General features: G+C 39.6%; 1 protein-coding gene across 3 annotated transcripts; it reads left to right on the top strand.

The window, feature by feature from the left end:
• The first annotated feature begins 66,972 nt into the window (after nucleotides 1-66,972).
• LOC149228934 (beta-glucuronosyltransferase GlcAT14B-like) lies at nucleotides 66,973-121,027 on the top strand. 3 transcript variants are annotated; one of them, XM_089378423.1, is made up of 5 exons: nucleotides 66,977-67,367; nucleotides 67,953-68,724; nucleotides 69,467-69,542; nucleotides 69,642-69,757; nucleotides 120,192-121,027. In XM_089378423.1, exons 2-5 carry the CDS (start codon nucleotides 68,130-68,132, stop codon nucleotides 120,704-120,706), a joined length of 1,302 nt encoding a protein of 433 aa, XP_089234549.1. In that variant the 5' UTR covers nucleotides 66,977-67,367; nucleotides 67,953-68,129; the 3' UTR covers nucleotides 120,707-121,027. The 3 variants fall into 3 exon arrangements, with proteins under 3 accessions (XP_089234550.1, XP_089234549.1, XP_089234548.1); XM_089378422.1 differs by having other exon boundaries at nucleotides 66,977-67,667; XM_089378424.1 differs by lacking the exons at nucleotides 69,467-69,542; nucleotides 69,642-69,757 and having other exon boundaries at nucleotides 66,973-67,667.
• The last annotated feature ends 23,152 nt before the right edge of the window (nucleotides 121,028-144,179 follow it).

Here is a 144,179-nt window from a genome sequence, read left to right as displayed (position 1 = left end):
TGCGTGGGTACGCGGTGCAGCAAAAGGCTCTCTGCGGGTGTACGCAGGGGAGCAGAAGGTGAAGTGCGTAGCCACGCAGGCCAGAGAAAGAAGAACTGCGTATCTGTCTTAAGATCTTTTGTTGACTGAATTTTTCTGTTGATAAGGTGTTCTGGGTTTAGTTTACTGTTATTGTGGATCTGGTTACTGCAGTTGACTGGGTGATTTACTTGTACTTGATGATCATTTGATGTTTATGGATCCAGTTTGAAAATTTATGAAAAGTGGTCCTTGAAAGAAAAGAAGTAGGGGGTTGTAGCTCCCTTCCAGGAGAGACTGGAAAACGAGAGAGAGTTGTAGCTCTCTGCAGGTTGCAGCCTGTGTACTGGTAAAGGACTGCACCAGTACAAAATCATTGTAAAAGGAGTTTCTAATTTGAAAGAAGATAGAGACATATTGCAGCAGGTGGTTTTCACCCACATTGGGTTTCCACCTTACATCTGGTGTTCTTTGGTGTGACTATCTGTTTTCTTTGTTCATGCTCATTATTTTATGGTACTGACATGCAAAAATAATTCAAAGTATAAATAAGGAAGATTTATTAAAAGAACTTAATAATACTGATTCACCCCCCCCCCCTCTCAGTATTATTTCCAACATGTACTTCAACAGAGTCTCAAGTGAGTCTAAATAAATTCCTAGAATCAAAGCTCTTTTCCTAAATTCTTGGGTGTAACCTTGTACACTTTGCCCTTTCAAATGGCGAAGAGTTTGCCAGCTCCTCATGGCTTGCTGCATGTATGCTAATGGATAGAACTGCTTTTTCTTTGCAGAAACAAATTCACTCCAGACAGAAAGAATCTTACCATGTTTCTTCATGTCAGCTTATGTCCTACCTTCCCACCATACCATGGCAGTGCCTCCGAGGCGTAGGCTGGCCAGCTGAATCTTACTCGTCAATACTCCGCACTCTGCAATAAACATCAATCTGCCTGATCATATTATCTAGCTTCTCTGCATTCAACTCACCATCATATATGGGTAAGTCAAATTTAACATCTAATTTAATCAAAGATGTCTTCTTTTTATGTTCAGGGCTATTAGGAGGCGTGAGGAATTTTTCTTCTTTCCCTTTGCCTTTGGAGTGGTCATGTAGGAGAGACTCTTCTACTCCTTTGTCTTGTTTGGAGCTTGATGCATCTTCATCCCTATGTTTCTTATAGTTCCTATACATTTCCTCCACCATGGATTTCAGGGTCATAAAACTATCCATGAACTGGGGATCTGATTCCAAGGGATTTTCTTCTGACATTTTCCTCTTAGAATAGACTCTTCCAATTTTCAGGTTAGTTTCAGCCAATTCTCCTTCTCCTAATTTAAGCTTTGACCTAGTTAGCATTCAACAACCAAATCCAGCACAAGCTCGTCTAACCTTGACAACCTAGGAGCTTTGATACCACTTGATCTGAAAGCACTCGTAAATGACCTCAGAGAATTAATGAAGGTATTACAGACTCATGTGCTGGGGTGTGCCTATGTTATTTTATGCAATGGATCGATAAGATTGCAAAATACACAGACACTGAAACAGTAAGAGAAACACAGTAAGCAAACACATAAACACAACAAGTTTAATAACGAGTTCACCCAATCCTCCTGGGCTACGTCTCCTAGTCCAGCCTTCAATGGTGGCCTTTCTATTATGTCTTAAAGTAAAGTTTTTACAACAAGGAGCTCAATTTGAGTCTCACTTAACAGATGATGATCATTAGGATTGTACTTGGATTCCCCAAGTCTCTAGAGTACATAGACTCCCCTTACTGAATCTCGACCTCAACTGGTCTCGGTGGTATGAGTCCAATTTGGTACTCAATGTTTAGTCAATTTAGTATGTCCTAAATTGCTACATTAATTATCAATCCAGGAGTCGTAAACTGATGAAGTGTGGCGCACTATATGTGCAAGACAACCTCTTTCTTACTTTTTATTGTTTTCAATTTTTATTTTGTTTTGCGGGTTTTATTTTCATTTATCTCCTAATGTGAATGGAAATCCTATCCCTGAGTTTTAAGAATACTCTAGAAGGAAAGTATGGATATAGATTTTAAGGCAATTATGTCCTCTATAATAATTTCCAAAACTTAACACTTTAGAAGGTCTTAAAACATACTAGTCATGAAATTAGTACTTGAACAAGAATGGAAATATGTTGTTATTCAAATCAAACAATTAATGAACTACTGATCATGAAATCACTATCTTTGTTGCTTATCTAAATATAGAAAAAAAAAATGAGTTAAGCTACTGCACTCAAACAAATCAAAAACTGCAAACTAATAAAAGTAAAATCAATTCACTTCATTTATAGTCTGATAGCTCGCCAAGTAGTCTTTTTGGGGTTAAGCTATGGCTCTGGAGATAACATCAGTAATATGAGGAATTGATATCTAATTGCAAAACAATAAAACTAAAATCAAATCACATCATTCATAGTCCGATAGCTCGCCAAGTAGTCTTTTCGAGGTTAAGCTATGGCTCTAGAGATAACGTCAATGACATGAGGAATTGATATCTAATTGCAGAAAAATAAAGCTAAAATCAAATCACATCATTCATAGTCCGATAGATCGCCAAGTATTCTTTTCGGGTTTAAGCTATGGCTCTGGAGATAACGTCAATGATATGAGGAATTTGATATCTAAACTAACTAACAAAGCAAATGAATAAAACTGAAATCAAAGCACAACTGAAATTGAAAATCTAAGAAAAGCAAAGTCAACAGAGAGGCTAATCTCATGTCACTAGTTATTGTAAAAATTGTATGAAAATGCCCAGGCCTAGCCTATCCTGAAACACACACTGATCAGTGTTAGCAACAATACACAATTCTTGAAAAATCATGTACAGGAATGTAATGTTAACATCATAACTAACTTATGAAATATACACAGGTGAACAAATTATGAAATATGTGCAATGGAAATAAGGAAACAACACATAAAAAATTTACAGAAAAGAAAACAAAACCTCAGCCAGTAGGGGCCCTCTGCACAGCCTTGGTTAACAAGCTATCAGAGTGGAATTACGCTCACACAATCATATAAAATAGAGTCTTGTTATATTCCAAAACAGAGGAAGACTCCTCTCATTACAATAGCAGGACCAGTTCACGGCACAGTACAATGACTAACAACAAAATGAAATCAAAAACTAACTTTACATGTGTTTGAAAACATGTTATTTATAAGGGAAATTACATAACAGTTTTCCTATGAAACTACTTCAGCAGAAGACACGTAAAAAGATAGCATCCGTGAGCTTAGCATGATGGTTGCCAAGATCATTCAATCTACCAAAAGGTGGCTGTTGGATTTGCATCGTGGAGGAAGTCTACAACTGTCAAAATGAACCCAAGGATCTAGGAACGGTCTCAGACCCTTCACGTGTTTGAAAATAGAGACTTGTTTGCCGTAGAACTCTTCGTTTGACCACCGTTTGACCAAGGGCTTCCTTTGCGAATTTGGCTGAACCAATAGGAGCTGATCCATGCCCAGATCATTCCTGAACTACCCACGTGCCTCGTTTTGCTTGATGACACCTGTAACCTAGAGATCAACAAAAACAGCTGCGGAAAGTCGAATCAGCTGCGGAAAGTGGCTGTATTCCGCGTCTAATGAGAAAAATCTAATTCAAATAGCAAACACAAAAACATATTTAGAAAACCACTTAAATGTTCCTTTAGAAACAATATGCAATGATCTTTGATAGCTTATGAGGTACTGGTGAGGGGAAAAAGTCTAGGAAAATGTGTAGGAGAGATGTAGTTTCAGGGCTCAACATACCCCCACTATGAAGGTGTTGCATGTCCCCATGCAACCAAAACTGTGATAATCCTCCCTTTAGTTCATGTGTTCTAAGACCTCTGCCAACACATCCAGCCTTCTTTTCTTCTTTCTTGGTACCACTGCCATCCTAGGCTTCCTCATTAGGCACTTGAATTTGAGGTTGATGAGAGCCCTGCTTAACCTCCTGTTCTTTTTCTTCAATTTTCTATTTTTCTTCTGCCACATCCCAAGATGCAACATGGTGTTGTCATGAATAATCTTATCCAACCTGCTCTATTCTTTCAATGTTTCATTTTCTCTTTTGATGTGTCTATTTAGGACCTCCAGCTCAAAAACTTCCTGTTTTAGTGATTGGATTAGAGCTTCCTGGGCTGTATTAGGTTGGGCAGATGAAGTGCCTTGATCTGTGGCAGTTTTCTCCAATGTCTCAATATAATCATACATTTCTTGCTGGGTTGGATCTATCTCAGGTGTAGTCTTCCTTGGGTTGTCCCCAAAATGGTTGAGAATGACTGATCTCAAAATCTAGTTGAGAAGGACTGATCTCAAAATCTGGCTGAGAAGGATTGGTCTCAAAATCTGGCTGAGGAATAGGAGTATGGTGTCGGCCACAGCCAAGAGGGATTGCTGGAGGTTGTTCCAGTGTTTCCCCTCCTAAATCAATGAGGTGGGGCCCTTTAGTTTGTACTTTCCTCAGTTTTCCTTTAAGTCTGGAGCTGCTCCTTAGATTTTGTGAGCTAGTGTCTTCTTTCTCCACACTCTGTTTTTCTTTCCCTTTCCTCTTTGTTGCAGCTGATTGTTCCTGAAGGTAAACTAGTCTTTCAGAAAGTATTTGGTGGTCCTCTTCTGAGGAAGGTTTTGGGGTTTGATAGACAGCTTCAATTTTTCTTTTCCGCTTTAATTTACTTTGCTTCCTAACCTCAGTTCTTTCCTTCCTACTTTCTGACAGCTTCTCTTCCTTATTATTTTATTTAGCTATGTTAGTAGGAGTGTCATGAATTCTCACACTTGTTTTTCTTCTCCTACTTTTCCTTGCTGAGCTGCTCTTAGGTGTTTCAGGTGGATCTTGAAAGAAGTTTCTAACCAAAAACTGTTCCCAAGTGTCCTTCTTTTCTTTCAATTGTTTTTCAATCAAAATTTTTACAAGGTCGTGATGGTACAGGTGGGATTCTATGTCCTCCAAATTATTTTGTACAGTTATGGACATCTTTTTCAGACTATTCAATAAAAAGTAAGGCAAATTGATGGTTTGATTTTCTAGAAAATTCATTAGCAACCGGGTGTGGTACATATACATGGACCCGAACCGTCCTGCACATGTAATAAATTTCTTTATTATCAACAATAGGCTAGCCCACCTTTCTTCTAAAGCAGAGACAAGGATTCCACATTTGAAAATGGTTATATCCATACCTGGATTGCGTAGGATAACCCTCCAGGCCCTCTCATCAAAGCTTTTGTTTTTGAACCACCGTTCCCCCTCCTGTGGGAGTTCCGTTGCTGCAGCGATATATGCCTCTGTGACTGAAAATTTAAGGTCTCCAACCTCAACTTCCACGCCATTAAAAGACCTCACAAATGTCTTCGTAACTTCTTTGTTGTAGCCTCTGAATTTCTGGATGAACTATAGCCATCGTGCCTTCCTTAGTATGCTTTTCAATTGTGGATACCCCTCCATGAATTTGGGCCCTTCCGGTTCTGCTCTTAGCAAAAGACCCATCCCTTCATCCTGCCTTAAAATACGTCTGGGTGAGTAATGGATTGACGGAGGTGAAACGACTATGTTAGCGGGGAATGGAGAAGGTTTATGGAGAAAATCAGTAATCGTAAACGAAAGAGCAGAGACAGGTAATGAGAATGAGTTCACAGGGATGTAAACAGGCCGGAAATAACAAACGGGATAGTATGGGAATAGAGTGAGCTTAGCTTTTGAGATAGAAGGCTGCGGAATAGGCGTGAGCACGTTCTCAAAATGGTTGTGGATTTGTGCGGTGGGACAAAGCCTTGATCAAATAGATTACGTCCTCATAATTACCCGGTTCATCAGGTGGAATGCCAACATACAAATAAACACGAGTTAAATTCATAGGCAGACCATGAGGCCATTAAAAATTAATGCAAGGTTTGTGGAGAAATCATGTAAAGGTCATGGAGCGGTTATGGAAGCTATCAATGCTAATCATTACATATAATGGAGCCGTGGTTTCATAACTATATAGAATGTGCTTTAAAATGCTATTTGAAATTAATTTTTCTTACCTTAGAATTTTACAACTTCCGCTCACTGACCTTTGATTGGCTACTTCCTGTTGGTACTTTAGGTGTTTTATATCTTCAACATATCTTCCTTTGTCATGCCTGCATTTGGTTCCCATCATTATTTGGCTAACATCTGACTGTCAATGCTGGATAACGAAGTGTTAGCTTTGAAATCAATCAACTAGCTGCAGAATCAGTTTCTAGCTGCGAAATCAATCAACTAGTTGCAGAATCAGTTTCTAGTTGCAAAAACCGATACAGTGAACATATGATTGAATGGTGATGGATGAATGGAGATGGATGAAAATGAATGATGACTGAGTGAATGATATATGAAAACTGGTCATGAAAGGAATTTTATTGATGGAATGAGATGATGAAATGAAATGGAGTGAGGCAAAATGAAATGAAATGACATGAAACTATGAATAAAATGAGGAAAGATTTTTTTTGGAAAATATAGGGCATCAGAAGTTTTTGATTTTCGCCTTGTATTTTCTGTATAAGACTGCCAATTAGTGATTGGTTTTCAGGCTTATACAATTTATTATTTTATTTTTATTTTTATTTTTTTTAAACAGAAAAGAAAAAAGGCTAGGCTGGTGGAGAAGAAGGATTCTTCTTCACCAGCCTTATTGCATAATTATCTTGAAAGAGTTTGACAAATTCCTCCTTTGAGAGTGGCTTATCGTAGATCTTTAATCTGTGGTCATTCACAATAAGAGGAGTTTGCTGTTCATCAATGGTTTTGATTCTTACCACTCCATTGCTAAAGATTTTGTCAATCTCATATGGTCCAAGTCAATGAGTCTGAAATTTACCTTTTAAATCTTTAAACTTGGAATCAAATAGCAATGCCCAATCTCCTTCTTGAAACTTTTTCTCCTTGATGTATTTGTCATGCCACTTAGCTCTTTGGCATTGAACCAGATCAGTTCTTAGGATTAATTCTTGTCTGATCTCATATAGCTCATTCAACTGCTCCATTCTATACTTTTGGGCTTCTGATAAATCCATTCCCAATTGAACTGCCATCTTGAAGGTTCTAAAGGATTCGGTACCCTTTGCGACAATAGTGACGAAACTTGTGCGATAGTGCTTGAAAATTTGGGAATGAGTGCAATACATGTCTACATTATAAGAATTACTCATTAGAACCAAGGTTACCCCTTGAAACAAACCAAAACTACATTTGTGCAATGCGCGACTCCTATCATTCCAAAAGAAGACATTTGCAACAGTAAGAGGAAAGTGCAAACGACACTTGCAAAATATGAACAACATTGAAAACGACACATGCTAGAATGAAGACTACATGAAAACGACACTTATTATAGTGAAAAAAAAGTAAAAATGACAGTGGTAAACATGAAAGGAACACTTACAAAAGCGAAGGTGCACAAGAGGGACAATTAGGAAAACTCACCGAAATAGAAGAACAATCGTAACCAAAAGTGAGAGACAGTTAATGAAAGTGTGCACTGACTATTGACATAGGTTGAACATCACATAGACACTATCTTGATGGACTTGTTCCATGCCTGTTCAAGCTTACATAAAAGAACACACTCATGAACATGTTGCAGACTGAGCATGTGTGAGAAAGTGCCTTTGACACTTATCAATCGAACATAAAGTGACTATGGAACGAACAATCACAAGATCCATGATAGGCTCCAAAATTCAAGTGTAGACCAAATTCGGAGGGTGTTTGTTGCAGTGACAACACTATTAAAGGATTCTCCCATAATAAAAATAAAAATAAAAATAAGTCATTAAGTGGGAGATCTGAATCTAAAGGAATATCTAAAGCTATGGGAAAATGCATAAAGGTGTGTTGGAGATGTGGAAAAGAAGTGCATTACAAGAAACCTTGTAGATCTAAAAGTGTTGAAAGAGGGAAGAGATCTAATGATGCTCCTTCTACAGAAGAAAAAACCTCCCCAGAAAAAGGAGGGGATGTGTACTTAGCTTCTTCAAGAACATATGTAGATCATGAGGCATGGTTGGTCAGCTTAGGTGCATCCTTTCATATGATTCCTCACAATGAATGGTTTTGCGAGCATGAAATTTATGACGGTGGTGATGTTTTCCTAAGAGATTACTTGATTCCAAAATCATAAGATGAGAAAATTCAAGTTGAATGATTAGAACCATCTTTAGTGCTCTGCACATCCTAATATTGGCCAAAAAAACGATTTTTGTAAACAACATGATGATGCAAGTGTGATATTAGTGTTTAAAAAGGAAACATGTAGGATGGTTTGAGGAGCAGTGGTATTGTTTAGGGGATTTTAGAGTGGAACTCTATATAAGATGCTAGGAAACACTATTAGTGATAGGTGCAATAGTTCCATTGTTCCTGAGAGTGAAGCTGAAGAAGTAAAAACTCCTAGAATCTGTTATGAAACCAGCGCACAAAAAGATAGAAAAGAGAGATCAACGCCTTATAATTCAGCCTCTTCGAGGGGGCAACCTCCTTTACATTACACAAATTAACAATTCTTGGATGCTACAAATGAAAAGACCTCCTTTCTATATATAGGAGTCTAGGGGGTCATAACATAATCAGAGCTGACATAACAATAATAATGTAAGGGCACAATAATAACAATATTGGGCTTCTATGGGGCATAATAGTAACAATATGGGCACTACATGGGTACATCAATATAACAAGTGGGTTTTACTAATAACAATAAGGGGTTACGCTAGTAGTATAGGGGCCTAACATGCCCCTCTCCTCCAAAAAGTGTTGTCCTCAACGCTTGAGTAGTTCTTGATGCTTTTGTATAAAATTCTTGTCCTCCCATGTGGAATCTTCAGCGGGTAAGTTCTTCCACTTGATGAGATACTCTGAAATTGATTGATTTCGTAGCTATTGGGTTCGTGTTTCTGTGACTGCTCCAGGTTCCAATATGATTTTTCCTTCCTCTTCAATTTCTGGCAATATTGTTTGAATTGGGATCTTTTGCAACTTTTGAATAAGTGGCCATACTTCTTCGTCCTTCTTCCATTCATCCCTTTCTTCATTTATCCAATCTGGTCGGATAATAGAAATAGCACAAAACAATGCTTCCACATCCTCATCCTTGAAGAGTTTTCCCATTCGGTAAGGTCGCCATTTTTTAAGTGCATGTTGTATTTCCAACATTTTCTTCTCATAAATAGCTTGCTTGAGATGTAGCAGTAAAAATACCCAATTACCTACATCAAAACGTTTTTCACTATGATGTTGATCTATATGTTGTTTCGTTTGATTTTGCATCGAAGTGGCGTTATCCTTTAAAAGTTGGAGAACTTGTTGTTGATGCTCGATGTGATCTTTCATTGCTTGAACCTTTTTCTTCTTGATATGTCCTTCTATCTCTAGAGTTTGAGGAGTGGTAATTTCTTCCAATGCTTTACAAGATATGATCGGATTCATTTCTTGATGCTTGATGTGATCTTTCACTTTTTGAACATTTTTCTTCTTGATATGTCTTTCTATCTTGATAATTTGAGGAGTGGTAATTCCGGCCAATGCATTACAAGATATGGTTGGATTCATCTCTTTTTTCTCAATGTGATCTTTCACTTCTTGAACCTTTTTCTTCTTGATATGTCCTTCTATCTTGAGAGTTTGAGGAGTGGTAATTCTTGCCAATGCTTTACAAGATATGGTTGGATTCATTTCTTCTTTCTCTAGGGTTGGTTCCTGGTGTATATACTCTTCTTTTGATGTTTCTTGATCCTTTTCTTCCTCCTCTTTATAATCTATGTAAAATAATTTCTTCTCAGCACACTTATGACCTTTAGTGCATTTGCTATCACAATTGTAACAAAGCCCTTTTTCTCTTTTTTCTTCCAATTGTTGTGGTGTTACCCTTGTAGGTTTTGGAAGGCTAGGAGAAGAAAAACTTCCATAATTATAGTCGTTAGTGGTTGGATTCCTTGTTTCCATAATTTCGCTTTCAATTTTTTTTGCCCACTTGAATGCCTTCTCCAATGAATCAGGTTCCCAAAGACGAAGTTCATGTTGAATGTTATCCTTTAAATTACCTATGAAGACATCAATCCTTTGCTTCCCTGGAATATCATTTACCCTTATATTCAATTTTTCAAAGCCCTTAATGTGTTCTTCCATTGAACACTTTTGTTTGAGATTTTTCAATTGGCTAAACAAGGTGTTTTGCTCTGTATCCTCATAATGTGCTATCATTTCCTCCGTGAAAATTGACCACGTAACAAGAGGTTTACGAGAACAAAGCCCTTTATACCATAAAAATTGATTTGGTTCTAAATATAAAGATGCAATAAATACCTTTTGTGACAGTGGTACACCATGTAGATCAAAATATTTCTCCATCTGTAGTATCCAATTTACCGGATCCTTGCCATCAAACTTCCTCATCTCACTTTTTCTTGATTTTAGGAGCTCGATCTTGAAACGACTGTAACTCTGTAACTTCGGATCTTCTAGTTCTGAAATTATGACCTGAAGTAGCCCTATGTGTCCAATTTCCAATGCCACAAGTTTGATCCAAATTGGATTCTCCAAGGAAGAGTTATGCAAAATCTCCCACAGTGACCTGATTATAGACTAGTTCAGTAGAGCGAACTTGTACGACATGCCACGTGTCACTGTTTCAACCTTTGGCTCCAAAAAATATATACAAGAAACTACAATCCGTCCTCTTTCTGTATCTTCTTACAAAATTTCAATCTGATGCCCAAAGGGAAAGTTATGACGATTTTCCCCAGGTCACCTATTTGGAATGTAATTCAGGAGTCTGCAAAAAGACCAACTTCCTCAGATCATATCTTCGCAAATATAGTGCGAAAAGCTCTGAAATTCGGACCCGAGATTCAGCGTGATTTCTTCTCAAATGGGTTTTTTTTAGCTTCTGAAACGTCGCAGAAAAAAAGTTATGGCGAGAATTCCACGATGACCTGTTTGGAGCAGCGAAGCCCTAGAATCCAAAGCTCTGATACCAAATGTTATGAAACCAGCTCACAAAAAGATATAAAAGAGATATCAACACCTTAGAATTCAGCCTCTTCGAGGGGGCAACCTCCTTTACATTACACAAATGAACAATTCTTGGATGCTACAAATGAAAAGACCTCCTTTCTATATATAGGAGTCTAGGGGGTCATAACATAATCAGAGCTGACATAACAATAATAATGTAAGGGCGCAATAATAACAATAGTGGGCTTCTATGGGGCACAATAGTAACAATATGGGCACTACATGGGTACATCAATATAACAAGTGGGTTGTACTACTAATAATAATGGGTTACACTAGTAGTATAGGGGCCTAATAGAATCTTTGAAGAAAAAACTATGTTATGACATCAATCACTGGGAAATATTAGAGAGAAGGACCTTCAGGTAATACACAATAAAGGTATGATTGAAGGAATGTCTAATAGATCTTTAGATTTTGATTTTTGTGAATGTTGTTTATATGGGAAGCATAATTGGACAAGATTCTCCTTCGATGTTATGAGGGAAGAGGGTGTTAATTTAGTAGCTTAGGAATAAATTCCCTACATTGGCCAACCTTCCTCATCAAGAAATACCCCTCCTATCCCTTAGAAGAATTTAATTTGGTCAAGGAAAAAAATTTAAGTTTTAAAGTGAAACCCACATGTGCACAAAAGTACAAGTCAGCCTGGGAAAGCTAATTTGACCCCCCTAAGACATATATAAATAGAGCGCATGTCCCATCACTTTGGAAAATCATTATCACACATCATATATTTTCTCTCTTCTCTTGATTGGTTCGTACATGTTTGCAATTAGAGGTCCAATCTCACACGTGCGAAGGGAAGAAGGCTCTTTCTGATTCCTATGATGACTTTATGTTTGATACAGTTTAACCAACCATTGACCATGTTGTCAAGGTTAATCCTCTCTGCGGATAGAGACGATCCCTCTAGCCCAATGAGTGGGTCTAACAACTGAAGTGACAATCAAATAGACATCTTCCTAGGTTACAATTGAAAAGAATAACAAAGGAGATGGCCTATCTCGTTCTAATGCTATTTTGATTTCCTTTGTTGAGGACCCTGAACCGCTTGTGTCATGGGCTTGTTCCTGCTTCTCTCAATGTTTATGCACTTGCACAAGTGATCAAGACACAACGAGGCATGCTAAAACAAATAACAAATCCAATAGCAACCTACTTAACTAATCAAGGAATGCTAAGCTAAATTATACATGAACATATACATTTTCGGAAGATGAACCAGTAGTTGTATATTATTAGAAAATAAAGGGAAGCTTACAACCAAAGCCTTGATTTTGATAGGCTCTCCTTGAGTGGTAATCCAAGTCCAAGCCAAGAACTCTCCAAGCACTCCTTCTCCAAGTCAAATGAATAGCCTCTGGGCACAATCTTAGCATAAGGGTGCAAATAGACATAGACCAACCGACCTCTAACCTGTCCAAGCATTTGGGAATGGGAGAGGATGAATGTATAAGTTGGGATAGGGAGATAGGACCTCTCCAAAGATAAGATTAGGCCCTCATCTTAAGGAGGTAGCTCATAGGGATAAGTGATCCAGGTGGATATTGGTGGCCACCTGCCAAGTCCACCTGGACCCCCACCATTGTCTTTCTCAGCATTTTCAGTTTCCTTAATTGTAGCACAACTTACTATTTTTAGCAGTTTTTCGGGTCCTGAACTTCCGGAGCCGTTTTGAGGCCCTAAACGACGTTTTTTGGGGAATCTGGGGAATGGGTCCATGGAATGGACCGATGTTGCCCGTTCCAACAATGATAGTGCTCGGATAGATCTTTCTAATGAGCTATTGTACGCGTCAAACGGAGATCATATGCCAAAGTTACGACCCCGGGAAGTTGATGTACCAACTTACCCCCAAACGGGGCCCACAGTTTGGCGTTTCATCTCCTAGGGTTAGGTTTTGGAATGTTAAGGGTTTTCCATTGTTTCTCAACAATAAATAGGCCTTCGAGCCTCATTGTAACATAGTTCAGAGGCATGTAGCCATCACATCTCTTCTCAGAGATAAGCTACCATCGCCCTAGCTAGTTTATTTCCATTTCTGGTTGTAAGCATATTTCAGTATTTTCCATTAATGAAATGAAGTATTATTTCCGCTGCATCTTTGTGTATATGGTTATCTCTGTAATTTGTGGCGTTCCTGTTTAAATCCGGATCAGTGGTATCAGAGCGGTCTGCTTTTTCTCTGTTTTTCTTTGCATGTCCCCAACAAGGTCGGGATATAAGGAGTTAGGGCTTGAACTGGTTGAACCTTTGCAAGACCAGCCTCGCAAATCCCGACGGCCTCCCATGGTGGACGAGAAGAAAGACGAGGGGGCAGGAGATCCCATCAAAATCTTGCTCGAAGAAGCCCTCGAGCGACAACGGAACGCGATGATGGACAGCTTTGCCCAGATCCTTCAGCGGCTACCCAGAAGCAACGCATCGGCTTCCAGCAGCTATTCTGGAAACGCCACACCCTTTAAGGTACAAGTTAATTTTGAAATCCCCATATTCGAGGGTCAGATAGACGCAGATGCCGTAGATAAATGGTTAAATCTGCTAGAGGATTATTTTTCTGTTCATGAATTTTCGAGTCGGGAAAAGATTGTTTTTGCTCTCCTCAAAGCAGCCCCCCACGTCAAGGACTGGTGGGAAACCTACTACGAGCAGAAGGATGAAAGTACTGGCTCACTATTTTCAGCCGCACCCACCTGGGATTCGTTCTGCGATGCCATCAAGGAGCAGTACTACCCTGTCGGGAGCTATGAGGATGAATACATAAAGTGGACCACGCTGCGGCACGGAAGGGACCAAGACGTGCCGGAGTTCACCAATCTTTTCCATACCCTTCGCACAAAGTTGGGTATCAAGGATTCGGAGCAACATTTGATACTCAAATACAGTGGCTGCCTGCACAAGTACATCCAGGAAGAAATACAATTCCTGAACATCCCCTCGCTCGGCGCAGCATACCGGTATGCCGTCAAGGTCGAGCAGAAGTTTAAACAAAAGAAGCGAGACTTTGGATCTGCGAATCCAAAGCAGGGGAAAGGTGCCCCTAAACCACAGAACAAAGGACAAAGCCAAGGCGGGACAGCCCAAGACAACCAGCCGAAGCTGCAAGCAAAGAACAGCGCCGCGAAGCCGAGAAAGGACACTGGAAAATGGTGCGAGTTCCATAAGAGCTCCACTCACAACACAAGTGAGTGTCGGGCCAAGCAGTCACTGGTGGCTAAGCTAAAGGTTTCAGAATCAGATGCATGTTCCGACTCTGAGTCAGAACCCAATAAGGGGTATGAAAAAGGGAAGCAGATCATTGATGCGGACCCCAGCGCCACTGTTGCTACCGCAAAGATCCAGAAAAATGAACCCGAAGATCCAGAGGAGGAGGAGCGTCTCTTCCACTCCCAGATGTGGGTAAAGGGCTCCCCGATACAGTTCATTGTTGATAGCGGGAGTCAAAAGAACCTCATTTCGGCAGAGGTCGTGAAGCGGTTGGGCTTACCGACCACAACACATCCACAACCATACACCATTGGGTGGCTTCACCAAGGACGAGATCTTCGCGTGAGCCAGCAGTGTCGCCTTCCATACAACATCAAGCCCTTCACGGATGAGGTATTGTGTGACATTGCTCCCCTCGAAGTTTGTGATGTATTACTAGGACAACCATACTTGTGGAAGCGACATGTTGTGTATGAATCAAGGCCCCGTGCTGTTATTATTACGTTGGGAAATAAGTTGTTCAAGATACCAGAGGTAGCACCACCTACCGCCCTCTCTTTGATTACTGCAAAACAATGCAGTAAGATCATTTCCAAAACCAGGAAATTTGTTTTCCTGATGATACGCCCTCAAGGAAAGAAGAAGACAGTGGTCGCGGCCTCCAAACGGGGCCCCTCTGCACGACAACTACAGATGGACAAGATTGTGGAGGAGTACAAGGACATCTTCACCTCCCCGGCAGGGGTTCCTCTGCACTGTCAAGTCAAGCACTCCATCGATCTGACCCCAGGTGCGCCGCTACCCAATGGACCAATTTATCGGCGCTCCGTTCTGGAGAATGATGAAATCAAGAGGCAGATTCAGGAGCTCCTGCAGAAAGGTCACATCCGTCCGAGTTCATCGCCCTGTGGGAGCCCGATCGTGTTGGTACAGAAGAAGGATGGGACGTGGAGACTCTGTATTGACTATCGGGCGCTGAACAAGATCACTGTCCGTAATAGGTACCCGATCCCGCGAATTGATGACCTCCTAGACCAACTAAAGGGAGTGAAATATTTCAGCAAGATCGACCTGAAGTCGGGATATCACCAGGTACCAATCGAAACCTCCGATGTGTGGAAGACTGCCTTCAAATCTAAGGAGGGCCTCTTCGAATGGTTGGTCATGCCTTTCGGATTGACGAATGCTCCTGCAACCTTTATGAGGCTAATGGATGAAATCTTGCGGCCATTCACCAACTCCTTTGTAGTAGTATACTTGGATGACATTCTGATCTTCAGCCAGAGTTGGGAAGAGCACCTCCACCACATCCGACAGGTTCTCCAAACACTGCGGCAACACAAGCTATGTGCCAATTTGGAGAAATGCACTTTTGGCATGACCCAGGTTCAATATCTGGGATACATCATTGATGAACAGGGGGTGCATGTCGATCCAGCCAAGATCCAAGTCATTCGGGATTGGCCCTCTCCAACCACTCTAACAGAGCTCCGCAGCTTTCTAGGTCTTGCCAACTTCTACCGCAGGTTTGTGTTGGGGTTTTCTCATATTTCTTGGCCCTTGAGTCAAGTCACCAAGGGCGGGGCGAAAGCAAAATTCTTTTGGTCTGAATCTCAACAGAAGGCATTCAGGGAGTTGAAGGATCGCCTCTGCACGGCACCAGTGCTCGCGTTACCAGATTTACAACAACCATTTGAGGTCGAGACAGATGCCTCTGACTATGCTATTGGGGCCGTCCTTACTCAACATGGACATCCAGTGGCATATCACAGTGAAACACTTTCAGACACAGTCCGGAAGTACCCCACTTATGATAAAGAGATGTATTCCATTGTACAGGCCTGCCGACAATGGAAGCATTACATTTTGGGGAAGGAAAAGGTCATCCACACAGACCACCGACCTCTGCAGTTCATACAGACCCAAGGGAAATTGCAGAATGATCGCCATCAGAAGTGGTCTACATACCTGCAACAGTTTCACTTGAATATCAAGTATAAAAAGGGCAGCACCAATAATGTTGCAGATTGCCTCAGTCGACCACCGATCATGGCGCTAACCACCGTGCTCAACTCTTGTGGGCACGAGACTTCTGATTGGCCACTTCTCTACAAAAGCGACCCAGAATTCGGCCACACATACCAGACACTCTTGGAGGGTCGGCAGGTTGCAGATTTTCACCTCCAGGATGCCCTATTATGCCACCTCGGTCACCTTTGTGTTCCTTCAAGCGAGCGTGCCAAGATGATTTGGGAAGCACACTACAGTCGGGCTGCTGGGCATTTCGGGGTCGAGAAAACAGTGGCAATACTGCAAAATTATTTCTATTGGCCGAATCTTCGACAGGATGTTGGGAAGTACATCCGATCATGTACTGCCTCTGCCATTGCCAAACTGGCCATTAAGAAGCACGACCTCTATACCCCATTGCCTACCCCTAGTCGACCTTGGGAATCCATCTCCATGGATTACATGTCAGGCCTTCCTTCCACTAAGCATGGAAATGACTGTGTTTTTGTGGTCGTCGACAGGTTCTCGAAGATGGCCATTATGGTGGCCTGCAAGAAGAATATCACAGCAGAAGCCACTGCTAAGCTCTTCTTTGAACGAGTGTGGGTGCACTTTGGGATCCCACAGTCTATCATCTCAGATCGGGACAGTTGGTTTCTCAGCACATTTTGGTCCAGTCTCTGGTCAATGCTGGACACCAAACTCACGAAGTCCACAGCCTTCCATCCTCAAACTGATGGCCAGACAAAGGTTGTCAATAGGATGATTGTGCACATTCTGCGCATGTATAACTCAAAGCATCCACGCACATGGGACGAGAGCCTCCCCTATGTTCAGCACAGCTACAACCGAGCTCTTCACAGCTCCACTGGCCATAGCCCTTTTCAGGTGGGTTTGGGATTCCAGCCACTATGCCCCATTGATGTGGCCATGCCACTTGCAGCTACTCACATGAATTCAGCTCATGTCCAGTCCGAAACAGATAAGGCCACCAGCTTCATTGAGCGCATCCAACATATTCGCCAGCAGGTCCATGACATTCTTGAGAAATCAAATGCCAAGTACAAGCAGCGACATGATCAACATCAGGTGCCACACAAGTTTCAGGTGGGCGACAAAGTCTGGTTGCATTTGCAAAAGGAACGCCTTACTGTAGCCTATCGGAAATTGAGACCACTCCGATATGGTCCTTACACCATTACTAAGGCTATGGGAGACAATGCATTTGAGCTCAGCATTCCCCCATTCCTTGGCCTGCACCCAGTGTTCAATGTGGACCGCCTTCGGCCATACTTTCCACCATAGTTAGACACATCCGACATTGCAGAACAGCTCAAACCCACAGAATTAAATCCAGATTGCATGGAACAAGCTGCAACTGATCGGATCATGGACACACAGATCAAGAACACTCACCAACAGAATATCCAACTGTATCGAGTTGTCAAAGCAGGCCAACTCCTTCAGCAGGGCAAGTGGCTCACCAGGGAACAAGTTCAGCAGAAGTTTCCTCATCTCATGGAGGAGCTCAACACAATGGGGACCATTGCTTCCTAAGGGGGGAGGAATGATCCAGGTGGATATTGGTGGCCACCTGCCAAGTCCACCTGGACCCCCACCATTGTCTTTCTCAGCATTTTCAGTTTCCTTAATTGTAGCACAACTTACTATTTTTAGCAGTTTTTCGGGTCCTGAACTTCCGGAGCCGTTTTGAGGCCCTAAACGACGTTTTTTGGGGAATCCGGGGGCAACATGGGTCCATGGAATGGACCGATGTTGCCTGTTCCAACAATGATAGTGCTCGGATAGATCTTTCTAATGAGCTATTGTACGCGTCAAACGGAGATCATATGCCAAAGTTACGAACCCGGGAAGTTGATGTACCAACTTACCCCCAAACGGGGCCCACAGTTTGGCGTTTCATCTCCTAGGGTTAGGTTTTGGAATGTTAAGGGTTTTCCATTGTTTCTCAACAATAAATAGGCCTTCGAGCCTCATTGTAACACAGTTCAGAGGCATGTAGCCATCACATCTCTTCTCAGAGATAAGCTACCATCGCCCTAGCTAGTTTATTTCCATTTCTGGTTGTAAGCATATTTCAGTATTTTCCATTAATGAAATGAAGTATTATTTCCGCTGCATCTTTGTGTATATGGTTATCTCTGTAATTTGTGGCATTCCTGTTTAAATCCGGATCAATAAGACTAAGAGGCCAAGTTGGTAGAATTCGACCTCATCTACATTGGACAACCTCCAACTCGCCGCTCTGGAAAATTTCCTTTTTGGGATCATCGTGGGTATACAAGCAAACAGAGCAATGCCATCGCAGGTCTAGTATAGTGCAACATGCGATCATCGTGATTTTTAGTCTCATAAGAGCGATGATCCTCAAATTAGGGTTTTAGAGCTATTTCCTTCATGGGAAGCTCAAGGCATTTTCCTATAAATGTCTTAGGAAGGCTCTAAACTGCATATATGAACGAGTACACTTCATTATGGTCATGTTGTGGTCACTTCGGGTTATGTCACAGGGAAGTGCAGGAGGTGTGACAAAATAATGTGTAACAGATGGCCCCTAAAGCATGAAGGAAAAACAAGGAGTGATGGCTGAGATGTTTTACGAGCTTTTGCAAGGATGAGGACACACACTGTTAGGAGACCTGCAAATCAAGGATGCATATACATATACATATCTGATGTCAAAACATGAATCCACGGTATGGACGCAACCATCCAGATAGTAAGGACTATATGAAAGGATCCATGGCATGGGCACAACCATCCAATACAGAAGGATCATCTGTAATCTAAGATCCAAGGCATGGACGCAGCCATCTAATATAGAAGGATCATCATAAATGTAAAGTCCCACGGTATGGTCACAACCATCCGTATAGAAGAAACATGTGTACAATCATGAACAATACATAACTCCACGTAGCCTGAGTTATATCAGACAAAAACTCACGGTCTTGCGCTCTGTCCCAACCCGATCAAAGTACAAATTCTAACATGCAAATGAATGTGTCGCAATCGAACATGCTAGAAAACCACCTGATTACCGGTTATTGATGTGGAACATTAATAGGCACGAGAGGAACCACCCATAATCACAATGGGTCTCAAGGTACAACATTACAATCTGTGAATGTGATAACGAAGTTGAGGTCGAACACTCGTGGAATCACCTAATCAAAGGCCAATAGTGAAAGCCAGTCGTTGGATGTGAAGAACTTTCCATTAAGGCATGCAAGCTCTAAGGTACTGAAAGGGAGTTTCTAAGTCATCTTCCTGGATAATGAGCTGAAGTCGACAGGAAGTGACCCGTCGAAGGAGGGTCATAATGAATCTCCCATCATCAACACGAAACAAGGACTAAAGCGGAATTAAATGGGTAGGATCCAAGACTATAGCAAGGAGTCGGACACTGTATAGGTAAATAACTGCAGATAGGATTTCTCTTGAACATATTGGTGACACGACACCGGAGTGTGGCAAAATTTGACTGAACATAGGACCAAGGGTCATAATGACGAAGTGGAATAGTCAGATGAGAGGCAAAATGGATTACCCAAAAGTGACTAAGTGAGGATGTCCCAAACCCAACACGAGAAACATATGAGTGTCATGTTCAAGAGCGACATGCTGCCTATACAAAGGATGTTTCATTTTATTTTCCCCCCACTATTTCCAATAAGTACCTCTTTATTTTTACACAAGCTTGAAGAGGATACCATATGCTTGTCGTATAAGTTACCCCTTCGGATGAATCCATCCTAGTAAATTTTACGATTCCTAGTAAGGAGAAACTTGGGCTCATCATAGTGATAAGTCTTTCGTCGTTTAATTTTAACGAGTCCAACGAAAGAATAACTCGGTGTATTTTTCATATTTAGATAGTTTGAAAAAGAGATGAAAAAGGAAACTCCATCAGGTCCCTTTTCATAATTTCTCTATTGAACTCGAAAAGGTAGAAAACAATATTCGAGAGAACCTCTTGACCATGTCAACCAAGGCATACCTTTTTCGTAAATAGTCAATCTCATCTCGAAAAAGGGGTAAACATATACTGAGACGATGTCAATTCATTTAATTTAACGAGTTCGAAAAGGCAAGTACTCGATGATCTTTTCATGTTTCGAGATTCAGAAAAAAAGCTGAAAGATGACTCTTCCTAAAGGAACGAGTGGTTTAAAAGGATAGCAACTAGTTTCAGTCAAGATGGAACTGCTCAAAACATGTAATGGTCAAGAGGTTGGCTAATAAGACCACTCATCATGGATGTTCCTTGGGCAAGGGTAAAACAACCAAGCGAAAGTGAATTATCGGCCAAAAATATGGTGACAATGGAATGCACTGATCCAAATGAGATCCTTAAACATTCTCTAAGCTTTCATGATTGTTTCAAATTATGTCAAGCTTCAAAGTCTTATGGATATCGAGCTTATCAGAAATAACCTCTAAACAATGGAAATTTTTGGTTAGCACAGAACAACGAGGACCCTCGATCAAAGCGTGCACACTGTTGGCCCATGGTGACCGCGCGCTCGCACAGATTGACAAACGGGAGGTCAAATCCAAAAGCAGAGGCAGTTTCTGATATGCGATTAGTACTAATCGTGTATTGTAGGTGTCCCCCTCAGTGAAGGAAAGCCCCAAGTGCTCGATCACAAGGAAAGCACAAAACCATATAGAAATCACTGATTCCGTCAGAAGGCGGGTCCCGCGCTAAAACCGGCAGGATATCGAAAGGGCTTTAAGCAGTAAGCGGGTTCGACCAAGTCCCACCCAATGCCATACACTGGGTGACATGCATCCGACGGATGAGAGAGAAAACCGCTCACATCGGACGGGTAAAGGGCATGCTACTTACCCGCCCAATATGGACGGAGACCATAGGATCTGGAGGCTCCAGATCAATGGCAGAGAAATGATCCGATGGATGATCAGATTCGACGGGGAAATAGGCTGAGTCATATGAGATTTTAGGTCTGGCATGACTGATGAGTTGTCATAGGAATCAGTTTCGTGGGTAATCTTGGAGCAACAGAAATAACGACCGTTCAAAGAGAACTGACACTCAGTTCGTGAGGAAAATGGTGGCCACCTCTCTGTGAAGCATTACACAGTGATGATGATGCAGAGTAGGGGAATTCAAGCGGACAGAGGCAGGAGATCGAAAAAGCTGAGAAGCAGAAATGAACAGTCAAGGAGAAGATCGGCTTTAAGCCATGAATAGACAGAGAGTAAGGGGAGCAGAAAAAGAGAGAAATAGAAATCCGAGAGGCAAGAGAGAAGAAAATTGCAGAGAACAGAGAAGTCGAGCTGACCTGCAGAACAAAGGCAGCATCGAGCAGACAGAGATAGAGAGAGTCTGAGAGTCTGTGAACTCTAGAGAAGGCTTGAGAGGTTCAAGTAACTCTTCTGTATATACCTATCAGGTATTGAGTGTTGAGCCCTGAAACTACATCTCTCCTACAAATTTTCCTAGACTTTTTCCCCTCAGCAGTACCTCATAAGCTATCAAAGATCATTGCATATTGATTCCAAAAGAACATTTAAGTGGTTTTCTAACTATTTTTTTGTGTTTGCTATTTGAATTAGATTTTGCTTTAGTTGCAGAATACAGCCACTTTCCGCAGCTGATTCGACTTTCCGCAGCTATTTTTGTTGATCTCTAGGTTACAGGTGTCATCAAGAAAAACAAGGCACGTGGGCAGTTCAGGAATGATCTGGACATGGATCAGGTCCTATTGGTTCAGCCAAATTCGCAAAGGAAGCCCTTGGTCAAACGAAGAGTTCTACGGCAAACAGGTCTTTGTTTTCAAACACGTGAAGGGTCTGAGACCGTTCCTAGATCCTTGGGTTCATTTTGACAGTTGTAGATTGCCTCCACGACGCAAATCCAACAGCCACCTTTTGGTAGATTGAATGATCTTGGCAACCACCATGCTAAGCTCATGGATGATGTCTTTTTACGTGTCTTCTGCTGAAGTAGTTTCATAGGAAAACTGTTATGTAATTTCCCTTATAAATAACGCGTTTGCAAACGCATGTAGAGTTAGTTTTTGATGTCATTTTGCTGTTAGTCATTGTATTGTGCTGTGAACTCGTCCTGTTGTTGTAACAAGAGGAGTCTTCCTCTATTTTGCAATATAACAAGACTCTGTTTTATATGACTATGTGAGCGTAATTCCAGACTAATAGCGTGTTGACCAAGGTCGTGCAGAGGGCCCCTGCTGGCTGAGGTTTTGTTTTGTTTTCTGTAAAGTTTTTATGTGTTGTTTCCTTATTTCCATTGCACATATTTCATAATTTTTTCACCTGTGTATATTTCATAAGTTAGTTATGATGTTAATGTTACATTCCTGTACATGATTTTTCAAGCATTGTATATTGTTGCTAACACTGATCAGTGTGTGTTTCAGGATAGGCTAGGCCCGGGCATTTTCATACAATTTTTACAATAACTAGTGACATGAGATTAGCCTCTCTACTGACTTTTCTTTTCTTAGCTTTTCAATTTCAGTTGTGCTTTGATTTCAGTTTTATTCATTTGCTTTGTTAGTTAGTTTAGATATCAAATTCCTCATATCATTGAAGTTATCTCTAGAGCCATAGCTTAACCCCGAAAAGACTACTTGGCGAGCTATCGGACTATGAATGATGTGATTTGGTTTTAGCTTTATTTTTATGCAATTAGATATCAATTCCTCATGTCATTGATGTTATCTCCAAAGCCATAGCTTAACCCCGAAAAGACTACTTGGCGAGCTATCGAACTATAAATGATGTGATTTGATTTTAGTTTTATTTTTCTGCAATTAGATATCAATTCCTCATATTATTGACATTATCTCCAGAGCCATAGCTTAACCCCTAAAAGACTACTTGGCGAGCTATCGGACTATAAATGAAGTGAATTGATTTTACTTTTATTAGTTTTCCAATTTTTGATTTGTTTGAGTGCAGTAGCTTAACTCATTTTTTTATTTTTATTTTTGTATTTAGATAAGCAGCAGAGATAGTGATTTCATGATCAGTAGTTCATTATTTGTTCGATTTGAATAGCAACGTATTTCCATTCTTGTTCAAGTACTAATTTCATTACTAGTATGTTTTAAGACCTTATAAAGTGTTAAGTTCTGGAAATTATTATAGAGGACATAATTGCCTTAAAATCTATATCCATACTTGCCTTCTAGAGTATTCTTAAAACTTAGGGATAGGATTTCCATTCACATTAGGAGATAAACGAAGATAAAACCCCCAAAACAAAATAAAAATTGAAAACAATAAAAAGTAAGAAAGAGGTTGTCTTGCACATATAGTGCGCCACACTTCATCAATTTACAACTCCCGGATTGATAATTAATGTAGCAATTTAGGACATACTAAATTGACTAAACATTTTGGCACCATTTCCGGGGAAGTGTAACTAGGTAGCCGATCTCTTACAAAAAAAAAAAAAAAAGGGAAAAATTGATAACTTCTTGAAGTATGCTCTCCTCTTGCACCTAGTGTGATCTGGAGGATCAAAAAAGAGAGTTTTTAGTTCAATAATTTATTTATTATGCTCTCTTCTTGTACCTAGTGTGATCTGGAAGATCAAAAAGAGAATTATTAGCCCGACTTAAAAATAACAATAATGATAATAATAATAATAATAATAATAATAATAATGGCATGCATAGAGCAAGAGATTCTAGGGGAAGGTTTATAGCTAGGGCCAAAAGTTCGATTTTCACAACTCCAGCTACTCCAAGGCATAGACAAGATACACCTCCATCATCTCTGACTCATACTCCTAGCCTTAGGATTCTTGGAATTCAAGGGGCAGCAGCCGAATTAGGAGATTCTCCCACACTATCTACTAAATCTGATCTAGGAGAAGAACCTTTCTTCACTTCTACAGGGGAAAATATTGTAATCAAAGAAGTAGAATCACCTGAAGAAGAGGAGGGAGAAACTCTTCCTCATTCACCATTAATAGAAGAACCAGAGGACTCTGAGGACTCTAAGGAAACTATCATGACAGAGGAAGTAGTAAATGGATTTGGAGGAGGCGGTAGAGGTAGAGGAAGAGGAAATAATGGAGGAGGTAGAGGTAACAATGGGGGAAATATGGATCATTTGGATTCCCTATAGCCGATGAGGAAACTCATACAACAACGAAAAACATTTCACCATCTGTCCTCCCAAACTTTTATGGGTTTGTGAAGTGAGGATCCTGAAACATTTCTATTTGAGTTTGAAGTCTTGTGTCGAACCTATGATTATATGGAAGACTCTCAAAAACTCAAACTGTTTCCTTCAACATTGAAAGGAGCTGCTTTGAAATGGTTCATGGGATTAGTCACTCAATCTATTAGGACTTGGAATGATATGAAACAAACATTGGATAGATACCTGGATTATTGTATGCCCACCAATCATAAGGATGAGGTATTCAAGATGATGCAAAGAGAAGATGAAAACTTGGAGGATTTACTTGAAAGATTTCAATACAACTTAAAAAGAGCAAAAAATGAGAAATTTAGATGAGGAAACCTTGAAATCCCTTCTATTGAAATCCATTAGAGATGAATGGATAGATATCTTAAACATGATGGGGAAGGGAGATATTTCTCAACTTCCACTTCATGACATAGCAGAACTATGTGTCCATCTCTCAAGGGGAAAATCTAAAACTAGAAAAGGTTTGAGAGATCCTTCTCTTATTAGAGCAAACAAATTTGCAACTGGATCAGTAAGTAGGGCAGAGATTGGCAATATGCTTGATGAGTTCAAAACTGATATTCTAGGGAGCCTTAGTGAACAACTAAACACCCTTAAAATACAAAACAAGCAGAAAGCAGAAGTTGATGCCTTAGCTATCTTTTGTCAAAAATGTAGAAAGAAACATGCTCTAAGGGAATGCCCCTTGGATACAAAAGTTGTAGAAACATGTATGATTTGCTCAGAAAGCCATGAGACCAAGGATTGTCCTTCAATTCCTGGGCTCAAAGCTGTCTTTCAGGAAGATCCAAATTCAGTAGAGTCACTTTGTTTTGTTTCAAGAAGACCATGTTAGGGGCAACAAAATCAAGGATTTAACAATCCTATGAACTTTCAGCTCTCTCCAAATTGGAATTCTTGGCAACAACCTTGGCCCCAATCTCAAAATTCATACTAATCATGGGCGCAAGGGATGCAAAATCCTTATGGGAGATTTGCTCAATTTTATCAATATCCTCCATCTTTTCCAAATCGACAAAATCCATCAATTCCAAATCAAAACCCACAACTTTCATTACCATTTCCACAGCAACAACCTTCTCAACAAAATCTAAATTCTCAACTCTTGCTTCCATTTCAACAAAAGACAAATCAACTACCAGCCCAACCATTGCCAAATCCCAACAACAAAAATCCTCAAAATGCTTACAAGATAGAAGGACAACAATTTCCTACCTATATGAGTGTTCCTCTTAATGATATTCAACTCATATCTAGTAGAGTTTTAGAAAAACCTTCTATAGATGTTCAAGAGCAAGGTACCTTTGAGGAGGATTCTCTTAAAGTCAATAAAGGTTCTGAGGAAGCATCTCTTCAAAACCCAACCATTCAAAAAGAAAAAGAAAAAGAGTCAACCCCCACAACTCCTATAGTTGAGCAACCTGCATCTTCATCCACGCCTCCTTTCCCTGAAAGATTACAAATTGACAAAGGGGTGGAAAAACAAATCTTGTTGCTTGACTATGATTTTCTAGATGAATTAAAGAATGTCTATATCAAGATTCCCTTGCTACAAGCCATTAGAGAGATTCCTATTCTAGCGAAAACAATAAAGGAGTTGAGTCTTAAAAGACTAGGAAGGAAACCAAGGGACACAAGAAGAATCCACCTGGTAGGAAAAATTGCAGATATCATGATGGGAAAAATTACCATGCAGAAGTATGTAGATCCAGGTAGTCCAATTGTCAAGACACATATAAATGGGATAGAAATTCCAAACACTTTGATTGACTTAGGGGCTGCTATCAACATTATGAGTAGACAGACTATGGAACAGCTTAAACTTCCTAATCTTCTTTTTACACCCACCTTACTGCAACTTGCAGATAGATCAATAATCAAACCAGATGGTGTACTAGAAGATATTTCAGTCTCCTTAGATTCTTGGGAATATCCAGTAGATTTCATGATTTTGACTCCCAAGAGTAATTTAGGAGGGCATCCACTTATCTTAGGGAGACCTTGGCTAGCCACAGTTGATGCTTTCATTAGTTGTAGATCTGGAGATATGTACATTTCTTATGGTAGTTCAACAAAGAAATTCAATTTGTATCTTCCAGCAAAGGCAATTACAGAAGTAGGAGACAATGAATGGGTCGACGATGAAGATATTATACAACCTGTCTTTACTGTCTCTGAAATTAGTGAAGATAGTCAAATTTTGAACACATTAGAAAATTTTGAAACATCTTCAGAATATGACCACACACATTTCAGTTAGATCCTGATATTGAATATCTATCATCAAGACAAATGTCGCTTTACTCTATGGAAGATTTTGGTAGCTCTACCATTGAGATTTTTCTAGGAAAAACACTGATTATCAACACAAATTTGGAAAAGTCACAACAGGAAGAGCTAACCAAAATCTTGCAAAAACATTCTACTGCATTTGCATGGGAGTATACTGATATGAAAGGCATTGACCCTAATACTTGCATCCATCATATCTGTATCGAGGAAAACAATAGACCAATCAGACAACCTCAGAGAAGGAAGAATCCAAATCTTAGGGAGATAGTGAAATAAGAGCTCCAAAAACTACTCAATGTAAATTGCATTTACCCAATTTTAGATAGCCGATGGGTTTCTCCTTTGGCTATAGTACCCAAAAAGAATGGTAAATGGAGGGTATGAATTGATTACAAGGAATTGAATAAAGCAACTTTGAAGGATCACTTTCCCTTGCCCTTTATCGATCAAGTATTAGATACATTAGCAGGAAAAAAGTACTTTTCATTTATGGATGGTTTTAGTGGTTATAATCAAATTCGGGTAGCACCTGAAGATCAGGATAAGACCACATTTACCTGTCCATGGGGAAATTTTGCTTATCGAGTGCTTCCTTTTGGATTATGTAATGCACCTGCAACATTCCAAAGAGCAGTACTAGGAATTTTTTCTGATCTAATCCACAATTGTGTAGAGGTTTATATGGATGATTTTACAGTTTATGATGATTTGTTTGAAGAGGCATTAGAAAATTTGGAGAAAGTCCTTATAAGATGTAAAGAAACAAACCTTTCACTAAGCCACGAAAAATGCTTTATGATGTTTACTAAAGGTATTGTTTTAGGACATCATATTTCAGGGGATGGGATTAAAATTGATAGATCAAAAGTTGAAGTCATCTCCAAGTTACCTATTCCAAATTGTCAAAAAGATGTTAGAAGTTTTCTGGGATTTACTAGATATTATAGAAGATTTATAGAAAACTTCACCAAAATAGCATCTCCACTCTTCAAACTGCTTACAAAAGACTGTGAATTCAAATGGGATCCTGATTGCCAATCAGCATTTGAAACTTTGAAAACAAGAATATCTGAAGCGCCTATCTTGAGAGGACCAAATTGGAAACTTCATTTCCATATTTCTACAGATGCTTCAGATACATCTCTAGGGGCTGTATTGGGACAGAAAGATTTAGTTCCTTATGCCATTTACTATACCAGTAAAAATTTAACTCCTACTGAGTTGAACTATACTATGACTGAAAAAGAGTTCTTAGCTGTTGTTCATGCAATCAATAAGTTTAGACATTATATAACAGGCTATGAAACTTTTATTCATATTGATCATTCTGCAATTAGATATCTAATGAACAAACCCATTACTAATGGCAGAGTTACAAGGTGGCTCCTACTTTTACAGGAATTCAATATTACTGTGTTAGATAGACCAGGGAAACAAAACACAGTAGCTGATTTCTTGTCTAGGATTCAGAATACTAAAGAAGATTCTCCTGTAGAGGACAAGTTTCCTGATGAATATTTATTTGCAGTAACTACTAAAACTCCTTGGTATGCAGATATAGCTAACTATTTGGTTACAGGGAAACTACCTCCACATTTATTTCCTGGTGAAAGAAGAAAGATTATTCAGGAGAGTTCAAAATATTCATGGATTTCTAACGAATTGTTTAAAACAGGGCCAGACTTTGTGATCAGAAGATGTGTTAGGGAAGATGAGATGCCTGATATTCTCAAAGCATGTCATGATGAACCATGCGGCAGACACTTTGCTGACAAAAGGACAGTCTATAAAATCCTCTCTTTAGGATATTATTGGCCATCCCTCTTCAAAGATGCAAAAAAATATGTCAAAAGGTGTGACAACTGCCAAAGAGTAGGGAAACCTACCCTCTCAAATGAAATGCCATTACAACCACAGGTACTCATCGAACCCTTTGAAAAATGGGCTTTAGATTTTATTGGACCTATTAACCCACCATCTAAACAAAGAAAGTATATATTGGTATGCACTGATTATGTCACTAAATGGGTAGAAGCCAAAGCATTATTTTCTGCTACTGAGCATTCAGTTGTTAGTTTTCTTTATGAGGATATTTTTACTCAATTTGGTGTTCCAAGAGAAATTGTGACAGATCAGGGAGGTCAATTCACATCCAAAGTGGTGGAGAAGCTGATGGAAGAGTACAAGGTCAAGCAAAAAAAATCTACTCCTTACCATCTGCAAGCAAATGGTCAAGTGGAGTCTACAAACAAAGTTCTTGAAGGCATCATTAACAAGACCGTTCATCTACACAGAAGAGATTGGGCAGAAAGGCTTCCTGAAGCCTTATGGGCCTATAGAACTACATGGAGGAATACAACAGGACATTCTCCCTATGAACTTGTTTATGGGAAAGAAGTTCTGCTCCCCATTGAGTTCCAAGTTAGTGTCACACTTGGGGAAAGTTGTCGCAATGTCGTCACATTGGGGGTATTACGTTGTTCATGTGTTATGATGATAAATGTTGCATCGTCTACTATTCTAAGTGTGTGATCATACATAAGTTTTATCATTGTTCACTTTGGTCTCATTGATCCCACACTTAGCCAAATATGGAAAAGTTCATGTCCGAGAAACTTTGCCTCACTTAACCTTCCTGAACTATGCATTGTGCAGTCTCAATCCTCAAGCTTCAACCTTTCCTCTTGGAACTGCACAATGCACAATCCCTTCCTTCTAGAACTACGCACTATGCAATCTTAGTTCTTAGTCCCAACCCTTGAGCTCCAGAACTGCGCTATCCTTGCCTTCAGTTAGCCGCCTCTTAGCATTGCGCAGTCTCAAGCATCAAACCTCAGGCTTGTGCCCTTGAACTACGCAATCCCTTGGCCTATGTCCCTCCAGAACTGCGCAGTGGGAAACCTCAAGGCTTAAGCCTCAAGCATGACCCCTTGAGCCCCTCAACTGCGTAGTTATCTTGCCCTGACCTCTCTGAATGACGCATTGTGCAACCTTAAGGCTCAGTCCTTGCCCTTGATGTTGTCGAAAAGTTCACACACAAGGAGCCATTTCTCCATAGCCCTATGGACCTAGCAAGTTTACAAGACAACAAAATACACGACTAATTCAATTACATATATAAATCCCAATCTAAATGCCTAAGCATTCAATCATGCATGTATCCCCTACACTAAGGGTTTGAGCTCACACCTATAGCCCTCGCAGATTAGCGAAGGGTGTTAGGATCGATGCCGAAAGTCTACGCTCCAACCAAGAGATATTCCCTCTTGTAATAGATCTACTACCTGCACACATGCATCACCAAACAAAGACCACAAATAACCTTCCGCAGAAGACCATTAGCTCAAATAAACACTAACATGTATAATCAACCATAAGCATAGATTTAAACGAAGGAACATGTAATTTCATTAATCATGAATTAAATGGTATAATTATACCTTCAAGAAATGAGATCCTCTCCTCAAGCTTGCAACATGGTCTCCTCTCCCAATACAATAGAGCTCTCGCGCTATAGTGTGGATACTAGATCTAATCCCCTTTCCTCTTAGTAAGATTATATAGGTTGATTCTATCCTCTAGGAGAACGTATATAAACACCCAGAGGCTTGAGAAGTTAGGAAAATTCTACAATAATGGAACCCTAGCCAACTCATACACAAGTGGGTCAAGTTTATCTCCTTAGGAATGAAAAACTCTAGAAACCTTTTTCACAATTATGAGCTTTTTCTCAATTATCTCAATTATGAAGTAAGTATTATCTCACAATTATAATATTTTGGCAAATTAATTATGAAAAATAACTTAATCATGTAATTCCACCCTTTTATCATGGGATAAATCTCACATAAGTAAAAGAAAAGGTGAAAAGGGATGCATTTTGGCCAACAAATGAGGTAAGTTGGTATTGGGTTTCTCTCACTATAATGGAGTGGAAAATAGGGTTATAACACTTGCAATTGCTTGGAATTTGTCCCTTCGGAACTATGCATTGGGCAACCTCAAGCCTTCAGTATTCATCCTGACACCTTGAGCCCCTCAACTGTGCAGATGACTAGCCCTAGCTTTCCTGAACTGCACATTGTGTAGTCTCAAGGCTCAGTCCTTGACCCTGACATCCTGATCTGTGCAATCCCTAAGCCCGATTCTCAACCTGTCACCCGGTTCTAGTTCAGTAATGGATTGATGTGCATCATGTTAGGCTAGGGGTTTTATCGGATTGATGTCGTCTTGTCATGAGTCGATTCCAGTTGCAAGTTGTTGTGGGGAAAAGTATCCAACACGGAATGACCCTATCCCACTCTAAGGGTGATAGTTCCTTAGCAACAGCTGAAGCAAAGCTATCTAAAGTTACTTCTTTATGACATGCAAGAGATGAAAGGAAGAGATCCACTTACCGATGTCTTGCGCAAATGGTCGATCCAATCTCCTCTATTTGCCGCTTGCTCCCAGCTCCAAGTCTTCTCACGGGCCCAGCTACACGAGATCCTGCGAACAAGACAAGAAAAGGAAACTACAAGAAGCATGCATTCATAATTGATTCAAGTATTAGCATAAATCAAATACGCAAGTAAGACAATACACCATTGAAACACATGCGAATAGAAGAACCTCAAATGCTTTATTAATATAAGGAAGTAAGGTTCAGGCGGTGATACAACCGTGAGAGGTCCAATCCAACATCACCTTCCCGACGGAAAGAAATCTCCTCTTCACCTCCCTCAAGCAATCACCCAATACTCACAACTGTAAACCAACAGCAATTCTTTGCACAAAATTCCGGCGTCCAGATCCCATGGGATGAGATCCTTATATAGAGTTTTGGAGTGAAGATAAGTCAGCTTGATGTGTGACTTGTTGTCCTCTTCAACTCCAGTTGTTCTTCAGTCCTTGAGTCCACTCGGAGTTTCTACCTTCCACTTGGAGTTTTAGAACCTCTTTACTCATCATTAGGCGAATCTTCTTATCCAAGTGTCATTTTGGAAGCTTCCTGGGCACTGGCACATTGAGAAAAGATTCCTCCACATGTCAAAGTACGCCCAGCGCAGGTAGCCTTTGTTGCACTTGCTATGCAGCGCAGGTACACCATAGAGCTTCTGACATTCAGCGCAGATGCTTAGTGGAGCAGCTGCTTTGATCCAAAATTGACCTGTTTTTGAGTGTTTTTCAGTGGAGAACTGATCTGTAGTGCTGTGGTTTGCTGACCTTGTTCCTCTAGGGGTAGGAACAACATGTTTAGGGACTTTGGATCCCTCAGATTATTGACATTTCATGCTCCATGCTGTAAGGCACAAAAATGTCTATAACAGTTGCCCCCTAAAGTATGAGGTCGTTTATCGGGTGAAATGCTTTATTAGGAGGATCCGAAGTTCATTCAATCGTCGGGAGATGACCTGTAACAAAATACAATACAATACATTATCTTTTCATACTTTCTTTTCATGATCTAGCTGATGCAGGCATTTCCCATGCTCAGCTTTATAAATACATTTGCTGTACATAAACAGACAATCGTCTGATAATAGACTGATAATTCTCTGCTTTTAATTATCATCCTTTTAGTAGGATGATCATCTGCTGCACATGTCTATGTTTTTATCTCCTGAATATATATCGCAGCCCGAATGGATGAAACTAGATCCGGGGTCTTCAAACTTGTCCGATCTTCACTCTAGTACAAGTCGATCCATGTGAGAATTTCTTGAAGTCGAACATGGAAAGACATCGCTTGATTACCAGTCAATAATGTAAACTATTAACAAGCGCGAGAGGAATCACCGATAATGATGATGACCCTCAAGGTACTGCAGCACAATTCACGTGGCGTGAATATAGGATCTGACGTCGAACACCACGCAAAGTCTCCCGGTCGAAGGTCATTAATGTATACCTATCGCCGGAAGTGAGAAACTTGCCATTGAGGCATGCAAGCTTCAAAGTACTGAGGTGTTAGGATATTCCGACACATAGGATATAGTTAAGTTCAACTTGGTCTAGTATAGAGTTAGGTTAGAGTTAGGTAAAGTGTGTTTCTTTACCGTTGTACATTTTGTAACTTACAATCCGACGGTCACGATATGTAGTGATCCGACGGTTCACTCTCACCTCGGTATTACCGACACTTGATCCGTGGCTTGACACCCGATTGGTCCATGAGTTCTATTTAAAGCGCATGGAGGGTCATTGTTCGGGTAATCCGTGCATGAGAGAAGCTTATGTAAATTTTCATTCTTTGATTAATAAATTGCCTGTAGTACCCACGTTGGGACAGGCCGTGGACTGTTTCCCTCCTTGCACTCTGAGGGTTTTAACCACGTCAAAAATACTGGTGTATTGATTTGAGATCTGGTTGTGAGCGGTGTCCTTTTGGTATTCTTTCTGTGGAACTTACCCTGTAAATTCCTACATGGTATCAGAGCTATTTGAGGGCCGCGTCCGTTGGTGATCCAAATCTGAAGCCGGTAGAACTGCATGCGGCTGTCGTTTCCTAGATCTGTTGTTTCTGACTGCTTTCGGGCCGAGAGGACTGCTCTGTTGCGTTCGGAGCATCTGTTCCAGTGAGGAACCCCTTTCGTTTCACGCGAAAAGGTTTCCGGTAGCCCTAGCTGCGTCATTTTTCAGATCGGGAGGTATACAGTGTTTTTTTTGCAGTTTACTGTTATTTTCTCTCTGCTTATTTCGGTCTCAGTTTATTTAGCCTTTTTTTAACCGGATCTATACCTTTCATTTCTGCGTATGCTCTTTGCCCTGCGACTCTGTGCGATCTGGGCAAATCAGAAACAGAAAGGAAGGATTTTTCTCATGCGTATGCTCTTTTCCCTGCACCTTAGTGTGATCTCGGAAAATCAGAAACATTGAGAAAAATATTTAGTTTTTCGGCTAAAGCTAACTTTGAGATTTTTTTTTAAAATTTCTAGTTTTTTGGCTAAAGCTAACTTCGAGCCGTAAGGTTCGTTTTTCTTTGCATATTCGTGTTGGGTTTTGTGTTTTGTGTTTTGTAGGGAAAAAGAGCTTTCTCAAGGCAAGCACGCAAACCAAGGCCCCCCCCCCTCTCTCTCTCTCTCTCTCTCTCTCTCTCTCAAATTTTTTGTATAGATCAATTGGTTCAAAGCTATTTTAAGAGAGTAGAGGTCTTGGGTTCAAGTCTCCATTTTGTGGGGGCGATTTTTTTCATTCCCGCACATTCGCGCACTTTGCCGGCAACGTCAACATTTTTTTTTCAAAAAGCCATAACTTCTTCATCCGGAAGCCTTTTTCAGAGCCGTTTTTTTTAAAACCGCCTATTTTTTCGAGATCTATCCATTGGAACACTTACTTTCAGCATCTTCAGCTTCAGTTTTTTTTTAAATGGAAAGTCCATGCCAAGTCATTCTTGACAGCACTAACTACTTCCAATGGGTAGCCTACATGGGAGATTTACTTAGAAGTAAAGGTCTCTACAGAATAGCCACAGACCAAGAGAAGAAACCAAAAGATGAAGACAAGGCGGAAAAATGGGAAAATAGACAAGATCAAGCACGTGGTTTGATAGGGATGTCTGTTTCTCCTGATCTTAGATTCCACATTGCAGAACTTGAGACTCCTCATGAAGCATTAGAAAAACTTGCTAAAGTTTTTGGGAATTAAAAATGAAATTAGAGCCCATCAACTTGAAAATGAGCTGCTTACTTTGGATCCTAATAATTTTTCTTGCATTGAAGATTTCTTGTCCAAATTCAAGACCCTTAGATATCTCTTGGAAGGTGTTAAAGTTAAGAAAGAAGATGGTAACCTTATTTATTCCATCCTTACTAAGTTGGGACCAGCCTACTCTGTATTTGTTTCCACTTTCCATTCTACAAGGGAAGCTTTCATTTGTCAAGGACAAGAATACAAGGCCCCTTCCTTTGACTCCTTTTGTGATTCCTTAATAAGAGAACAAGAAAAACTCTTACACCTTGGTCTTCTTAATCTTGGAAACTCTTCCACGAAAGCGTTAGCCGCCCAGCAGCAACCAAATTCAAAGAATCCTAAGAAGTCATATCCTCAAAAGAATGGTCCTAAACCATCTCAGCCTCAAAATGAAAGATCATTTCAGCAAAATGATAAGACCAATAAAAACAAATGGAAGAAGACTGATAGACATTGTAACTTTTGTAATCGAGATGGCCACTTAGAATCTAAATGCTTTAAGAAGATGGAAGCCTTGGAAGCCGCAATGAAGAAACATAACATCCATGTGGAGCCTACTTCAACTTCAACTTCCGGAATGGCACTTTCTGCATGTCATTGTCAATCATCTCAGTCTGGTTATGCATTAAATGTATCTTCTTCTTCTTCTCATTCTCATGAGTGGCTCATTGATTCTGGAGCCTCTTGTCACATGGCCAAAAACCAAGCCATGTTTTCTTCTTTAAATGATTGTAACACCAAAAATATATATATTGGTGATGATAGATCTCTTAATGTTGTAGGGACTGGAACTGTTCATCTAGACAATGGTCAGTTTAATGATGTATTATGTGTTCCAACCTTATCCTGCAACCTTCTATCTGTCTATCAGATAACTCATTCAGGTGAAGGTAAAATTGTTGAATTTTCACCTCATGATGTTGTAATCAAGGATCTAAAAGATCCTAAACAGATTCTAGCTACTGGTCTTGCTGATGATTCCAAAAGGTTGTATAAGTTTCACAACTTTGGGTCATCCAATCTTCCCTCAGTATTTGTTGCTCATAATGATGAAGTGAGCAAACTTTGGCATGAGCGATTTGGTCACTTAAACTATCGCTCCCTTCAGCATCTATGTAAAGAAAATATGGTGACAGGTCTTCCTATGGTATCTTGCAGAGATGGTGTTTGTTCCGGATGTGTACTCGGAAAACATCATCGGGACAGTTTTGACAAACGTGCCTCTTGGCACGCCTCAGCCCCTTTACAGCTTGTGCACAGTGATTTATGTGGTCCTCTTCCTGTTGCTTCATTCTCTGGCTGCAAGTACTTCTTAACTTTCATTGATGATTTCTCCAGACGCACTTGGGTATACTTCTTAAAACTCAAGAGCGAAGTATTTAACACTTTTTTGGCCTTCAAAGCCTTTGTTGAAAAACAATCTGGACATCAAATTCTTAAGCTAAGAACTGATAATGGTGGAGAATATGTTAAAAACACATTCATCAACTTTTGCACCGAAAATGGAATTCAAATGCAACATACTGTTCCATACACTCCACAACAAAATGGTGTAGCTGAAAGGAAAAATCGCACCTTAAAGGAAATGGCTAATTGTATGCTGCAATCTAAAGGACTCAGTCTTAGTTTTTGGGCCGAAGCAATTAATTGTGCAAATTATATAATCAATCGCACTCCTACTAAGGTTCTAGAGAATATCACTCCAGAAGAAGCTTGGAGTTCCATTAAACCAGATGTAAGTCACTTTCGTGTGTTTGGAAGTGAAGCATGGGCCCATATTCCAGATGAAAAGCATAAAGCTTTAGAACCTAAGAGTGAGAAATGTACTTTTGTTGGATATTCTGAAGATGTAAAAGGTTATAGACTTATTCCATTTAAGTCCAAAAATGTTATCATTAGAAGAGATGTAAAATTTGATGAAAATAAATCGGCCTGCGAGCCTAGTCCGGCGGATGTGCCACCTCTTCCTATCTCTTCTACTTTTGAAAACATTTCTTCTTCAGATGATGAAAGCGAGGATGATAATCCTCCCCCACCTTCTCAGGATCCTCAACTTCCAAGATGGGTCCGTGCTACTCGGGATGCAGCAGGTGATCTTGCCGGTGATCCTACAGATCAGCGACGTACACGTTCTCAGTTTGAAAGAGCCTCTTCTTTACTGGCTCAAGCTCCAGTAAATCATGATCCTGACACTTTTGCAGAAGCTTCAGGCCATCCACATTGGGAAGCAGCTATGAATGAAGAATATCATTCATTGATGACAAATGATACATGGGATCTTGTTCCTCTACCAAAGGGACGCAAACTTGTTAGATGTAAATGGGTTTACAGAACCAAGTATGGACCAGATGGGAAAGTTGATAAACATAAAGCTCGTCTCGTTGCTAAGGGCTTTTCACAGGTTGAAGGCATTGACTACACTGAAACCTTCTCCCCTGTTGCCAAAATGAACTCTATCCGCCTTGTTCTTTCCCTTGCTGCCTCTTTAAAATGGGAAGTCCATCAGATGGATGTTAAATCTGCCTTCTTGCATGGGGACTTGCAGGAAGAAATCTATATGGAACAACCCATTGGCTTCATACAAACAGACTCCAGCCTTGTTTGTCGACTTAAGAAATCCCTTTATGGCCTCAAGCAAGCTCCTCGGGCTTGGTATGCCAAAATGGATAGCTTTCTTTTAGAATCTGGCTTTTCTAGGTGTCATTCTGACAATACTGTCTACACCAAGAAAGTGGGCAACTCTCTTATCATCCTTGTTCTTTATGTTGATGATCTTATTCTTACTGGTAGTGATCCCAACCTTATAAACCATGTGAAGTCCAGCCTTAAAAAGAAATTTGAAATGACAGACTTAGGACACTTACACTATTTTCTCGGTCTTCAAGTCTTGCAATCCCAAGAGGGTATTTTCCTTTCCCAGTCCAAGTATGCTTGTGATATTCTTCGTCATTTTCACATGGAAGACTGTAAGCCAGCCCCTTCTCCCTTTCAGTCTGGAGTCAAACTTTCAGTCTCTTGTACTTCTCCTGAAGTTGATGCTACCTTATACCGTCAACTTGTCGGAAAACTCTTGTATTTAACCCATACTCGTCCTGATCTTTCCTTTGCTGTTGGCCTTGTTGCTCGTTTTATGCAAAACCCCGTGAAAGTCATTGGAAAGCAGCTAAAAGAATACTTCGTTATGTTCGAGGTACAGTACAGTTTGGGATTCATTACAGTGCCAAAGCAGCTCCTCTGTTAGTTGGTTTCACTGATTCTGATTGGGCTGGTGACCCTGATGATCGGAAGTCTACTGCCGGTTATGTCTTCACTCTTGGTTCAGGACCTATTACATGGGCTTGTAAGAAACAGGCTGCCATTTCTCTTTCGTCAGCAGAAGCAGAGTATCGTGGTGCCGTGGAAGCTAGTAAGGAAGCCTTGTGGCTTCGTCAGATCCTATCAGAGTTTGGCTTTGAGCAGCAGCATCCAACCACACTTTGGTGTGATAATCAAAGTGCCATTCAGCTATGCAAAGATCCAGTCCAGCATCAGCGCAGCAAACACATTGAACTACACATGCACTTCATCAGAAAGCTCATTCATGACCATGTTCTTGAAGTGCAATATTGTCCAACAGATGATCAGGTTGCAGACATCTTCACAAAGGCTCTCACAGAGGCGAAGTTCACTAAACTTCGATATATGCTTGGAGTTCAGGAAGTTGTCACTAAGGGGGGATAGGCTCTAGTGCCTCCTTCCTTCTCCTATTGTGTCATATTTGTAAATCCTTCAATCCTATCCCAAGTTGTTCTTAAGGGGGGATGTTAGGATATTCCGACACATAGGATATAGTTAAGTTCAACTTGGTCTAGTATAGAGTTAGGTTAGAGTTAGGTAAAGTGTGTTTCTTTACCGTTGTACATTTTGTAACTTACAATCCGACGGTCACGATATGTAGTGATCCGACGGTTCACTCTCACCTCGGTATTACCGACACTTGATCCGTGGCTTGACACCCGATTGGTCCATGAGTTCTATTTAAAGCGCATGGAGGGTCATTGTTCGGGTAATCCGTGCATGAGAGAAGCTTATGTAAATTTTCATTCTTTGATTAATAAATTGCCTGTAGTACCCACGTTGGGACAGGCCGTGGACTGTTTCCCTCCTTGCACTCTGAGGGTTTTAACCACGTCAAAAATACTGGTGTATTGATTTGAGATCTGGTTGTGAGCGGTGTCCTTTTGGTATTCTTTCTATGGAACTTACCCTGTAAATTCCTACATGAGGGGGTGTTCCTAGATCAACTTCTTGGATAGTGAGCTGATGTCGACAAGAAGTGATCCGTCAAAGGAGGGCCTTAATGAATCCCACATCATTGACACGGAACGGAGCTAGTGATGATGGTGAAAACGATCTGTGAAATATGATTCAGGGTGGCGGTCATGGAAGGATGAAAGATGATGTATGGTAGTGGATGGGACCCGGTTGACACTTTCTGAATGACATCTCTTGAACATATAACGACACTGATGTGGTGGATCGGTAGCATTACCCCATGTATGGATGGTATGGCGAGACCATGGTGAAGGGACCGGTGAATGATAATAACCCAACCCGATATTTACGGAGGCAAAAGTGTCATGTTCAAGAGCGACCTGCTACCATTAAGCTTTGAGGTTCTTCCCAATTTTTCCCCAGTCATTTCTGACCAGTACCTCTTTATTTTTGTCAAGCTTGAGGAGGATAACATATGCTTGTTCTATAACCTGCCCTTCGGGCAAGCCCATCGCTATGTTTTAACGAGCTTAACGATAGGGAAACTCGTTCTCATCTAAAGACAAGTTTGTCGCTATCTAATATTTTTAACGAGCCCAGCGACAAAGACAACTCGGTCCTTTTCATCTTTAGAGAGTCTGAAAAGGGTACATAAAGTGGACTCCAGGGGTCCTTTTTCGTCATCTAATCCCTTAAGTCCGAAAAAGTATAAAACAATACAGAAGGGATGAATGTTCGATATCTTTATCGAGCCGAACTAGACAAGCGCTCGATCTTTTTGTGCAATAATCCCTCAGGTCCAAAAAGATTAAAATCTAGAGGAGGGATAGCTCTTCCGGTCCTTTTAACGAGCTGGAAGGCCAAAACTCGGCAAACTTTTCATATTTTACGAGTCAGTGAAAAGAGCTCAAAGAAGACTCGTATTTTGAGGAACGAGTGATAAACAGGGATAGCAGCAGATTCCAGGTACAGGTTGGAATTTTCCAATCACGGCAGTATTACAAGGATGGCCAAGTGAAATCACTCTTCGCAGCTGTTCCTCAAAATAGGTAAACAATCAAGTGGATGTGAATGATCGGCCAAATGAAAAGTGGAGGTGACGGTGTACAAACACGACCAAGGCTTTTATGGCTGATGAATTTACGGTCTCAAATGGTTATTTACCGGTTCATTTTTTCTTGATGAGCTTGAACTCTGGGGGGAAGCTTGCTCACATGCTTATGTTTATTTTTTAACGAGCATGAAGTTCGCGTTAAAACTTCTTGGTTTTGCGTTTATTTTTTAACGAGCATGAACTATGCCAAAACTGCTCGTTTGATAAGGTCAAATTCATATTTTACCATGACTAGTTTTTCTTTTCCAGAGATAGTACTGTTTCATCAATTGCTGCAACAAACTTGTTAGAAACGGATAACATGAAGTAAAAAATACTAATATTTCACTTTGAACTACGTAAAAAGCAATTAAAAGATGTTTTTATCTCTCATTTTACCATTTCATGTGCATTTGGTTCGTTGGAGCTTTGGAGGTGCCTCTTCCTCTCGATTTTTCACCAGCTGATTTCGGGAGATTCTGTGGACGATTTTCAGTGCCGTTTCCACCAGGTAGGAGCTAAACCCTAGCTCTATCTTTTCATGGTCTTATTTCTCAGTTTTATGCTTGTTTTCCTGCCCCCATGAGCCCCTGGGGTTTCTCTAGGGCGCTCTGCGATCAGCGCAGGTGCCCCATATCGAAACCTGCGTTGGGGGTTCTCATTTTCAAAGGCAGTTTGTCTCCCAACGCAGGTGAGACCCTTCCCTACCTGCGTTGGGCGCAGAAAACATCTTGGTTGCACAATTTTTCATGAGATTTTTGCCATTTTCTTTACTCAGTCAGGGATCTTACTCCTCCTCTTGTTTGTCTTGCAAAGTTTATTGGAGCAGAATGACTCTTACGTGGCGAGAACGAGAGCATGAAGAGGAGGCCATGATTGCCCTCCATGATCCTGTTACCGTGAGCGCGTTGCGGAACTGTGGCTTGCTAAAATTCTTCCGCATATCTAGCATGAGGGCACAGATACGTTTACTGCAGTACTTGCTTGATGCTTGGGATCCTGTTAACCAAGTGTTCCAGATTAGGGGCAAGTCCATCCCTTTGACCATAGTGGACATTTACTTCTTGACTGGGTTGTCAAGGCGGGGTGCCCCCATTTCCTTGTCCGGTTCGGCCCGAGGGAGCGATTCCGTGAAAGATTATATCCGTCAGTATTGTAGGGAGGGATCCCAGCCGAGCAGAGACGGCAAGGTTTCTATCCGTGATATCACTGACAGGTCTCTCAGGTCTATTCTGTACACGATTTGTAGGATGGTCGGCAGCGCATCCCCTCATGTTGCCAACAGGTCTTATGTGTAGCACGCCCTGGAGTGTCTTCAACCGAAAGTTTTTAACTGGTGTGATGCAGTACTGGTTCAGATGAAAAAACCAGTTGACCAAAGTAAAGGACGGGAAACTGAAGAATTTTGGCTTCGGTTCAGTTTTGACTGCCTTCGCTTTGGAGAAGATACCCTTGATGCAACCTCAGTATATTATTCTCGACTTGCCATCTCCTACCGAGCCACGCATGCAGAGGTGGGTTGACCACATGTCCAGACATGCAGGTCAATCTCAGATTACTTTTACTGATGCCTTCTTTAGGTGGTTCGAGTGGCAGGATATGGCTTTTTCCGAGTATCCATATATTGGCATGGATTTCCGAGGTGATCCGGATTTAGTGCTACCGGATGGCGAGCAGTGGGGCGATCTTGGTAAAATCTTGACCTTATCACTATTTACTGTTTTATAATGTCCTTGTGCTTTACTCTATCAAGACTCTAATCAAACTCATGTGTGCATGCAGATGTTGGTCCCGTCCGTCCAGCAGTTCGTCCGAGAGCTCCGGCCGCTGCCCCAGCAGGGGAGGCTCCAGGGAGAGCTATTCTCCGTGACCTTGACTTGGCCGAGACTCTTGCAGCTGTGCAGGAACAGGTCGAGGGTCTTACCCTTGGGATTCCGGATGTACGGATTGACGAGTTGCCTCTGCGATTGCAGCGACATACTGCTGGTGTTCCTAGACGATGGTCTCGTCTTCTGCGCATGATCGCACAGGCCGTGGCATGTTATCATGAGAATCACTAGGCTAGGGTGCCCCCCAGCCATTTTTGAGTTTTGGGGTCGTATGACCGATTTTGTCTTGGTTACAGAACATTATATGTAAACCGTAAACAGTTATATATATTTTTGATTTTCGGGGTTTATTCCAGTTTTTATGTGATCCATGTATGAAACATCGATGATGCTTCTCTTTTTATCAATTTTGCAAATGTCTATCTAACACATAGTTTGCTAATGAGTCGGTTAATGTGTTTAAGTTTCTGGAAATGTGTTGATATTGGATAAAATCAAACTGTCTTTCCAAGATTTTAACTCTTAGGAACTTGCGATAAATAGCTGGATTTCGAACAGAGTAGGTACCATTGAGCTGTAGTACCACGAGCTGTGAGTCTAGCCTGACGACTAGTCGGCGTATGCCATGGGTGATGGCATCAGAGAGGAGCTCTATCAACGCGCTATACTCAGCGATATTATTTGTTGATTGACCAATACATACCCCCCTGAAACTCACTAACTCGTCGCTTGGGTCAAAAATGGCCCATGCTGCAGAGGATAGGTTCCTCGAACTACGACTCGCTCCGTCAGCATATCCAACCCATGGTTCCAATGGATTTGACATCTGCAATAAGTGTAAAAAGTGGATTACTTAAACCGGAACAAACGCTTTAGCGAAAACAAAAATGTAACAAAAGCATACAGGTTACTATTAGGCATAGTAACGCTTAAGGTACAACCCGTTGCGGGGTTGCGCCAGTGGAATCCCGTCATAATCTACCAACTCGTAGGCTCCTTTTGCTAATACACTCTTAACAATATAAGGGCCCATCCATAAGGACTTAAATTTCCCAGCTCCCAATTTATCGGATTCTTGGTCATAAAGCAAGACCAAATCACCTTCCGAGAAGACACGGGGTTTGACATTTTTGTCGAACTGCGCTTTGACTCGTTTCTTATGGGCTTCGTTGGCCAAGGCGGCATCACGATGGGTTTCATCCAACTGGATTAACTCCAAGAAACGAGCTTCTTCTTCTGAGGTTCCGGGGAGGAGATCAATTGCGAGTTTAAGGGACGAAATTTCACACTGGATTGGTAGGATCGCCTCTAGGCCATACACCAGTTGAAACGGTGTGAACCCAGTGGCATTCCTTACCGATGTTCGGTAGGCCCACAAAGCCGAGTACAGGATCAAATGCCATCTTCTTTTGTGAACCCCCACCATCCTTTGCAGCATGCGCTTCAGGACTTTGTTGATTGCTTCAACTTGTCCGTTAGCTTGCGGATAGTACGGAGTAGAGCTGTCGTGAGACAATCCTAGTTTGGCAGTTAATTCAACCATCATGTGATTGCGAAAATGCGATCCATGATCTGTAACTATGGCCTGTGGTATGCCGAATCTAGTGACCACATGATTAAAAAAGAATAGGGCTGCTGTTTCACCAGTGTTATCCAATGTAGGCATCGCCTCGGCCCATTTGGTAAAATAGTCAACCGCGACTATAATATACCCATGCCCCCCGGTCGAGGTGGGGTTACATTGCATGAAATCGATGCCCCACTTGGCGAAAGGCCCCACAGCTATTATTGTCTGTAAAGGAGCGGGGGGTCTTCTGGTTTTGCTATCAAAAATCTGACATGCATGGCAACTTCTGACTGCGGTTATGCAATCTTTGAACATGGTTGGCCAGAAGTATCCTGCTCGTAAGATTCTTTGTGCTGTAGCATATCCAGATTGATGCCCCCCACAGGTGCTTGAATGACATTCATTCAGGGCTTTTTCGGCCTCCTCATGGGTTAGACACCTTCTCAGGACCGTATCGACACCACGACGGTAAAGCGTATCACCGACGATCATGTAGTCTTTTGCTTGGTATCGAATGCGTTTTTGTTCTGAGTGAGAGGTGTCTGGCCGAAACTTTTGGGTTTGGAGATAAACTATTATATCTCCATACCACTCATCACTTGCCGATATCAGAAACAAACTTTCGTCCACGATCGATTCTTTGGACGTTTCATCGTTGGACGATGATGGGAGATCGCATAATAATTCTGCGAAAACTAAAGCTTTCTTTGATTTGGATTTCACAAATTCCAGATCAAACTCTTGAAGGATAGCTATCCACTTTGAATATTTGCCCCCAAGCAACTGTCGCGACAGTATATAAGTCATGGGGTTGCAATCTGACAATACGGTGGTCTTCCTGAAGAGGACATAATGTCGAAATCTTTGTATCGCTTGAACAGCAGCCAATGCTAGCTTTTCAACATGAGAATATCTACTTTCTGTATCATTTAAGTTTTTACTTAAATAATATATAGGGTGTTCAATTCCATCGACTTCTTGAACTAAAACCATTGCTATGGTCGTATCTGCTGCAGCCAGATACAGGTTAAAGTCCCTTAGATAGTCTGGGGCGTACATTAATGATGCTTTGACTAGCGCTTCTTTCAAAGCATCAAAGGAAGCTTGTGCAACCTGGTCCCAGACGAAAGGTATATCCTTTTTCAGGAGACGGGTATAACCTTTAGCAAGTTCTGCGTAATTTGGAATGAACCTCCTCAGAAAGTTTGCTTTCCCTTGGAGTTTCTGAATCTGAAGCAAGTTCGAAGGTGGAGGCAAATTAATGATTGCCTACACCTTGCAAGGGTCGAGACGAATCCCATCCTTGGAGACTATAAAGCCAAGTAAACGACCAGAACCGACGCAAAACACACATTTGTGCGGATTGAGTCTTATCTTGTAGTGTCGGCAACGTAGAAATATTGCTCTTAAATGTTGCGGATGATCAGTCCGCTTTTGCGAATGAGCCGGAAGATCGTCGAGATAAGGTTGAACGATGTTCTTGATGTCATGGAAAGCATAATTCATTGCTCTCTGAAACGTCGCCCCTGCGTTCTTTAAACCAAAGGGTAATTTTCGATAAGAGAATGTGCCCCACGGACAAATAAATGCAGTCTTTGACTGGTCCTGTGGGCGGATATTAATTTGATTATACCCGGAAAATCCATCCATAAACGAAAAGATTTCACATCCGGCGCATTCATCAATTATCTGGTCGATGAAGGGTGTAGGGTAGTTGTCCTTTGGACAGGCTTGATTTTCATCCCTATAATCGACGCACACTCGTATTGTTCCTTGTTTTTTCATAACAGGGACAATATTCGATACCCAATCGGTTAGAGGAACCGGGTAGATGAAACCAGCATGGAGAAGTCTCTCAACTTCCGCTTTAATGGCAGCGGCCTTCTTGGGGTGTACCTGCCGAAGCCGCTGTCTTACTGGTTTGACATCAGGATACATCTTAATTTCATGTTCAACGATACTCGAGTCAATGCCTGGCATTTCATCATATGACCAGGCAAAGACATCTCTAAATTCGCGGAAAAGAGCTTTATATATTTCTTGTTCTGAAGGGGAACAACCTTTGCCGACATAAATATTCTCTACAATGTCTGTTTTGGTCGAGATATTTATGGCTATAGTTTCTTCTATATTGGATAGGTTTCTCTCGGAGTCCACCGTATTTACAGTATTCGTTAGGAATTCAAATACTGAGGGGTGATACAGGTCGCCTTGAGTATCTTCCTTAGGAAGGGAACGATGGTGGTTATCATCCCATGGTGCCCCCTCAATCCACATTGATTGCAGGATTCCTTCGTCACTTGCATGCACTCGTGACCAAGGATCCAAAGGGGTACCATATTCTCCTGACCTATCTACCCAAACGCTTGACGAGCATTGATTTGGGCTCGCCTCCCATGCCTGAAACATTGATTGCTACAATATTTCGATTGGGCTCGGGTGCAAGACCATTGCCCGATCCATGATGACTTTGTCTTTTGCGACCTTCGTGGAAGATATCATGTTGCAGGTAGCCACCAATGGTACATTTCCTATGTACATATGATTTGGTAGCGAGAAAGTCCCCATCATCGTGGGGTCTTTCAACAGGCCTACTCCTATATCTTGAATTGAATGGTCGCTTTCATGGATCATGGGAATGCTTCCCGTAACTTGTGAACCATTAAGGAGGAAGTTCTGTTGGTCGACGACCGTAATCCCTCCTTCAAACGGGAATGCGATCTTCCTAAAATAAGTCGACACGACAGCTGCCATGGCATAAATCCATGGTCTTCCCAGTAGGATGTTGTAATCCAGATTTCCATCTATGACTTCAACATCAATCTCTACTGTTTTTCCACCTAGTTCAACCTTCAAGTTACTTAGAATACCGTAAGGGGTATATGTCCTACCGTCGAAAGCCTTTAGTGTTGTCGAAGATCTCGACAAGGTTGGCGACCCTAGCGTTTTCCAGCAGCTCATCGACATAATACATGTAGATGCTCCCTCGTCAATAATTGTTCTGTGAACAGTTTTGTTGAGGGCCTTCACTTGAATAAGGAAAGCTAGTTGAGCTGGTAACTGAGGGTCATACCCTTTGTGATCAAAGGACACAAGATTGGAATCCTTAGGATCAACCCCCCTATTGCCGATAACAATGCCTGCCTTTGGGATGGACAATTTTGTAGTACTTCTAGAGTCAACATAGCGGATGGCGATTGAGCCAAATCTTCTACTATGTTATAATGCTGCGCCGCTCTGGCACGAGGATTAAAAGTCGACTTGTGTACTACACCCTTAGGTGGTTTTATCGTTAATTCTGGCATTATGGGTGGGACAACTTCTGTCGAAGTTGTTGTCGAACTACTAGGTTGATCTTTACCTTTTTCGTTTGACAGTTGCGGATTCCCGTAATCTTTGTTCCTTGTCGAAATCAAAGCATCGTTCTGCTGCTTGGAGATCGATAACATCAGCACTTGCGACGGGGAAGCATTTCCACTATCAACCATATTTTGACCTGGTTTGGGAAAAGGATCAGTCAATACAGCTGGGTTTTTTGGACTCTTAAAGAATCTCTTGAGCTCAGCTTTGTATGGACATTCTGTTGTCTTGTGATCTTCGTCACATATCGAACAGGACCATTTCTTTTTCCCTTTCTCAGGAGAGTTCGAAGGAGTTTTTTCAGGTGACGGATCATCCTGTTGCTTCTTCCTCCCTTTGTTTTGTTTCTTCTTGCTTCCTGGTTGATTGGTTTCTTTGCCTTTATCTGCTGATATGGCATTTACTTCCGAAGCAAGAATCTCTTCATGGGCATTTCGATCTGAAGTCTTACGGGCTTTCTGAGGTGAAACCTTTTTCGACTTCGCGCTTGCAGTGCCAATCACGCCATCTCCGGCATGAGAGTCAATATTCGATTTAGGAGGGGGAGGAATTGAAAATTCAGGTCTGGGGGCATCAGGTATTTTGTCGTAGAGCGTGCCAGACTGAGTATATACCAAGTCTAAATATTGAGCACGAGCAATCACTTGCTCCTCTGTTACGACCCCCCCCTTGGCCACATCTTCCGTTATAGCCGGAAGTAATGACTTTATAAACCATTCGGCTAATAGCTGATCAGGAACGTATGTTTTCACCATCCTACGACGGCGACGCCACTCATGTATGTGATCAGATATGTGAGTAGCTGTCATCTGTTTGAAGTTGGTTAGTATCTCGGTTCCTGTTTCATACCTGATAGGTAATTGAAAATGGGTTAGGAAAGTCGTGGCTAAGGAGCTGAAATTGTCAAAAGAGGTTCTTGGCAATTCTATATACCATTTAGCCGCCGGACCTGTCAATGTCCTCTGGAAGAGGCGAAGTCTTATCGAATCATCGTTCAGAGTGTTCGATGAACACCATAGATGAAAGGTCATGACGTGATTCGACGGGTCTTCACCTGGATTTCCATTGAATTTAGGAATGTCGGAGGGAAGTTTGTGAGGAATCGCTGGCCACCAAGGGGCATAAGCAATCGGATCGTTCGTCAACCGATGTAAATCGGGTAACTCTAGAGTTGCCACGAATGGCAGCTGTTGACTCAGATTAGGCGAAGCGTACCCAGGATACGAAGGGATCGCCTGAGCAGTTGGTCTTTGCATACCGGCATAATGTATTTGATGCTGGTATGATTGATACAGTTGGTGGACTACCCCACTGTAAAGTGGTTGGTTTTGACCGTATTGTAGGTACGGTTGTCCATTGTTCGCAAAAATCTGCTGCTCGGTACCTTGGTACACTTGCTGGAACTGCGGTTGTTGATACTGCACCAACCATGGTTGTGATACCATTGGTTGTTGTGCGATGCTTACCACTGGGCCAAGATGAGGGGTAAGGGTACCCGTTTGTGCTTGTGTCGCCTCGCCAGTCGGCGATTGTGGTCGGGTTGCAGGGTCAAAGGGTTGTTGCATTACAACCTGGGAAAACTGAGGTTGACATGCAACAGGTATCGTTTGAACTTGAGACACAGTCACAATTGCTGGTGTCGTCGGGATGTTCGTCACAGGCATCTATTGTTGCATAGAATACACAACTCTTGGTTGCTGGGGTAGCATAGGTATCCAACCACTTGTAGTTATTCCAGTATAACCTGAGTATGGTTGTGAGCTCCCGTATGGGTAACCTCCCGGAGGGGGTAATGAAAAAGCATATTGCCCCCCATACGGTGGTGGTCCGGAACCGAGAGGATTTATTACACCTCGAGGACCGGATTGCCCAAACTGATTTCCGAAAGGATCAATCTGTTGAGTTCCAACATAGGAGTTACCGGGTATTATCCCGGGAGAACAAACAGGAACAGACCATACTGTCGTCACGGCCCCCGAAGGGACCCCCTCCAGCTGTTGAGAGTTAGGGACAGATGGTATGCCGGCGAACATTGTCGGAATGACTGCAGGGAGTTCTGCTGTCGCTGTGTCATTTGGCACAGTCCTAGATGTTGACGGTTGTTCAGACATTTTGAGTCTATCCAGTAGATTGCCTAGTGATTCTTCAGGAACTTCTCTGGGTGATAGGCTAGCTTCTGATGCAGTAGGAAGTAGAGTGATCCCTGCTCCAAAATGCGTTGGAGTAGTTGCTTGCGGATCTTCTACAATTTCTTCTATTGCGATCAGACTGGGTGGAAGAGGAAGACCGTCAGGTCCGTAGAATATTTCTGGTGCCGAAGAAGGGGTTGTTTCGACAGCGACAGTTGTTTGAGGAGCAAGACTCTCTGAACCGATCACTGATGGAACTGATTCAGTAACACAAGTATTTGCTCTTAGACTAGGATCAGTGTTACTGTCCTTCTGGGGCTGTTGAACTTCTTCAATAGGGGCAGGGTTTCCAGAAATGTTTGGAGTAACTGGAACCTCAGATGTCGTCGGAACACTTGTTCTATCTTTGACAGGAGATTTGGAACCAGTTGAACGAGATCGTTTTGCCCGGGTTGTTTTCGATCCCGGAGACAAAGACGGTTGACTCGTGCGCCTCCGCGAACGACGGTTCATCGATTGACTTTCTTCCACGGTTGCGGATTACTTGATCAACCAACAATGCACAGGGTAAAAATGTGTTTTCGAATTGAATTAATTTTAGACGCTTTTTAAGACACAACTTGCTTTTTCATGTTTTAAGAGTCGAGAAAAAGCTAAAGATGACTCTAGTCTCCTTCGATGTATTAACGAGCCCGAAGTGACAAATGCTCGGATGGACTTTTTCAGTTATAGAGTTTGAAAAAGGCCAAAAGAAACTACTCTGGAGTTCTAGGCAGAGGGTGTGCCAAACCTTTCGCGAAACCACAGAATACGTTTTACGGTACGAGTGGTCGATCTTCGTGAATGTTGTGTTCACTGCATCGCGATCAGTAGGGCGGCCGACACGGCTTCCTATGGATAAAGGCTTTGTTCCTATAGGGGTCCCCCAATATACGCGACGGTACGCGGGGGCACAAGTCCGTATTAGTGCTATCGTCCCTCAGGAGGAATCACCCACCTTCGTAGAGATCGACGGTCACTATGTTTAACGACGCCGGTTCACGTCTCTACCTAGACCTCTACTGTGTTTCGTTATGTTTCAAAGCGTTGTTAGGTAAATTCAGTTCGTTTTAGGTTGATCTTGCTTAGCAGTTTGCCTTTATGGATCACCACGTGATGTATGATACAACTCCTAAATGCAGTCTAAGAATGATAAGCAAGCTTTTTCAATTCTTTCAACTTATGAAAATCTTAACTACTGAAGGAAAAGAAAGACATCATCTTTTCAAACAGATCATAGAGCACACACTGATGCACTTTCCTAAATCGACATGCAAACTGTCAAAATGCACATGCACAATGCAAGTATTTCTTTTCTTCTTCCTTAATGTTGATGTATTACAAAAAGAAAGCTGTTGTATAATTTCGAATTCAATTTCAAGCGAAAGCAAACAAGTTTTTGTCCAATAATCAAAAGAACACCTTAAGATTCACTCGTTTCAACACAAGAAATACTGAAATTCGAACCATATAACGAAAGCAAATGCTCAAGCAGCTATGAACAGCAATAAACTAGCTCTTAGAATCACAACGACACTTTATCACAGGTCTAGATTCAAGAGGTCACAGCAAGACTAGTTCACTTTCGCTACGGGAAACTGTGAATGACAGCAAGAAATACAATAAGAACAATCACGGTTTCTTCATACAACTGAGGCGGAATGAAGGCAAAGAAAGGTAGTTTCAGCTGGGTATACAGGTTGACAACAGGCTGCAAAAACAATATTGAAAATTGGGCAACAGACAGTGGGGAACCCCAGTTGCACAAGGCAAAACTGGATCAGCGCAGGTGCTGCACTGTCAATCTGACATGCAGCGCAGGTAGCCCCTTCGGGACGTTGCAGCATAGGTAGCCTTTGCTGTAGCTGCACTGGAGAGACAACTCTCGTCTCTCTCAGATTCCGGGTCACAGTTTGCTCAAAAATCAATGGTTTTTGGCCAAATCAGAGGCTATCAGTCAAGTATACACTAGAGGATGATTAAGGAAGATGAACACTATCACAAAGAGCTAAAAAGAGTCCTTGTGGATCAGCTCTTCAAATCATAAACATGCCCAGCACTGAGCTAGAGTAGCTGCCCTCTACTTTGCATTCGAAGTATTCGAATGCAGTTCGATTCGGTACTCCCTTTGTTTAGGAAATGAATAGCAAGAAACACAAGCTACCAACAAGACACGATCCCCAGCGGAGTCGCCAGTCTGTTGTGGGGAAAAGTATCCAACACGGAATGACCCTATCCCATTCTAAGGGTGATAGTTCCTTAGCAACAGCTGAAGCAAAGCTATCTAAAGTTACTTCTTTATGACATGCAAGAGATGAAAGGAAGAGATCCACTTACCGATGTCTTGCGCAAATGGTCGATCCAATCTCCTCTATTTGCCGCTTGCTCCCAGCTCCAAGTCTTCTCACGGGCCCAACTACACGAGATCCTGCGAACAAGACAAGAAAAGGAAACTACAAGAAGCATGCATTCATAATTGATTCAAGGATTAGCATAAATCAAATACGCAAGTAAGACAATACACCATTGAAACACATGCGAATAGAAGAACCTCAAATGCTTTATTAATATAAGGAAGTAAGGTTCAGGCGGTGATACAATCGTGAGAGGTCCAATCCAGCATCACCTTCCCGACGGAAAGAAATCTCCTCTTCACCTCCCTCAAGCAATCACCCAATACTCACAACTGTAAACCAACAGCAATTCTTTGCACAAAATTCCGGCCTCCAGATCCCATGGGATGAGATCCTTATATAGAGTTTTGGAGTGAAGATAAGTCAGTTTGATGTGTGACTTGTTGTCCTCTTCAACTCCAGTTGTTCTTCAGTCCTTGAGTCCACTCGGAGTTTCTACCTTCCACTTGGAGTTTTAGAACCTCTTTACTCATCATTAGGCGAATCTTCTGATCCAAGTGTCATTTTGGAAGCTTCCTGGGCACTGGCACATTGAGAAAAGATTCCTCCACATGTCAAAGTACGCCCAGCGCAGGTAGCCTTTGTTGCACTTGCTATGCAGCGCAGGTACACCATAGAGCTTCTGACATTCAGCGCAGATGCTTAGTGGAGCAGCTGCTTTGATCCAAAATTGACCTGTTTTTGAGTGTTTTTCAGTGGAGAACTGATCTGTAGTGCTGTGGTTTGTTGACCTTGTTCCTCTAGGGGTAGGAACAACATGTTTAGGGACTTTGGATCCCTCAGATTATTGACATTTCATGCTCCATGCTGTAAGGCACAAAAATGTCTATAACACAAGTATTCTATCATGTTATGATAGGACGATGATGAAGGGATGAAGAAGGAGACCTGGCTAGAAGACACCTTCGAAGCTGCAAGAAAAAGTTAATCAATCTAGAGAAGACAAAGGGACATTAGTTGTGACAATATTTGGAGATCAAGTTTACGTCGAAGGTGTAGGTTTTAACCCCTTACAGAAATTACCTGCATATGAATTCTAAAACATAGAAAATAAACAATGCGAGAGCATAACACATAAAACACATACACATAGATTTTCCCCTGGATCCCAAAACTGGGACTACCAACTTGATTTTTCATTATGTTCCTTTCAATGTTATAATACATATTTATACATGCCAAAGCATCAAATACCATGGACCGAAAACCATCGCGTCCAATACCATGGACCGAAAACCATCGTGTCCAATACCATGGACCGAAAACCATCGCGTCCAAAAACATGTGAGAAAATCGTGCACAAAACCATAGGTGGGTCCGCCCATCCTAACATAGGGTCCAAAACCAAAATTTTCTGGGGCGCTGCCTCGGAACCCATAAAGTGGGGTTACGAGTGAACCTCTAACCCCCTGTGACCTCCCCCCCTCTAACCCCCGGTTAACTACGTGGGCTAGTCGTGGAAAGAATATAACACAACCCAACATTCTCCCACTTCTTGTTTTCTTTCCACAAGGGGCCACAAGAGAGTTTAGTCATTTATCCAACCTTGAAATTCCCATTGTCTCTCTACACCAAGAGAACTTCTCAGAGCTCACAAATTTTGTTAATGCATCTGCAGTATTCTTCAAAGTGTCCACCTTTACCAGCAACACCTTTTTGTCTTCTATCATATCCATCACAAAGTGATACTGAACATCAATGTGCTTTGTCTTTGAATGATATGCGGGGTTCTTTGCCAATAAAATTGCACTTTGGCTGTCACAGTCTATCCTTATAGCTCCCTATACTAACCCCATACTTGAACACAACCTCTGCAACCAAACTGCTTCCTTGCTTTCATGAGTGGTTGCCATGTATTCTGCCTCTGTAGTTGATAGTGCCACTACAAATTGTTTCTTACTCATCCAACTGACTGCACCTCCAAATAGGTTAAATACATACCCACTTGTAGATCTTCTCTGGTCCAGATCTCCAACCCAGTCTGCATCAACAAAGCCATGAATATCCAACATTCTATCCAATCCTGATCTTCCTTAGTAGCACAAACCATAATCACTAGTGCCACGCAAATACCTGAAAACCCGTTTCACTGTTGTCCAGTGCTCCTTCCCTAGTTTTGACATAAACCTGCTCAATACTCCCACTGCATGTGCAATGTCTGGTCTAGTACAGACCATTGCATACATCAAGCTACCGACTGCACTTGCATATGGAACACGGGACATGTCATCTTCCTCTTATTGTGTCTTGGGACACTGTTTAGCAGATAACCTCACACCTACAGGAATAGGAACCTTCACCGGTTTACTATCCTGCATATTAAACCTCTGCAGTATTGTCTCGACATACTTCCTCTGGTTTAACCAGAGCTTCCTCTTTGCCCGATCTCTTTTAATTTCCATGCCCAAAATATAGTTTGCAGCACCAAGATCTTTCATGTCGAATTTGGAGGACAATTGGGTCTTCAAATCCTGGATAATTTCTTTGTCATTTCCAACCAGCAAAATATCATCCACATACAAGACCAGATAAATTACACGGTCACCAATTAATTTAAAATACACACAGTGATATGATTTGATTCTAGTGAAGCCAAGTCCCCGTAAAAACGTATCAAATTTTTTATACCACATCCTTGGTGACTGTTTTAACCCATACAGAGACTTCTTTAACTTGCATACTAGTTCTTTCTTACCCTTCGCTGCAAAGCCTTCAGGTTGCTTCATGTAGATTTCTTCTTTCAAATCCCCGTGAAGAAATGTTGTCTTCACTTCCATCTGTTCTACCTCAAAATCAAAAGTAGCGGCAACAGATAAAAGTAATCTAATAGAAGTTACCTTGGCAACAGGAGAAAAAATATCACCAAAATCAATTCTCGGCACCTGGGAATAACCTTTTTCTACCAACCGAGCTTTGTATTTCTCCACTTTTCCTTCTGCATTTGTCTTCTTTTTGAACACCCATTTGCTGCCAATGGGTTTCTTTCCAACCGGTAAATCCACCATATCCCAAGCCTCATTTTTGTGCAAAGATGCCATTTCATCAAACATGGCCTCTTTCTAGAGTTTTCCATCCTCTGAATCCACTGCTTCCTTCACGGTTCTGGGATTATCATCAGTAACAGACAAAGAAAAATTTGAATAGAAAGCAGAAGGACTATACCTTTCTGGCTGCCTTCTTTCTCTAACTGATCTTCTCACGGCCAGAGCTTGTGGCTCTTCATCTTTTGATTCCTCCTCTGCTGTAGAGTCTGATTCTTCCTCCTTTAGCTCAAACTCTACCTTCTCAGGTTCATTTCGTTAGACTTCATGTTTAATAACATCTTTCACCTATCTGAACGCCACATCTTGGTTGTACACAACCTTCCGTGTGACTGGGTTCCAAAGCTTATAACCCTTTAAACCATCCTTATACCCAATAAAGATGCACTTTTCAGATTTACTATCCAACTAGGTTCATTTCTCCTTTGGAACATGTACATATGCATTACATCCAAATACCCTCAGATGTGAAAGAGAGGATTTCTTACCAGTCCATACCTCTTGTGGAGTCTTATCCTCCAACGATGATGAAGGTGACTTGTTGACCAGGTAACATGCAGTATCCACCGCCTCTACCCAGAATTCCTATCCTAACCCGGCACCACTAAGCATGCTTCTTGCCCTTTCCATCAATGTCTTGTTCATTCTTTCTGCAACTCCATTTTTCTGAGGTGTATATGGAGTAGTTTTCTACCGTGATATACCACACTTCTTACAAAATTCTTCAAATTCCTTGCTGCAAAACTCTCCACCATTATCTGTCCTTAGCACCTTTATCTTCTTCTTTGTTTGGTTTTCCACTACAGCCTTAAATTCTTTAAACCTGTCAAAGACTTCAGATTTATTCTTAAGGAAATATATCCATGTATTCCTTGAGAAGTCATCTATAAATGATGCATAGTACACAGACTTGCCTAGTGATGGAACCTTCACAGGTCCAAACATATCACTGTGCACAAGCTCTAATATATGTTTCGCCCTCTTACCATCAGAGGGGAAACTCACCCGATTCTGCTTCCTGTATACACAATTTTCACAGAAATCAAAATCCAGAGAGCTATTACTCATACCTTCTACCATACCTTTACCATGAAGTATTCGAAGGCCCTTCTCTCTAATATGTCCAAGCCTTTGATGCCACAACATGGTCTTTTCTCCAGAGACCACTAGATTTTCTGCTCCACTTTGAGGAACCACATAACTGTTGCACCCATCAACAACAGTGCTACCTTGCAGCTTGTACAGAGTTCCAATCCGAACTCCCTGCATCAATACCAATGCTCCCCGAACCATCTTGCAGGTATCCTTCTCGAACACTGTTTTTACACCTGCATCATCCAGCTTACTTATAGAAATCTGATTTCTGGCTAATGCAGGAGTATGCAGAACACCCGAAAGTGTTCTAACCCTTCCACCTTGCAGCTTCAACTTTACTTTTCCACGACCAATGATTCTAGCCTTCCTGTCATCCCCCAAGAAGACATCACCACCATCATATTTCTCATACTCACAGAACCACTCTCTATGGGGAGTGAAGTGAAAGGATGCACCCGAGTCAATCAACCATGCCTCGTGATCTACATGTGTACTTGAAGAAGCCAAGTACACATCCCCACCTTCATCTGAGGTGGTTTTCGCCTCTGCAGAAGGAGCCTCATCAGATCCCTTTCCTTTGTCAGGAGCTTTAGATTTACAGTCCCTTTTGAAGTGGTCTTCCTTTCCGCATTTCCAGCACACCACCTTTATAGGTTTTCTTGGAGATTTAGATCTCCCTCTAGATTTAGATCTCCCACTCGATGACTTAATTTTGTTTATGTTCTGGGACTTTCCTTGTACAGACAAGGCATCACCATTTTGGCTCTCCATATTTTTCCGTCTCATCTCCTCCATCAGCAAGGCTGAGACTATTTCATCAAACTGTAAGGTAGTTGCATTGCTACCTATTGCAATAACCAGACTATCCCAGGAATCTGGTAGAGAACACAACAAACTGATGCACTTATCTTCATCTGAAATTTTAATATCAACAGATGCTAACTGACTTACCACAGTATTAAATGCATTCAGATGCTCTGTCACTAAGTCTCCATGTTTCATCCTCATGTTATATAGCTTTTTCTGCAGGAACAATTTATTCACCAGAGACTTAGATTGGTACAAAGTCCCTAACTTGTCCCACAAAGCCTTTGTTGTAGCTTCCCCTGATACATTCAACAATACTGAATTTTAGGCACACAATTGTATTGTGCTCTTTGCCTTCCAATCCAACTTCTTCCATTCTTCATCGGACACTCCCATTGGTTTAGTATCCGGATCTACCGCGATCCACTGATCTTTATCCACCAACAGATCCTCCATCTTGAGTTTCCACAACTCAAAACTCTGACCATTAAATTTCTCGATCTCTATCTTTCCACTGCTCGCCATCTTCTTTCACCACCAGAATTGATCTCACAGATCTCCCACTGAACAGGGTCTACCACAGTCCCGAGCGAAACCCCTCAGCAACAAAGGCGTCCCCTTGAAGCCAAATCTGCTCTGATACCAAATGTAGGTTTTAACCCCGTACAGACATTACTTGCATACGAATTCTAAAACACAGAAAATAAACAATGTGAGAGCATAACACATAAAACACATATACACAGAGATTTTCCCTTGGATCCGAAAACCGGGACTACTAGCTTGATTTTTCATTATGTTCCTTTCAATGTTATAATACATATTTATACATGCCGAAGCATCCAATACCATGGACCGAAAACCATCGCGTCTAATACCATGGACCGAAAACCATCGTGTCCAATACCATGGACCGAAAACCATCGCGTCCAAAAACATGTGCGAAAATCATGCACAAAACCATAGGTGGGTCCACCCATCCTAACATAGGGTCCAAAACCAAAATTTTCTGGGGCGCTGCCTCGGAACCCATAAAGTGGGGTTACGGGTGCACCTCTAACCCCCTGTGACCTCCCCCCTTCTAACCCCCGGTTAACTACGTGGGCTAGTCGTGGAAAGAATATAACACAACCCAACAGAAGGCTCCAATATTCAAGCCACAAGGAGGAAGAAGAAGACCATGTTCATCTTTCAAGAAGGCACAAAGAAAACAACAACAAAGATTGGCTTAACACTTCCATGTCATTACACAATCCATGTGATCAGTGTCATGTCATGAGTTATCATGTGCCACATCATTTTGTGGAATATGTAAATTCTATATTGGAAAATGTAATGTGAAGTGGAATTCCAAGAGTCATCCATGTAAAGTGAAAAGTCATGTAGGAGGTCGAAAGGTCACAGAGAAGTCAAACAATCATGAGGGTAGTCCAAGAGTCACAAGGGAGGTGAATGATCACCCATTTGTTATATATACACCCTCATTGCTCATGTAAAGGACTTTTCACCTTGGCTCCTCCTACCAGGCATAAGAGAGAAAGATAGTTCTTTTAGAGGAGTGAGTGACTACTCTAATGCTCCACTATTGGAGCTAGTGGTGTTCTATGTACTGATGTATCTTGGAACTTTTTCTTAATTACGAAGCTCGTTGAGCAAGCACGCTTTCATGCATATGTCATAAATATTGTAGGATTATTCTTTGAATGTTTGTGATGTATGTTGTTTTCATTTGTACTAAGGAAACTGAACTATTTCGGTGGCTTTGGTACTTATCATGTTGAAGGTGTGTTGTATTCATTTTAACAATCATTTCTTCTGTGTGAACTATTTCGTTGATTGATCAACGATTCATTCTTATGTATATGCTCGTGTGTCTTTATTAGATCAATACTATTACTCCTCTCTTAAAGGCTCACTTTTCCTCTCCCTTTCGGTAAAAGAACCTTGATACATTCCGCAGTTGAACATTCCACAAGGCATATTCACTTGCTAATATGAAAGCACCTGTACATTGCTCTCTTGTGCTGAACTTTTTAGCCAAGGAAAATCGATAGTAATATATGGCAGTCGGCCCTTAGTTCTGGAAGGTCTCCCACACTAAACGGTGAAAAGTCTAATTGGGACTTTTCATTAGGGAGACCCCTTGGTTGACGGATTTCCAGCACCTTCAACAAATAGATAAGACATCTATACTCTTACTTTCCATGTTTTTCTATCTCATCTCCTTCAATAACAAGGATGCGATTATTTCATCGAAACTTAAAGTAGTTGTATTATTACCTACAACAACAACTAGACTATCCCATGAGTTTAGTAAGAGCATAATAAATTGATACACTTATTTTCATCTAAATTATTAATATAAATAGATAATCGTTGATTTACTACAGTATTGAAGACGTTCAAATGCTCTGTCATCGAGTTCCCATACTTCATTCTTAGGTTATACAACTTATTTTGTAGGAACAATTTGTTCACCAAGGACCTAAATTGATACAAAGCCCCTAACTTGTACCATAATGCCTTTGTTGTAGCTTATCCTGAGACACTCAATAATACTAAATCTAAGAGACACAATCATATTATGCTTTTTTCTTTCTAATGCAACTTGGTCCAGTCATTTATCAACATTCTCATTGGTGTAGTGTTTGATCCACAACAAACCATAAATATTTTTCCACCAATAGATCTTCCATTTTGAGCTTCCACAACTCAAAATTTCGTCCATTGATTTTATCGATCTCTATCTTTAAACTTCCGCCATTTCTTTTAGTAAAACAATTGATTCCATAGATCTCCCACTATAGCATGGTCTACTACATGCTCGAGCCAAAATCCTTAGCCACAAAGGCATCCCCTTGAAGCCAAATTGCACGGATACCAAATGTAGGTTTTAACTCTACATTATTAATTGTTGCAAATAGATCCTTAATAAATAAAAAAATGCGATTTCACACACATAAACACACAAATTTAACATAGAGATTTTACCTTGGAAACCCAAACTAGGAAAACCAAAAGGATGTTCAATGTTTGCACTTCCTATTTTTCGTTGTATATTCCTTAAAATATTACAAAACAATATGTATATCTACTACATTAACCCTAGATTAGAATACAATTATAGTTCCTTAACCATAATTACATTGCCATGGACCTCAAAGTAGTGTGCCATGAAGCTATGAAAGGTGAAAAGCATATGAATAAAATAACCTTGATAAAAACCTCTTGATGAAAAAAAGATAAAATTCATGAAAATTGTAAGTTTTGAAATCTACTTAACGTGACAACTTCATGAAACTGAATAATTTTTTAAATCTATTAAAATTAATCATTTTTTTGTTTAGACCAATGAGACTACTCATAAGTTTGAACCAGAAACCTTAACATCAAGGAGTGCCTTAATAGTACCCAATTATTCTCTACTTAAAACCCATGACATAAAATTGATGAATTTCATAAAATTCTATAGTAAACTAAAATTAAATCCAAATATAATATAATTAATAATAATTTTTAAATCTATTAAAAATCATTAGTTTTATAAAAATCCATAATAAACTAAAATCAAACCTAAATTTAATATAATTAATGATCATACAACACAAGCTAAATTTACACTATACATAAGCAGATTAAAAAACAAAATTGGAAGTTAAGTTTGAAAAGATTACAACGATGTCATGATGATGAGCCATAGTGGAGGGTTTTAAACATCGACCCCAAAAAGATTGATGTGATTAATCCAGAAGAGACAATTCTAAGCATTAGAGATCACAATTTAGCAAATATTATAGATCACAATTTAGAAAACATTATAGATCACGATTCAAAGAGAAAAACGATTTCGATTTAATTGAAAAAACATGATTTAAAAGTTAAAAAAATCTACAACTATGACTATAATTTACAAACTAGTTTAAAAAGTTATAAATGTAACTTAAACCCAACCTAATATAACAATATAACAATGGAATGCTAATCCGTATAATATGTATTGTATTTAAAAATTAAATTAAATTTAAATATTAATATTTTTTAAAATAATAGGTATTGTTTTTTAAATTAAATTAAATTTAAATATTAATATTTTTTTAAAACTTAAAATTAGTTACTAAATACTCTATTTTAAAAAACAAAAACAACAAATTGAAATATATTTCAAATTTAAAAAATTTAAAAATCAAGCACTCTTTGAAACGCTCATTTCTTAAATAAATTACCAAAAACCTTTACCTGCACTGTATGAACAGTGGCTCTCTTAGGCTCTTCGAATACTCCGAACTCGTTCCGTCTATGAAACCCCAAGAGGGAAATTTATTTTCTTAATCACCGATCAACGCGCATTTCACGGAAACATATGATTGACAATTAAGTTAGCGAAAATGTTTTTTCTTTCACGCCTCTCGAGAAAATAGGACTCTGATTGCCGTACAGTGTATGGAATCTCTTTCTTCGATCATCGAGGGTCGTGTGAATGTTAAACTCATATTCTTCGAAATTCTCATATATATAAATATAGTAATAAAATGTCACACTTAAACATTCTCCACTTAACGGACAAAATCTTTTACTTATTTTTTTTAAGTGTAAGATTAGATATTTTTAATTATTGCTTAGAACTATGTAGACAAACTCTCTTATTTCGTTTTTAATTAGATGATTATACATATTTTTAATTATATGATTAGACAACGTTGAATTTAAAGCAATCTATAAAGTTACAATGTGAACACGTGAAAAAGTAGTTAGTCATACTCATTATTGTCCAGCTTCCATGCATGATGGTGGTTGGGCCATGAATTTGTTTTTCTACCCACTTTCACAAGTTTGATTTTGCTTCTTTAAAGTATTGCATGGGACCTCCGAGAAAAAAGCGTTAGTGGATACGGGTGTCCTCAGTACGGACTTCCTCTCAATAGGTACACGTGGCTTTCACATCTAACCACTATTATGGTGGAGATGGACCCCCCATGGCAGACTGCTAGGAGGCGTGTTAACGTCACTTGGAGTCAACAGCCCACCAACATTTCAAGGTCCCCCTTTTTTTTTTGGTTTTTCTTTTTTCTAAAGTAGGGAAGACGTTTGGGTATCTAACACGACATGCAAATAGTCGCCTCACCCAACCCTAGGGCAAGTTTGCAAATTGCAATAAACGGGAAGAAACCACTAACTTATGTGCAGCGACCCATCAAAATTAATGTTGAAGAAACATAAATTTGAACGGGCTAAGTCAGAATTCACCGGCCACTTAGTGGAATATTATTAATAAATAGAAAAATATTATTTGAAATAACCAATTATTATCATTTAATTGATTGTTGGAATGGATGATATCATTTAATTGATGGTTGGAATGGATAATGCCGATAATTAGTTAGATGGTGTTTTTGATATATTTTATTTGAGAAGGCAATCATTTTTTTAATGAAAGTTTTAAAATAAGCTTTCTATGTGTTATATTGTTGTTAGTGAATTTAAAGGTTATGAATGGTTTGTTACACATTTGTGTGACATTACTTTGTATGTAATGTATTTGATGACATTTAGTACATGATGATAAAGGTGTTTTTTTCTTTCTATTTTTGTTGTTAGTTGATTATTTCTAAAATTTGTTATCATCTAGTTAATAGATATGGAGAATATTTATTATTATTAGTTGTTATTATTAATTGTCATTTATGAATATGGTATCATTCATTATCATTATTTAAAGATGTTATTTATATAGATAGCTTCTTACCTAATTAAAAATAATGTTAATTAATTAAAAATATCTTAGAATGTAGGATTATGTGATTTATGATTTATACCAAATATTTAAATCACATATAGATTTTAAATCACATTTAGAACTATTTACTGGACATAGATAGATAGCTAAATCATAAAACTAATAAATAGTAGAGATGTAACATATTAATCCTAACTGTGAATATAGTGATAGTTGTAGATCAAAACTAGAAAATAAAAATAATGAAAAAGCCTTAAAAATAACAAATAGTACTAAAGTGCCCCATGCACTCGCCTTTTAATGTGGAATATACTCTTCGACAAAATCCCTACTGGAACCAATCTTATGAAGCGATCATTTCATGGACCATTCAGATGCCATCTCTGTTGTATAGAAGAGGAAAGCACTGAACATCTTTTTTTAAAATGCAATGTTACTAAAGACTTTTGGCAAAATATTTCTGCTCACTATCCTTCCCTCAAAGACTGGCAGGGTCCGAATATAATGGAGCCTTGGAGCTGTTGGTGCCGAGATCATACTGGAAAATCCATCAACATGCCATTGCTTGTTTGCTGGGCAATATGGATAGCTCGGAACCAGATTATTTTTCATAACAAGGCACCCCATTGGCCTGTAATACTGAGTCACACTATTGCTGATTATGACTTACTACCTGAGGTAGTTTCTATTACCCCCCCCGCACTAACAGGCCTTTAAGTATTGACAAATCGAAGCCTTGGGCTTTTTTTGATGGCTCTGCTCAAGAAGCAGGCTGCGGTGGAGGAGCGATACTATACCTCAACGATGCACATTGTTATAAGATCCAGATCAAGCTTGGCAGATGCACCTACAATTTTGCTGAATTAAGCACAGCAAAACATATCATACACTTTGCATTACAAAAATATTGCAGCCACCTACAACTATTTGGTGATTCACAAATTGTTTGCAACTAGCTGAACGATGCATCTCATTGCTATGCATTCTCTTTGAGACATATTCTTGATGAGGCAAAAATATGATCATATCTTTTGAATCCTTTGTCTGTCGCCATATCTACAGGGAACAGAACACCGATGCGGACCAGCCATCGAAAGAGGCAGCGCACAGACAATGAGACGACTGCCTGATCCAGGAGGAGATTGATGGAACCTTCCATCAGCACTACCACAGACCTTTTGATGACCTTACTAGGAATGGGTCTCAGACCCTCATATAATCAGATTATGTTTTATGTGGATTTTGACATATGTATTTACATGTATATACATCATTATATATGAACCAGTTACACAGTGCTCTCTGCGTAGAGCCGAAATGTAATGTGTTTACATCATGTTAGAAAGTTTTGGACATATCTAGTTACAGTTACAAGGACTCCCTGCGTCGAGGTCAAGACATACAGGGTTTTTTTGTACAAGGCAAGCCTCTAGACCACAATATGAATATGCATCAGCATCTGCAAAATGTAATTTCTCCATATTAATAGAAATTACGACTTTTTCCTTATGGAAAAAAAAACAAATAGTACTAAAGACTAAAAGTAAAATTCAAAAATAATTAAGAAATTATTATTATTTCTAAATTTATTTATTTATTTATTTTAATCAATAAATTAAAAAAAGAAAATAGTAAAAAATTAACTAAAAGACAAGGCATAATAAATGAATACACGAATTAGGAAAAGTTCTACATTCTAATAATAATAAAATTAATAAAACTCAATATTTAATAAAAATACTAATTCAAAAAAAAGTAAATAAAAAAGTACTAATTCATTTATCTATTTATTTTTTAATATAGAGGTCAATAAAATAAATTTATTTGTGTTATTATTACAATATTTTTTGTGATTTAGGCTTATGATTCATATTATTTGAAGAGTAAATTTTCGGTAAAAATCTAGGCGTTTCTAACCACTGTGGTTAATTATGGGGACTAAGATAGAGAGTTTGATAGTTAAATAATGTAGAGATACAATGGTTAAATTCTAAGTAAAAAATATAATATAAACCAATTAATAATATTTAAATTACATTTCTTATTATTCAAATAAACGGTTAAGAACCAAAAATAATTAAAAAGTGATTAAAAAGATTAAATAAAATAATAAAATGAATTTCAAATAAAAATTAATGAATATAAAAAGAGAAAAACCATAATACTATGAATTTATGAAATACACATGAATATGATTTAGAAAATGTCTCTTCAAATATATATATGTTTTATAAAATCACTGATTTTAAATTAAATCAAAATTTTTATAACTAAAAATTTCATCAATTAAATAAAATTACAAATTCAACAAGTTTCTTTCTTTTATTTTATTGTTATTATTTCACTATTGTTATTGAAGAGATATTATACCATCTAAAATGATGTGTTCATGATGTATAAGGGTTAAATTTATATATTTTCCCATATTTTCATTGTATTGTTGATGTATTTCCTTATATTTAAGAAAAATAAGGTAATTTATTTTACAATGAAGATGTAGTTTCAATTTAGGTAGTCTTTATAAGAAAACCAATATCCATTATGAAGGTGTAGTTTCAATTTAGGTAGTCAACATAAGAAAACCAATATCCATTATGATCATTCCTGTGAGTACATATATAAAATGAGTATAGAAGGGAAAAAAATTGTTACAAAATAAAAAAATGAACGTAATATTACATTAAAAACTTACAAATCAACTCTTTCTTAAATTACACAAAGTTAACCAACCTAAATATCTCTAGAGGTAATAGCATTTGAAATAATAAACAAGCCTAAATCTACAATAAACCCGAATTTATCAAACATCATTAAATTAACTAATATATATATTTTATAATATAAAAAAATAATATATATATATATATATATTTATTAAAAAGTTAGTTTAAGTTTAAAATAAATCAAGAATGATTAACTTTTTTTTATGTACTCATGTTATGTAATACAATAAGTATGGTATTGATAGCAAAAATAATATATTAATAAGTATGGTATTGATAATAAAAATAATACATTATTTTTTATACACTTATGTTATACAATACAATAAATATTGATAGGCAAAATACACTAAACACTCGATCACTCTCTATCCAAAACCCATGGATAAATAACTATATTTTTTTCAAAACAATAAAAAATTATTTTTTATTAATATTTTTAATACTCTGATTATTTAAATTTTATTAAAATATTAAATGTTAATATTAATTTTTTTAATTAATATTTTTAAGACTTTCATTATTTAAATTTCATTAAAATAATTATTTTTTAATATTAAAAATCTTAAATTAGTTTTTATTAATTTTTTATTATGAAGTTAAAAATTTATATTTATTATTTTATTATGTAAAAATGACATAGTCTAAATTTTTTTAGATTTTGTGTTTTTTCTAGAAAGTTCCATAGAAATGGGTTGCAATCATAAATTTGAGTTTTGAAATATAGGATTATAGAGATGATGGTACAACATGAAATCCATTTGTCTTTAAAAACAATATTTTCATTAAAATTTTTAATGCTAAATTTAATATAAAAAAATTTGAAATATAGAAAAATTAAATTATAAATAAAAATATATATACTTTTAATAATTTTAATCAATATTATTAATTATACTCATTCCATATAAATGTGAGAACACAAAATTTTCAAATTTTATATATATTAAAGGTCTAGTTCAATTAATAAACAAAATAGTTTTTTTTTTCCGTAAATCTCACAAAACAATTTTTAGTAAAATTGTGATTTTATTATTCGAAATACATTTGTAAATACATAAATGAATTCTACATCCTAAAAAATCAAAAAAATCTTTAAAACAATAAACTATTTAAACTAGTTTTTAATAATATTTATCAAATTTTAAATAACTAAAAAAATATTTAAAAAATAATTATTCCATTATAAATTAAAATTACAAATATACCATTAAAAACATTATACAATCTTTTAATTACAAATATACCATTAAAAACATTATACAATATTTTAATTACGAATATACCATTAAAAACATTATACAATATTTTAATTTTTTACAATATTTTAATTTTTTACTATTTTTCATACTAAATTTTAATATATGAAATTTAAAATGATTTAAATACTTTAAACACAATAACATTAAATGCGCTGCACAAATACTTATTTGTCTGGAACCAAAATCATTCCATTCCATAAATGTATATGGAATATAATAAAAAACAAAAAAACATCCCTAATTCTAATCCCATATGATAACAGTATTTTAATTTTTAACTATTTTCCATGCTGAATTTTACATTATGAAATTTATAATTATTTGAATATTTTAAACACATCAATATTAAATAAATGCTTTGTAAGAATATTTATGTATGGAATTATTTTTAGTGTGTTTTTTTGGATTTTGTGGTGTTGGAATTAGGCGGGAAAATTTGAGGTAAAATTTTGATGGTATAGAATCACTCATCAAACTTGTAATTTCAATAAATTCCTGTTAAATTTTAGAGAACTTAAATTTTTAAATCACACTAAAAACAACTAACTTATTTATGTGGAACTAAAATCATCCCACCCTTCCATAAATGTTTATGGAATATAAAAAAAACAAAAGACATCCATTATGCTAATCACATATGATAAAACAGAAGTTGTGAGCTAAAACATCGAGTTGGGGACCACACGCAAACGTCACAATAGTCACATTAAATGTTTAGACCCCAAAATCATCAACCATGTTTAAAGAATCTGAGACTTCGCTTTTTTTGTTCGGAGTTTTATTCAATCCGATCCGAAGAAAAATTCGCCGTCGGCGACAATGTCCAGCACTCAAACAACCATTTGACCCGTCATCGTTCCACATTGAAAATTCATCGCGCGATAGTCGGCCTAAGGAGCATCCAACAGGAACTAAATCTATGGAAGAACAAAAATTAGAAAGGCCATGCCGTGTCACGTTTAGTACGTGGCATTTCTGCAGGAACACGGACGGCGGGCTGAAGCGTCCACCCAATCCAACGCGGTCTCCGGCGCCTTGTACGACCAGTACATTGCCACGTCACGTGGCCGTACTATAGAGCCTCACAGTAAAAGGCTACTGTTAGATGTTCGCGGTTGGGTTCTATCCTCTGGGAGACGGTGAACCGGCTGTCAAATTTGTCTTTGTTGGTGTGTTTGTGGTTCGGCTGTGAAGGACCCGGCAGAGGCTGTGGGGATTTCGTAATTCTAGACTTACGGTGGCATTCTGGGACACATGGGTGGGATTGAGCTGGCGACCTCCCTTGCACTAATCTGATCTTAAAAGTCAAGCTGGATACATAAGGGTTTGAACAAATTACAAATTCATTCCCGAGAGTGCATGGGTTTCCATGAGCATTAGGGTCGTTTCGGTCGGTTGTATTGCGAGATAAGTTGCGTGTCGGTTTCGCAGAGGATAAATTCCAAGCGAATTTGAGTAAATCATACAAATTTCATGGTCTATTGAAGTTTGGTCATGACTAGGTACTCAGAAACTTGTCCGTGGCCGCTTTAATTCATTTTGCAGTGGGTAATTTACTGTAATTTAATATGGGATAGCCGGCCTTCGTCCAGACTGTTGAAATAATGTAAAAATTGGTGCTTTTGTTGATCCTTATCTCTGCTTCTCCCGGGTCCTTAAATTAGTGCAGTTTATTCTTTATTTCATTAACTCCGTCAGCACAGATCGATGGATTTATTTCATTGCGGCGATGCTGCCTTGAATGAATACCTTTTTGAACAGATTGTTATGTTCCTGTAATTTGCATTATCTTCGTGCAAACAGTAAGTAATCAAAGAAGCCAGATTTTGTTCATAATCGTATACAAATTTGATAAGTGGTGTTTGGTTGAACAGCAGTAAAATAATTTTTCAATCTTCTAGAAATGTCTTAATATAATTGTACGTTCGGAGCTTTCCAGAGTTTTCCGTCATTAGTAATATTTATTAATCTCAATTTATGTGTTTTGTTCTTAATTTCCATTCCTCTGTATTTGCATATTTAAATCTTAGATTTGTTAATATTTTATTTACTGACTTTTCTGCCTTTATTTTTCTGTTTTTTTGCAGGTATTCTCTCTGATTATGTTCGAATTACTTTTCTTTTGAAAACCCCCTTTTGGTGAAATCGGAGGAAAATGCAAAACTTGTTAGCACCTAACCAAACCAGATCTCTATTGGTGCTGACAATTTGATTCTTTAGATTGGGTTATGCCAAAATACTTAGTGTAACCATTAACGTTTGTGATGAAGCGATTGACGCAGATGCATTTCAGTTTTGCGAATATGGAAAAAAAGTGGTTAATTCCTCTTGCCTTCTGTTCCCTAGGATCTCTGTTTCTTCTGGTGATAGACTTCAACACGGGGAACATTTATACCCAGAACACATTAAATTCTATATTAACAACTTTCCGTTTTGGGGATGTCCTCGGTTCTTCAAAAACAGTGTTTGCAGAGTCCAAGGTCGTGCTTCCTGCCCCTGTCGCTCGTCCAGGGCCTCCGAGATTTGCCTACCTTATTTCAGGGTCGAAAGGTGACGGGGGGAAATTAAAAAGGACTCTGGCATCTCTTTACCATCCCTTGAATCAATATGTTGTGCATTTAGACAGGGAATCTTCGCCGAAAGAAAGAGTAGACCTTGCCAACTATGTCAGATCAAATCCGATCTTTGCAGAGGTGGGCAATGTGCATATGATTACTAAGGCTAATATGATCACTTACAAAGGACCCACCATGGTTTCAAACACACTTCATGCTGCAGCTATTCTCCTGAGAAAAAGTAAGGAGTGGGATTGGTTTATCAACCTCAGTGCATCGGACTATCCTCTTGTAACTCAAGATGGTATGCTTTTTTCCTTCTTTATTGTACCTTATATATTCAATTTATACGTTCAAGTCGTTCATAGAAATATAATCTGAGTCTATGCAACAAAACATGTGAAGACTCCTTTTGCCAATATTATAGTAATGACTCTGAAACCAACATGTAAATCAAGTAGGAGGATTGGACAGTGAAGCTAGAAGAGGTCCTCAAATTGCTATATCCATCTTATGCTATGCAGCTACTAAAAACAGGGGGATGAATTGTATGACCCCGCACAATTTGTTACTGCAATAATAGCCTTTTTGGTTTTTGAGTTGAAAAAATGTTTATGTCTAGTCACTAGTGTTCTGTTTCAAGGATTGAATTGATTTTCTTTTATGGACCTCTCGGTCTTTGGATTTTTTTATTAATTTTCTCACATCCTCTGAATGTTTATATTAATTATCAAAAAAATATTCATGTCTAGTCACATTCCTTTAAATGTTTATATTAATTATAAAAAATTGTTTATATTAATTTCTTTCATGGATCTCTTGGTCTTTGGATTTTTTATTAATTTCTTATCAATTTCTTATCTCCCGAATGATTTATTTGTCTCTAACATTTGAGAGTCGCCTACACGCCCTCTCAAAGGTAATTGAGACAACTTCCTAACATTCATTTAGTTAGGGGAAATTGTGAAGAGTAAAGGGACTTGAACTTTGTTTATGGCTAGCTAACAAATGTTGATAAAGCAATTTGATCGTTCGCTTTGTTGCAGACTTGCTCCATACATTTTCATCGCTGCCTAAGAATCTAAATTTTATTGAGCATACCAGCAGTTTAGGATGGAAAGAGTAAGTGCAGTTTTTATATACATCTTATACTTGTCACAGCAGAAATTGCTCTGTTTTGTTTTTAAGAGTTCATTGCTTACATTTATATACCAAATGCAGGAATCAAAGGGCAAAACCGATTATTATAGATCCTGGACTGTATTTGTCTAGGAAGTCTGACATTTTTTGGGTTGCCCAAAAAAGAGACATTCCTACTGCATTCAAATTGTTTACAGGTGTTGTATTAGTAACTATTCATCTTTTTTTCTTTTCCATCACAGATTTATGTGGATTGCTTTCATGGACAATATTCTTTAAGAGAGCTATATGATAATTCTTGTTGTTATGGGCTAGCATGCTATTATAGGTGTAATGTCATGCTATTGATAAACATGGTTGAAAGAAACTCAACAATGGAGATTCATGGTCGCTTAGTTATGACTGCAAAGCATGGATCCTAACATGGGATGCCTTTTTTTTTTTTAAACTGAAACAGAAAATTTTATTATAATCAAAAGGCTGCAGCCAGGGCTAGCAACAGTTACACAGTGCTGCTCAGAGTTCTTCAACAGAAGTAATCAGTTGTCTAATGTTACAAAAAGAACCTTGCAACATTTTGGGAAGTATACATCCCAAGTTGGCCTATAGAGAGCCTGCTTCACAAAAACACCTAACAAATTTATAACACGGAATTACATAAAATCAATGTTAAACATGTACACTATCAGCTTCTTCCTGGATATCATCAGATTGTGGGGGGTTCTGCTTCTCAGTTTCCATAGGGCCCTTTAACTGGTGAACTGTCTCCTCATCTTTATGGTCAACTTGGATCGAATTCTCTGTGGGCTTGTTGTTTGAAGCCATAGACACAGTTCCTTTCATTAAGGGCCAGATTATGGAGCATGCTGCACTCTGCCTCCAGAATGTCAATCTTTTTCTTTTTCTGTACCAACAAGCTCATAAAATTTGCTTGTTGTGAAACACGATGATGTTCATTTTCATTGACTTTGGGCCCTTGGGGTTCATAGAGAGTAAGTTGCTCCTGTTGGAGTGTATAAGATCCTCAAGTCATCACAAAATTCTATGGAATTCCTGCACATCTCTATTCTGCATGCTTCTCAAACTTGCATAATGAAATTGATGAGGATATACTATACTAGCTCTAACAATTCTGTTCAAGTGTACATAAGGATTGATATCAAAGCTTCCGAGGTCCCATTGATTGCAACCCTGTTCAGTAAGACTGATGCACAAGAGAGACAGAACCTCAACTCCTGGAACCAAGGTGGTGAGAAGCAATCCTGGGAAAAAGAGTCCAAACACTAAACTCATTGACATTGGACAACCTATTTTCACCATGATTCCAAACTTTAAACAGTCCCCAGTTCATATAGCTAGACTCATGAGAGTTTGGGTCAATAGGGAGAGTAATGAGTGAAATGTTTAAACAGAGGCAAAGAAAACCTAATTTGAAAATTTTGAATTACAGAGGCCAGGGGCTCCATGGCGCCTGAACTCTAGAACCAACCAAAACATTCCACATCCAAACACAAGGATGTGTAGATTTTCCTTGAAATTCTGTAACTGCTCGAATGAACAAACTGAAACTAGGTTCGATTCAACAAGACACAAAATTTCTCTACTTTAAATTTGCAGCAGAATAGAAACAGAAATAAAAACACAGTCACAAGATAACAATGACACAATGGTTTTTCTAGGGTACCCAACTGGGAAAACCCTTTGCTTGCTGTAGAAGTTTATTGAAAAATTTTGAGCATATGAATTTCTTACAAGGCAATACTGTTTCACTCGAGAACACACTTGTTATCACTGCTTGGACTAAGCTTGAAAACCCTTGCAATCCTCTCAACCTAGCTCCTACTTCCTTGCACAATCCAGCCCATATTTCCTAGCGCGATAGTGGCTCCTATTATTTAGGAATTCCTCCTAAATCCTAGCGCTGGTCTGCAAGGAAGTCTCCCTCTTAATTCTGCATATAGGCTCCTCCTTGATACGCTCTCTCAACAAGATGCTCTCACACACACAAACCTGTGCATACAAGAATGATACAAACTGTGCCTTCGTCCTCCTTTTAAGCAATTCGATCATGCTAATTCTGGCAAGTACAAATTTAGAACACAAGTGAAGTTCAACTTGTTAATTGAGTTAACTGCTCATGTAACAAGTCCTTGCTGTAATCGAAACTGAATCTCTCCAACTCGTCTTGTTCTAAATTAGAACTCGCACTTGGAGAACCACATAACTGAGCTGCCAATCTCTGCGCATGAGTTAACTACTCCATGAACTTGTCCTAACGCAAAGAACTCGTGCTTGCTAAAGGAAGAATTGATTGTGGTCTTTCTTGACTAAGGCACGAGTCAAGAAGAGCTGCCCTTGATATACCTTTCAATACTCCCTCTTAGTGGCGAAGGTGCTTTTGAAAGAACCTTTTCCACCTGGATCTATCTCCAACACTACCACGTTCTCTGCTGCCGCAACTGCTCCCTCTGAACTAGAAGGCTTCCCTGCTTTCTTCTGCGGAATCTGATCTGAAGACTTGTTCTTTCCAACCATGGTCTACGAGTCCATCACTTTAGTCGTAAGTGCCATGTACCCTGTGTACCTCTGTGGCTGCGTCCTCTGGCTGAAGGTGATATTGGAAGATCCAACTCTCTCTTGATCTCCCTTAAACAAATATTTTGCTCACTTGGCTCAAACTCTCCCTATATTAGGAGTCACTGATTGAGTGGTTGCCTCCACTCACCCCGGGCTATGCTCCTCATCATTTTGTTGGTTAGCCCAACTGCCAACTAGCAGAGACTCAAACTGAGATACTGGCTAAGGCTTCAACTTGAGAGCTCTATTTTGCTCTCGCTCAACCATCACTTCTCTACTCTGAGAACTTTCTGCCTTGCTGCTCAAGGCTGTACCTGTCTCAACCTATAGTAAGTACATATTCTTCTTCCTTACACCTATTTGCTTCTTACATCCAGAAGCTAAGTGTTGGAGGTAAGCCTTACCTCTGCTGAAGATGACATTATAACCCTTGTCCTCAAGGGTAGCTACTAAAACAAGATTCTGCTTTAATCCTGGAACATAGAGGACATCTCTGAGATGAAGAGGATTACCTGACTCCCTCTAAACGCTGATAGTACCAACTCCTTTAGTTGCATACTGGCCATTATCTGCTAGCTCGAATTGCATGTCCTTCTCCTTCAGGTGGCTAAAAAACTTATTGTTCCCAGTCATGTGGAAGGATGCTCCTGAATCAATATACCATAAGCTTAGCTTACCATGCAAGTAATCAATGAGAAATCTTTCTCGAATTGGGCAGAAAACGCATCTACCTCCGCTATTGTAGCTACATGATCCTTATTGGACTCCTTCTTCTGCTTAGGGCACTTAGTGGCATAGTGCCCAAATTCATGGAAATGGAAGCACTTGATCTTTCTTAGATCCTTCTTCTTCTTCTCACCCTTCTGTTTGGGCTCGGCCTTTCCTTGGCCCTTATTGCCCTTGGCTTTGCCTTCCATGGCAAAGTTCTCCTCGTCCTTTGTCTTTGTTGATCTACCATCTCTGGTCCACATCTCTAGATCACTTCTTGAATGCAATCACCCCATAGCCTTTCCCAACTAGGAAAATTTTCTCTGCCATTTATTGCATCCTGGAAGCTATACCAAAAGTTATGAAGTCCTAGTAATGCAAAACTCACCAGGTCACTCTGGTACAATCATACCCACACCACCTAGCTCATCTCTAACTTGAGTGAACTTTGAAAGATATGTGATGATTGGCTCATCTTTGCTCATCTGGATACTTGTTAGCTTCTTTTTGAGAGCAAGCTTCCTGGCATCATTGGTACCCTGAAACAAATCTGTGATAGCTTTGTACATCTCAAACATTGTCTTCTTCTGATAGAGATGGGAAACGATACGATCTTTGACCCCTTCTAGAATGGTCCTCCTCGCCTTTGTGTCATTCTTATTATATGCTGGATCAATTGTTGGGCATTTGTAGGAGGCATTTGTTCTTGCTTCACAAACTCAAACACTCCATTATCTTCTAACACTACTGTGATCCTCTCCCTCCATGAGTAGAAGTTAGAGGCTCCCTCTAAATTGTGATCTGACCTCAGTCGTAGGAACGCTATACTACTATCGAAGGGACTGCTTTGCTATGCTTTTTAAAATCTGCCCTCACTAATCAACACTGCTCTACCAAAGACAATGAACCCAGGGCTTGATAAGGTTGCCCACTATCAGTGATATTGCTCCACCAGTATCATAAAACTTGGGCACAAAACACTGTTGTTCAATACTCTTGTTGACATCCCTTTCACTAGCAACAAGGCTCCATAGAGATTAGCCTACTCGCAGCCCAAACATAAACCTAACACACCTCGACCCACTATCAAGAAACCTGCATTTCTTCCCAAACACTTCGCTCTTTTGCTCAACTATCTGAGGCTAGGTTTGCGGTTATACTTCAGGTTTGTAATTCCAGAATTTGACCTAAAAAGCCTCTCCCTTACTGCGTTGCTACCCGAGGTAAATCTGACCTCCAATCCACAATAAAATAGGCCCTTTCTGAGCCTTCTTATCAACAGATTAGGGCCTCAACCCTCCTCCCACAACACAAAATTTTGACCCTTTATATAGACAACAGATTAAGGCCACTATCCCTTTCTCAACACACAAAACCTTAGCAAATTAATCACAGAATGATGACCTCCTTTGATTGGCTCGAAATCTCTGCGCACAGGCCTCCTTTGTCCCTTCTCCGTGTGCTAGTCTTTATGCAAATGTCTGCTTTAATACCATGCATATTTTCCTTGAAATTCTGTAACTGCTTGAATGAACAAACTGAAACTAGGTTCAATTCACCAAGACACATAATTTCTCTACTTTAAATTTGCAGTGGAATAGAAACATAAATAAAAACACATTCACACGATAACAATAAAACAATGGTTTTTCTAGGGAACCCAACTGGGAAAACCCTCTACTTGCTGTAGAAGTTTATTGAAAAAGTATGAGCATATGAATTTCTTACAAGACAATACTGTTTCACTCGAGAACACACTTGTTCTCACTGCTTGGACTAAGCTTGAAAACTCCTGCAATCCTCTCAACCTAGCTCCTACTTCCTTGCGCAATCCAACCCTATTTCCTAGTGCTGGAAATCTCCTATTTCCTAGTGCAATAATGGCTCCTATTATTTAGGAATTCCTCCGAAATCCTAGCGCTGGTCTTCAAGGAAGTCTCCCTCTCTATTCTGCGTATAGGCTCCTCCTTGATACACTCTCAACAAGATGCTCTCTCACACACAAACTTATGCATACAAGAATGATACAAACCATGCCTTCGTCCTCCTTTTAAGCAATTCGATCATGCTAATTCTGGCAAGTAAGAATTTAGAACACAAGTGAAGTTCAACTTGTTAATTGAGGTAACTGCTCGTCTAACAAGTCCTTGCTTCAATCGAAATTGAAGCTCTCCAACTTGTCTTGTTCTAAATTAGAACTTACACGTGGAGAACCACATAACTAAGCCTCCAATATTTGCGCATGAGTTAACTGCTCCATGAACTCGTCCTAACACCAAGAACTCGTGCTTGCTGAAGGAAGAATTGATTGTGGTCTTTCTTGAATAAGGCACGAGTCAAGGAGACCTTCCCTCGCTATACTTTTCATTACTCCCTCTTAGTGAGGAAGGTGCTTCTGGAAGAACCTCTTCCACCTGGATCTGTCTCCAACACTACCACGATCTCCGTTGCTGCAGCTGCTCCCTTTGAACTAGAATGCTTCTCTGCTTTCTATTGCGGAATCTGATTTGAAGACCTGTTCTTTCCAGCCATGGTTTGTGATTGCATCACTTCAGTCATAAGTGCCATGTACCTTGTGTACCTCTATGGCTACTTCGCGTCGATGAAGGTGACACTGGAAGATCCAACTCTTTATTGATCTCCCTTAAACAAATCTTTTGCCCACTTGGCTCAAACCCTTCCTATATTAGGAGCCACTGACTGAGTGGTTGCCTCCACTCGCCCTAGGCTATGCTCCTCATCATTCTAGCTGAGGCTCCATCTTGCTCTCGCTCAACCATCACTTCTCTACACTAAGAACTTTTTGCCTTGTTGCTCAAGGCTGTACCTGTCTCAACCTATAGTAAGTACATATTCTTCTTCCTTACACCTATTTGCTTCTTACATCTAGAAGCTAAGTGTGGGAGGTAAGCCTTACCTCTGCTGAAGATTGACATCATAACCCTTGTCCTCAAGGGTAGCTACTGAAACAAGATTCTACTTTAATCCTGGAACATAGACGACATCTCTGAGATGCAGAGGATTACTCGACTCCCTCTAAAAGGTGACAATACCAACTCTTCTAGCTGCATACTGGCCATCATCTCCTAGCTCGATCTAAAACTGCATGTCCTTCTCCTTTAGGTGGCTAAAAAACTTCTTGTTACCAGTCATGTGAAGGATTCTCCTAAATCAATATACCATATACTGCTATCTGCTAAGCTTTCCATGCAAGAAATCAATGAGAAATCTTTCTCAAACCGGGTAGAAAATGCATCTACTTCTGTTGATGCAGCTACATGATCCTTATTGGACTCTTCTTCTGCTTAGGACACTTAGTGGCGTAGCAACCAAACTCATGGAAATGGAAGCACTTGATCTTGCTTAAATCCTTCTTCTTCTTCTCGCCCTTCTGACAAAATTTTGCCTTTCCTTGGCCCTTCTTGCCCTTGGCTTTGCCTGCCAGGGCAAAGTTCTCCTCGTCCTTTGTCTTTGTTGATCTACCATCTCTTGGATCTCTCCCTAAATGCTGTCACCCCATAGCCTTTCCCAACTAGGAAAATTTTCTCTGCCACTTACTGCATCCTGGAAACTATACCAAGAGTTATGAAGTCCTAGTAATGCAAAACTCACCAGGTCACTCTGGTACAATCACACCCACACCACCTAGCTCATCTCGAACCTGAGAGAACTTTGAAAGATATGTGACGATTGGCTCATCTTTGCTGATCTCGATACTTCTTAGCTTCTCTTTGAGAGCAAGCTTTCTGGCATCACTTGTACCCTGAAACAAATCTGTGATAGCTTTATACATCTCAAATGCTGTCTTCTTCTGATAGGGATGGGGAATGATATGATCTTTGACCCCTTCTAGAATGGTCCTCCTCGCCTTGGTGTCATTCTTATTATATGTTGGATCAATTGTTGGGCATTTGTACGCGGCACTTGTGCTTTCTTCACAAACTAAATCACTACATTATCTTCGAACACTATTGTGATCCTCTCTTTCCATGAGCAGAAGTTAGAGGCTCCCTCTAAATTGTGATCTGACCTCAGTCGTAGGAATGCCATACTACTATCCAAGGGACTGCTCTACTCTGCTCTTTAAAATGTGCCCTCACTAATCAACTTTGCTCCACCAACGACAATGAACCTAGGGCTTGACAAGGTTACCCCCTATCAGTGATATTGCTCCACCAGTATCATAGAACTTGGGCACAAAATATTGTTGTTCAATACTCTTATTGACATCCCTTTCACTAGCAACAAGGCTCCACAGAGATTAGCCTACTTGTAGCCCAAACATAGACCTTACATACCTCGACCCACTATAATGAAACCTTCGTTTCTGCCCAAACACTTTTCTCTTCTGCTCAATTATCTGAGGCTAGGTCTGGGTCATACTTCATGTTTATAATTCCAGAACTCGACCTAAAAAGCCTCTCCCTTATTGCACTGCTACCTAAGGTAAATCTGACCTCCAATCCACAATAAAGCAGGTCCTTTCTAAGCCTTCTTATCAGAAGATTAGGGCCTCGACCCTCCTCCCACAACACAAAACTTTAGCCCTTTAGATAGACAACAGAGTAAGGCTGCTATCTCTTAACACACAAAACCTTAGCAAATTAATCACAAAATGATGACCTCCTTTGACTAGCTCGAAATCTCTGTGCATAGGCCTCCTTTGTCCCTTCTCCGTGTGTTGGTCTGTATGTGGTTCTCTGCTTTGATACCATGTAGATTTTCCTTGAAATTCTGCAATTACTTGAATGAACAAACTGAAACTAGGTTCAATTCACTGAGGCACATAATTTCTCAACTTTAAATTTGTAGTTGAATAGAAACACAAATAAAAACACAGTCACACAATAACAATAAACAATAGTTTTTCTAGGGAACCCAACTGGGAAAGCCCTCTTCTTGCTGTAGAATTTTATTGAAAGAGTTTGAGCATATTAATATCTTATAAGGTAATATCGTTTCACTCAAGAACAAACTTGTTCTTATTGCTTGGACTAAGCTTGAAAACCCCTACACTCCTCTTAACCTGGCTCCGACTTCTTTGTGCAATTCAGCGCCTATTTCCTAGCATTGGAAATCTCCTATTTCCTAGCGCAATAGTGGCTCCTACTATTTAGGAATTCCTCCTAAATCCTAGTGCTGGTTTGCAAGGAAGTCTCCCTCTCAATTCTGTGTATAGAGTCCTCCTTGATATGATCACTCAACAAGATGCTCTCACACACACAAACTTGCTCCTCCTTGATTTGCTCTCTCAACAAGATGCTCTCACACACACAAACTTGTGCATACAAGTATGATACAAATTGTGCCTTTGTCCTCCTTTTAAACAATTTGATCATGCTAATTCTGGCAAGTACTAATTTAGAACACAAGTGAAGTTCGACTTGTTAATTGAGTAATTTGCTTCAATCGAAATTGAAGCTCTCCAACTTGTCCCATTCTAAACTAGAATTTTCACTTGGAGAACCACATAAATGAGCTTCCAATCTTTGCGCATGAGTTAACTGCTCCATGAACTCGTCTTAACACCAAGAACTCGTGCATGCTAAAGGAACAACTGATTGTGGTCTTTCTTGACTAAGGCATGAGTCAAGAAGACCTTCCCTCACTATACTTTATAACAAGATCAACACTATAATGCCATGCTTCAAAGGTTCATTATAACTCTTTTGAGGATTTGAGCCAAAAGAAAGTCTAGTGAAAAAAGCACTAGGCAAGATGAAAACACAACAACCATTGGGAAGCAAAATCCATGATTCCCCTAATGCACAATCTCTTGAATCGACCTCTCTTTCTATAAATGATCCAATGCAAAACCCAAAGGTTGGCAAACCACCCACGATTGAGAGGAATGTTCCCTAAATGGCGATGTCCACCAACACGCCAACCAAATTTACACCCATTTCCAAGACTTGGCTTAGCCATAATCCCGCAGGCCTTGTATTGTTCACCAACTAGGTATTCAATAACCACGAGCTTGGTAACGGTATGCATGCTGCAAAGGGAGTAGTTTTCCCTTATCTCATCCTTCTCGATGCGACTACAATTTGGTGTGAGGATTCAATTCATGCGAGAATTAATGAAGGTGATTCACTAATGCACTAATATACTTGGGGGATAGGAAGGGTTGCATGCTCCCCATTTTAACCATAGTGTCGATGCTTAACTTGGTGGCTAACTTTGCTCACGTATCAGCTTCTTCATCAAGGCCCCTTTTAATGCGATAGAAGGAGACCTTAGAGAATGACTGGACTTCTTGCTTGACTCAATCAAAGACATTCTTTAGCTTTCTTCCCTTTGGAAGAGATTTTCCTAGCATTATCTTTATAACAAACATTGAATCTCTAAGGACAAATAGAACTTGAACATTGGATTCTTTAGCCAAGATATGTTTGCATAGAAGAGCATATGCGATAGAAGGAGACCTTAGAGAATGATTGGACTTCTTGCTTGACTCAATCAAAGACATTCTTTAGCTTGCTTCCCTTTGGAAGGGATTTTCCTAGCATTATCTTTATAACAAACATTGAATCTCTAAGGACAAATAGAACTCGAACATTTGATTCTTTAGCCAAGATATGTTCACGTAAAAGAGCATATGCCTTTCCAAAGTTATTTGTAGCTTGGCTTGCACCTCAAGCAAATGAAAAAATTGTTGTTCCGATGGGATTGTGAAGATTCTCACCATTGTTAAAAGATATTCATGATGTGCTTTTTTGGTGGAAACCTAGTAGTTTTCACACTTTAATACAAGTACGTAGATGAAATCAATCAACATGGATAAAATATTCATGTTGGGGCTAACATACATGCACATAAATAAATATGTGGACAGATATGTGCATCCATGCATCCACCTATTTAGCTATTAAGGTACTTAAAGTTCCCTATGTCCAAAGGATGACCCTTGTGGGCTTACATAATGTGAGCCTTGTTGGCTTGAAGTGTTTCTTGTGGGCCTGAAAATAAATCCAAGGATTTGTGGACAATGTTTTCCTCTCTTCTCTGTTCTTTCTTAGCGTTTTCCTAATTGTGTTCCCCTTTATCCAGTCCCATTAATTCATCTTCACAACTTTGTGCTATCTTCACCATCTTCCTTTACATTAGTCTAGTAAAGGCTTGGAGCACACTTTCGTGGGATTGTAACTTAGTAATTATAATAGAGAGGTTTTATACAAGATCAAATATCTAGCTCATCTTCAAAATAACAAAACCCTCTAGGAAAATGGGAGTGGTTTTCAAAATAAAAGTAATTTGTAAAGTAAGTGCATACATTCATTTGTAAAAAAATATGAAGATTGGACCAAGGTATTTTATAAAAAAGAGTAGGCCACAAATCCAACCACTATGAGCGCTAGCAAAAGCCCAAAATTGCGCTAATCACAAACCAAAAACACTTTTTAAACTAACTTGGCTGCTTGGGCACATAGTCATAGAAGGTCCATAATAAAGTGTAACATCAAATGACTTGTGGCCCATAAAATAGAAGGCTAACATCAAACATTAGTGGGGAGGAACCCAACATTGGGTGGTAGATTGTCATGGTCCTTGGGGATTAGATCCCATATATTGACAATAGGCTCATGATCAATCACACTAGGTTCATGGATAAAATATTCGTGTTGGGTCTAACATACATGCACATAATAAATATGTAGACAGATATGTGCATCCTTGCATCCACCTATTTAGCTTTCAAAGTACTTAAAGTGCCCTATGTCCATAGGATTACCCTTGTGGTCCTACATAATGTGAGGCTTGTTGGTTTGAAGTGTTTCTTGTGGGTCTGAAAATAAATCCAAGGATTTGTGGACAATGTTTTCCTCTCTCTCTATTCTTTTTCAGGGTTTTCCTAATTGTGTTCCCCTTTATCCAGTCCCATTGATTCATCCTCACAACTTTTTGCTATCTTCACCATCTTCCTTTACATTAGTCTAGTAAAGGCTTGGAGCACATTTTCTTGGGATTTTAACTTGGTAATTAATAATTATGATTGATCTGAAATGGGGCATTAAAGGCTTCTTGTCTAGCTTACAAGAACCTCTCCCACTCCAAAGCTTATATATTCCCCAGAGCTATGCTTATGCTTGATAAATGCGGAATTAAATAACTTGAAATAGGTGTATGTTTGTGTTTGTCCTTAACTGTTTATGTGTTTTGAGTTCATTTGCTTATGCTGAAATAAAACTCAGATAACAGTAAATAAAAGCAGCAAATAAGCAAACACATGAGACAACAATGTAATATGGAGTTCACCCTGATATCTTGGGCTACGTCTCCTTGAGCTCTAATCAACTCGACTAGGCTCTTTGGGATTATGGCTTAAATTCTTTTACAAGCTCCACGCTCAACTCCATTGGTTTACACTGAACCTATGGGTTTAGAAATACCATCTTATCCCGCTGGCTGTCCATACTCTGCAGACAGATCTAGGCTTCTCTGGACTTGACTCCTTCAGTCAGTGCTCTGAGCTTCTTGAGCTTCTGGCCTCTCTGACTCCCTCAGAATTCTGTATTGTCTCTGGAACTCCTTCTTCTGTCTTCAACACACTTCAGACACCAGCAACAGCTGGATCATTTGATCTCTTTGCTATTCTCTCGGCTCTGGCTCTTAGCTCTGGCTCTTGGCTCTTACGAGCTTCTGGGTTCGCTTGACCTCTAAGCGACCCTCTGCTTCTGAGTCACATCGACTCCGAAAACTGCCTCCTGGCATATACTGAGCTTTCCAATGGATTCCTCAGCATGCAAACATCTCTGGGCTTCTCTGAGTTGCCTCTGCGCATTACTCTGCCTGCCTGTGTTATCAGTGGTTCGCTTGACCTCCAAGCAAATCTTTGCAATCCTCCGCCTCCCGGTCAATTGAGCTCCCTGTGCTTTTTGTAGTACAACAGTTATAGTCGCCTCCATCATTGAAGACCAACTGTTTCATTACAAGAATCCGTTTACAAATGGAAAGGAACCGGTAGGCATGGCCACCCGATCGTTTTGCCTTCCTCTGGCCGAAATGGCCAAATAACGTATAAACACAGGAAAACGCATCATGAGCTGTTTAATCCGGAACTCAAAATGCATTCAATCGCATTGATAAACCTACGGGTCTGTCCTGTCATCGCGATTCGCAATCGCACAGGGGGAATGCTTAAAACCCAAATACACAGGAATACATTAAAAATCTGAAAGTCCGGACTTCAAATAATATGCAATCACATCCATAAACCCATCGGGCCCGCCATTCTATCGCAAATTGCAATCGCATAGGCGTATGGCCAAAAAACCCAATACACGGGAAATACATAGAAATCCCGTAAATCCGGATTTCAAAAGTTATGAAATCGCGCTTATAAACTCTATTGGGTCCGCCTTTTATCGGCATATCGCAAGTCGCCTATGGCAATGTGCATTGGCCCTTTGTATCAGGGATCACCGATTGCCAATCGTCGATCACATCAGCGTATTGCTATTGGCCCAATCGCATGTCGCAATGTTAATGGCCCTTTATAAAGTTGCGATCCTGATTGCGATATTGGTGCATCGCATGTCGCAAGTCGCAACGGCCCGGGGTCTGTTCCTCCGCCAATGGGCTGCGCCAATCTGATAAATACCGCCGACGCCGATTTGCCGATCAGATCTTGACCGTTGATTTGCGCGTTCGATCTAACGGTCCACGTGCAATCGTGCTACCGCTATCGCAATTCCTAAAGGCCAGGGCCTTTAACATTGCGATGTGATATTTGCATATAAAGCCTTAGGCCCATTTTAATAAGGATTTGCCTCCTTTTTCTAAGGATAATGGGCAAACTTTTTTTTGCGATAACTCCTTCATCCGAAGTCCATTTTAGCCCATTCAAATTGCATTAGATTCAGATTGAAAAGATCTATGCAATGGGACTATTTTCAGAAGCATCCTTTGACTTTCATTTTCTTTTGTGAGGAACATTTTTAGACTTAGAAGTCTATTCTAGATCCATTTTGGATCACGCCTTCCCACTAAAAAGCTTTTGGTCTCCAAAAGAATGATATACTGACCTGAACAGTAAATGAGAGTAACAACACTCTCTTTTTTCAGCCTCCATACACTTGCCTTGCATAGTGTCTCTGGACCAAAGCCTCTAAACACTTTCCTTCCTGGATGTGCTTGTCCTCCTGGGAAGAACTATTTTCCTCCTTGACTTCCTGCAGAACTTCTGCTGAGAAGGTCATAGAAGGTAGTTTGATCTTCTCTGCCTTGATCATTGATCCAAGGTAGCTCAAACCAATGTGAAGTTACATCTGCTTCACAAAATTTTCATTTGTACCTGTTTGACATACTGTCAACAACAACTGTTAACAATAACAGGATTACACACAACAACTGGATGGCCTAAACTCCTTCTTCAACAAAAGAAACAGATTTCACATCTTGTGAACACCTCCATGTCTTTACATCTGCATACAAATGATTGACTAGATAACAAGCCAACAAAACATGCCTTTAAAACAATTGACCCATCAAGTCAAGCATGTGGAAAAAGAATTCTATAGTTATTTTTCAAAGATGAAACACTTCATCATTATCTCCATCTTGGAGACCAAATCAACTTTTCTCAAGTCAATATTATCATTACATGCATGCCAAAGCAATAAACCCTTCAAGTTAATTACACATACTTTGTTAAATACAAGGAAATCATCAACATCCCTGTGTTCATGCATACCAAGCTTATGCATGCATTTCATCTTTCAACTTTCGCTTAAGTACACTGTACTTTCGAAGTTGAAATGAATATAATGTTGCAGCAATAAAGTGAGTCTCCTACTCAACTTTTTTCATTTACCTTCTTGGTAAAAACCTGCAACTTGCATCTCATTAACAAAGAAATGCAAATAGATGCAACTTGATATAATGCGTCTTCAAAAGACATGCAACCTTAATTGGATAAGAACTCTAACCATTTCTTACCAATTCATTTCAAAGGTCCTTCCTTTGTCTGCACATCAGCATCAACATGTGAATCATCCTGAAACACATCAATCATGGAATCTTTCTTTCCATTCTTGCCATTTTCTCTTTCCACCTTCTTCAAGTTTCGTGGAAGCATTGTTGGATTCGAAGTCCAACACTTTTCAGCAATGTGTCCTTGCTTATGGCAGTAAGTGTAACACATGTGCATCTTCTTGACAGCATGTTTGCCTTGTCCAATGGACCTTTGGCTTCTTGCTTCCTTTCCTTCAAAAGTTCCCTGTATTTGGCCATTCTCTTCCAACATCTAGAAACATTATGGTTATCCAAACCACAAAAGGAACATGCAATTCTTTTCCCATGCTTATATGGAAATTTATCATGCTGAACATAATCAAAAGAAATATTAATAGAACTAGATTTATACCTCTCTTTGACCTTTATTGCCTTCATGAGGAGGTGAATCAAATGAAGGAGTGGCTTCCTTTGGAACACCATCAACCTCTTCAACGGTTTCAGAGTTTCCACAAATCTCTGGTTCAAGTGTATGCTTATGAACACCTGCATCCTGCAAATGATGTTTCAAGCTATTGCATTCCCCATGAATACGATCTTTACACTCTTGAGGTAGAAGACTTGAAATGAAACTCCTTGGAACTGTTTCAATTGTCTTCATGGCAGCTTTGGAACATTCTCCATAAGCTTGTCCATAGCCAAGACCCAAATACTTAGGCCTTTCTTCAACCATTATTGGCTCAACAATACCTTGTGCATGTTTGCCCAAGTCTTTTCCTTCATAGCCCATCTTGGACATTAACTTGGAACCTATGCCTCTGGTATGTTTTTCAAAAGAACCAACATAAATATTCTTAGAGGAATTTGAAGACAAACAGGAATTATTTACCTCTTCTTCAAGCTGATACTTGACTAAGGCTTCTTTGGTAACAAATCGCTGTGTCTCCAACTCATGCATTCTTTCCAGGTTCATATTTGCAATATGAAGTTGCCTCTCCATTTCCTGCAATTTGTCAAAAAGCAACTGCTTCTCTTCCTTCATGGAATTCAACTGCTCTCTAAGTATGATGCTCTTCCTTCCATCCTCATACATTTCTCTCACCATATCCATCATGGTGAACAAGTCTTGCTTCTTGTCTTCATCAAAGAATCTTGTGAAGAAAGAAGAATTTGAGGACTCACTTGTAGAAGTTGTCATTATCAAAATGAACAAAAGAACTTCAAACAAGATTAACAAAGAGCTTATTCAAGCAACCTTTTGCAACAAACCTCTTGTGCTTCAAGGATTGCTTTGAGGTCCTTTGGGATAAGAAGAATGCCTTCAACCCTTTTTCCTTCTTGTCATCTCCTGGACTTAGCTAGCAGCGTTCCCTGAACCTTGGCAAACTCAAACAATAGTCAGTTTACAAGCAATCAAACAGCGAAATCCTTGCCACTGTTTGAACACCTTTTAAGTCAAACAAGCATATAGATTGCTCTGTCAATCAGCGTCCACCCCTGATACCACCTGCATCATGATACCATCTGCTCTGGTATAACCAGTTCTGATATAACCTTCTTTGAAGGTGGGGTTAATCAATCATTGCTTTGATATAACCGCTTCTGATATGACCAGCTCTGATACCACCTGATCTGAAATGGGGCACTAAAGGCTTCTTGTCTAGTTTACAAGAACCTCTCCCACTCCAAAGCTTATATATTCTCTAGATCTATGCTTATGCTTGATAAATGCGGAATTAAATAACTTGAAATAGGTGTATGTTTGTGTTTGTCCTTAACTGTTTATGTGTTTTGAGTTCATTTTCTTATGCTGAAATAAAATTCAGATACAGTAAATAAAAGCAGCAAATAAGCAAACATATGAGACAACAATGTAATATGGAGTTCACCATGATATCTTGGGCTACGTCTCCTTGAGCTCTAATCAACTTGACTAGGCTTGGGATTATGGCTTAAATTCTTTTACAAGCTCCACGCTCAACCATAGTTTTAAAATTCGGCCGATTCGAAACGAAAACGACCGAGTTGATACGTTTCATTGCCCAAAAATGTGACTCGGTGGAGGAAATGGTTCAGTAGGCCGAGTCAGCCATGACTCGGCCGAGTCATTCAATGACTCGGCCAAGTCATGGCTGACTCGGCCAACTCGGCCGTTTCTGTATTGACTCGGCCGAGTCATAACCAGTGGCCTGTAACCCCATCAAAACAACGATTTGACATTTTTTTAATGACATTTTGAAGTGTTTGCTGATTGGTTTGAACTCCAATGTGTTTTATGAATTAGTTAAATGTTATTTGGGGTCCATTTCCCCCTCCCAAACCCTATTTAACACACTCAAATGCTCTCTACTATTGATATGCTATTCAAATTTCATGGTAATGTTAAATTCTTAAAGTAAAAGTGACATTCTCCTTAATCTTCATTTTCATCCTTTTACTTAAATTTTTAACATTACCATGAAATGACTCAGGATGTTTGAGAGTGGTTTCGGCCTCATTGGATTTCATATGGAGAAAGTAGAATTTTAGATTTCATTCAAAATCCAGCAGACTTATCAGTTTTTCAGGATTTCAGGATTGCAATGTTTCCATTGAATTTTGTCATGTATTAGGGTATGGAACTCGTATTTAATCAAGAGCACCAATCCCTCTATGTACCTTGATGTTAGTGACATTGGTTGTCGAACTCCTCTGGGATTCGCTCCCAAACCAGGAGCTTCTGAAAATGTCGCTCCCGCTCCCGTTTTCGCTCCTGCTCCCAAGTAACACAAAGAAGAGAAACCGTTTGGATAAAAAACGATTAAATGATCTAGTTTATGTCCAATACAACCTCCGGTTCAGACGAAACCATTTGCTGGACAAAAGACCTGATTCAGATCCCATTGTGTTGGAAGACATTGATCCAACATCAGATTGGGTAGTGGAGAGTCGTCCAGCAGAGTTTGATGCTGATGAGGATCTTGATTTAGATTTAGATATTGAGACATCAGTTGAACTTGAACATGCTGTTCAGTTGAATGCAGATCCCAATCCACCAGCCTCAGTCTCACAGCCAGCAAGGACTCCAGTTGTAGGTGCTTCCTCTGCTCAGCCACGACAGAAGCGCAGCCGCATATCTACTCTATCTCAGCTTGCATCTGCTGCAGTTGCACAGCCTGCTAGTGGTACCACTTCTACAGCTGCAGTTGGAGATGATGATGATGAGGAGGAGCCATGGGGCCCCCTATCTGACTCTGATGATGATCCAGAGATTGATCGACATGATCTTGGCTCCTCTGGCAGTAGCTACTAGCCCTTAGCTGTAGTACTAGTACTGGAGTTTGGTCACAGTTTACTTTTGTTGTAGAGGCCATTTCTAGCCTCCTTGGTTATGTGTTTTTTGTTTTGAGTCTTTGATCATGTATGACAGTTGACTATGTATTGCCATCGGGTACCATTTTGATATAATGGATTGGTTCATGAGCGTACTTTGATCATATGTTGTCTTCCATCTATATTATAATGCTTTGTGTTTGGAAACATGAATGAAAATCTTTAAAATCTTTAAAATTATGTTTTTTTTTATAAAAAAAATAAATATTTAATGTATTTTTTACAACGACCGAGTCATTGAAATCGAGCCGGCCGAGTCATTACCGTTTCGGAGTCGGAGTCGGAGTCGATCCTCGGCCGAGTCGGAGTTTTAAAACTATGCGCTCAACCCCATTGGTTTACATTGAACCTATGGGTTTAGAAATACCATCTTATCCCGCTGGCTGTTCATACTCTGCAGACAGATCTAGGCTTCTCTGGACTTGACTCCTTCAGTTAGTGCTGTGAGCTTCTTGAGCTTCTAGCCTCTCTGACTCCCTCAGGATTCTGTATTGTCTCTGGAACTCCTTCTTCTGTCTTTAGCACACTTCAAACACCAGCAACAACTGGATCATTTGATCTCTTTGCTGTTCTCTCGGCTCTGGCTCTGGCTCTTGGCTCTTACGAGCTTCTGGGTGCGCTTGACCTCCAAGCGATCCTCTGCTTCTGAGTCACACCGACTCCGCAGACTGCCTCCTGGCATATACTGAGCTTTCCAATGGATTCCTCAGCATGCAAACATCTCTGGGCTTCTTTGAGTTGCCTCTGTGCATTACTCTGCCTGCCTGTGTTATCAATGGTTCGCTCGACCTCCAAGCGAATCTCGGCAATCCTCCGCCTCCTGGTCAATTGAGCTCCCTGTGCTTTCTGTAATACCGCAGTTACAGTCGCCTCCATCATTGAAGACCGACTGTTTCATTACAAGAATCTGTTTACAAATGGAAAGGAACCAGCAGGCATGGCCACTCGATCATTTTGCCTTCCTCTGGCCGAAATAGCCAAATAACGGAAATACACAGGAAAACGCATCATGAGCTGTTTAATCCGGAACTCAAAATGCATTCAATCGCATTGATAAACCTATCGGGTCCATCTTGTCATTGCAATTCGCAATCGCATAGGAAGAATGCTTAAAACCCAAATACACAGGAATACATTGAAAATCCAAAAGTCTGGACTTCAAATAATATGCAATCGCATCCATAAACCCATCGGGTCTGCCATTCTATCACAAATCGCAATCGCATAGGCGTATGGCCAAAAAACCCAATACATGGGAAATACATAGAAATCCCGTAAATCCGAATTTAAAAAGTTATGAAATTGTGCTTATAAACTCTATTGGGTCCACCTTTTATCGGCATTTCGCAAGTCGCCTATCGCAATGTGCATTGGCCCTTTGTATCGGGGATGGCCGATCGCATCGGCGTATCGCTATCAGCCTAATCGCATGTCGCAATGTCAACGACCCTTTATATAGTTGCGATCCCGATCGCCGATCGCCAATCGTCGATCGCGATATCGGCGCATCGCATGTCGTAAGTCGCAACGGCTCGGGGTTTGTTCCTCCGCCAATGGGCTGCGTCGATCCGATACATACCGCCGATGCCGATCTGCCGATCAAATCCTGACCGTTGATCTGCATGTCTGATCTAACGGTCCACGTGCAATCGCGCTGCCGTTATCGCAATGCCTTAAGGCCAGGTCCTTTAACATTGTGATGCGATATTTGCATATAAGACCTTAGGCTCCTTTTAATAAGGATTTGCCTCTTTTTTCTAAGGATAATGGACAAACTTCTTTTTGCGATAACTCTTTCATCCGAAGTCCATTTTAGCCCATTCAAATTGCATTAGATTCATATTGAAAAGATCTATGCAATGGGACTATTTTCAGAAGCATCCTTTGACTTTCATTTTCCTCTGTGAGGAACATTTTTAGACTTAGAAGTATATTCATCAATAATAGAAGGGTTTTATACAAGATTAAATATCTAACTCATCTTCAAAATAACAAAATCCTCTAGGAAAATGGGAGTGGTTTTCAAAATAAAAGTAATTCGTAAAGAGCATACATTCAGATTTGTAAAAAAATATGAAGATTGGACCAAGGTATTTTATACAAAAGAGTAGGCCACAAATCCAACCACCATGAGTGCTAGCAAAAGCCCAAAATTGCGCTAATCACAAACCAAAAACACTCTTTAAACTAAACTCGACTGCTTGGGCACATAGTCATAGAAGGTCCATAACAAAGTGTAACATCAAATGACTTGTGGCCCATAAAACATAAGGCTAACATCAAAAATTAGTGGAGAGGAGCCCAACATTGGGTGTTAGATTGTCATGGTCCTTGGGGATTAGCCCCATATATTGACAATAGGCTCATGATCGATCACACTAGGTTCCCAACCATCATTGCTAGGGATAGGTGGTCATTCACCATTAAAAATGATGATCATGAGTGTGGGAAACTTGACAATTTTCTATTTCGGCATAGGGTGCCAGTTATGTTGGTATTCCCTTCGTTCCTTGACTTCATGACTAACTAGATGGCATAGCTTACTTCCCAGGTCTAGCTTCTAGGAGGTTGGGCATTATTAAATAAAGCATCATTCCCTTTCTTTCAAATGAAAGAGAGTATATCCACTCTTTGCCATGGCCATGAGGCTTGAAAGTTAATAGCTTGGGGGAATTTATCCCCTAATAGGGGTGCTTTCCAGGGAAAGGATGTGGGAAGGACTTGACCATAGAAGTCGACAATCCAATCCTAGGAAAACATGGCAAGGGGACAAAAATAGAAGAGGTGTTTAAGCATATATACCATAGATAGGACACTTAGGATGTGTGACCCCTAGGTGGGTTCATATCCTACTAACAAGCAGACCACCCGTAATTAGCGACCAAATAAGAAGGATTTTTTAAGGGTCCACTTGGAGCCTAAACAAATAATTCTTATGTTTTGTTTTCGGTATCCAAAGCTTGTTTTAATTGGCCCTCAAGAAGAGGCTTGGACATAGTCACTTGTAGCCATTAGATGGATTATAGTTGGTGAAGGCTTTAGATATGTCCAATTTCCACCCTTGTACCTTTCCCTAAGAAATTTTCAAGCCTAGGTTGATAGATGAGTATGGGATTAGGCCTTTGACTAGAGTTTGCATGCCCAAAACTTGTTTAACCTTGGGACATGGAATTCAATCTATTATTTGGGCATCAAATTAGTCTCCAATTGAGTCGTTGCCTTAAAGAGCTCAAGGCTAAGGAGTAAGCATTCTTGGTTATGTTTTTGCATTCATGAGCCAAAATTTGGTACCACCATAAAGAACGATTATTAAATGGCATCCCAATGCTTAGGAATCGACCTTAGTCTTTCCAAATGCTTTTAACCACATAAATTCCTTTAATTTCCAGCAAGGTTGGGGTGGCCATTAGGGTCTGCAAGTTGATACCTTGCTAAGAAGGGCTCTTGAAAAGATGTAGTTCCTTGGTAGCATCTTCCAAGTTTGTTTTCCCGTTAGGCCTAAATCAACCACTTAGTACACAAAGCTTGTGCATAAGTGTGGTCTTTAGTAATGTCTATCCCACCCTAGTTTCTTATCATACCAACTCAACTCCATTTTACTCCATGAAAGCATTTGCCTCTAGAACAAAAGGCTTTTTGATCCAAAAATGGATCTTGGATAAACCTCTAAGTCCAAAAGACTTCATATAAGAGGTAAAAGGTGCCAAATGGCACAAATCTTTTGTAAATCAGAGGAAAATGAAAATCGGAGGCTGCTCTCGGAAATAGTCTCATTGCAGATATCTCCTCATTCTGAATCCAACACAACTTGAATGGGCGAAAACGGACTACAGATGGAGAAGTTATCATAAAATGAAACTGCCTCTTTCTTTTGGAAAAAAAGGACAAAAATCCCTTGAAAATAGGTCCAAAAAAACCCTAAGTCCTTAAAATCTCCTAAAAGGTCAAAACCATCGCAAAAGGAGGACCTTTAGACTTATCGAATAACACTATCGGGAGGCTAAAAACACGAGAAAACAACAAAAAGCGAGCCTATCAGAGGTCAAAGGGACAGTGAACAGGAGCTGTCGGATTTGGCTGATCAACGGTCCAGATCCGATCGGCAATCGCAATCGGCGATGGTAGTCGGCGGATATTGGAGGCAGATATGCGATGGGATCAGGCCGAGCGATATGCCGATCGCCGATATCGGCGGATCACAATCAGCGATGCCATGAGGCAAAGACAGGTGCCCGCGACGCGCGATGTGCTGATCGCCGATATCGGTGGATCGCAATTGGCGTTGACGTCGGTCACGCCGTATGACTTACCCCAGGTCCACGCGATATATGCGATGCGATAAACCGGGCCCGAAAGGGTTCCTTAAGGCTATTGAATGTCATTTCAAATCTGCCCAAGGCCATATTTGCGGGATTTTAATGTTTTTAACGTATTTTTAAAATACGAAGGGGAACCTTGGAACTGGCCATTTGCGACATGCGATAGCGACTCCTAGGTGGACCCGATAGAAATATAAGGCAGGATTAAGGAATTTTGAAGTCCGAAAGATAGTGTTTTCTGCGGATTTTTCCCGTGTCTGGTATATTTACCTGTGTAAGCCGAGAATGCCAAAATTTGGGGATTTCAAGCGTCGATTGCCCCTTCTGTTACAGAGCCAGATGGCCAGTCGAAGAGACAGGGAGCAGGAGAAGCCAAAGAGTCGCAGAGAATGATTATGCGCAGAGAAAACGACTGTGGAAGCCGCAGAGCCGGAGGACTGCCTCAAAGAAGCCAGAGAGCTCAATTGATGAACAAAGAGAGCAGGCTGAGCGAGCAGCGAGCAAGAGATGAGCGAGCAGCGAGCAAGAGATGAGCGCGCAGAGAGTCTTTGGAGTCACTCGGAGGTTGAGTGAAAAGCCAAAGAGCTCAATTGATAGCGGTGTATTTTTGCTGAAGGTTGCTGGAGTTGCTTGGAGGTCGAGCGACTCACAGAGGCATACAAAGGCCGAGAAAAAGAGCTAAGAGAAGCCAGAGCAGAGAGCCACGAGCCACAGCCAAAGCCAAAGAGCCAGAGCGAGAGCCCAGAGCTAGAACCGGAGCCAGAGCCAAAGAGCCAGAGCCAGAGTCAGAGCCGAGAGCCAGAGCCAGAGCCAAGAGCCAGAGCCAGAAAGCCGAGAGCTTCAGAGCCAGGGATGAGATGGTAAAGTAAGCCCATCGTGTTCTGTGTAAACTGATGGAGTTGAGTCAAAGACTTGTAAAAGAACTGCTGCCATAATCCCAGAGAGCCTAGTCGAATTAACTAGAGCTCAGGGAGACGTAGCCTAAGAGTTGTGGGTGAACTCCTAATTAAATCGCTGTTATGTGTGTGCTTTACTTGCTACCTTATTTACTGTTCTTCGTATTTAAAATATCAGCATAAGCGACAATAATTACAACACTTAACAGTCAAAAATAAACACAAGCATACACCTATTTCAAGCATGCTTTTTAATTCCGCATTGGTTAATCATGAAGACTTGGGAATAATTTAAGCTTTGGAAGTGTGAGAGGTTCTTGTAAGTTAGACAAGAAGCCTAAGTGCCCCATTTTCAGATCACTTTTTGAGTTGTCTCAGTATGTAAACATCTATGGAAACCAATAAGAGAAATAATACATGCATGGTCACAAATACTTAAGTGTGAATCTAAATATTGGTAGTGTGCACCGTGGGCCTAATGAGCCATTTCTTAATATTATTTTCAACTAGCTCAATCAACACCTCTCAAATTTCCTTAGGAGAGTTGGGAAGTAAAGCAAGATACCTAAAAATTCATAGATTTGGGTTAGGAGGATACAAGACTACCCTTGGCCCTCCAACCAACAAGGAAATTATATTTGACGTTGTTAGTAGCACTATGTTTTGGCCCATTAAATACTAGAACTTGAGGCTACTTAAAGGATTTAGAGACATTCCATAGTGTTATCCAAGGAGCATTGGTCCATTAGAACGATGAGGAGTGGTCATTGACGAGTTCCCACATCATTTTCAGGGAGTAGGATGCCTTTAATAAGACATTGTCTATCTAATTGTTGATAAGACCAGCGTAGACGCATCCTAACTTCGGATCTACTAAGCGCCGAGAGGGATCAAATCTTTTTTCACTCTAAAAGAGGTTTACATCTCAAGAGATTTGATCCCTCTTGGTACTTGGTAGATCTGGGGTTAGGATGGATCTATGCTGGTTTAATTTATCCCTTTAAATAGGCTATATTGCACATGAATACCATGGGTCAATACCATGGGTTCTCAATACCATGGGTCATTTTTATTTTTATTATTATTTTACTACCATGGGTCATTTTTATTATTACTGTTATTTTATTTTTATAGGTTTATTTTTATTTTATTTTATTTTGATGGAGTTAAAATGTTTACATTACATTAATCTTTTTATTTATTTTTTATTTTTATTTTTATGTTATTTGACTTGGTCAAAATGTTAAACATTACATTACAACATCTCTATCATACTGGGTCGAAGAGTGCCTCTCGACGTAATAACCAAGGCCTCAACTGCGATAACATGTATTGTGGATGCTAAGGGACAACTATTTCGGATGGATCTAAATAGTCCCATGTCATTTGACTTAAGAGTTTTTGATGGAGAGACAACTTGGGGCTTCAACCAAGAGAGTTTCAACAAGCCTGAGGAAGAAGTTCCCAAAACCTAGGGGCTTTTAACAATGCTAGAATAAATGGCTATTTAACACAATCATATAGTTTGATGAAGAGAGAATCCAACTCAAAACTGCATTCTTGTTCCATGCCTCCTAAAACAATAAAAGATTAAAAAAAATGAAACAACCTCTAATAAACCTTGTTTGCTCAAGAAGAACAATCATGTGTAGAATATGCTTTATGTAGAGTGTTAATGCTTTGGCCATGATCTTGAAAGAGACATATAATATAGTTATTGGTCTTTAGTTAGTTATGAGCTCAGGGTCATCGAGTTTCGAGATGAATTTGATGAGACTTTGGTTGATACTAGCACACAAGGTTTTCGTTGTGATTGCTTCTCCCGTGCACTTATAAAATATTAGACTTGACAAAGTCCCACATTGCTTTTGTTTTGTAGAACTCACATAGGAACCCATCCAATCCATGAGTCCTGTCATCAATTATATTTTATTTGACCTATTGTCAACTAATTAAGAGTCAACCCTTGTTTGTTCCTCAAGGGGGCACTGCAACACTATGTGCAGACAAATTTGCATGGCCACTATACGTTGATTTTTCATGATCTTGCATCTGGAAAACAATTTTATAAAGATTGACAAACTCCTCTTCTATTCCTTCTTGGCTAGTTACCCAACCTACAACTTACTTGAGAACAAATATTTTCTCCTTGACCTCTTTGATGGCCATGGCTTTAAGAAATCTTTTGTTGGTTTGTCTTCAGTTTTGATCCAATGCAATCAAGCCCTTAGTTGAGCCCCTCTACACCAACAAACTTCATCAACTTTCAACAATAAACAAAATTTGGTCGCATGGACTTGTTTCTCCTCATTGTAAGGGCTAGATTGGAGCAACAAGGAAAGTTATTCAAGTCCAGGGAAAGTTATTCAAGTTCATTGACAAAATTATGGTGCTTGTGATTAACTATGATGATTTAGTGACCATAACCACATAGGAATGCTGCAATGCATGAGATGGCATCCTCCCACCAAGCAATTCGACTCTCTTTCTCCTCTTGGCTTGGAAGAAGATTCTGAATTTGCTTAATATAGTTGATAAAACTTGGGTTGTTAAGATGTGACCTGTTCAAAATGAGTTTGGTCCTATGGATTCTTGTTTTTTCAACCTCCCAAGAGAACAAAAAGAAAATAGGTTGTTGATCCATGACAGGGCTTCCCCCAATGCCATGAATAGCATTGCCTCTAGGGTAATTAAAGGGAAAGGTATTTTGCTTAGATAACATAGCTCAATCTAGTGTTTTGATGCCTATTTGAAGCGCTCTTGAAAGTTGGACCCAATAAACCATAACTCAACAAAATCCAAGTGTCTAGATTTATCAGGACAAACCATCTCGGATTTTAGGGCATTCCAAGCATATTTTTCACCTTGACGTATTCATGTGGGTAGGACGCCTTCCTTGTCATCTTGTGATTCCACCATATTAAAGTCATCATCGCCAAGCAAAGCGGACTCCTATAACTCAATGGGCATCCATCTCCAAAAGGTCATCCTTTCCTCCATGTCCTTTGATGCATAGATATTGTCTAGGCTCAATAGAGGACCATCCGAACTAAGCAAAGCCCAAACTAAATGTTGGGTTGGATTAGAACCCCCAACCAATGACAACTATAGGGGTGACTATGGAGAAATTAGTGTTTCCATACATCCTCTTCTTTTGACAAGATTTGTCGATAAAGATGCCATTTGTGTTGAGAATCGAGATTATATTCTAGGTAATGCTGAACTAAAAACCATTAACCTTAACTTCTTGCTTGCAAGAACTTTAATATCTTTAAATATAATCCAAATTTTTTGGATCATGCATTCCGCGAGGGTTTGTTAATCCTCGACATTCCATGAGACAACTTTCATTAGAAATAAATTCCATATATTCTTCAATTATACCACAACCCAACTAAGACACCATAATGTGTTCATTCATAGCAACTAATGATTGGTTGAGAGTATGGAGCTTAGGGTTCTTTGAGGAATTCTTAGATGTTTTAGCCCCTTGAGAACAGAGAAAGTGGGGACTGCGTCCACTTACTCCCCCTCCTTCCGAAGGTGGAGGGTTGGAGGATCTTATCTCTATTTTCTTAATATTAAAGGCTGGTGGCTTATTCATGTTTCCCCCCTACTACCGTGGCTAATTTGGGAGTCTACATTTTTGTAGTAATGATTTTGTTGTTACTTTGGTTGCTCTTACAAACTACTTGGATCCAACTGACTTTGAAGTTATTATTAGCTTTAGGGATCACTAGAATTGCACCTAAGTGGCTTGTGTGTCATGAATGACCTAAGGTTTCTCTTAACCAACTATTTGGACCCAACCACCTTCAGAGTCATTATTAACTTGAAGAATCTAGTATGAGCACACTTGAATAGTTTGTGTGATGTGAGAAACCTAGGGGCTTGATTGGATCATGTTAGCTTTTGGGCTAAGTTGCACGAAATGGGGAAACGGGTACGAGTTTCCGAAACGGGAAGTGATACGAAACGCGACCTCCCCAAATTTTGGAAACGGGGAAACGCGAATATATATATATATATATATATATATCTATATCTATATCTATATATATATATATATATATATAAATATTTAAATATATATATCTATATATATGTGTGTGTGTGTGTGTGTGCAATCATAAAGCATAAATGATACATTATAATTTATTACACTTAAACATTAAGATTTAATTTACATCACATTTACTCATGAATGATCACATAATGAAAATAAAAATATCGGAATATCCAAAAGCAACCTTTATTAGATATCCAAATCTCAAAATCAGCCTTTATTTATATTAATATATGAGGCTGCAAGTACAATAAATACTATAAGGCTGCGAGAGAGAGATCCAAATTAGGATTTTCTGCATCCACATCCCATTCTTTAGAAGGACCACTGTTGTATTGGGAGTCTCCTCCTACATAGTCGAACAACCTTAGTGCTCTTGATTAAATACACGTTTCATACCCTAGTGCCCTACATGATCTTGATTATTGGGAGTTTCCCCTGCATAGAGGGCTTGGTTCTCTTGATTAAATACAAGTTCCATACCCTAGTACATGATAAAATCCAATGGAAACATTGCAATCCCCCTAATCCTGAAATCTTGAAAAACAAATAAGTCTGCTGGATTTTGAGTGAGATCTAAAATTCTACTTTCTCCATATGAAATCCAATGAGGGCGAAACCACTCTCAAACATCCTGAGTCATTTCATGGTAATGTTAAAAATTTAAGTAAAAGGATGAAAATGAAAAATAAAGGAGAATATCACTTTTACTTTAAGAATTTAACATTACTATGAACTTCATATCAACACTAGGGCAAAAATTCACTTCTATAACTTTAGACACACATCTAGAAAATTATAAAACAAATTTGAAAAAAAAAATAAAAAAAAAAACACAATTCAATTGGGAAACGCGGGTTGTACGGCCGGAAACGCGTTTCCTGGCCGTACCAAACGCGTTTCCGTGCTTCGTCCCAGTTTCCAGCCGGAAACGGCCTCCCCCCCCACGTTTCCTGCAACATAGCTTTTGGGTTTACCCAAAGTATTTATACCAAGTTTGGGGGTGTTTCGTGAGATTTGGGGTATATAGTGTATGTTCATCCCTTGGATGGTCTATGGTATATGATGAATTTGCACATGGGAGATGGTCCATGATGGATTTTCACATTGGAGATAGCATACTTAGTGGTTTCTTGACCTTATTTGGGTGCTTGTTTAACATTCTTCTCTAAGGTGTTTGAGTTTTTGATTACTTGGGTGATGTCCTACATGATAGCTACATGGATATGATTCCTTGCTTAGAGAACTCCATACATAGGGGGAAGAGTGTTGTGCATCTTGGAGGAGGGAATTAGGTCCTAGATAGCATGGGGTAGCTTGGACTATCCCGTGGAGGCTTTGAGTTGATTTGAGGATGCGTAAGTTGCGACAATGTTCATGCAAGGGGATTGGACCCATTGGAGTACATGGCTTAGGAGTAGCAATGGTGTTCGTGTGGGCTTGTGATAAAGGGGTGTGGACACACCATGTGTAGCTACATCCTCTTGGAGCCCTTATTTTGTATGACATCACCTTGAAGCTTAACATGTATATTGTTGGAGTGGAGCACTTCACTTCTGTGAGCCTACATGTGATTATTGTAGGTTGCTTGGGAGGGAATTGGTCCAAATTGTATTGTTGGTTTCCCTCACTTCCCATATATATTGCGGAAGGACCGAGCCCTTTTGTTCATAATCATCATCATACTCTTCTCTCTGTACTTGTCTTCTTGGATTGATTCACTAGGGTTCATGAGGAAACCCTAGGAGAAGTTACACAAGGGAAGGAGGATGTCTTTGTTGGAGCTTTCTTTTGTGAGATGCTTGGGTTTGCTCCTATGGAGGAGACATTGTAGATGATGGTCACTTCATATTGCTCATCATTCTTATTCGTTCATGTATAGATGTGACTAAGAGGAGTGCACTAGTCGTCTTCTTTCTTTTATATTTTCATTTGTACTTGGTCTCTCTCTCTCTCTCTGAGTCGCTAGGGTTTGTTGATCTTGTTAAAGCATCTTGAAGTCTATGGCTAGGGTTTTATCCCTTGGATAATTGAGATTAGGGTTTTGAGACAAAACCTTATGGTGTATTTGGTGAAGAAGAATAGGAGGAGAAGTCTTGCCTTGGAGTACTTGTTTGAGTGATTCATGCATGTTGGAGCTCCTTGGTTGAGCTAGGGTTTTTCTTGGTTTTCTCTAGATATGGTTTTGGGGAACTAGTGGATTGTTCTAGCCTTGTGATAAGGCTATGGTATGTACACCAATTTCATCTTATGCATATCCCAGCTGCTCAATACTTGTTAACTTGCACATTTGATTTTCAACCATTGATGTTCTTCATGTTTTGTAATTTTCAGCTATATATGTCTTGCTTGTGGATTTGACATAAGTTAAGGGCAATTATGTTAAGTTATTTAATGGTGTGATTGAAGAAATTTAATGATGTAATTGAAGAAGACAAGGGCTTTTTAACTGCTGTAAATGGTTTTCAGATTTGGTTTATGCATGATAAGATTGTCCTAAAAGTATGAAACTTATTGAAACACTTGGTATCTTTTTGCTTGGATTGACTAGAAGTTTGGGGTTGTTATTGATTGAAATATTGCTTATTGCTGTTGCTATTCTATATTGTATTTCATAACAGCCCTAAGGTTAAATTCTAGGAAACCACTAGTTAAAGAGGTGAAATTTCTGTTTTGCATTAAAGTGAATTTGTATTAGAAGTTTTTTACATGGTTTAAGACCATTTCAAATATTTTCACAGATCATCAAAGCATGATCTTGGATTTTGTGGTCTAGACTTTGGCATTGAAAATAAGAGTTTTGCAGATTGATGTACTTGACAGGCTACTTCATCCTTTTATACCCAACCCGTATAAGGGTATATTCCTTCAGATCCTTGGATAAATTGAAATGTGTGAAATAGGAACATTTTCACTTTCAAAAATAGAAATCTCTATAGGAATTTTCTTGAGGATATCAAATCTATCTTGTGGCAAACATTGGGGATGAGCATTTGAGGTGCCTTGGGTGGAACCATTATGCTCGTTGTTATTAGGCACATGAAATGATGTTGTTACCACTAGTTACTTGATCAATGTATCTGAGCTTTGGCCTTGCGGATGACATTTAAGGCTTGCAATAAATAAATTTTATTTCCATCACCACTAACTAGTAGGACATGTTACTGCTCAAACTAGCAGGGGTCCTAGGAAGGGATCCTATAGAGAAACTACTAGATCAAGGGGCAACAATGGAGCAATAAACCATTGTCACCTCAACAAAGGTTCCTTGCTCTTTATGGACTTTCACCGATGGAAGGATACTCGGTACGAGAGGAATCATGAGGATTGATAGATATTTGAGGTGCCTTGGGTGGAACCATTATGTTTGTTGTTATTAGGCACATGAAATGATGTTGTTACCACTAGTTACTTGATCAATGTATCTGAGCTTTGGCCTTGGGGATGACATTTAAGGCTTCCAATAAATAAATTTTATTTCCATCGCCACTAACTAGTAGGACATGTTACCGCTCAAACTAGCAGGGGTCCTAGGAAGGGATCCTATAGAGCAACTACTAGATCAAGGGGCAACAATGGAGCAATAAACCATTGTCACCTCAACAAAGGTTCCTTGCTCTTTATGGACTTTCACCAATGGAAGGATACTCGGTATGAGAGGAATCACGAGGATTGATAGATCAATAATGGGATAAGGGGTGATTCCTAAAGCCTATTCATAAGAGAGACTCAATCATATGGCTTACTTGCTTTAGAAGCAAGGTGGTAGGCTCTCTAGGAAGGGCTAGCGGGATACTTAAGCCTAGGTTTGGAGAATTTCCCTTCAAGATGTGTTCCAGACATAGGATCCCTAGGGAGAAATGGCTTCTATGTGACCCTTGTGGAATGCGAGTTACAAAGTTGTGGGACCACAAAGAACCTAAGTGGGCCCAAACTAGGTCAAGGATATGGAGTTGATCAACACTAGAGGGGCTTGACCTGTTTAGGGAGGAGAATAGGATCAAAGGACAAATTTTCTTTTGAAATACAAATGCAATGACCCAAGTGAGGACACTAACCGAAATCAACCTAGGGAAAGAGATGGTCTTATGGCTAGGGCTTACTATATCTTCGGATTCCACTGTCGGATTTGCCTCAAACTTGGAGGGCCTCTTGAGAAAACCCCAACGCATTAGTGGACCAAAATTCAAGGGTTTTGGATGGCTAAAAAATATTTTTCTTGATGCCCTAGGAGACCTTCTAGGGTTAGGCCTAAAATTGGAAGAGGTGAAGAAAAGATGTAATATTCCTAATTAGCTATGGCTAATTGGAATATTCGATTTTGTTCAATTTTTGTAAATAAAAAGTGAGGAAGGGGAACATAACTCACTTTAGAATAAAAAGTCACTTTCTAGGTAGCACAACGTTGTGACTTAAAGGGGAGCCAAGGGGGCCAAAGGGGGACGCAGAAATGGAGCCTACGCAGACACATGGAGGAACTGTGCAGGAGGAAAAGAACACGTGGCAAGAAGGGAATCACGTAGGAGGAGATGAGCCTAGGGATTGTGAGAGGCAGAGGCTATAAAATAGATAGGAGCCCCCTCATTTTGGATCATTCAGTTATGTGCATTTTGAGCTAGTCGTTTCGACTTCTGAGCACGCTGGCTGTTTAGCTAGTCTGCAACACTGTTTAGTGCATCGAGTGTCTCCGTTCAGAGATCTCACCCTTAGCCCCTGGGGACTTCGAGTGCCTGCTTGGGCAAGGTATTACCTTTGGTGTTTCAGCAATAGTTTCATCAACATTCAAGCAACAGTTTTAGTAGCGTTTTGGAGGACTACGTAGCACTGGGAGAGGGACACAGTTCTTTCTGGTAGCAGTGTTGGATTGGGGTTTTGCAAGTGGAGTTATGCTGGGAGATTGAGCAGGGGTCCAACTCTTGTTTCATTGGTGGATTTGGCAAGGTTTTAGATAGAGTTTAGAGGGGTTTTCTTCAGTGGTAGTGCAGGGCATTGAGGAACTGCGCAGAACCCCAAGAGGGTGTTTTTCGGGGGTCAGCCATTCCAGGAAAGCTTCCTGGGTTTTTCTTGGTTTCTTGAGTAGAGCCGGAATTCAGAGTTTCAGTTTTTTCCGAGGAGGGGAGCAGCCCCAAATCATCATTTGTTTTCTAGCAGCAGCAGCAGCGTCCATGCAAAAAGACCATTCTTGTCATTCTGAGAGTATTTCATCACTTGCCTTGTGCAAGTCGAGGTGCCATCTGTCTAATCACCTCTTGTACTCATTTTATTGCTCAGTATAATAAAATGGCTTAGCATTTCTCGCTGGATTTCTTGTGTATCTGCTTATATTTCCGGGTTTACATTATTATATGCTGTTCCACCGTTATTTTATCATTTCTGGGTTATTATATCATTTGCATATATTTGGTTGGAGTTTTTGCTGGGGTTTGAGGAATATTCTGGGTTAGGAATATTGCAGTGGTATCAGAGCATAGATCTGGCTCAGCCTGTGGAGCTAGCAATCTATGACACCAGGGGAAAAACCCTACATTTGTTACAGAAGTAGGAGGTACAGAGACACTGGACGTAGGTTGGAGAATACCTACGGGGAGGGAGACTGTGTTTCTGTGGTGGACGCAGAACAGGTGGAACCTGTGGTAGACACAGAACACAGAGAGCCTGTGGTGGACGCAGAACAGATGGTCGACGAGGATGGGAAGAGATTTGCAAATATGCTCCTCAAATCAGTGCAGGATCTGTCGAGGCAGATTGAGGTGATGGGGCAAAGATTCACGATGGTAGAGGCCAGACAACGTGAGAGCCCATGAGTTTTTCAGATTGGTGAGAGATCAGGTGCATCCCATCACTTGCTAGAGCAGCGTGATACTGCGCAGCAGGTGGCCTCACATGCCCCTACACGCTCTACCATGCCCACTTTCTTAGGAGGAGACACAGGGGTCGTAGCCCAGCAGAATGCAGAGCCCGAACATATGGGTGATTATTTTGCAGAGTACTAGGGCTATGGGCAGGGGTTCAGGGAAGCCCTCTCATTCAGAGATTTTGTTCAGCTCCAGTGGGATAGCAGACCCCGCGACCATCACAGAGGGTACCGACATTACCAAGATGGCGACACCCACCGTGCAACGAGTAGATTCCACTTGCCTACGTTCGATGGCTCATCAAATAGTTCGGCAAAGTCTTGGGTGGAGAAGCTGGACATTTATTTCCAGCTTAACCAGATGTCGGAGGCAGAGGCCATCAAGGTGGCAACATTGCATTTGGATGGCGAGGCCCAGGATTGGTGGTTTCTTGGGATGGTTACACTCGGGCACTCTACAGTGACGACATATGTTAAGTTTACCAGGAGATTGATGGAGTGATTTGACCGGAGGGATCGAGAGCAGCATTTTGTTGAGCTGACGAGGCTCAAGCAGACAGGGAGCCCAAAGACCTACATTGCAGATTTCTTGAGGGTCTCCGTGATGGTGCCAGACCTATCCACGGCATGGAGGGTCTATACGTATGTTGAATGGTTAGCAGGGCCACTTCAGGGTCTAGTCCGATCCACTAGACCAGCCACACTCCAGGATGCTATCAGCGGGACCCGGGGCTTACAGGATGTCTTACCCAGGACCCGGACATCTTACCCTCAAAGACAGACTTTCCAGTCTAAGGGGAAGGATGTGAGGATTCCACCTCCAAAGGGGAATCCAGGACGAGTGCAGATTGACGATGATGTCAAGAGGGAGCTGAAGAAGAAGCGGTTGTGCTTCACATGTCAGGAGCCATGGGCACCAGCACATAGATGTGCTGCTGGCAAAGCACATTTTATTGAGGTCTTCTCCGAGAGCAATGGAGAAGAGGATGACAAGGAGGATGTGGAGGCAGGAGATAGCCATGCCATACCGGGACCTTTGCCACCTCCACCACCAGCGGCAGGTGGTGCATCTTTTGCACCCACTGAAGGGGCCCTTGCAGCGTTGCAAGGAGTTCCTAAGTATCTAACGCTACGCGTACGAGGGACAGTACATGGCCAGCGTGTATCAGTTTTGGTTGACAGTGGGGCAACCCACAACTTCATCGATGCACAGATGGTTGAGCGGAGAGGTATTCAGACAGAGAGCTTCAATGGGTTTTCAGTATTGGTCCCAGGAGATCAGACCATGACGTGTGCTTGTTATGTCCCAGAGCTTTCAGTGACGATGGGCACCTACACATTGACTGACCACTTTTTCGTGGTCGATATTCCGGACACCAACATGATACTGGGTGTTCAGTGGCTTATTACTCTAGGGAAGGTCACGACGGATTGGAAGACCCTAGAGATGGAGTGGGATGATGAGAAGACAGGGAGGCATGAGAAGATACGGGGACAGCACACATATCCGCCTCAGACTGTGTCGGCTCATCGGATGGAGGCAGTCTTCCGGAAGGGAGACATAGAGTGGGCAGTGGAGCTGTGTGCATCAGAGGCAGGGACTACAAGGCAGACGGTGCATCCAGAGATCTAGTCCATCCTTGATCAGTATGCCATAGTGTTTGGAGAGATTCCACCAGGACAGCCACCGGATCAGGGGTTTGAGCACACTATCGAGCTTGAGCAGGGCATCCAGGAAATGATCACCACCCCCAATAGGCACCCCAAGGCCTATCGGGACGAGATTGAGTGGGCTATCCAGGAGTTGCTGGCACTTGGGCACATTCGATCGAGCACGAGTCCTTTTGCTTCTTCTGTGGTGTTGGTGAAGGACGGTACATTGAGGACACTGAACAAGAGGACACTGAAGAACAAGTACCCCATACCCAGGATCGATGAGTTGATGGATGAGTTGAGAGGAGCACGGTTCTTCTCAAAGATTGATTTGAGATCAGGGTACCATCAGATTCGCGTGAGGGAGCAGGACATTCCCAAGAACGCCTTCAGATGTCACTATGGGCACTTTGAGTTTTTGGTGATGCCCTTCGGGCTAACCAACGCCCCAGCTACATTCCAGTCTTGCATGAATCACATCTTCCGTAGTCACTTGAGGAAGTTTGTGTTGGTGTTCTTTGATGATATACTTATTTACAGCAGGACGTGGGAGGAGCATCTCCAGCATATTGAGACAGTATTACGCATCTTGGAGGAGCATCTCTAGCGTATTGAGACAGTATTACGCATCTTGGAGGAGCAGCAGTTCTATGCCAAGCTCTCCAAATGTGAGTTCGGGTTGACGGAGATGTTATACTTGGGACACATCATTGGAGTGGACGGAGTGAGGGTCCACGAGGAGAAGATTAGGGCCATCAGAGATTGGTCGGAGCTGAGAAACGTGATGGAACTTCGAGGATTCATTGGCATTTGTACTTACTATCGGAAGTTCGTCAAAGGTTTCTCACAACTTGCTGCACCCCTGACAGATTTGACGAGGAAGGGGGCATTCAATTGGTCGGATACAGCACAGTGAGCCTTTGACAGGCTCAAGGAGGTTATGAGTAGCTGCCCAGTGCTTGCATTGCCAGATTTTACGCAGCGATTTGTTTTGGAGTGTGATGCGTCGGGAGAGGGGATCGGCGTAGTATTGATGCAGGGAGGTCACCCTATAGCCTTTGAAAGCCGGAAGCTCCTTCCGCACGAGAGGTTGTATTCTATATACGACAAGGAGATGTTGGCCATCATGCATGCATTAGCTAAGTACCGGTAGTATTTGGTGAGGAACAGGTTCAGGGTGAGGACTGATCACAACAGCCTCAAGTTCTTTTTGGAGCAGAAGCAGTTGCAGGAGAGGCAGCAGAAGTGGATCAGTAAGATCCAAGCCTATGACTTTGACATTGAATATGTCAAGGGTAAGAACAACGTGGTAGCAAATGCCCTTTCACGTAGACCAGCCACGTGGTCTCTTATGAGTTTGGATACAGACTTGAGGGCTCGACTCTTAGTAGAGTACTCCAAGGACAGGTTTGCATGTGAGATTTTGGACAGGCAGGTGGCAGATGACAGGTTCAAGGTGATCGATGAGATCATCTATTACAGGGATCGGATCTTCTTGACTGAGGGATCTCAGCTCAAGAAGAAGATACTCCAAGCATCACATGATTCACCATTGGCAGGCCATCAGGGGTTTACCAAAACCTACAGGGCCATTAGAGAGAGGTTCTCCTGGAAGGGCCTCAAGGAGGACGTACTTCGGCATATCAGGGAGTGCGATGTTTGCTAGCGGAACAAGGGAGAGATGACCCATCCCGTGGGTTTATTGCAGCCGCTACCCATTCCGGAGGGGAAATGGGAGAGCATTTCGATGGACTTCATCACAGGATTGCCCACGGTACAGGGCAAGGATTGTATCTTTGTCGTCGTTGACTGACTGACAAAGTACGCACATTTCTTTGCCATATCCGCACATTACACAGCGACACAGGTGGCCGAGTTGTTCTTCAGGTAGATCTTCAGGCTACATGGTCTTCCTAAGACCATCGTCAGTGACGGACAACCGTTTCATGGGCGGGTTTTGGTAGGAGCTTTTCCGGTTGGTGGGGACGGAGTTGACTTCGAATACCAGTTATCACCCATAGACAGATGGGCAGACGGAGATAGTTAACAAGTGGCTGGAGGGCTACTTGCGTAACTATGTCAGTGGGCAGCAGCGAGCATGGCTGAAGTGGCTGCATACGGGGGAGTACTGCTACAATACTTCACATCACATGTCCATTGGTATGTCACCATTCTATGCTTTATATGGGTATCATCCTTTATCTTTTGTCGACGTGATGTTTGGTGATAGCAGGGCTCCTAGAGCCAAGATTTGGATCCAAGAGAGCCAGGATATCCTTCGAGTTCTCAAGGATAACATGGCTACAACGCAGAACTAGCAAAAGCTGTATGCCGACAAGGGTTGGGTGGAGAGGCAGTTCGAGGTAGGGGACATGGTCTACCTACGATTACAGCCATACCGACAGTCATCACTGAAGCAGAAGGGGTCTGAGAAGCTCAAGCCTCGCTTTTATGGGCCATACAGGGTGATACGCAGGGTTGGACAGGTTGCATATGAGATGGAGCTGCCCCAAGGCAACAAGATTCATAACATTTCTCATGTATCATGCATGAAGAAGGCATTGGGGCAGCAGGTGACCGTGACAGATGAGTTACCACCAATGGATGATGAGGGGCATTTGGTATTGCAGCTGGAGGCTATCATTGACACTAGGGAGAGGCAGCTGCGGAGCAGGACGGTCCGGGAATTCTTGGTGAGGTGGAAGAATTTGCCGGATGAGGATGCCACTTGGGAGAGTGAGAAGATCTTACAACATCCATCACTTCAGTTGCTTGAGGACAAGCAACATTTTGCCGGGGGAGATTGTAATATTCTTAATTAACTATGGCTAATTGGAATATTCGATTTTGTTCAATTTTTGCCTTATATAGTTATTTGTAAATAAAAAGTGAGGAAGCGGAACATAACTCACTTTAGAATAAAAAGTCACTTCCTAGGTAGCACAACGTTGTGACTTAAAGGGGAGCCAAGGGGGCCAAAGGGGGACGCAGAAATGGAGCCCACGCAGACACATGGAGGAACTGCGAGGAGGAAAAGAACACGTGGCAGGAAGGGAATCACGTAGGAGAAGATGAGCCTAGGGATTGTGAGAGGCAAAGGCTATAAAATAGATAGGAGCCCCCTCATTTTGAGCTAGTCATTTCGACTTCTAAGCACGCTGGCTGTTTAGCTAGTCTGTAGCACTGTTTAGTGCATTGAGTGTCTCCGTTCGGAGATCTCACCCTTAGCCTCGGGGGACTTCGAGTCCCTGCTCGGGCAAGGTATTTCCTTTGGTGTTTCAGCAGTAGTTTCATCAGCATTCCAGTAGCAGTTTTAGCAGCGTTTTGGAGGACTGCGTAGCACTGGGAGAGGGACGCAGGTCTTTCTGGTAGCAGTGTTGGATTGGGGTTTTGTAGGTGGAGTTATGCTGGGAGATTGAGCAGGGGTCCAGCTCTTGTCTCATTGGTGGATTTGGCAGGGTTTCAGGCAGAGTTTAGAGGGGTTTTCTTCAGTGGCAACGCAGGGCATTGAGGAATTGCACAGAACCCCAAGAGGGTGTTTTTCGAGGGTCAGCCATTCCAGGAAAGCTTCCTGGGTTTTTCTGGGTTTCTTGAGTAGAGCCCGAATCCAGAGTTTCAACTTTTTTCGAGGAGGGGAGCAGCCCCAAATCATCATTTGTTTTCTAGCAGCAGCAACATCCACGTAGAGAGGCCATTTTTGTCATTCTGAGAGTATTTCATCACTTGCCTTGTGCAAGTCGAGGTGCCATCTGTCTAATCACCTCTTGTACTCATTTTATTGCTCAGTATAATAAAATGGCTTAGCATTTCTCGCTGCATTTCTTGTGTATCTGCTTATATTTCCAGGTTTACATTATTATATGCTATTCCACCGTTATTTTATCATTTCTGGGTTATTATATCATTTGCATATATTTGGTTGGAGTTTTTGTTTGGGTTTGAGGAATATTCTGGGTTAGGAATATTACAAAAGAAGGGTAATTTTGACCATCAAAGGGATGCGAGGATCAATGCCTTGCTTCTTGGGCTTAATGGAGTCATGATACACCTAGATTAAGGATTTTCTTATGCTATGGTGCATTAATTGACCTTCGCTAGCCTTTCCAAGTGCAACAACTAGGTTATTAGGGTTTTATACTTCCAATTTGCAAAGGAGATGAAACTTCGAGGTGTTTCAACCTATGAGGTGCCTCTAGGAACATTCACCCACTCCCTCAAAGAGAAACACATGCATTAAATCACTTATTCAAGGTTTCCAGAAGAATTTTGCATTACTTTAACCCATACAAGAATAATGATAACAATACCATGCATTAGACAAGTAAGATAACAAGAATAGCATTAAAATTTCACTTACATGAGAGAGAGAGAGTATATCCATTCATCAACTTCGCATTAGAAAGAAGCTCCAAAGACAATAGCGAAAATCCAAACATCATAGTGCATCAAGAAACTCCAAAAATTTCATCCCAGAAACAAGTGTGAAAATCTCTTAAGAGATACTAATCCAATCCAAGTGATGATGAGAGGAATGAATGAGCCTCTCATCTATTTATATCCTTCATAAATAATTTTAGCCTAACTAGGCCTAATTAAGCCCTAACCAATAAAATAATGTGCAATAATAACATCCCTTGGTGACAAGCCCACCAAGATAGCTCCATAATACATGGGCCATTTAGAAGGCCTAGTGGAGTCCAAAGTGTGCCAAGATGAGAAAATAGGATCCAAACATAGTGATCAGGGGGGTGGTCCCTTCGTATCCAAGCAAATTAACTGTGGTGGCCCCAAGTGGGTGTGCGGGCACAATGACATCTTGATGGGTCTCCAAGTACGCTTGTATACCATTTGTAAGGGCTAAAATGATGACATAAGCCCTTCCTCTGTCTCCCATGGTGAGACACATCCTCATCTGGGCCCTCGAACATCTGTCAAGTGTGGTGCAAGTGTGAAGCTGACTGGGCATGGTTATCCAGGTGCATCATCCTCATCCAAAAAGGTGGAACATGAGCAATCAATGAATGCTTCCGGGGATCCATGAAGTGCTCTCTGCTATGGTGGAGGCCCATGGCTCTCAATGCTTACCCTACAAGTGCTAATGTGACCTTCTGGAGGGCTTGGACCCCGTATAGGGAAACCAAACCCCAAATGGAGACCCACGTGCAATCCTGCATAAGATCCAATGCGTCCCCTCGCCCTCCAGTACAACAAATCATTAGTGTAATAAAGTAAAATCATGGAATCAAATGGGCACTTCATGGTGGTATGCCCTTCCATAGTGGGCTTTGGCACGTATAGGTGTTTCCAAGATCAATAAGGGGGCTAACCTAGGACCCTATCAAGAGGTTTCAACCTTTAAAAAGGGTGACATGTCCATGGAACATCCATCAAGTGGAAGGTGGTATGAGATACAATGATGGAATGGAGTGGGGACCAGGGGAAGGCTCTAAGCCACATGCCATGGTGCAAGCACAACTATAATAGGGGAAGCCCACACTTGGGCATATGAGTGTAGGAGGGAGCAATCGTGGTACATGAGTTACTTGGCCTTTGTTTTTCCACCCTTCTTCACATGCCTTTTACCTTTTATTGATTTTTCTTCACAACTACTCGGGGATCCAGGAGATGAGAGCATGATGTGTAGGATATAGCAGTAGATACCCCCTTTAAAGTGGGGCATTTCAATGCCCACTAGGGGTTGGGATAATCATGGGTTCCTTAATGTGGAGGGCGCTAATCTAGGGCCCATAGAAACTGGGGTGATGGCCATATATAGGGGGTAGAACTCATGTTTGGATTTTTCCCATGCGCTAAATTTCTATGTCCCGACCATCTTTTGCATTTTATGGTACATTTCGTATTGAGAGTGGCCAAATTATGCTTTTTCTTTTCTTTTTTGTTGCATCAACCTCTGGGGCATCGTTCCAGGCTTGACCCAAGGTGAGGGAAAGGGGAGGCAGAGGCTAACCCTTTGTGTACCTAGTGAACCAATGTGGACCCGAATGGGAAAAGTGATAAATGGGGTTAAAATGAGAGGAGGGGAGTGATGTACATGGTGTTGGGAAGCGGGACCACACAAACAAAATCAGGATTTCCCATGTAGTGCCAACCCTAAAGCTAATAGTTAGTAAAGGAGATCCCACGGGACTAGGATACAAGTTTAACCACCAAATTGGGTAGAGGAAACAAGAGTACATACCTAGCCCACTCTTTCTGCTGAATCTCCCCACCAATCCATGCCCAAAAGTATCCATGAAAAGTAAACAAAATTACCCAACTACACCAATGAAAAGCCATACATTCGGGGTCGGGAGGCCCACCTTCAAACATACGATCATAACAGATGGGCAAGGGACCACATGGCTATCTTAGGTGGTGAAGATAGTGGCACATCGAGCTATCTGGTGGCTGCAAGGGTCTGCTACCTGCCGACTGGGGGCCATCTAGGAGAATTTTTTTCTCTAATGGATACTACCCACAGGTGGTGGGTAACAGGACAAAGATTCAATCTTGGTCCTTGTTACAACAAAATCTTGCACCTAAGTGCAAAGCCTCACTAGTTAACTAAGACATTGAGAAACATGGGAGTCACCACTATCACCTTAGCAACTATTCCCTTCATTTTAGTGATGGTTGAATGTACAACACAAGGGAGGCTTCCTTAGTAGAAGCCTTTAGGGGGCTTTTGACTTGTTTTGACTAGGCAATTTGATTTGAGGGTTGACGAGGTGATAGTGCCCTGCTCTTGAGTACACAATGGGTCTCCCATTTGAGCTTTCAAACTATCTTATGAAGTGCGAGATTTTGTTGTAATAGGCCCCAATAGATGCCATTGAAGGCACCACTTGGACTTATGGAAGAGTTGGTAGGCTAGTCAGGGTTGACACATGCCAACATATAGGGTGGGACAATTTATATGACAAGGATAATTGTGATCGGCATTGGTAGACTCATACAACCAAGCACTAACGTTTTGGTCAACCAATGTTGAGCCTAGATCATTGATGAGCCCTCATTTTGTCTATATTTTGATATAAAAGAACTACTCTTTTTGCCCTAATCTATAACTATTTTTCCTTTGTTCACTTTATTTGTTGTGAGTTTTGTTAATATATACAATTTCCATATCTTTTTCTTATTTCCTTTTGCATTAGAGATTACGGCGTGTTTTAGAAGTTTTATTAAACTGTTGTGTGTTTATATGCATATCTATGGTTGATTATGTTTAATGGTTCATTGCTAATCTCATACTCTTTGAAGGAAGTCTATTGTTTCAGGACCATGTATTCTCTCTTTTAGTGATGAAGGGGTGAAACCCCAAATTTTAGTAAGAAAAATTGATAAGGGGTGAAACCCAAAATTTAACAATGAATATTGGTAAAGGGGTGAGACCCTGAATTCCAATGGTCGGCTACAATGGACTATGATATGCTGATTTTGATGGTTGGCAACATAAAATGTGAAGCTCGAATTTCAGCAATTTGCAACGATGGATTATGAAATCCTAAATTTCAAAGGTTGGTGTGGTTGATTATGTTTGATGGTTCATTGCTAATCTCATACTCTTTGAAGGAAGTTTGTTGTTTCAGGACCATGTATTCTCTCTTTTAGTGATAAAGGGGTGAAACCCCAAATTTTAACAACGGGTATTGGTAAAGGGGTGAGACCCCGAATTCCAATGGTTGGCTACAATGGATTATGATATGCTAATTTTGATGGTTGGCAACATAAAATGTGAAGCCCAAATTTCAACAATTTGCAACGATGGACTATGAAATCCTAAATTTCAGAGGCCGATACTGACGAGGTATAATGCCCGTATTTTCGAATCACATATCAATCGAAGGATCAATCTAAAGGTTAAAAGAGGGGATTCCTTCCAGTGACCTCAACCACGATGACTTCCAAGGAATCTTACTGTTATCATGTTTCTATGCAGCACGTGAAAGTCCACTGTGGATAGGTTGAGGGTATCTCGACTATCCTTTCATGGCAGGCATACCCATAGCACACAACCACTTGGATAGAATGCAAGCATCTTTATCAATCATTCCAAGGGGTTGCAATGGCGTGTTTATATCTGTGCATCGTATACAATACATGGGATCAACCTTGTTGTGTCATAACTACGTGAAAGCATATGGAATGGGTCACTTTGTAAGCCACAACGTATCACCAAGAAACACATGGTAAAGTTGTTGGCTTTTGAACTATCATCACAAAAATGTAGGATTCACGAGCTAGCAGACCAGATGATTGGATTGATCATGGATATGCTTTCATTTTCCTTTTATTTTGATAATTAAATTGTTCTTGTGGTTTATGAAACCTGCCATTCGATACTTTGAACTGACAAGTTTCCTTTCAAACTATATATACATATGCAATGTCATGGCATGGGGGTTATGCCATGTGGTTTCCATTGACAATACTAGACTGTTGTAAGAACCCGTATTGTAGACTTAATAAAGTACTTTGAGTTTGATGTGTAAGTTCATGTGAATTTGCATTCATGTTGTGATTTGGTGTTGGTGACTTTGTGAGCTCAGACATGGGCCACACTTTGAGTTGGGGCTGCTCCAGGTGAAGCATTGTGTCATATTCATTTCCTGTATTTTGTAGTTTACTTTTAGCTAGATTATTTTCAAAAGCATTATATTGGAATCATGTGAACACTATTATCAGTGTTACATTGCTATGTGATTTCTTTTACTTTAATGAGCCATAAAATGGGATATATAGGCATTTGTGTTGCAAAATGATTATAGTTTTGTAGTCGATTTCACATGCTTTGAGTCATGTTGTCATCCATTAACAATAGGTATGCAAAGCTATATACCAACTCATGAACGAGTATTCCATGGACTTTGGTATGTGAGGCGCCATTAACTGATTGGACAATCAACAATATTGTTGATTCTTTTAGTGCAGGTTTATTTGCTTTTGAAGAAGAATAGGTATATTGCTTTTCTTTTTAATGATGAATATATTAGCCTAGAGCATGCCCTATATGTCCTACTTGTGTGTTACCTACACCGGGAGCCTCACAAGTTCCTAATGGACCCTAGGTTGACAAACTAAATGGTTGTTTTTCTATTAGATTATATCAAACTTAGGAAAACCTATATAAAATCAACACCATTTTTGGCGCCATTGCTGGGGAGGCATTAATAGAACTAGGAATTTACTTTAGTTTAAGATACTAGGTCAAGGTAAGCATAGGAGACTGTCGACTACCCTTTGACTACCCTTACCATTAGTATCCTACATTAGGACAGGAGCTAGATGCATAAAACTAGTGTTGAAAATATCGGTATTGGCAAAATATTGGCGAGGGTCCAAAAAACATCTTATCGGCAATATTGGCAAAATATCGGCAAATATTTGCAAGCATAAAAAATGCATAATTTATTAATTTATTTTTTTTGTTCAGTTTTTTAAACATATAAAGCAATAACAACATGAAATAAACACATTGGCACCTAAATTTGAAGAAAGCAATGATATATATGATGAAAAATAAAAATGATACATCAAAGCGATACCATACCCTTATGATCCCTGATAATTGTCCAATCAACGACTCAAATGTGGAGAACCAATGCAAAATAACATCACATATATAAAAGTATCTCATCATCATGAGTTATATGTAGCAAAACAAATAAAACTAGCAACTATCTATCCAAAATCAATTCCCTCTCCCCCTTTTATGGGAAAACATAATGGGTTGTTTGCCAGGCTTGCCCCTAGTAGTAGAAGGCCATGCCCCTGCACCTAATGTCAAATAATGAGTGCTAGGTATGGAGTTGTTTTCTCCTATATCTATAGCAGATGGCGCTGATGCTGATGCTCCCACAGTCTCCTTCTCCTCCTCCTCCTCCTCCTCCTCCTCTTCCTATTGCTCCTCTTCCTCGTGCTGCTCCTCCCTTGAGTCCTCCTCTTGCTGCCCCTGTTCTAATGGATCCTCTAGCTCTAACTATGAAGGTGACTCTTCCAAGATGGGCACCTCAGACTCCACACTCCACTGAGACAATACATCAATATTGTCTAAGGAAATGGCATCTAGATTCATTGGTGTTTCTATTTGCTTCACTCGAAGTTAGATATTTTAATGCACATACATTAAATCATTGAGGCGTGAGAACTCCAACCTGTGAGAGTGTCAAAAAAACTAATGAGTCTTGACTCTTGACTCTTGACACTTGAGGTTCATTAATTAAAAATTTATAATTACAATAAATGTAATTGCTCAAATGAAGGCTGAAGTTCAAAGTTATACCTATGGCGCTTTTTTGAGTGTATTTTCTCAAATATACTCCAATTGTGCTCACACCCTGAAGAGCTACATGTTTGACTCAAGATTCTTATGGCCAATTTCCGCAAATTTGGTGCCCTTGCACCATAGCTTTGCCACCAAATATCTACAACAAAATAAAGAAATAAAGAAGTCAAAAACTTAAAACATAATTAAACTTTCAAATATAAATTACATAATTGAATTTTAAAAATCTAGAATTATAAATAAGTAAATTCTAAATTGAAAATTCTAATGAGTGATGACTTGTCACTTACGTGGCATGAAGAGGGTCCTTTACCTAATAGCATCATCAAAGCCAAATAGGCCAACACAATCTTGATAAAACTGTATCTCGCGATTGATTTTGCTTACGAAGCTCAGGATCAGGTACCATCCTTTGAATACAGGAATGGAGCCCTTCCATCACATCACCATCAAAATGAAAGGCACATTTGTATGAAAATGCGGGGTTGAGGAAGAGTACTGCTGCATGAATGGGTCGATGAAGCATCCTTGCTCACCGACTATCAATCACATCCCATAATGTCATATGTCTATCAAGCCCAGCAGAACCCTTGTCTACATAATAAGAACGAATGGCCTCCTTGGCCCTATCCATGGCCTCATACAGATAAGCCATTGTAGGCTTGTCTCCATCTGCCAATCTCAGAACCTTTACTATAGGTTCACTAACTGAGCACACTACTTCTACTCCCTGCCAAAATGTGTCAGTGTACACCATTTTTGCAATGGCTCTCCCGTCCCATTTCTTGCTGTATCTACAATCACGCCACTTATAAAAAACAAACATTTGCTTAAACTCAAACTGGTATCGAAGCAAAGACTGAAGAGTAATAAAGTTGGTGGAAAAACGTGTGATTGTAAGACGCCGCAACTCCTTGTTTCTAGTGTATCTCCTCATGAGGCTAAAAACGAAGGCATGGTTATAAATAAACTTGGGGACGCTCCTAGCCATATCAATCACCTCCTTGATGAAGGAGAGTTGCCCCATATCGCGCACAGAGTGCAAAACAATGTGCAGTGCCTCTCCATAAGCATCCTGCCGATAGACACATATTTAGCTACATTGTCTGTTATGACTTGCACCACATTCTGCACACCAATCTCTCGGATGAACCCATCTAACAAATCACATATCATTGTTGCATCTTTATATGTGCTGATGCATCCACTGATTTAATAAACATGGTACCTTTAGGACAATGTACCAAGAAATTTAGAAGGGTCCTACCCTTCTTATCAGTCCAACCATCAGACATCACTGTGCATCCAGACACTTCCCATGTCTGTTTCAACTCCGCCAATCTAGAGTTGATGTCCTTCTTTTCTGCTTGATGAATTGTCGTCTGCAACTCCTCATATGTAGCACTTTTGTACCCTGGGCCCACAACAACAATAGCATTACACATTGGCTGCCAAAATGGATTGATTTTAGTGATGCTGAGAGGTAAGTTGCTCCAAAAAGATACCTCCCCATAACTCTATCTACTTCTTGCTTCTCCTTTTTTTTTAACAATTGATTTTATGGAAGGTTGTGCTCCATGTACTGCCATGGAACAAAAAATGATGACCTCGCACTCCCAGTAACATTAGCACTAGCAGTAACAGGTGATGCTGTGGAGCTCTATAATGTCCCAAATGCAGAAAATTTGGAACATGCACTTCACATAAATTAATCATGTATATAACAAAAGATTGACATGTAAAATTAAGCAAAGGAAGTATTGTAATCCATAACACCATGAACAGAAAAATACTCAACGTTATTATATTAGATAAACCAGGGTTTTACATGCACATACAACCCGTATAGCTGAGGTAATCTGGCCTCAAACAAAGCTACAACAATGTCACAAATCGGCCTCCAAACAATTGAAAAACCATACACTGCAACCTGTGAACCCTGAATGGATTCACCAAGGGAAGAGATGGGTGCTCGCCCACTCTCACTGAATCACCCGAGGGCTTCCGTCTTGGGCCACTACTAGAGTAGAGAACCGGGTTGTCAACCTCGCATACAAGAAACAATATCAAAACCAAGATGTCCTCCAATGGTCTCCTCCTCCGCTTTTATAGGTTTGATGGACTCCTTTAGAACCTTCTATTTTATTATTATTTTAACAATGGAGCACCTTTCCCTCTTTTATTTCAATTAAAATATTCTTTCTAATGCGGGAAAATGGTAAATTGGCCACCACGTCTCCTCAGGTCACTAAAAATCATATCTAACCATTCCATCCTGTAGATTTTCTCGTTCCGGTTCCAACGAGCTATTACACTAAGGTGTTTTGCCACGCATTCCTCCCGGAATGCCACCTTAAGAGTAATTAATTGAGTCAAGCCCACTAATAACTAAGTTTTCTAAAAGTTGTTGGAATGCGCCAGAATGAAAGGCAAATTGTGCGGATGATGGAATATACCAAGCGAATGCCAATCGACCTCATAAAAACTCCGCAAAACTCCATTGGGACCCCTGATGACGTAAACTGCTCCATTGACTTGGCCATCCCCTACCCTGGAAATCCATCTTGGCTGTACTCTGAGGAAGAATAAAAATGGGGACATGACAATCCTCCTGCCCCAAGATTGCAATCCAAATCTGTGGACCAATCTGGTGGCCCAACGCAACTGAGACCCAATGCCCGGATCCCATACAAACCACTGGCCCACGTCACGCCTCCAAGCTATTGAAACATGAATTGATCCTCCAATACCTTGATCCCATGTCCATCGCTGACTTAACCTGCTACTAGTAGATCCACCTGGATCCCAATGTCACCAAGATGGAGCACCAATGCTCCACGGTTCCAGCTGTGCAATAGCTCCGACTGTGAACGCTGCCCCACGAACTGCGTACCAGCTCATCACCTCTCTCCAATCCGACCTTGAGCATAGGCCAAGATCATCCCCACTCCGTTGATGTAGGGCTAATGCTATGGAAACATTGGTGAACTATTGGTCCACCTCCCACTGCTCACTGAAACATATAGCAACCTCCTCGTCTAAGTGCCCCTGCTGTACTGTGCCCCGAACTAAGGTTGATACTCCATCAAAAAGATACCAACTCATGATCTCCTGCCAATCTATTGTATGGACACCGGTGCAAGGGATACGTCTGCTATGCTGAAACTGGTCCATGCTCAACTCCTGACGCTGTACCTGGTCAATCAAAACATGTCCGAGAAATTCTGCCTTCCTCCCTCTAATGGGAAGAAGTGTGCACACTGTGCTGCAAGCCCTATCTATATACTCCTGGAGAGGGCTGCTCCCTGAAAGTCCCGCAGCCCTGCCCGCTGCCTGTGCATCTACCTGCCCCTCATGAGTGGGATGTGTTGAGAAATTTAAAGGCAATATAATTATTTGATTTCTCTTTCCATGATAACTGCTTGTGATATTATTTCCTTCAGATTTGATTGATATTATTAACATGTATTGATATCATCAGTCAGCTATCAAAACAAGAAGATCAATCATGCACAAGTACACAAGATATTGGCACCAAGCCAGGGAAAAAACCTCTCCAAATCTTGAGAGGAAAAACCCTTGAACTCTTTCTTATAGAATCTTTATTGATGAATTCCAAGACCCTTACAAATGACACAAGATAGCCTTCAACATCAAAATGAAAAACCTTCCGAAATGTACCCAGACACTGAATCTCCATCTGCAACTTCGCACTGTATAGCAGGTCTGTACCAAGGTGATGACAATCAACAAATGATGTTGAGAGCAGTCTCTTCTAGCATCCTTCCACCTTCGCTTTCCATGCAAACTAATCACACATGAAGCAGCTCCTTGACTTGAGCTTGATCCACTGCATTACATGCCGAAATAGTGACTGTTCAAAAACAGTGAGATCATGAGAGTCATATTCAGATTATAGATGCACGTGCGAGGGTAATGATGGTTGTTCTAGCCCTTCCACCACTTCGATTTTCAAGAGAATGGATTCACCTCTCGGATTGTGGCTAGATCCAACATGTAACCCAAGCAATAGACCATATGCGATGATGCCCTAGCCCAGACCAGACCTCCGCACGTGAGAACATACCTGAAGATAATCTCCGATGAGGGAACAAACTTCCTCAACTGCGGCTGCCACTTCTTCGTCTCGTCTTCTTCGTCCTATTGCGAGAATGAGAGTGTGTCTCTTGTGTTACAAGGGGGCAACCTCCAATCGAGCATAGCTCTGTTACAGTGATTTTCCAAGACATCTTTTATGATGCTTCTACCTCGATATATACCACTTTCTATTCTTCCAGAACATGCTAGTGAATGAGCTTTATAGTACATGGAACCTTTTAGTAAGCCCCCGTTACAATAGTTGCGTTCACACGATTACACTGGCCTTATTTACTAATGATGGCTTTTCTTACATAACAATATATTAATCTATCTACTAGGGGTTAGGGTATCTAGGATTCTAACATTTGGCCATGGCCCGGTTACTTTTGAAACAGCGGCATGACTCCTCTTACATTGATTGGTATGATCTCCACTGTAGTTTCTTATAGACTTCCGAAACACACTGTCTTCTAATAATTTTCTGGCCCACAAACTTTATTTCCATTTCTAACTAAATCACGATCAAGAGCTATTAGAGTTTCAATCACTTAAATTTACACGTCAGATCTTTCCACTCTGAAACCATGTTATTTTTCCAAGCATACAAGATCAGAGATATATACATATAAAATATATTGTTTATTATTACGAAGTAATTGAATACATTGACATAGAGTCTCTTTTATTGTGATCATAGAATCCCTTTTATAATATTAATGACACGTATCAGACTTAATTCTAAAACGTGATTTTATTACATTATTGAAGTCTTATACTTCAACAAGCTTTATGTTAAATTACTTGGCCATACTATAACCAACTGTTGGGCTTCATCACGTGCTGCACGTGGTATGGATCACCTGTTTACATGGGGATAAAGATTGCTGTGTCTATCAGTTTGAAGTGGGCATATTTGATCTGAAAAGCATTAAATATATCAATATTAGGTCTCAATGCGTCAATTTCTTTAGTAAGCCGTTACAAGACTATTTCTATGGTCTTTGAACTCTAACACACAATTTGAATTGTGGGAGGCATACGGCAATATATAGTTGACGACTAGTCTGCCAGTGTTTTGCAATTACATCTATGATTGTGATTATGTCCAACGTTGTTTCTTTTTTAGTTTTGGCTTTATTTTCAGCATGGTCTATGACAAGTGGCTGGAGTATTTGCCAGTTCTTGTGCAGCAATGAGGACTGAGGTGGTCTGTATACTGAAGGGGTTTAAACTTCAGCTCCATGATTCCATTACCTATTCTGAATGCAATTAAACCTAGTTAATAGCATAGTAACAAATGTAGTCCTGCTATCTAGTCTGAATGCAGTCTTTGACGACTCTGCTGGTATTGTCACAATTGCCTGGTAACTATGGGTGCTTCTGCCCTTCTGGAAATGATAGAACCATACTCAAATGTAACATTTTCTTTTGCAATTGAGCTTGCCTCCACTCTGGTGAATTGCATGGAAACCTGTCTTCTATTTTTTATTATTCATATTTTAAATTGAGTTCCAAAAATGTCTAATTTGCTTTGTTGAGTTGTATATTTTTTTTCACCACCTCGCTCTAAAAAAAATGTTTCCATCTATTATTTTGCTTGGACTTTTAAAGTTTTATTTTTGCATATGGGTGTGCCACGGAGAGATTCCTTCTTTATCTCTGATGAAATTAATTGGTTGCAATTATGGGGTCAATTCAGCAACAAATAAATACGAGTATTTTTACTAGACGCTCATAATCATTATGATACAATACTTGAGCAAGTCAGGACATTGGCATGGATTTCACAATGTTTTATATTAAAAGACAGGTAAAAGTCTAATCAAATTATAGCGTTTCTAATGCAGGTTCTGCTTGGATGGTACTATCTCGAGCTTTTATCGAGTACTGTGTCTGGGGTTGGGACAATCTTCCAAGAACAGTTCTGATGTACTATGCAAATTTTGTTTCTTCACCGGAGGGATATTTCCACACCGTCATTTGTAACACCCAGGAATTTCGGAACACAACAGTCAATCATGACTTACATTACATATCTTGGGATAACCCGCCAAAGCAGCATCCACATTCTCTTGGTTTAGGTGATAGTCCAAAAATGATAGATAGTAAAGCTCCATTTGCAAGGAAATTTCATGGCGATGACCCTGTGCTTGACAAAATAGACAAAGAGCTTCTGGGACGTCAAAATGGACGTTTTACACCTGGTGGATGGTGTAAAGGAAATAACGATAATGTCAGCGATCCTTGTTCTGCTATAGGTGATACAAATTTTCTCAAGCCTGGTCTAGGTGCGAAGAGGCTTGGAGAGTTGATTAAGGATCTCTTGTCTCCTAAAAAACTTGCACAAACACAATGTAAATGAAATATGTGTTTTCCATCTCGGGTACCTTTGTGCATTTACTTTCATCTACGAGTTTCCAGCCAATCCCCAATCCGGGACGAGATTGCTGGTACTAGTTTCCAGCCAATTGTAATATGATATAAAATATAAGAATGCCCCTGGAAAGCCTCATGGAAATGAGCATATTTTGATCTCACCTTTTAGTTTCCATGGCAATGCATGCTGCAGGATCAGAGTGTATTCTATATGACAATAATCAGCCAATTTCTTCTTAGAGGTTTGAGCTGTTAATTAATTAACATTGCGAGATAATGTAAGCTAAAGTAGTAATTATTTCTGTCATTGTCACTTGTCATACAGTTCTGGGGTAGAGAAGGCAAGGTATGGCCTTGTTGAATTCGAGGAATTGCATATTTGCTCGTTAAAAATGAAAGCATTTTTCATGTAAGAACTGCAGAGGTCCAAGATTAATTCATTATGGGTATTAGAGCGGACCATCATATCTATTTTCTAGTGTACATTCTAATTCCCCCCTCGTGAATGACAAGAGCTATTTGCACGTTAACCAGCAATACTTTTGTTTGCTAAGTTCCACACAAAATAAATAACAGATGATATTGTTCAATGTTTTGGTAAGGTAGCTGACTATTGTTTCCTTTTATAGGAAAATTTATTAGGCAGAGCGCTTGAATGGGCTTCTTCGTCTCCTAGTAGGTTATAATGGATGGATAGATATCGTCTCAGTTGTCATATTCTTTTAATGCATCGTGAGCGACTTTCAGAAATAAGAAAAGTTGGAGTTTATTGCATTAATTCACTTTAATGCAGCAGATATGTTGAAAAGATTGAACCCAAACCAAGAGTTAAATTAGATATATTACAATTGATTTAGATGAGGAATAGGAGGTGTCCCTTGGTAATCAAAGTTGTGAAAGGAAACAAAATAAATGTAGTGATAAAATATTGAAATAGCAATAATTATGGCAATTAAAAAAAAAATGAATTAGCAAGATCCCCGATGAGAAAATGATTTTGGAGCTGCTTTCTCGGAAAATGAGAATAGGAGTTGATATATGAAAGGCAGTCTAATTGTTTTGTATAAAACCTTGAAATAGCAATAATTATGGCAATTTAAAAAAAATGGATTAGCAAGATCCCCGAGGAGAATTAGTTTGGAGCTACTTACTTGGAAAGAAAATGTGAGTAAGGGTTGATGGTTGCACACGCATTGAACTTTATTTCGTCTGGCAAGTTTGATCGACCATATGAAAGGCAGAGTATAATTGATCAACAATATGAAAGGCAGAGTACAATTGTTTGGTATGTGTTAGTCTTTAAAAGAGATTATGTTTTTTGTTTTTGGGTTTAGAATATGTTTTGGAACGTATAGATGATTCCATCACCTTGAAAAACTTACAGGGAAATATAATTATATAGATTTTACAAAATTTGTGTCACAAATTTCCGCTGGATTTAGGGCAAAATTAACTGGGAAATATGTCCGTAAAAAGGTCAAATCATAGAGTTAGACTACCCCATATGAAATGTTTGAAAGCAGAGATATATAATGGGTTTGTAGAGGTTGATTTATTAGAAATAGGAAATGAGATTTATATTGTGTTTGAGGTTTGATTTGCTGTCCCTATCTTTGTAAATAGGGACTTTAATGGCAGTACAATGGTACATCATTTGAAAGCAGAGATATATAATGGGTTTGTAGAGGTTGATTTATTAGAAATAGGAAATGAGATTTATATTGTGTTTGAGGTTTGATTTGCTGTCCCTATCTTTGTAAATAGGGACTTTAATGGCAGTACAATGGTACATCATGTGTATTTATACGATATATTTATTCTCTATTAAAAATATATTATGTTAAATGTGTTTTCATGTGTATATTAGTGTGTAAAGTTTTTTTTACAATTAATTATGAGGAAAATTGGTAATTGTTTGTGTGCTACATATGACATTTAAAAAAAATTAATAACAAAAAAAATATCTCAATATAGGTTATAAATAAAATGTTTCCATGTTTGGATAATTTTATAATAATTTCATATGTATTAGTGTTATGCAATCAACTCACAAAATAGAAGAATGCGATAGATCAACGACTTCAAAAGTAGCCTCTTTGAGGGGGCAACCTCTTTTACATTACGCAAATGAATAATTATTGGATGATACAAATGACAAGGCCTCCCTTCTATATATAAGAGTCTAAGGGGTCACAATATAATCAAAGCCGACATAACAATAATAATGTAAGGGCACAACAATAACAATAGTGGGCTTCTATGGGGCAGAATAATAAAAATATGGGGACAACATAGGCACAACAATAACAATAAAGGGTTACAATGACAATAATAATAAGATAATACACTAGTATTATAGGGACTTAACATGTCTTTCTTAAAAAAAGTATTGTCCTCAACGTTTGAGTAGTTCTGGATGTTTTTGTATAAAATTCTCATCTTCCCATGTGGAATCTTTAGTGGGTAAGTATTTTCACTTGATGAGATACTCTGAAATTGATCGATTTCATCGCTGTCGAGTTCTTGTTTAAGTGATTGCTTCAGGTTCCAATATGATTTTTACTTCCTTGTCAAGTTCTGGCAATATTGTTTGCACTGAGAGCTTGTTACCTATAACCTTCTTTAAGCATGAAACATGAAAAATTGGGGGCACTTGGGAAGATGTAGGAAGTTCCAATTTGTATGCCATAGTACCAATCTTTTGCAACACCTTGTACGAACCATATTACTTTGGTGATAATTTATTATACTTCTTAGCTTGGTTGAGAGACATCTGTTTGTATGTTTGTAGTCGTAGAAATACTTAGTCAGCTACTTCAAAACTTCTTTTGCTACAAGTTCTGGCAATATTGTTTGAATTAAGAGCTTGTCACCTATAACCTTCTTTAAGGATGAAACATGGAAAATTGGGTGCACTCGGGAAGATGCAGGAAGTTCCAATTTGTATGCCATAATACCAATCTTTTGCAACACCTTGTACGAACCATAATACTTTGGTGATAATTTATTATACTTCTTAGCTTGGTTGAGGGACATTTGTTTGTATGCTTGTAGTCATAGAAATACCCAATCACCTACTTCAAAACTTCTTTCGCTGCGATGTTGATCTGATTGTTTTTTTATTCTATTCTGCACCAAATTCAGGTTATTCTTTAAGAGTTTGAGAATTTTTGTTGATGCTCGATGTGATCTTCCACTACTGACTACTTGAACCTTAATTTTTTTTCTTAAATATGATGTGATGGTCTGTGGAGGAAATCCATAAAGTGCCATAAATGGGGTAATTTTTGCTACAGTATGGAAGGAAGTGTTATACCACCATTCAGTGAGAGGCAACCATTTGACCCATTGTGTCTGTTTATCAGATACAAAGCAACGAAGATATCCTTCCAAACAATTGTTCACTATCTCAGTTTTCCCTTGAGATTGAAGATGATAAGATGAGCTATGAGCTAATTGAGTACCCAAACAAGAAAATAATCTTGTCCAAAAATTTCCAGTGAAAATAGGATCTTTGTCGCTTACAATAATCTGTGTTTCCATGTAGCTTTTGAATTGTTTCCATAAACGCTGTAGCAATTGTATTGGCTTTAAATGGACGAGATAATGCACAAAAGTGTGCATAGTTGGTAAGCCTATCAATTACCACCATGATGAAACTTTTTCCTTCAGACTTGGGTAAACCTGTGATAAAATCCATTGCAACCTCCTCCCAATGTTGACTTGGAATGGATAAAGGCTCTAATAGACCCAGGGTCTTAATTGTCTTTATTTTGTTGGCAAATCAAACCAAACATTCTGCAACATACTTTTGAATATCAGATTTAAGGTCATTTCAAAAAAATTCCTTCTTAACCCTGTGGTAAGTTTTTAAAAATCCTGAATGCCCTCCTAAGAGATGTGTGCAATTCCAAAAGAATCTTTTGTTTGAGTTGGGAATTCTTACAAAGGTATAAACCATCTTTGTACCATAAGGAATCATTTTTCCAGCTAAATGTATCAGATGTACTGTGATCTTGCTACAACTTTTGAATGAGTTCGCACACTTCTTCGTCATTCTTCCATTCATCCCTTGCTTCGTTTATCCAATTTTGTTGGATAATAGAAATGGCACAAGACAATGCGTCCACATCCTCATCATTTATTGAGAGTGCATCTACAACAAAATTTTGCTTCCATTTTTTGTAAATGATTTCAAAGTCATAACCCAACATCTTTGTGACCAATTTTTGCTGCCCTTCTGAAGATAATCTTTGTTCTAAAAAGTATTGAAGACTATCATGATCCGTTTTTACCTTGAAATGTCTTCCCATTATGTAAGGTCACCATTTTTTAAGTGCATTTAGTATTGCCAACATTTCCTTTTCATAAATAGCTTTGTGTAAATATTTTCCTTTGATTGGACTACTTTCAAGCGTCAATGAGTCTTTCTTCTTGCATTAAAACAACACCAATTCCATTTCTTGAGGCATCACATTCCATAATAAAGGTTTTTGTGAAGTCTGGCTTAGCTAAGATCGGTGCTTGGCACATTGCCTCTTTAAGATGTTCAAAGGCTTTTGCTGCTTCTGGAGTTCAAGAAAATGCATTCTTCTTCAGTAATGTTGTTAGAGGTGCTGCTATTCTCCCATAATTCTTAACAAACTTGTGATAATACCTTGTCAACCCGAGAAATCCTCGCAGATGCTTTATGGATGTGGGGATTTTCCATTCTTTAATGACTTTAATTTTGCTAGGGTCTACCTTAACACCACGAGATATAATATGACAAAAATATTCCACCTCTTGTATTCCAAAGAGACATTTGGAGGTTTTGCATATAATTGTTTCTCCTCCAATAGTTTGAGCACTAATTGTTTCTCCTTCCAAGACTTTTTCTAGATTAGTATATCATCAAAAAATACTAACACAAATTTTCTAAGGGTTTGAAAATAGAATTCATCAAACCTTGAAATGTAAAAGGTGCATTGGTAAGGCCAAAAGGCATGACCAAAAATTCATAATGACCCTCATGAGTTCTAAATGCCGTTTTCGGAATGTCTTCCATCTTCACTCTGATTTGATGATATCCTGAACGAAGGTGTAACTTGATGAAGTAAATTCCTCCATGCAATTCATCCAATAATTCATCAATGATAGGAATGAGAAATTTTTCTTTAATAGTGCGCTTGTTGAGCTCTCTATAATCCGAACACATGCGCCATGATCCATCTTTCTTGTGCACCAATACCACTGGAGTAGAGAAAAAACTTTGACTAGGTTGAATTATACCAGCGTTTAGCATTTCTGCAACCATACGTTCAATTTCAGTGTTTTGGACATAGGGATATCTGTAAGGTCTGATGTTTGGATGAACACTTCCTAGAATCAAATGAATAGCATGATCACGAATAGGTGGGAGTCTTTTGGGAGTCTCAAATACTTTGGAATGATTCTCTAAGAATTTTTAGAAAGCTGGAGAAATAGATGATTTCGATGTGGGAACCTCTAGTGAAAATAATTGTGCAATTACGCCACATTGTTCTTTCTTTAGAAGCTTTGTCATGTTGTTAGAACTGATTATATTTTTTGGTTTCCCTGTGACACCCTTTAATTCAGCTTCCTTTCCTTCTGAAAAAATTCAAGAAAAGTTGAAAATTAAAAGCTATCATACCCCAAGATTGTAGCCATTGAACTCCTAGTACAACATCAACACCATCCATTGGAATTGATGCAACAAAGCTGCAACTTTTCACGATCCTTGGACTCATGGTTTATTGGTCCAATGTATGGACGAAATCATCCATTACGCAACAAATCTAAGGGGTCTCAAAATTAAAAATCAACACATAACATTGAAGTCTACACAATACGTATCTACATTAAAACTCAGAAATAATTCATTAATAAAATATTTACATGAGAATTATTCTCATTCCTCACTCTCACACTCCCCCTACTGCCTTTGAGGCTTACCAATATATACAAAAGGATTCTACAACAATTTCTGGTTTAGATCCCACAATCTATTCAATCATATCCTAAAAATTTTCTAATTCCACTTTTAACTCAACTAATCCTCTATTCTAGGATCCCCTAATCCCTAAGATCTCTATGAGATCTTTACAAGTGTATCATCACTCAAATTCTCTCATAATTCAGAATATTTACAATTAAAACCTCACACATATTTTTCACTCAATTTATTAAAAATATACAAATTTCTTATTAATAAACTAAAAACATCACACCCCTTAAGTCAACCAAATATACAATGATTTTTTGAAGCAGGATGCTGTTACATCAGACTCTTGATGCAGAAAAGAAAAATTCAGACTCCTATCTATGAGGTTTGTCATTTTTCTGTAGTAATGTGACAATCACAAGTCTTAGTGACTTGCTACCTCTAGGATTCCAAACTTTGTTTCGTTGTTGGTCCTTTAGTCTTTCTTCCTCATGCCATTTCCTTAAATCTTCGATTTCAATATCCAATCTAGTTTCTGATTGAAGTTTATTGTTACTAGCTTGGAATAACAATTCATCATGATTACATTCAGGTTCCACATTTGAACATTTTTCTTCCATATGTGCAATATGTTCATGTTCCAACAACATTTTCATTTCTTCAATTTCAACTTTGTTGTCATTCTCTATGCTTTCGTTGCGCCAAATTTGTTGATTTGAAGGCATATTGTCACATTCTAACTTTGGATTATCCAACCATTCTTCTAGAAATTTTAATTCTGCTGCAATATTACTCATGTTGACATCTGAAATTATTTGATGATTATCAACAACTTCAATTATTTGTTCACCTTCAACATCTTTAACATGTCCTGCATCCACAAACAAGCTATCAGTTTTTAAAATACAAGACCTTTCGGCCTCATTTGATGCTTCAAGCACCAATCTTTCACAATGGACTTTCTGGGTTTCAGCAAATCCTCTTTGTTGTGACTCAATTCCTTTGAGTCTCTCCTTTTCCAACAAAGCAATATGTATTTGTTCAAGTTCTCTAAACTTGTTTATCAGCTTGGCATTCCATTTCTTTTGCAATAGGTTCCATCTAACCCGTTTCCTCATTCTCCATCCATGTCTTTGGTCTTCATTCTCTTTTCCTTGTAGCCATTCCGTTAGTATGTCAAGTCGCGCTTTCAATTCCTCGATCTCTTTCTTCATCTTCTGTGGTGAACTTTATCCTGTTCACTGTCACCTGCAACAACTAACACTTTACCAAGTTGTTTTCTCTGAACTTGGCCAATGGTTCACCTCACTTGAACCTACTCCTGAGCAATCCTTGCTCCTCTTTGCTGCAAGCAACAATTGCAGTATCTCTTCAAATTGTACTACAATGACCAGACTTTTTGGGTGTCGGGCTCTGTCGATCATGCACCCATTACAATCAATGACACTTTTGACTTGTGGAAATTTCCTTTAAAAAAATTCACTTATCACTCTAACAAAATATTACAAATAAAAAAACATAATTATTTCTCCAAACATAATTATTTCTCCAAATATTACAAAGGTAACCAATGAACTTATCCCATCACTAAAATTCATATATCGCTAAACCCTTATGCCTCCCTTGAAGGCACATACAATTAAAAATGTAAAAAAATACACTTTTTCTATTTTAATCACTTTATGACTCACCACTTACATCTCTCCTTAAAAAAATCCTCTTAAACTCTCCACTTGAAATACCTTTTCCATTTTTAAAACTATCACCGTGAACTTCAACTTCAATGTGACCTTCATGAAAAGGAAATATGGTAAATTCGTAGATGACCAAATAATATTCAATGTAATTTAAACTTGTACTTCAACCTTTTCCCAATGCTAGCTTCATCCACGCAAATCTCAACTCTAGGCAGAGTGAAAAAAAAAAAAAAAAACTCACAACAATCTCAACGCAATTCTCCACACGCAGATCTCAGATCTCCCGACTCTTGATGCCAGCTTGATTTATTGCACCAACGAACCATAAACTCTTAAACGCACAACTATAGGTACAAACATTTGCATTGTGTGACGGCCTCAACGTGGCTGAGTGGTATCTCGCCGAGTGGTATCTCGCCTTGCTGCAGAGGAGAGGTTAAGCCAAGATTTCGCGGTACAGTCAAAACCTGTGGATGAACATTGATGAATACCTGTAATCTTAACAATCAACGACATAATAGAAAAACCTAGCGTCGCCAAGAGGAGAGAGATGGACTCAAACGATATTTCTTGGTATCTCAAAATCTTTCTCTTCACGCCTCCTCTTTCCGTCTACCAGTCGATTCCACACTTCCACTGCGCTCCCTGCAAAACCAATTAACAGTTCTTACAAGGCCTCTACCTCTGCCTTGCAGTGACGATATCCACCACGAGCCAACTTTTGTGCTGTAGAATATATCCACCGTTAGGAATCCTTCCACTTGAATTCGAAAAAGACACAACTTCACTTCAAACCGCTTTAGACTATGCCAGATTGATCTCGAGCTTCAATGCTCAGATCAGACAGCTATTGATATTCGAAAGTATCTACAAATTGGATCCACTAAGGCTTACCAAATCAGATTCACGTCCTTCGACACACATTCGAGCATCAAATCCTGGATCTTAGGCTTCCCTGGGGGCTAAGGTTGCCAGCAGAGACGATTAGCAGATCCCACAACGCTGAGGGAGACTTGTCCCAAGTCTCAAGTGCGCACCAATGATCTATTGCATAATCAACCACATATAGGGAAACTCAGATCTTAACCCCTCTTATACCACTTTGATGCAGTAAAGCTGCAACTTTTTATGATTCTCAAACCTGTGGTTTATTGATCCAAGATTCCAAGGTATGGATAAAATCATCCAATACTCAACAAATCTAAGGGGCCTCAAAATTAAAAATCAACACATAACATTGAAGTCTACATAATATGTATCTAAATTAAAACTCAAAAATAATTCATTAATAAAATTTTACATGAGAATTATTCTCATTCTTCACTCTTACACTCTTCTCTATTGCCTTTGAGGCTTACCAATATATACAAAAAGATTCTTCAACCATTTCTGGTTCAAATCCCACAATCTACTCAACCATATCCTAAAAATCTTCTAATTCCATTTTTAACTCAACTAATCTTCTATTCTAAGATCCTTTAATCCCTAAGATCTCTATGAGATCTTTATAAGTCTATCATCACTCATATTCTCTCATAATGAATATTTACAATTAAAACCTCACACATATTTTTCACTCAATTTATTAAAAATATACAAATTTCCTATTAATAAATTAAAAACATCATATCTCCTAAGTCAACTAAACATACAACGTTTTTCTGAAGCAGGATGCTCCTGCAATAGGAATGGAAAGCATTGGACTATTCAATACATATTCTCCCATGGATAGTTTGATATTATGGCATTTTCCAGAGAAATTTATGGTTCTTCCATTTGCAACCATCACTTGACACTTTGGTGCTGGATATAGGAAGCAATTCAATTCCTTCGCTATCTTACAATGAATAAAATTATGGGTACTACCCGAATCAATCAACACATTACCTTTTTCTTTTTGATATGTTCTCTATCTTGATAGTTTGAGGAATGCTAATTCCAGCCAATGCATTACAAGATATGGTCGGATTCATTTCTTCTTTCTCTAGGGTTTGTTCCTAGTGTGTATCTTTTTGTTTTTTATGTTTATTGTTCATTTTCTTCTTCCTCTTCACAATCTATGTAATTTTTTTTTTTCTCAACACACTTATGACCTTTAGTGTATTTGCTATCACAACTGTAACAAAGTCCTTTTGCTCTTTTTCTTCCAATTGCTGTGGTGTCAACCTTATAGGTTGTGGAAGGCTAGGGGCAAAAACACTTCCATCTTCATAGTTGTGATTGGTAGGCTTCCTTGTTGCCATAATTTTGTTTTCAATTTTTCTTGCCAACCTGAATGTCTTTTCCAATGAATCAGGTTCCCAAAGGCGAACCTCATGTTGGATGTTATCCTTTAAATTCCCTATTAACTCATCAATCCTATGCTCCTCTGGAATATCTTTTACCCTTATATTCAATTTTTGGAAGTCCTCAATGTGCTCCACCATTGAACTCTTTTGTTTGAGATTTATCAGTTGGTTAAAAAAGGTGTTGGTTTTTGTATCCTCATAATGTGCTATCATTTCTTCTATAAAAATTGCCCAAGTAACAATTTCTTTATGAGAGAAAAGCCATCGATGCCATACAAACTGATTGGTTTCCAAATATGAAGTCACAATGCGCACCTTTTGTGTGTTTTGCACATTATGGAGATCGAAATATTGCTCCATCTGTACTATCCATGTTATGTGATCCTTGCCATCAAAATTCCTCATATCGATCTTTGGAACATGGTGGGTATTCAATTCAATGTTAGAGTCTATGAAATCATGACTAACATTTTTTTTGTTCTCATCATGAGTTTCTCTACTACTTGTTCATCATTAGGAAGCATTTCTTGTAGCAACTTTGCCAAACTTCCTTTCAAACCTTCCACGTCTTTTTTCAAATCTTCAACGTTTACTTCTAAACCATCCATCTTAGCTTCCACACCTTTTTTTTAAACCAGCCGTGTTAGCTTCTCTTATTTTTTGTGAGAGTGAAATTTGTTGCACTTGGTCTCGTAATTTTGATATATCATGTTGCATTTCTTCCTCTTCTTCATGAGTCATGCTAGAGATTTTAGGTTGCTTACTAGGCATTTCCATTTTTTTTCTTCAGGGCATCAATTAATGATAATATGCTTCACTGTGCCCTTTGAACCACTTCAAAGAAAATTTTCAAACCAAACTTAATGGGAATTTTTTAAAAAGACTACACACCTTTTTTTTATCTTTGTGGGAGCTCTATATTGAATCTGTTATATCTGTAATTTCAGATTTCAAAGGTCTGAAATTTCATCTTGTGATAGCCCTCTTCGTCCTCTTTCCAACCCCACAAGTCTGATCCATATTGGATTCTCCAAGAAAGAGTTATGTCAAATCTCCCATGATTACATGATTATAAACAGGTTCAATAGAGTGAACTTGTACGAAGTGCCACATGTCATTGTTTCGACCTTCAGACTTGAAAATGATACACATAAAACTACAGTCCGTCCTATTTCTGTAATTATTTACGAAATTTCAATCCGATGCTTCGAGAAAAAGATATAACGATTTTCCCAAGGTGACCTGTTTGAGGTTGAATTTGAGAGCCTACAAAAACCCTAACTTCCTCAGTTCATATCTCTGGAAATATAGAGAGACAAAATATGAAATTCAGTCTCGAAGTTCATCACGAGTTCGAATCAAATGGGTTTTAATTTTAACGTTTGAATCTTCGTATCAAAACAATTATAGCGAAAATGCCATGATGACCTGTTTGAAACAGCGAAACCCTAGAATCCAAAGCTCTGATACCAATTGTTATGCAACCAGCTCACAAAATAGAAGAATGAGATAGATCAATAATTTCAAAAATAGCCTCTTCAAGGGGTAAACCTCCTTTACAATACACAAATGAACAATTCTTGGATGATACAAATGACAAGACCTCATTTCTATATATAGGAGCCTAAGGGGTCATAATATAATCAGAGCTGACATAACAATAATAATGTAAGGGCACAAAAATAACAATAGTGGGCTTCTATGGGCACAATAATAACAATATGGGGACAACAATTAGAGAGCCATGTTTTTTTTACAATTGATTACGAGAAAATTTGGTAATTTTTTTGTGTAATACATGACATCCAAAAAATTTTAATAACAAAAAGGATATCTCAATATAGGTTATAAATAAAATGTTTCAATGTTTGGATAATTTTATATTAATTTCATATGTATTTAGAGAGCCAGTTTGAAAATTAAAACTTAGTATGAAGATGATATTCATTAAAAAAAATAATTTAAAAATATTTTAATGTAGGTAGAAATAGAATATTCAATCTGAACTATTTGCAAGGGTAATACATTCCATTTTAATATATGGTTTGGCATGTAACATTTGAAAAATTAATAAAAAAAATATTTAAATGTAAATAAAATATTTTAATACCCTATATATATAGAGAGAAATTATGGTTAAAAAGATTTGAATATTTATGATTCTTCAAAATGGAATTGACATGCTGTTTAGTGTAAATTCATTTTAAATTTGGATTCACTGAGTAGGAATTTATATATATAAAAGTTTGCTATTACAATATTAAAATGAATAATAATTTTGGAATCCTTTTGTGTATATATAATAGAGTATGAATTAAAATGAATATACATATTCTTAGCTTATATCAGTTTGCTATTACAATATTTAAAATGATGGGTTCTCTTTGTATATATATAATAGAGTAGGAATGAAAATGAATATATATTAATATATGATAGTAATCTGTGTATATACTTACCGTGAGATATTTATTGTTTAAAAAACTTTTAAATATATTTTCATGTATTTATAAATGTACTTATATTTGATATCTTTTTTTAATTTATAATCCTTTTAACTTTTAATATTTTATAGGTGAACACACAAATATACAGGGATAAATATTAATTTTTGTATTGGTTTTTTTCTTTTGGAAATTTATATTAACATATTCTATGGGAAGACAAAACAAAATTACATATGGACCCTTGAGTAACAAATTTCTCAATTTTTTTTTATGATACAACTAGTGTATACTAGTCTTCTGGACCAAATACTAGGGATGTCTACAAGTATACTTCCTATAGTAAATGCCCAAAAATTTTGCAACACTTAGTTAGCATGATAAAAAATTATAGAATTTAAATACTATTTTAACTATGTTATCCATTGAAACTACTAGGTTTGAGTTAGGAAGATTGGTCTGGGATGGTTTTTTTTTTTTGGGGGGGGGGGGGGGGGGAGGGAGAGAAGGGGTGACGTTACGTTGATTGAGGATTTTGAGGCCATTGTAACATGAGTTCCTTTCTATTGTGGAGCATGTACAATTTTCACTTGTTGCTTTAGACCATGTGATTCCTCATTTTGCCTCTGCAATTGTTGTCTTTGCTACAATGTATTGAGTTGGGAAGTTAACTGGTCCACTAATAGTTTGAGGGATGCCAACTTAGTTTGCATATCCACATCCCATGCACTAGTCTTTGGATTTGGATTTTGATGTCACCCTCACCTAGATTCCATCGTCAAGTACCATGATTAGTGCTTGACAATATACATTAAACTACACATTTTGGTTTGCTAATTTCTTCTGGCACTCCTAGTACCTTATGTGACATTGTTTCCATTGAGAAATAAAGTAAACTCCACATGTATGTTGGTAGAAGTTGAGTCATCATAATTACCCATGATAATTCATTCAAATCCACTGATTCACCCATATATTTGTAGCATTTACTAATATGGAGGGAGAACACATGATCATGATTAGGTAGTTATTGCTCGTATGTGCCTACAAATTGTCCCTTGTCTCCCACACTTGAGCCTCCTTCATATGCATATGGATTTTGTCCTTCCTCATCCTCATGTTTTTTGTTTGCTCGAGGGAGATTTGCCTTGCTACCATCAATTTAATTCCACGTGACCTCCAATCTTTGCCGCTCGACCCACACACATTTACATGATGGTTGTGACACCATATTGACCTTACCTTGTTTTCTCATCATTCCAACTTTATGGAATAAGGTGCATCTACATGGTTATGTTAACCTTTAGTAAGCCCATATAGACAACTTAGTCAACTAATGAGTTTTCCAACATATATAGTTTCTTTAATGCATGTTTAGTTTGAATTTCAAGAATAGAAGATAGACTAAATATGCTTTTCTTGAAAAAATGTAATTTAATTCTAGGTTGAGCTCTCTAATTGCGTTGTTGGAGTCACCCATGATAATAAGTTTATGGATTGAATATTTCTTGGCTAGATTAATTCCTTGTAAGAGGAAAAACTTCTCCATTGGATTATTAGATACTTTCTCTAGACTCATGATTAGGTTTAGCTCCATTTTAACGTCAGAGCCAAAGAGCAACCCTTGCATCTACGAGAGGGATAGAGTGAGGTTGTTGGTACTAGGCCAATCCATAAGTATACTCACTTCAGAGTCCACAAGGTCCAAAGGCAATACAACAATATTCATAGGCATATAGCCATTACAACAATATTTATCAAGACATTATAGCTCATCATGTTCCTAGTGAGATTTGAACTTGGGTGGGAAGGGAAAAATAACATTCGTTCCACCAAAATACATGAGATATTCCCGATTGACTATATATAATTAATGTAGCAAACTATTTATTTTTTATCAAGTTATTGCTTGAGAGTTGTACATGATTATTTGTATATGTGATGTATTCAATATTTTTTACAAATGTGTTGCAGATCATTTAAATAATTTATATTTAATTAGTGTTGTTATATTATTATTATTTAAAAGTTATATATATATATATATATATATATATATTCCCAAGGAAAAATTGTAACTTTCCATTAATTTTGAAAAATTACATATAGTAGATGCTGTTGGCATATGCATAACTGTTGGCCGTAGCCATTCAAGTAGTGTTAAAAAAATATAAGTTATGGCCGAAGCCATTTCCAAAAAGAGTTGTACATATTCACCACGCAGGGTGTACTCGGAGTATCTAGTAAACAGAAAAAGAGCATAAATATATACATAAAGTAATACTGTGTATCAACTGAAGATAAACAAAAAATTAGGGCCTGTCTACCCTAGGATATGCCCTATCAATGTAGGGCCGGTGATAGTATTGATATTGTTCTACACCAAACTGTTCCTGTATCATCCACAGGCCTCTGGGATGTGTCGTGGCCTCCTTGGATAATTTGTCAGCAACCTCGTTACGTTCCCTGTAAATATGTTGACAGGTGACAGAGTTAAATTGTGCCTTGAATTCCATAATTTCATCCAAGATGTTTCTAAGTGAATGTGCATGAAAATTATTGATGTTATTGAACCAATTTATGATGATTTTGGAGTCTCCAAAGATTTGTAGATTAATGCAAGAATGTGCTAGTGCAAAATGCAATAGGTGCCTGAGTGTGATCAATTCTGCATAATTATTGGTTCCCTCTCCCAATCCCAGTTGAATTTTGAAGTGGTGTTGCTCAGATAGGTGTAGAATAATTCCCCCCCCACACCCCTGTGCTTGGGCGGCTCCATCAAAATATGCCCACGGTTTGGTGTGATCAATCGTCTCAGTGGTGCAAGAGCAGTTTGAAGGAGGGTGAGTTTCATCATGAATCTCATGGTAGGCTGCAACAATTTTCGCTGCTGCATGTGGCCATCGGGCCTCTGTTCCTTTGAATATGATTCCGTTCTTGGTAAGCCAGATTGACCAACAGATGAGGAGAGGGAGGCATAGGAATTTAGAACCATTATTCACGGCAGTCCAATTGTCCCAGGCCTCAAGGATCGTTTGTCCCTGCCAGCAACGAGATTTGGAGAGTAGGTTTAATACTTGTAGCCATAGCTGTGCACACATCGGGCAGTGGAGAAACAGGTGGTAATTTGTCTCCCGAGCCTGTTTATAGAGAACACACCACTGTGGACCGTAGTGAGATCGGTGCATAAGGTTAGTTCTGGTTGGTGTTTGTTTCTGAGCACATTCCACATGAAGAGTTTTGTTCTCGATGGCGCACTGAGCTTCCAAATCTTGCCCCACCAGTCAAGAAGTACAAGTGGTCTGCGCGCTTTGAGAAGGTTGGGGTAGCCAGTTTTCGGGGAGTACTTACCATGATCAGACGGGGTCCAGATAAGTTCATCGAGTCTTGCTTTGATTACACACACATATATAAATAAATATTTGATTTTTTTAATTTGATTTTTTTAAACAATTTTAATATGAATTATTCAGATATTTTATATTTAATTAGTGTTGTTATTTAATTAATTATTTATAATTTTTATTAAATTTTTTATATAATTAATATATAATTATTATATTAATTATTCTATAATTTTTTTAAAAGTACAAATAATCAAATTACTCAACTTTTTTTTATAACTCTAAATAATATTATGATTTTTAAAGTAGAGATGGAGATTTTAAAAGAAACATGAGAATGAGTGACCTTATATGGATTTTAGTAATTAAGGTAAATTAAGGGAATATTTTTGAAGAGTTTATAATTATAATTATTAAATAATTTATAAATTAAACAATTTATAAATTTAATTTGAAAAATTAAAATTATAAATATATATATATATATATATATATATATATATTTACTAATATCATTGAAGTTAAGTAGTACCTATATATGATTTGAAATTTATATTATAATTTTTTTTTTTTTATATAAATTTTATTGTGCCAGAAGTGTTTTTTTAGTCTAGAGCAGTAGAGATGTTGTAACATAATGTAATACAAACGCTTTAATTTGGTCAAAATAAAATAAATATAAAAATAAAAAACAAAATAAAAATAACCTTATAAAAATAAGATAATAGCAAAAATAAAAATCACCCATGGTATTGAGAACTTATGGTGTTGACTTATGGTATTCATGTGGAATATAGCTTATTTAAAGGGAGGAATTAAACCAAGCCTAGATCCATCTTATCTCCCAGTCTACCAAGAGTTGAGATGGATCAAATATCTTTTCAATCAATTCTCCTTACATGCAAATCTCTTTTAGAGTGAAAAGAGATTTGATCCCTCTCGACGCTTGGAGGATCTCGAGTTAAGATGGATCTAGGTAAGTTTATTACACTTATTGTATACATTTATTGTTTAAATTCTATATTTTTTTGTAAGCAAGCGGATAACTTAATATTACCAAAAATGATTTACATAGAGTACAAGTTGAGGTAAACTGTAGAAGCTTGTGTTCAAATCAAGATATGTCTGCAAAGTGCCTAATCTGGTCTAAAATGCTTTGGTGAGGAACCATCTACCCTTAGAAGGGAAACTAAATGATCCCTTGGAGGATACATGAGAAAATTTGAGACAGTTTAGAGCATATGCAGTACAAAAATGATGCTGCCTAGATGGACTGGAAAAACTAAGATAACTATGCAAACTAAGAAAAGATAGAGGCATGAGTAGCCTAATGGGGGACTTGGTCATGGTTTCCTAGCACTAGAGTATCTTGAGGTTGAAACTTCTTGGATTTGGCCTTTTTTCCCTACTCCAACATGTCTAGGTAGGAGAAAGAATCGTCGTATCCTTTTGGCAGCCAAGGAGGACGCTCCCATTCATTTACACAACCATATGAGCATGTGCTAAGCAGAGAGGGTTCACCTCTAATGGCTTGGGCTGTGTTGGTGGGGAATTGAGGTTGGCTGTCAACCTTTGGATTAGGATTCTTGCTAGATGGGACGCCGTCACATTTCACAAGGCCTTTATCCTTTGCTTGTGCCACTAGAGGGTTAGGGCTAGGAGGAATGGTCCATTGGATAAAAGAATCAATTGCAGTCAAACTCTCCTTTGAACTGGTGGACGCTAAAGTTAGAGGGATAGGAGGAAAGTCAATACCAATTTTTCTTGAAAGATTCCACAGAGAGAGTCAACTATTGTTGAGATTAGTGCTAACCTCCTCCATTCTACGAGTGGCTTCTGCCTTGGCTTCTTCCATGGTCGAAAGGTGGCATGCTAATAGGTTTCTCAGTGCCCAATGCCCATCTCCCAAATAACGATGCTCCTCTGCCTCCATTGTTGCAACTAGACGAGAAATGTGGGGCGTAATATCCTAGTTGAAAATCTTCTCCTCTTGGCCATGCCAAGGAGGGAGGGGTGGTCACCCTTGCCCTCTACCTCCATACCTTGCTCTACCCTGTTCGCGGACCATATCTACTGGCTTGGTACAATTTTTCCTAGTGAGAAGGAATCTGGTGATTCTGTGCACAAGTGCATTGCTGCCCTCGTCTAAGCTTGTTGCCTCCATTAAAAACTCTCCATGGTGTATTACCAACAAAGAGAAAAACTTAATTATTGACTTGAGATTCATCATATCATCTTTGACAAAGTCTAACATTCAATAATACAACCAAATCCAAAAAATATAAATCCCATATTAAAAAAAATAAAAAAAATATTATGAAAACAAGTTTATTAATAAAAATAATAAACATCCCCATAAATACTTATCAAAATCCATTATAATAACAAATATTTATCCAAATCGAATATTGTTATTACGAGTGTTCATGATTTGAATCTTTATATATATATAAATAGATTATATCGTTAATATTGATTTATGATTTTTCCATGCGCTAGTTATTTATTTTAATATATTTAATATATAAATTTTGGTATATATAATTGTTATGTATATCAAACAATGTCATTATTTTTAAACATCCCATTAAATACTTATCAAAATCCATTATAATAACAAATATTTATCCAAATCGAATATTGTTATTACGAGTGTTCATGATTTGAATCTTTATAAAAAGAGATTATATCGTTAATATTGATTTATGATTTTTCCATGCGCTAGTTATTTATTTTAATATATTTAATATATAAATTTAGGTATATATAATTGTTATGTATATCAAACAATGTCATTATTTTTAAAATATTTTTATACAAATTTAAGTTTTTTTTTCATCTTGCACTTATTTTATATATTATGATATTGAATGTGGTATTATTGATCTATTTTATATATCAATAGGATGTAATTTTATATTTATGGTTTAATAAAAAAATTTCATTATATTTTTAACTTTATTTAGGTTAAATATAATTTTTTATTATTATGAAAATACGAAATACAAAATTTTAAGGGGATAATTTATTTGGTGATCACCATGTTATGAAGTAATTTGTAAACTATAAAATTAAGGTTCAAATCCCTTATTAGTCAAGTAAACCAAAAAAAGAAAAAGAAAGGGAATATAAAGTAAATGTCTAACATTTTACAATTTAATATTTACATAAAAAAGAATATCAATTTAAAATTCTACTTCAAAGGGCATTTGTTAGATTATCAAAATTGCTTAAATAAAAATCATACTTGAGCTAGAGGTTGAATCAATAATTTAAATGTTTATTAAAATATATATTAAGTGTTGTACTGAAGCCTTATATTTCATGAAAATTTGGAAGTTGAATCAATAGTTTACATGGTTACTGAAATAAATGTCAAATGTTGTGTGGGCATGCAACCCATAAGTCCACATAAATGTCTTATATCTCATTGAGATTTGGAGCTTCTCTAAGATTGTGAACATAGTTACTATATGAATTTATTGATAATGTGGCATTGAGAATATAGAATTTGGGAGCTAGAAGGGTCGGTTTGGGTCAAATTATGAAATTTACACTAACAAGGGTCTCATATCTCAAGGGGATGAATCTTTTGAGTCTCATGCCGTCGGAACACATCCTTGAGGTCCTTGTTGCATTCTACAAGTTGATAAGTTTTAATTCATTGTTTGTTTTTGTTAAATAGAGTTTGTATGAAAAAGTTTTGTCCTTGACAAGGTAATGGTCAAATTGTTCCTCATAGGGTCAACTGGCATTGAGGTGGTAAGGCTATAATTCATGTGTTGAGCCAATAATGTATGGGACCTATTAGGGACTTATAGAAGAATCATGGAGGTTTCAATAGGGATTTGAAACCCTAATTCTAATTGTAATTCTAGCTGTTAATAACCTTATAAGAGGAGGCAAATGAGTTCACTTTCTTTAGTTGGTGATTGGTGAGCTCCAGTATTGTAGCAATAATGCTACAACTCCTGGGGCTTCCTGTCTCTTAATTTTATCAACCCGGTAGTTCGTACAAACTTGGAAGCGACGGTGCTGTATGCACAAGTACTAGCTCTTGTCGCAGCTGTCACTTGGTCAGCTGGCACAAGTCCGCTAGGGCTCAAGCCAACTTCTATAGGCTCTCAGAAGAAGCTTGGTAAATGATGGACGAAAGCTAGCTCAAAGAAGACTAATCTACTTGGCAAAAATGAACTGAAAGCAAATCAAAACATGGAAACCCTAGGAAACCCTAATTTAACTAGTCTAACCTCTATGATGCAAAGAATGTGAAGGAAAATTCTACCAATGATGCCATTACTTCTAACAAGTGAAAATGCATGAATCTAATCTACTTGCATCTTAAAAGACATGTTTTTGTATTTTTTCCTTAAGTGGATGGAGTGATTGTGATTTTGTGCTTATTAGGGTTTGGTTGTGCAGATGTGATGCGGAAGGAAGGAAAGCTTGGGAAAGGTTGGGGAGGCTAGGAGAGGTCCCCAGAGATCCTTAGCATCAGTCCACAGAGGTTCCTCACGTTCAGAGGCTCAGCAACCGAGTGAGTGGCCTCCTACAGGATGTCTGCAGGGGATTCTACAGGAAACGCAGGGGTTTCTACAGGAAGTCTACAAATTGCTACAGGATGACCTACCGTGGGTGTTTGAAGTGATGGTGGAGTGATGGAATGGTAGGGGGAGATGTGCAAGGTAGGAATAAAGCTGGTGATGGCTCAGGAGTGGAGAAGTAGGATGGGGAACAAGTGTATGAAGTGGGTTGATGGATGGAAGGTTATAACAACGAAATGTCTAAAGAATGAAGTTACGTGAGGAGTGGAGGAGTTTGGGAGATAACAGAGCGGAGTAGAGGTCAAGGGTATGGTTGTATGCGTGATCAAGACGAAGAAGGAGGTAATAGAATGGTGAAAAGCAGTGTAAATGAAACAAATGGCTTATGACTGTCACCAAGATGAAAATTCATTAACCTAAGCTACCTGAACTCAATGAACAACAATATAAAGCGTGTAGAGGAATGTGCATGAAGCGGTGATGAAGGTGTATGGTGCAAGAGTGAAGTGCATGGAAAGATCTATCATAAACGAGACTATGTTGCAGCATGTATAAAGTGAAGAACTGCGTATTTTTGTGGTTGGTGTAGGTTGCACTCCAATCTCCAAACAGAGATGGCAGTGGAGACTTCCTCAACCTTTTTGCTGGAGCTCCAAGAGATTATATCTATCCTCCTATCAAACTTAAGCAACTGAAAGCAAATCACCATAAACTAGTCCTACCTATGCTCATAAAAACGACTAAATTACCAAACTGTGAATTCGAATTGCATGTGAAAATAAACAAACTCAAAGTGCTGGAACGAAATGCAAACACATTACAACACTGAGGAGATCTATTGCTCTCAGGTTGGGCCCTAACCTGAGAGCTATAGCTCCTTGAGAAAACTCAGAACTAGATCAAAATCTGCCTTCTTTATTCATAAATCTGATGTCATGCCAAACTTGGCTTACAAAAAGAACTACACCGAGCTGTGCTCAAGAATTACAATAGTAATGCGAAAGTTTCAACAACCTATCAAAGGCTACGGCCTCCATACTTATGCAAAAACGATCATCCAACAGGTGTCCTTGATTTTAGGAGCTCGGCTGTCCAACAGAAGTTTAAACTGCTGATCCTGTAGGACAGTCATAATTGCTGTTCCTGTAGAACAGTTATAACTGCTGTTCCTGTAGAATAGCTGGCTGCTTCTAAGCTCAGTGGGGAGATGGATTGGAGCTCGGAGCTATGGTGGGAATCACGAGGAAGGTCCCCAAGACCGTGGACATCCTCTCCTAAAAACCAGCAGTGCCACCTCATTGTCTCCTTGTCTCCTTTTTCGTTGTCTTTTTCTCCCTTTTAATGCCAAAAACCTGAAATCATAATGCATTAGTCACGTAGATAAAGTGCCTACCCTTCTTCCTACAAACAACACGAATAAACTAAGAAATGCATGCATAAGCAGTAAAAAGTGAATGGTTTGAGCAAAGCAAGTAGGCCAATTGAGCCCAAATTATACCAAAAATTGGGGCTCATCATCACCCCCCAGCTAAGCTATTTTCTCATCCTTGAGCAACTTTGCCCTGGCTCCTCGTCTTTGGCGAGAACTAGAGCCCAGAGCACACTTTTCCTCCCCTGATTTTGGTGGTTCTGCCTTTTCTGCCGAGGGTGGCGCTTCTTCCTTTCCCGTTTTTGGCGGCCCTGCCTTTGCTGCCCCTGGTGGTGACGAAGGTGATGCTTCCTTCCCCTTTCCTATTTCCTTGAGCCGGGCTTCGGAAGGCGACTGGCCTATTTTTCGTGTCCAGGAAGTTATTTTTGGGCTCCCCTTTTCAGGGGTGGCTGATGTTTTAGAGGGGGTTCTTGCACTGGGTGAAGTAGGGACGTCCCCTGAAGTGGTTTGGCTGCTGGGTGGAGGCTGTGGCTTGCCTGTGGTCATACTCTTGCTTCTCCTGGCTTCAGATGGTAGTGGGGTCTCCCTCTCCCTTTTCTCCTTCGGTTTTGGAGGTGTACTGAGGGCAGCCAGTGCCGCTGCTGCCTCCTTTTCGAGAATTCCAGCCTTCTCTTTCTTGCGTTTTGCTCTCTCAGAGCTCCTTGTAGAGGGCCCCTCCTTTTCAGATTTCGGGCTTCCTGTGGAAGACCCTGCTTTGCCCACTTCCGGGCCTCCGGTAGAAGATTCTTTCTTTCCCGCCGTTGGGCTTCCTGAAGAAGGCCCTCTCTCTGCCTTCAGACTCTCTGTAGGAGGCTGTTCCTCAATGACTTTCAGGCCTCTTGTAGAAGCCCCTTTTTCCAATTGCGGGCTTCCTGTAGAAGCCCTTGTCTCTGTCTTTGGGCTTCCTGTAGAAGCCTGTGTTTGCACTTTCGGGCTTCCTGTAGAAGCCTTGGTCTTTGCCTTTGGGCTTCCTGTAGAAGCCTGTTTCTCACTGATCTTCGGGCTTCCTGTAGAAGCCTTTGTCTTTGTTTTCGGGCTTCCTGTAGAAGCCTGTTTTCCAATGATTTTTGGGCTTCCTGTAGAAGCCTGAGTTTGTGTTTTCGGGCTTCCTGTAGAAGCCTGTTTTTGCTTTCCTGTAGACACAGGTGTCTCCACTTCCGCTTGCTTGCCTGCTTGAGTTTTGCTTTTTGCTTTGGGTGCAGGTGCTGTTGAGGTACTTGGGCTGACGTGGGCCACCTCTGCTTTGTCCATTCTGCTCTTCATCCTCTTTTCCCTTGCTGACAGGATAGGTGTGCCACCCTTTTCTTTGTCCTTATTTTCCTCAGCCACTGCTTCCTTGTCTTCACTGCTGGAGGAGCCACTATCTTCGACTAGCATTTTTATGTCCCCATCTCGTGTTAGATTCCTAAATGACTCCCAGGAGAGGGGAACTTTATATGAGTGCAGTGCATCCTCCACAAGCAATTTGATCAGCCCATGGTGTGCCACCTGATCGGGGATGCCATCTTTCAGCTTTGTAGCACACTCCATTAAGGATTGCAACAGGAAATAAGGAATGCTTAATTTCTTTTCTACAGGAAGCTCACTTCGGTGCCTCAATTCGGTAAGAAACCGGAAATGATACCCGTAGACGATGCTATAGCGGCCCTCACAAGTTATATATTTCATTATCTGGAGGCTGACTTCGTTCCAAGGTGGTAACAAACTGGTCCTTCGTACTCCATTCTTATCCTCCGAGAATTCTTCCTCAGGTGGAAAGAATTCTTTCTTTGCTTGCTGGCTCTGCTTTC

The sequence above is a fragment of the Pinus tabuliformis genome, chromosome J (assembly GCF_031772625.1).
Source record: "Pinus tabuliformis cultivar Carrire ecotype Pingquan chromosome J, CPIR1, whole genome shotgun sequence".
Lineage (NCBI taxonomy): Eukaryota > Viridiplantae > Streptophyta > Pinopsida > Pinales > Pinaceae > Pinus > Pinus tabuliformis.
This window is presented reverse-complemented; position numbering and strand designations above follow the sequence as displayed.

Bases quoted from the DNA above. Each gene is read 5' to 3' on its own strand.
- LOC149228934 (XM_089378423.1), top strand. From the start codon at position 68,130: ATGAAGCGATTGACGCAGATGCATTTCAGTTTTGCGAATATGGAAAAA. The intron at 68,725-69,466 runs GTATGCTTTTTT...GCTTTGTTGCAG, and splicing joins TCCTCTTGTAACTCAAGATG to ACTTGCTCCATACATTTTCA. The intron at 69,543-69,641 runs GTAAGTGCAGTT...TACCAAATGCAG, and splicing joins AGCAGTTTAGGATGGAAAGA to GAATCAAAGGGCAAAACCGA.